Source organism: Hylobates moloch, unplaced genomic scaffold (genome assembly GCF_009828535.3).
Source record: "Hylobates moloch isolate HMO894 unplaced genomic scaffold, HMol_V3 SCAFFOLD_14, whole genome shotgun sequence".
NCBI lineage: Eukaryota > Metazoa > Chordata > Mammalia > Primates > Hylobatidae > Hylobates > Hylobates moloch.
This window is the reverse complement of record NW_026652289.1, coordinates 36,545,735-36,689,913: the sequence shown is the minus strand read 5'-3', so window position 1 is coordinate 36,689,913 and position 144,179 is coordinate 36,545,735. Positions and strand designations below refer to the sequence as shown.

Here is a 144,179-nt window from a genome sequence, read left to right as displayed (position 1 = left end):
GTATCACCAGTTGCTGGCTATGAGTTGACCATCTTTATCTGTATGTCCCAAATGAAGTTGTTTTTCATCTTCTACCCAACACTTCTCTGTCCAAGCTGCCCAACTAGAAACTTAGGATTCACCTTCAAGTATTTTTATTCTCTCATTCACCATCCTTGTGGTTATAGAGTATCCATTCTACCTCCTAAGTATCTCTCAATTCTATCTCTTCCCTCCCATTTTCACTGCCTTAATTCTGACCCTCATTTTCTTGTGCCTAGAAAATTTTAACAGCCTCATTATAGGTTGCCTTGGGTCTAGTTTTTCACCATTGGAGTTTTTCTTCCCAGATGCCCAGTGTTAACCTTTCTGAAATAGAAATCACTCACTTTCTAAAGACTGCTGGCAGCTGCCTCTACCCTAAAGCAGCATTTTCTATGCTGAGATCCATGAAACCCTGTGTGCACTATGCAAAGGGAAAGACAAATAGGTACAGGGCAAGCTCTTGAAAATTTATGATGCAGAGTAGCATATTAAAGACTCTGAGAAGTCTTGCCGGAAAGTTAACCCCAGGTAACTGGCCTACCCCAGTGTTTGCCACATTACTTGGCCTCAGAAGCTCCCTGTATTTCCAGACACCACCAATCAACACCTCGAGGAACCAGCATTCTTCTAAGCATAGTTTGAGAAAACACTACGCTACAAGATAAATTAAATGTAGTACCAGCTCTTCTCCATGGAGCACAGGCTTCCTAAACCAATTACACCATGTTTACTGCTATTTTCAAGGCAAAAGCATACTCTCATTTTGCCAAGTTAAGTAGGAAGTTCCTTCAAAATAGGATATATTTCCCCCAACTTTTTCATCCAAGGAACTCTTACTAATAACTTCGAGTCCCAGCCCCAGTGTTATTACCTGTCCAACACCTTCCTCAAGTCATTCTTTGTGCTTGCTGCCAGTCATCTCTTTAATTTTGCAGGCATTTGTTCATAAGTCCACCTTCCCTACAAGATTATTAGGCCCTTTTGTCTTTGGAACTGTAACACCTAGCACAATTCCCAGCATTTAGTAGACACTCAACAAAACTGGTAGAAGGTATACTTTATTGTACTCTAACATAATAGCTTACAAGTAGTTGGTGTTGATGCATATTCATATAAAATTTCTCCAGAGAGGTAGAAGTGACTTAAAAGAACATATAACCCCTTTTCTCACTGCAGCTGAGATAAATGGGGTTTTCCAGAGGGAGATGTGCATGTGGCCCTGCTCTGTCTCAGGAGGCAGATGCCTTTGGCTAACCCATCTGGTTGTTAGGTCATTGCTTTCCAACACCAGCTTTGTGCCTACCTTCCTGCATCTGTACTTCCCTAGAAGACAATTGTCTCCAAAAGAGGAAGAGATAATTTTCAGCCACAGATATGATGGGCCAGTGAAAGGCACTGGTGTGCCTCAAAGTATGGTCCTGGACACCCACTGCGTGACAATCCATGCCCAGATGTTTATGGTGCCCCCTGGCCCCAAGGCTTATAGGCACTTCCTTTCTACTCACTGATAGGACAAGGTCTGCTGAGAAGCAGTTATTAGCTGTACATAGCACTGAAGAAATTAATTTTCAAAGGGATGCATCCAAAATTTGTCAATGATGAGGTAGATCTGTAAATGACTCTGCCCCTCTCCAGCTAGCAGGCTATTTCACCTCTTGACACCACATTTTCCTCATCTGTAAGATGAGGATAAATGAGCAGCATTCGAAAACATTCAACACCTTGCTTGACACGTAGCAGGCAATCAATAAAAGTGTATTGCATTTGATTCTGATTTCTACTGAATTTTACAGTGTATAAAAATAAAAAGAGAAACCACTTATATAAAATTAATAAGCAACTCAAAAATCTGTTACTAAGTATATTTTGGACAGATCTATTTGTCTTTGCCATTGTCGGTGTTAAATTAAAATTAAAACACACTCTAAAAAGCCCTCCTAATTCAGCAGAACAGCATTCAGAATTATGCATCTGAACCATATATTTTAATGTTGACTGACTCAATTTATCACCCAAGGTCTAGCAATTTGAGACCCTGCTGTCATTAAGGTAAAGTCTGGAAAAGCTATGTGCATCAGTGGTATGGTTCTGTTATAGGAGAGTTGGAGATTCTGCTTAGAACTGAGTAGAATGCAAACATTTCTTTTGTAAGGTTGGAACATTTCCCCTATTATTTTTAAGGGAGTAAAATGCATGAGGCAATTTAAACGTTCCACAGCTCCCACTGGGTATGGGCCAAGTCATACACAATGAAGTCCTGAGCCACCATGGGTAAAGGAACCAGCTCTCAGGAACGTGGGTCCCCCTAGCACTGGAGTTAATGAGGCCACTGGTTCACTTATTTTCCCTTCCAGAGATTATCATGATCAATTTGCACGATGATTACGGAAAAATTAAAACACTATTCTCAAAGATCAAGTTAATAAAGGCCTTTGAGACTTTAAGCTTCTTCGAGGAGAAAAGCATATTGTTCTCCAAAAGGGGGGAAATAATTTGAGATCAACTATAGTTTAGTTCAATGCACCAAGGCTGACTTCTTCCCCCCGCCAACTTTTTTACTGGTAGCATCTTCCCCACTCTTGAGAACCTCTCTCCCTTAACAGCATGTAACAAATTTAATACAAATTCAAGGGGAAATAAAATGAGCAGAGGGGACCAAAAAAGAGTCGAAATGAAGAGAAAAGAATATGAATTTGTGAAATAGTCCTGTGCTTGAAAAGCCGTGTGCCCCTTGTTCTGCCCAGTGACAGATTCTACACTTTCTAGATTCAAATTGAAAATCATTTCTCCTTCCGTACATCAAGCCAGGCTAAGAGATGAAGGACTTCAGCAACCCCTCCTTAGGAGGGACAAATCTAATCCCTAGCATCTGACTCAAGGCAGTTGCTTCATTTCCAGCGAAATTCTTCTTTTCAGTTTGCATTTTAGCCACTTCACCCTCCTTTTTTGAGATGGGGTCTCGCTCTGTTGCCCAGGCTGGAGTGCAGTGGTGTGATCTCAGCTCACTGCAACCTCTCTGCCTCCCGAGCTCAAGAGATCCTCCCATCTCAGCCTCCCGAGTAGCTGGCCACAGGTGCATGCCACCATGCCCCGTAAATTTTTGGATTTTTGGTAGAGACAAGGTTTTGCCATGTTGCCCACGTTGGTCTTGAATTCCTGAGCTCAAAAGATCTGCCCTCCTCGGCCTCCCAAAGTGCTGGGATTACAGGCATAAGCTACCACATCCAGCCCCACTTTTTAAACATAAAAGCGGATCTTGCTGTTTTTTTCTGCATGGACATTTCTACTCTCTGCTTCTTAGAAAAAGCACTTAACCACTTTGGAAGTTGGTTTGGAGGGTAAAATCTAGGAAAACAGCTTACATCCCACCTCCTTCTGAGAGTTTCCTCTTTGTAGGTGAAGTGGTCAAAAGCCCAGTAGATAAAGGGGGAGAAGTGGAAAGTAAACAAGATCTGCATTCTAAAGATTTCCCTATGATACTACCACAAAAAGGGACAAAACAAAAATCCAAAACAGAAGACTGTACAGCTCCTCCATTTATTAAGGATTTTACTTTTACCATCAAGACCACCTTTAAAGAATAAGCAGAAGGCAAAACAGTTCAAACCAATATTCTATATCACAACTAACATTTTCTGTGAGCTTTTCTTGGTTTCTGTATTTCAGCTACCTTACCTAATCCTGGGGAATCCCATACATGTAAAAATGTAAATATTCTTTTTAATTTTTTTTTATTTTTTGTAGACATGGGGTCTCACTATGTTGCCCAAGCTGGTCTTGAACTCCCGGCCTCAAGTGATCCTCCCACCTCAGGCTCCAAAGTGCTGAGACTACAGATGTGAACCACTGAGTCCAGTCTAAATATCCTTCTTTAATGATTTGTCCTGCCTCAGTTTCTCCAAGCTTTTCTCATAACTGTAGTTCATGGGCTCTCCAATCAATTAAAAAACACAGGAAACCCTTAATGGTTTATAGCCAGCAAAGCCAGAAGGAATGAAATACTGTATCGTTCTCATGATGGACTCAAACGAGAAACATTTTAAGAATACAAAAGAATACTGTTGCAGTGGCTTTTTACATTTTACCCATAATTTCTCTATGATGTTTTTCCAGTGACTAAAGTAATCTCTTTGAAAACATAATGCCATCATTTTATGCACGACAGTGACTGTAATAAATTGAGTTGGAAAACATTTACTGACTATGCACTTTGGGCTTAGCTGTGCTAAGGGCTCACAGGGCCACCACAAACAGTGGTATAGATTGTGCCCAGACATGGAAGCCTGGTTGAAGGGGCAGCTGAAAACCACCATGTTGTCCTCCCACCGAAGCCAACACTCCGGTGCTGACTACAGCAGCCTAGAGAAAGGGTGGCTTTTTTGTTATCCCTCTGTCCCAAGGGACACAGTTTTGTGACAAAGGAAGCTCAGGGAATAAGAATACAGGGAGCTTATAATCTAATGGAAGATAATTTCAGTGAAGGGCCACATAAATTACCTGAAGTTCAGTCTTTTTGAGATGAAAGGCAAACAGTTGAGTGGTCCTGACTACTCCCTTTATAGTTTCTATATCTGACCAACTTTTTGGTGGCCACTTTCTAAACAGAGAGTGATTGGTTGTCTTTACCATCCCTTCTGCCTCCTCATTTTTAGCCAAAATCATGATATGTACTTCCCATATTGTAGAGAGTAAACGAGAACTGGAAGACCCTATGAAGCACTGTGTGTTGGACACACTCAAAGCAGATGGGCTCCTAAACCTTCTTCCCCACACCTACTATGGGTCAAGTACAAGGGCACTGTCCTTCTCAATCCTCAACTCTATGGGGCAGGGCCTGAGCTCCTTTGTCCAGTTCAGGGAAGTGAGGCTCACGGACATAACACACTTGCCTCAGGCTACCCAGCAGCTAATAAGTGACCCCAGGACACCATGTCCTCCCTGGACACTAAAGTGGTTTCTTTCCAGAGGAAGGAAGATGGGGACTGGAGTAGGGTGCCTGTGTATTCAGCCTTCTTCTGTAATGCCCAGCTCAGCTCTTGGCACATGGCACTGATACTTATCGAACTGAACTCAAGAAGGAAAGTTGGGGAAAAACCCATGCTTGAGCAGGCACCTCAGAGAAGACAAGTGAGGGGGTGCTCTCTCTCGGGTGGCCTCACGTGCTTTACCCTTGTCCCCTAACTGCTCTTGTGTGAGCTGCCCTGCTCTCCCTCTCTTCCATCCCATTTTCCATCAACCCTCTGGGGCTTGGGGTCTTTTGTTTCCAAGTCTCACGGATAGGCAGAAGTTCAAACTGCTCCCCACAGTCTCCACTCTCACCTGCCCACTGGCCTTTCTCCAGGTTCACTGCCGCACCTGCACCAAGAGACACGAAACCCCTCAAGGAAAGTTTCCCATCCATCTTCCTGGTGGTCTTACATTTCTTTGCCAATAAGGCAATCTGCTTCACAATACACTTCGATATATTTGACATCTGTCATAAAACCCAGGTCAGGCAGATCTGTCTTCTGTTAAAATAAACCATTCTACAAAGACACTTCCTCTGCTGTTAGAGCCCCGCCAGAAATAATTATTGACATATTGTCCACACGTCCAGCCAACCCTCTTAATAGAAGCCATAAATTTCTGGTGCTGGTTTCCCCTACTCGTATCAGAGAAGCAAGGTAACACTTAGAGAACGAGAAGGAAACCTGAAGGGGAAGCTCTGTCTGAAGTGACTGGCTTCAAACAAATACCTCCCTTTAACATCTTTCAAAAGTTAATGACTGTGGCAACACACAGCTGTGTCTTAGTGATGGAGCATGAATTTTCTCACAACATTACACTGAGATGAGTCTTATGTTCACACAGCACAGAAAGGAGTTGATAGAAGTTTTCTGTGCAGTGGTGATTCCTCTAGATTTAGGGTGGGCTCAACCTTTAGCAAGGTTCTATTCTACATGGGGCAGAATTGTGGGCACTCAGAGTCCCAGACGTGCTATGAGTATGAGAGAGCATTGATCACTTCCTGTTCTCATTGATCCCCTGACAGGCACCCATACAAGGGACTGGTCTCAGTTTTCCAAAAACCTGCCAGTTGGAAACCCTGTGAAATGGTTTGTCTGTGTCCTCACCCAAATCTAGTCTTGAATGGTAGCCCCCATAATTCCCACATGTTGTGGGAGGGACCTGGTGGGAGATAATTGATCATTGGGGCAGTTTCCCCCATCCTGTTGTTGTGGGAGTGAATAAGTCTCAAGAAATCTGGTGGTTTCATAAGGGGAAACCCCTTTCACTTGGTTCTCATCCCCTCTCTTGCCTGCCGCCATATAAGATGTCCCTTTCACCTTCCACCATGATTGTGAGGCCTCTCCAGCCACATAGAACTGTGAGTCCTTTAAACCTCTTTTTCTTTATAAATTACCCGGTCTCAGGTATATCTTTATCAGCAGTGTGAAAACAGACTAATACACCCCATTACAAGATTACTAAGATCAATGCTATGCTCAAAGGTGTTTTAGCCCCTTTGAACCTCTGTGGGTCAAGTACATGGAGGACATGAACATATATATATATTTCTTCCTGCTGATCAGTAACAAGGAAAAAGCCTGACTTTTACAAAGGAAGGAGGATTTTAGAAACACGTGCTGACTTGGCTATATTTTTGTTGGTGTAAGGGATGAGTACTTCTTTTTGAAGGTATTTACAAATGTTTCCTTGAGGAAATATTTGCCACAGAAGTGACATTTTAGCAGCTAAGATGTACCACACTGAACAAAACATGTTAGCTGAAACAAATGTTTTACTTGGGGAAAGGAAAACTTGCCGGCATAGATGAAGCTGCAAATACTTTCTAGATTCAAGGCCAGCTTGACCATGTGAGCAGCGCAGCAGCTATTTGGTGGAGGAGGGGATGGTGTGGGGAGCCCGGAGCTTCCCCAAAAGGACTCTTAGGAACAGAGATTTGTGCAGAGAAGAGAGAAGCCCCTAAATATCAAATGGCAGTTACAATAAAGTAATAATTTCTAGCTGTAACATGTTTCCACATTCTTCTTTTCATCCAAACCTTGAACGGGTGCCAGATATTTTTGTTTGCACACACATAACCTGCTTGCTCCATGTTTAAATGAGAAATTGACTGTCTTGTTCAAACTGGAATAAATTGCTGAAAGAAATATAAGTGAGGCTGGATGTGGTGGCTCACGCCTGTAGTCCCAGAACTTTGGGAGGCGGAGGCTGGTGGATCACTTGCGGTCAGGAGTTCGAGACCAGCCTGGCCAACATGGTGAAACCTTGTCTCTACTAAAAATACAAAAAATTAGCTGGGCTTCATGGTGGGTGCCTGTAATCTCAGTTACTCAGGAGGCTGAGGCAGGGGAATCGCTTGAACCCGGGAGGCAGAGGTTGCAGCGAGCCGAAATCACGCCACTAAACTCCAGCCTGGGCAACAGGATGAGACTCCATCTCAACAACAACAACAAAAAAAAAAAAACAAAAGAAAAGAAATACAAGTGCTTAAATGACTTCTTCAGGACTGGGAAATCATCTGTCATTTGGACTTTGAGTTGGAGTATTCTAAAGAAACTTGTTGTTTACAGTGATGCTGCTAAACTAAGAATAAAGACCGCTGTTGAAAGAGATGCTTTGGCAGTATCTGGATGAGAGATTAACTCCACAAGAAGCAGCGGAAATCACCTATTTCCCCTTGTCCAACCCACTCAACTCAAACCACCCAAAACTGTCAGTGGATTGGAAATGACAGGAAGTGCCTAATTTTATGACCAATAACAACATTGATGGTTAAGGATGTTAAGATAAGGGTAATTTAACTCATGTTTCTAACTATGAACAAATCAGCGGCAGGCATCAGAAAAGCACCAGCAATGGCAATTGACTCAAAATGATCAATCTTGGATGTTCCAGACCACAGATTTTCAAAGCAAAGAGTAGTTCATTTTATCTCAAGTGGGCATCCACCTCGCCATGCAGTCAGAGTTGTACTTCTTCACCAAAGTTTAAGCTAGACAAACATGTCAGTGCCAAGCAAGACTTCCCAGCCTCCCAAGATATGAGAGGGCATCTATTTCTGAACTCAGCAATAGGACTGTCATCCATTAGTTGGTTCCATGTAAATGGTTGCTAAACAGCAGGCCACTAGCAGGCATTCTGAGAGCTGTCGGATCCCCTCACGTGGGCTCACTTTCCCTTTCATACATAAAGTACCTCAACAGGATGACTGCAGTGAGTTCCGTGCCAGTGGCAATGGAAGTCATGCCAGAAGGTTGTTCATTTTGCACAGCAGACACTGGGTGATTGACATACTGTAGAAAATTAAGTACATTTCACATCAAGGTTTTGGCACGTTGCTTACTTTGGGAGTTGGGGAGGGGACACCTTTTTCACTCAATGTCATCTACACAAACAGATGTGCTATGGAAGAATTCTCCCACCTTCTTGCCAGATTTTGACATGTGGCCTGATGCCCACGTTTGGAGGGAATCAGTGGCTCTTCCCCTATGACTGAATATAAGGCAACATATGTTGGTCCTTGAGAAATGGCTCACCTCCCTTACAGAGGCAAAGAGCTGGGTTCTGATCCCAGAGACTGCTCTGGTATTTGCTGCCCATGTGCAAAGAATGAAACAGCCTTCCTATCTACAAATGATGATTTCTCTTGTTTCAGTGGTATGGCTTCTCAGTGAACCTTGGCATGCCTCTTGGGTATTTTCAGTTCTGCAATTATGATTTTGCTTTCATCCTATCCAGCACAAAAAGCAAATGACACTTGTCCAGGTTTTAAAGTCCTTCCCCTTGACGTGCCGATATTTAAACACTCTAAGACTGCACACTTTCTGTGTTGTCTTCAGCTGCTTAAGCCTAAATCTTGTGCCTGTAGGTGGGGAACGACTGGATACTATTACCCTGATAGCTGATGATAATATTTCTACATCCATTGCTAAGCTTCTTAAGTTTCTTCTTCACTTTAGCAGTGTTTCACATATCATTTTCTAGAAACCGTATTCAATGTGCCTTAGGTAAAAAGTAAGATTCGATACTGCGTTCATGGGAGATTATCTAGGACTAAGCTGCGGAGCGAATGTCTCAGCCTCGCTCATCCAGTCTCTCCATAAATGCACCTTTATATATCTCTCAGGGGTAAACTGGGTCACTTGATGTTGTTTCAGAACATCTGGAAAATAGTCACTGGGGTGGAAGGGCTGTTAAAGCTCTTTGTGCTAAGGCTCAGGGGATATAATGAAAACATGGATGTGACACATACCAAATGATTCTAAAACATCCACTTGTTTGTAAGTACCCAAACTACTCATTATCTGCTTTTACATCAAATAAGAGGGGTTTGGCAAGGATGCTGAGTTCAGATATGTATTATTACTCCTCACAAGCTTAAAATCCCTTTTCTGGCATTTTGGGGCAATCAAGAAGCTAAGAGCGACTGAATTGAATATCCATTTTGCAGTCCTAACCAAGGCAAGTTCCAGAGGGGCAAAAGCATGCAGATGAAGAGGGTACAATGATGGTTGTCAGGGGCTGTGTATGAGGAGGGGCACGGGAGAGTTACTGAAAGGGTGCAATATTTCAGTTATGCAGAGTGAATAAATTTTGGAGATCTAATGTACAGAAAGTAACTTAGTTAATAATAGTGTATTGTATACTTGAAGTTTGCAATGAGAGTATTTTTTTGTTTTCTGGTTTTTGTTTTTGTCTTTTTTTGTTTTTTGTTTTTTTTTTATACAATCTTGCTCTATCACCCAGGCTGGAATGCAGAGGTTCCACTCACTGCAACTTCTGCCTCCCAGGTTCAAGCGATTCTCCTGCCTCAGCCTCCCGAGTGGCTGGGACGACAAGAGGACACCACCACACCAGACTAATTTTTGTATTTTTAGTAGAGATGGGATTTCACCATGTTGGCCAGGCTGGTCTCTAACTCCTGACCTCAAGTAATCCACTTGACTTGGCCTCCCAAAGTGTTGGGATTACAGGCGTGAGGCACTGTGCCTGGCCTGCTAAGAGAGTAGATCTTAAATGTTCTGACCACAAGGGAAAGAGAGGTAATGATGTGACATGATGGGCATATTAACTAGCATGATTGTGGTCATCATTTCATAAGGTATATCAAAACCCCACATTGCATGCCTTAAAGTTATAAGCTTTTTTTTTTCTTTTTTTTTTTTTTCTTTTGAGACAGGGTCTGGCTCGGTGGCCTAGGCTGGAGTGCATTGGCTCAATCTCAGTTCACTGCAACCTTAGCCTCCCGGGCTCAAGTGATCCCCCACCTAAACCTCCCCAGTAGCTTCCACCAAACCTGGCTAATTTTTGTGTTTTTGTAGAGACAGGGTTTCGCCATGTTGCACAGACTGGTCTCGAACTCCTGGGCTCAAGCAATCCACCCGCCTCAGCTCCCAGAGTGCTGGGATTACAGGCACGAGCTGCCATGTCCAGCCTAAATATACAATCCTTATTTGTCAATTACACCTCAATAAAGCTGAGGGTAGTGAAGAACAAGCACAGGACTGAGCCATGAAAAACAAGAGCCTACAAGAGACCAGCAAGTTTCCACACAATAGATCTGATATCGTCTCTATTTGTAGCTATTTCCGGATCAACTGCCAAACATGACCAATATTAAAAGCAGCCAGCAAATTAATAGCCCTTACCTTCCCAAGCTACTTTATTCACCGGCTCTAAGACTTTTTTCTAGGTAGAGATTCAAAGTTTTCAGGTATAAAAAGTCTTTCCTGGAGCATCTTTAATTCTAAGCCAAGGAACTTCTTAAGTGATTGAGTAATGTGTTTTGTGATTCTCACTTCCCTTAAAATATTAATTAAGAAAACAAATGAGAGCTTCTCCTTAAGGGGTACACTGAGAGTTAAACTGACTGGCCTTCAATGCTAGCCATATTGCACTTTCTTTCCTGATTAGCACGGGTGCCAGGCTGTTCCTTCAAATTAAGACAATATGCTTATAGTGATGAGCCGTATTGGCCATCTATCTTCCTTTTGTGATCTGGCTCTCGTCGAGCTGAAATGAAGCCATTTCTTCTGCCTGGGGCTGATTAAACACAGAGAAAACCCAGTTCTCTAAGGAGGCTCTAATGATTCTCTGCAGAGCGTGTGTCAGCCCGGCACCTGCAGGCTTCAGCTTCTCTGTTTCTATCATAAAATGAAGCATCTGTTTCGGGGAGGTGATATCTTTTTATCATCCAGTGTATCGCTCTGGTCGGAGTGGATGCAGCTCATTTGGTACACAAGGCTGCTGCACCACAGGTAACAAATGGTCCCCCAGGAAGTTCTGCTCTCATCAGGGGTAAAAAGGGCACAGCTTTGGGCAAAAACTTTTGGTAAAAGTCTTCCTGGCTCACAACAAGTGGTCTTCTTTTAGTAAAAACAGGTTAGGAAGTGTAAAGGGGAATCCTTGAAATAAGGCAATCCTTTATTCATCAACTCATTTATTCATTCATTCAATGAATATTCATCAAGCACCAACTAGGAGCGATGCCTCATGCCAGGATCTGGGGAGAGAGAATAAATATGGCAGATGCAGCCTCTGCCCTGTTGGAGGTCAATGCTGGTGATGGAGACAGACATTAAACAATTAATGGTGAATTAAGTACTTAATTACCACTGGGAAGGGTATCCCAAATCGGAAGGTACACTGGGAATCTATAAGGGGGGCGTGATGCTTTGGGGCTTCAGAAAAGACTCCCCTGGGGAAGGGACATTTAAGCTGAGATCTCAAAGACAAGACAGAACAGTGAGTTAATACAAGGGTGAAAGATTATTTTTCAGCCAAGGAAATGGCATATTCAAAGGCCCTGGGGTGGAAGGATGACACTGTCCCACATGAGAAATGAGGAAAAAAAAAAATCAATGAGAAGGAAAATGGCTAAAGATGGGGCTGGTGACATGGACAGGAATGAAATCAGGCGGGCCTTTAACGTAGAGCTTTATCCCAGGAGCAAGATAGGCATGGGCGGTATATGCCAAGAGTTTCTCTACCATTTATCTAGTAGGACCCACATAGCACTTTCGTTGCCAGACACTGCACAGACACATTTAATTTAGGATTTGCAATCAATCTAACATTCTTTCAACAAAGACATTTTAGCCACACCTTGTAGGTGAGGAAATTAGGACTCAGAGGGGTTAGGGATGGGCCAGGTCCATGTAGCCAGCAGTATGGGCCCAGGTCTCCAACCCAGCCCAGCCCAGCCTTGCCCAAGTCCTGGCTCTTTCCTCTGTGCTGCCCTCCCACCCGTGGACCAAATAATGCACTGCTAAAAGTTTGTGATGTTTGTGCAACATTGTACTTTTTCCAATTGTTTGACTCTTCGGGAGAATTTACTTCGGGAGAAGTTACTGGATTGATAATATTAAAATAATAATAGCTCTATTCATATCATTATAGAATTAAAGATAGTACAGCAGATTTACCTTATCTCTTAGAAAGAATTCTTGGCAAGAAGGGATTAAACTAGTGTCATGTAGAAACTCAAGGCCTGAGATCTGGAATTAGATTGACCTGGGTTCAAATCCCAGCTTGTCCAGTTACTGACTGAGTAACCTAGAGCAAGGTGGTTACAAATATTGAGACTCAGTTTCATCCCAGTAAAATGGACATATTCACATCTACTTCAGTTTGTTGTTACGAGGATTGAATGAAATAGCTATGCAAATAATGTTCCAAGTTCCTGAGTGGCTCAGCCCACATTCGCACCTATCGTCACCACCACCACTGCCACCATCTTCTTCATCATCACTGTTAGTTAACAGAGTTGCCAGGTCGGTGGGACATGAGACATCAAAGAGCTCATCTCTTTCCCTTGGCAGGTGTTTTTGAACCTATTGCAAGTGTGTTTTCCATTTTCCTGCTCTCTCATTATTGAAAGGAACGTGAACTCATCCCCGGCAGGTAGCTGAGGACTATGTCTGCCTAAGAATGTCATGCAGCCATTAAATTCAAGAACATTTGAAAATGACACAAGGCAATTCCAAAAAGACTTAAATAACTCTACAAAAGGAGATATAGATGAACACAGCTGGATACGGGGCATTTAAAATGTACCCGTCTTTTAAAATAAATGACTATACCAGATGGGAGGACTTCATTTTGCTTTGAAAACTGCTTTTTTGTCATTAGAGTTTTTATGCTTTTAAAAATTTTTTTGAGGCATCAAACTGATCATTTTTAAATAGAACAAAGAGTTCACATGCAAATATTATATAAATATAACATAGGTGTGTATAGATGTGATGCAAGTTCCCCTGAAAAGTATATAAAACATCTAAATTGGGAAAGATATATAAACAAAGCCATCTGCTCCTTTGATGGTTATCTGGATTTCACCAGAGTACCTGCCATGCCCCTCCTTAGGCTGCTTGTAGCCAGGTTTATACAAAAAGATCCACAAAAATCACTTAATAAATTAAACAATGCTTATAAGAGCTCCCTGTCCAGTGCCTGGCATCTAGTCAGACTTTGATCAATGTTAGCTATTGCAATAATACAACAATGATACTTTAGGATTGCAAAAGCTTTTCAAGTCCTCCACTTTAATGTCTACGTTTCACAGATGATAAAACTATGGTCCCAAGAGGTCACGAAGCTTTCACAATATTTCAGAGCTACTAAGACCAGAGCCTACCTGTAAGGGCATGAAGAAGCTCAAGCAATCTGAGATCTGAGATAACCAGAAAGTTTCAGAATGCCTAGCGCTCTAAAAGAGCTATTCCTATCTCATGGGATTGTTCTTTCATCACACTAATTCCACTGGCATTCCTTTCTTCTCATCTGTCCCCACTAGGTTCTGTGAGGGCAGGGATTGTGTATGCCTCATTTCCCACCTTCTCCCCAGCAGCAGCACAATCACCTGGCATATGGTATGCATTCAATGAAACGTTTGTAAATTGGATGGAAATGTATCGGCACATACACAATGCCAAAGGACATGCCAAACTCTCATGATGTCCATCCCAGAATGACATGCAGGACTTAGTTACATGTTAACCTTTTATGACTTTGAGAGATTAGACAGTTTTGTTATATAAAGAGGTGTTGAACAAAAACACAAGGTAACATGTGCCCAGTGAGTCAAGCTTTTTGTGGCTGATCCCTTCTCAGTACAACTTCCTGGCTATCAGAGAGAGAACTCTATCTACAGTGAAAAAAACCAGGTTTAAAAAAAGTTAGATAAAGCAGAAGCTGTGGATTTAGTGGAGAACTCTATACACTATAGACATGCTGATGACCACCTTCAGGCAGAAGATCTGTCCATCTGGAAATCTCATTGCCAATCCCACTGAAATCTGTTCACGGTTGTCTTAAATGTGGTTTGATACTCACTATGGTCCTAGGGGCAAGGTGCCAGTGATGATGGAGAATCCTGTGTCTCTATAGCGAGGCTCTGTCAACTGTCACTAGCCCAATCCATAAATTCAAACACACGATTTGTCAGCAGCCCTTCTTCCTGCCAGGCTTGCAGGGTAATGCTCCTTTCCCTCAACATAAAGTGTCCAGAGATGGGCCACAAGAAATGGATGGGGTGAAAGACATGCCCGGAATCGTCAATCACTCACTCTCTCTGAAATTCAAATTCATCATCTATAAAATAAGGACTGTAAGGCTTGCCCAATCCACCCCACCAGATGGGTGCGAGGTACCTAAAAGGCCACTGACAGGCATCTTCCAGAATGTAAAGTTGATACAATTATAAACTGGTTTTCATGTCTTGAGAGCGTCCCACTAGGTGTTATAAGGTTAACAAAATGAATACCACATGGCCCTGCCCTTCAAGGAGATTATAGTGTACAAGCATGGTGAGTTGAAAAACATAGAAAGATAGATATAGAAACACACACACACACACACACACACACACCTGTTCTCTTCTCAAATATTCTCGTAAAGAAATCCAATATTAGAATATGCTGAAGCGCATATTAAATAATCTTTGTTTGATTGATATTGACTACTCTCAATTTCACTCGAATCAGCATATAAAGTTTTACATCTTTAGAGGAGAAGAATAAAAAACTTATAAATGGAGTCCTTTATATGAAATCCTATAAATTCAAAATCAGACACTATTAAAATGGACGAGAAAGATGTTCTGGAGTACATATCTGCCTCTTATTTCCTGTACAGGACCTGTGCTTTCTGTATGAGCCCACGAGATCAAAGACTTTATGGACAGAAGTCATGTATCTTCAACACAGGTAACGGACTTGCGTTCATGAAAGGTTGGGGGTTTTCCTCCCTTATCAGACAAACAAGCACACTTGATATTTTGCCAAAACTGATTAGATTACATCTGCACTTAACTTTGCATTAAATGCAACAACAAAATCTCTAACATTTATAAACAAAAGTTTCTTTCTTACTTCAGAGTTCAAGACAGGGAACAGCTTTCACTGACTCTTAGACATACTACAGCTTGAATGTTACGGGGACATAAAATGTATTTATTGTTGCGGTAGCTCAAAATTTCCATCCCACTACATTTGAATGCTGATTTGGGGTTTACAAAAATAGCATCAGCAACATTGCCAAGGAGATCCTATAACCTTAACCCAAAGTAAATATGAAAGTAGAAAAGAAATGCAACCTTTTTAAAGTTCTCTCTATGCAAATATCATGCAGAAGTCACTGACTACTGAACACTCCCACGCCTCTCCAATATCTGAACCACCCCGGAAAAATATCATGACAATCTCCTTGTTATTTTGATCTTTCACAGATTTCCTTTAATTATTCACTCTTTGTGTTGGTGTCTGCACCTACAGCCATCATCTATAGGTGGTAAATTTATTAAAAGTCCAATAGAGTCATCACCACAAAATCAAAAAAGAAGCTATTTATTAAACCTCTGGGTCTATTTACATTTTGAGATCAAATTGTCACTCTATGCCTGAGCCATCCGTTAACAGGAAATATATTAATAGTAGTGTGGCATGTGCTAAGACTCATGGGGCTACAAACTTCCTACCCTGCTATCCCCAAAACATGTATCTGCGTGAATTTATGTCCAACACTGCCGGGGGTCTGGACTAAAAAAGAACTTTGGAACACAAGGTTCTGGGAAGACATGGGAAGCCAAGATGGAAGAGAATGCTGTGTGTTTCCCAGACAGTGCCAGAAACTCAGTCTGATGTGCTCTTTCATAAAAGCCATTATGAGACTCCGGTCCAAATTGTACTGCCTACAGGCTGAAGTGATGAAGTGAGACACACAGACAGATGGACCTGCCCCACACACTTCACCACAGACTTCACAGCCACTCTGACTCCCCCAGGAACAACAGTGGAGAACTGCTGAGCCCAGTGAAGCCCAGATGAAGCAATAGAAGGGACCAGCCATGAAAGGTGGTCTTGTTGGGGCCATGGAAGGGTCTCAAGAGCTATGAATGTTCATTTGACTTCATGTATTCCCATAACTGAAACCTAGGAATATCCAGGTGCCCTTTGTGCATGGAGTGTTGGATTGAACATGCATTACCCACCTAAAATATGTACACAAAATTTGCTAAGTTTAAATTTAAAATTTGAGCATCACTTCAAGAATACTTGGCTCTAAGGTCCCTAAAATGCTCATTGATGATTTGAAGCTGAATAAGAAAGCCTGTCCCCAGGGTTCCTTTCTCTAGGACAGACACACCACCAACACTGACATATCTCTTCTGTGTATTAGCAAACAATTTTGTTAGCATATCTTCATACAGCTTCTAAGAGACCTAAGTTATTAACACTCATTTAGTCCAATTGTGTAGACACTGGGAGAATCCGGCTGTCTTTTAAAATGCATTCGATATTCATAAAACCTAAAAAGTATCGCTCACCTTCACAAAATGATTGGTGTCCATAATTGTGAGTGTCAATATATGTCTAGAATTTGGCATTTACTTTGTGATACACAATGAAGAAAATAGAACTAACTACTCTTGAGAAAATAACTCAAAGTATTTAGGTGAGGAATAGATCAGTCCATCAAGGATACAAGTGAGGAACACTTACTAACTGTAAAAAAAAAAATAAAGTTGCAATATCAGAAGCCTTTTAGTAACACAGTAGCCTAAACAGAAGAGAACAATTCAGAACTAAATTGTTTCTTCTAGCTTCTGGCCAAAGCTCTGACAAAAAAGAAACCACCTAAATACCAAAGAAAGTTTTATTATATATGCTTTTTGGTTTTTGTTTTGCTATACAAGAGATTATTAAAATTTATACTTGTAAAATTAATTATATAAATCTTTCCTCCCACATCATTCTTGTCCCCTTAGCAGTTATTAAAGCAGGTGTGTTTTCCCTGAATTGGATAAAATATCATCAAGGTCCAAAATTAAAAGATAGAATTACTAGCAAACTTTGATAAATTCTAGAAATTGATATAAGAATAAAATTATATCATCTCTTTAAACAAGACCATTGAGGACTGGACGCAGTGGTTCACGCCTGTAATCCCAGCACTTTGGGAGGCCGAGGCAGGCGGATCACGAGGTCAAGAGATCGAGACCATTCTGGCCAACATGGTGAAACCCTGTCTCTACTAAAAGTACAAAAATTAGCTGGGCATAGGAGCACTCGCCTGTAGTCCCAGCCTCTCGGGAGGCTGAGGCAGGAGAATCGCTTGAACTCAGAAGGCGGAGGTTGCGGTGAGCCAAGATCACGCCACTGTGCTCCAGCCTGGAGATAGAGTGAGACTCCGTCTCAAAAAAAATAAAAAAGACTATTGAAAAATTTTACCCAGTTAATTCAAAGCTTTTTCGTGTGGGGGAAAACAACAACAACAGCAAAAAAAAAAAAAAAAACCCTCTTACAATGAATGAATATTTTAGCATTTTGAAAGCAAGCCTTTGTGAGAAAATTCCATAAACAAAGAAAACTTTTAGATGTGTCAAATTCAACAATCTGCTTATGTTGGTGACAAGAAACACATTAAGTCTTGCAGGAGGTCCAACTTTAAAAATATTTTAAATGACCAATGACATGCAAGAATGAATTTGCTTCACCCTTTTCTTTTTGATATCAGTGATATATTAAGGAAAAGATAAAGTAACTCTTAACAAAGTAACATTTTATTTCCCGTGATTAGGTCTGTTCACAAATGTAACAGGTATAACCAAAGTTTTATTAAGCAGTTAAATTTCCAATCTTGGTAAAAGACATCCAGAACCAGTCCACATTTGTATTTTAAATGTTTTTGTTTAACTCTTCTGCAGAAAAAAAAAAAGTGTTCCTCAGTCATTCATATGTGATACTAGATTCAGTGGATCTTGCAAAATATTATGTAAATATTTGAAAAAATCTGCTCTTTTCAATTGCAATAAGCCAAACTGTAAAATGCATATTGTGTGGCCGTGTAGATTTCCTGTTTCAGATTGGATGATGCAGGCAAAAGTACTTTGTAAGTGGTAAATAAAGTTCTGCATATTTGCAAGTTATTCAAACTACTTGTGAAGCTTCCTACATGAAGTTGATGGTGGTGATGATAATTAATAACAACAGCTATTATTTACTGAGTGAGTGTTCCAGCCACCATTCTAAGCATTTAACATATATTTGCTTATTTATTACTCAGAAGAATTGGTGGAAGTTTGGTTGAAGTAGATACTCATTATTTCCACTTGACAGATAAACACTGACAGTACAAAGAAGTTAAGTAAATTGCCTTAGGTCATACAGCTCATCACCTTATGACTATTAAAGTAGTTCTTCATGCCTTCACGCAACTGTAGTCACAAATGAAAGTGCTGGCACAGAATTTATGAATTACTGTCTAGTTAGAATATATGATCCAGGTAACCCAACCTATGGCCACATTTCTTTTTGGTTATTAAAGTAAAAGCACACACGCAAACTTATTTAGATACCCAAAGATATGGCAGGCATCTTTGAACTAACGCACAGACTTGTTCGCTTTGTTTGAAATTGATTCAAATGAGTCATATGATCTGTACAAATGCTCTTCCTGCTCTAGAGTGAGACATGCTAAATGTTTAATAAATGAGTGTGTGCTTCCCAGTGTGGCAGTGTTTGCCTTTCTTAATTGGTGTGTTACTCAGAAATCTTTGGTTTCCTGGCTGGGTGCAGCGGCTCACACCTGTAATCCCAGCACTTTGGGAGGCCGAGGCAGGTGGATCACCTGAGGTCAGGAGTTCGAGACCAGCCTGGCCAACACTGTGAAACCCCATCTCTACTAAAAATACAAACAATAATAATAATAATAATGATAACCGGGCGTGGTAGTGCATGCCTGTAATTCCAGCTGCCTGGGAGGTGGAGACAGGAGAATTGCTTGAGCCCGGGAGGTGGAGGTTGCAGTGAGCCAAGATTGTGCCACTGCACTCCAGCTTGGGTGACAGAATGAGACTGTGTCTCAAAAAAAAAACAAAAAACAAAAAAAACTTTGGTTTGCCATGAGTAAAAAGTCAACTCAAACCAACTAAAACCAAAAAGGAGAAACATATTAGTTCCAATAAGTGAGGAGTTTAGAGAGTTCAGTTTTCAGGTGTGGCTGGATCCAGGTACTCAAGTAATGTCATCATGCCCATCTCAGTATTGCTCCTGCTCTGTGCTGCTCTGCTTCTTTCTCCATTGGCAGCCTTAATCAGGCTCTCTTCACTGCAATTAATGGTTTATATGTGGCTATTCTAGAAGTGAGCATACTTCTTTCTTTACATCTCCAACAAATGTCTCAGGCAAGCCTTGTATTGGCAGAGCCTGGTATCATGTACCCATCTCTGAACAAATCACTTCCTTCAGAAGAATAAGACATCTGACTGGCTAATCAAGAAGTAGGAGGAGGAGAAAGAGGGGGGGAAGAGAAGAGAACATAGAGAAGATGATGGTGATAAATGGACATGTGACATAAGAGTAGCCTCTCGTAGCTCAGAGGTGTCTTGCTGATTTTTATCTTTAATGTTATCTCAAAAATTTAGCTTCCAAAAAACAAAAAGAAATAGACCATTCCATCTCCTCTTTAGGTTATGTTCTTTACTTGTGCCTTATTTATGTTATTTAAAAGAAAATAATAATACAGAGTAGCTTTGAACAAGGCAAGTCTTATATGGATGATGCCATTTAGGAGTGAGATAGTTTCTTTCTCTGCTTCACTGTACTTGGTGATAATTATAATCAGTGCCCATGGTGACTCTTCATTGTATTATTCCAATAAATTCACATTCATATTTAAAATCATAAATTAACAAGGGTTACTGCAAAGTGTGCCTTATTATGCATTTATAATTTCTCAGACACAAGGAAAATAATGGGAGTTTCCCTGTGGTCATTTCTCACACAATAATATCCTTCCGCCCTGCTGCATACAAAGGTCCCATTGATTGGAAGAGCAGCTACACTTGTGTGCAGGGCCAAAGGATTGGGGAAATTCTCAACTGGTTTAACAAGAATGAGCACCACACCTTCTGAAAGGTCTGCAGTGACCAAGTCACAAAAACAGGGTCTGCACTGAGAATTGGGAAAAATTAGAGAAGTGCCTTTAGGCAACTAGAAACTGAGAGACTGAGAGTTCAGATAAGAGCAAATGAGTATCTTGGGCCACGCCTTACATTTCTCCGGAAATTTCTTCCCACTCTCAACAGAGAGAGAGAGAGAGCGAAGGGAGAGCTATTCCACAGCCACATGGGTGCCGGTCCTCACACCCAGCCCCTGAAGCCCCCACAGCATTACTGTGAATTACATTCTCCCCCTTCCCTTGACTTTTTTGTTGAACTTTTCTTTTTCTTTTAGACCCAGAACAGAACATTGAGTAAGTCAGACTCCTCAACTCATAGCACGCTATCATTACAAGTGTGTGCCAAGCCCTTCACTCATTTGTTCATGAACTTTTTCTCCTTTTCCCCTTCCATTTTCCTCCTACAACCCATAAGCAATAGCATTACTGTGTTTGATGACATCCTTGAGTTTGTATGCATTCTCATAAGACACCCCAAATTTCCTTGTTCTATGTACCTTATATACACATGTTTATGTATAAGCATATATATACATATATACACATATATATGTTTATACATAAATGGTGCCCATAGACGTTTTTGTGGTTTTCCTCCCTCTTAGTCAGTTTTCAAGATTTAATCTGCACTGCTTCAAACTGCTGCATAGCATTGTATGATGAGCCTCCCTGACATCTCATTACCCATCTCCCCAGCAACGAACACCTCAGTCACCACCATCCTCACCACCACACTCAATGCTGGGATGGGGTCCACTCCCAGGAGCAGGACAGCTGGGTCATGGGGCTCATGGATCAGTCTCCATCTGACTTCCCTGCCTTGACTATGAAGCACCCACCATGATGACAGTATCAGGTTCATAGCATGTGAATGGAAGAATCTGGGGCTCAAAGAGGTTAAGTGATATGCCTAACTTCACGTCGCTAGTTAAATGCTGGAGTCTGGATTTAAAGCCAAGTTTCTCTGATTCCCAGGTTCACATCCTTCCACCATACCACACTGCCTTCTGAGACAGCCGCGTATAAAGGGGTCCTGGAGAACCTCTGACTGGCCTGCACACTGGGAGGAGTGTGGAGCCTCAGGAAGCTCGTGCCATTTGTAGGAGGGAGGAGCCCGGCTCCTCCTCTTCCTGGGTAGTGCCTGGGATTCAATCTGTGAGGTGGGAAGCCTATACTAGCAGGACTCTCACTATGCTGAGAATCTGTTTCCTCTTTTATTTCCTTTTGCCCAATAAATTCCATTTTTCTAACCCTTCAAAGTGTCTGCAAGCCTAATATTTCATGGTTGTGTGACAAGACCCCTATTTTAGCTGGACTAAGGAGAAAGGCCTACAACACTTGCATACAGATCTTATGTTTCAATATCCTAGGCTATAGGTAGCAAAGATTTGGTTAGCAACCTTTCCTGTAAGAAGGCCAGAAAAAGTATTCCTTCCCTTCATCAGGCATCCGTTCCCCTCAGTGCTTTCAGGCCTGCTGGGAGTGGAGAATAGGGCCGGCCGCAAGGTCATTGTATAATCAGAGGTGAGGGAGAGCCCCACTGGCTAGGGGCCAGGCAGACTTAGGCCTCCTCGCACCCCTGATGCAAGCAGATTAACAGCTGCCATCTGGCAAGCACAGTTTCTCCATGCAAACTGCAAACCTCACCCCCTGGGTGAATCACTGGTGTGTCCAATACCAGTCAACCCCGATGAAACTCTGATGGCTCTATTAATGAAGATGAAAACTTGAGATACGCCAAATACAGATTAAATGGCGTCTTGGTAACATGATTATCTCTGAATTACTAGTGGCAGAGTGAGACGGCCAAGTGACTAATCTTGGGGAAGACCGAGTGCTTTGGACAGAGGATTCGCTACTCCAGCCCCAGGGCATCATTTGCTGTATCAGAGTTGTATTTTACTACAGGGAACACCCAAGAGTGGTGGCTTCCTCTGCAGTAGAAAGTCACTCTGTTTCCAGGAAGATTTAATTTCTTCAAGTTCTGAGATACCAAATGCAGAATGGTCTGAAACAAGATGACGAGGGTGTATGTCAGGAAAAAATGAGGAGGAATCACAGGAATCTGGCAGATGTTCCTGTCAATTGCATTGTTGAAATTAACAGAAATGAAAGGATAGAAATGATTGAGAGGAAAGCCTAAAAGCCACAAGCAAAGTCATTTTCTCCTGCTTTCTTTCCACTTCTGTCTTTAGCTCTCTAGTGTTTAGTAAGCTTTTCATTCTTTTTTTCTTTTTTTGACAGTCTTGCTCTGTCGTCCAAACTGGAGTGCAGTGGCACAGTCTTGGCTCACTGCAACCTCCGCCTCCTGGGTTCAAGCAATTCTCCTGACTCAGCCTCTTGAGTAGCTGGGACTACAAACACCTACCACCACACCCAGCTACTTTTTGTATTTTTCTTTTTTCCTGAGACAGAGTCTTGCTCTGTCACCCAGGCTGGAGTGCAGTGGTGTGATCTCGGCTCACTGCAACCTCTGCCTCCCGGGTTCAAGCGGTTCTCCTGCCTCAGCCTCCCCAGTAGCTGGGCTTGTGCCACTGTGCCCAGCTAATTTTTGTATTTTTAGTAGACACGGGATTTCACCATATTGGCCAGGCTGGTCTTGAGCTCCCAACCACAAATGATCCTCCTGCCTCAGCCTCCCAAAGTGCTGGGATTATAGGCATGAACCACCATGCCCAGCCTGTTTAGTAAGTTTTTCTATGCTAGTGCTTTCAATCCATTAGCACATGTCACCTCTGTGAGATGGGCGTTGTCATTTCCATTTTCCATGTGGGAAAGCTAAGGCTTACAGTGTTCATGACCAGACACAGTGGCTCACTCCTATAATCCCAGCACTTTGGGAGGTTGAGGTGGGAGGATCACTTGAGCCTAGGAGACTAGTCTGGGCAACAGTTGTGAGACCCTGTCTCTACAAAAAAAATAAAAATTAGCCAGGACACCTGTGCTCCCAGCTACCTGGGAGGCTGAGGTGGGAGGATCATTTGTGCCCAGGTGGGTAGGGCTGCAGGGTGCTATGATCTCACTGCTGCACTCCAGGCTGAGAGACAGAGTGAGACCCTGTGTAAAAAAAAAAAAAAAAAAAATATATATATATATATAAATGACTTGTCTGACATCACACATCAGCTGGAAAAGGGAGGTTAAGACATTTTCATGTTCTGTTTGTTTGTTTGTTTGTTTTTGAGATGGAATCTAGCTCTGTGGCCCAGGCTGGAGTGTAGTGGCGTGATCTCGGCTCACTGCAACCTTGCCTTCCCGGGTTCAAGCAATTCTCTGCCTCAGCCTCCTGAGTAGCTGGGATTACAGGTGCCCACCTCCATGCCCAGCTAATTTTTATATTTTTAGTAGGGACGGGGTTTTACCATCTTGGCCAGGCTGGTCTTGAACTCCTGACCTCGTGATCGATCCACCTCAGCCTCTCAAAGTGCTGGGATTACAGGTGTGAGCACCGTGCCCAGCCCATCTTCTTTAAAACAGATGATCGGGCCTTGTCAAGTGATGATGATATTAGAGGAGTGGGATTGTTAGTAAATATCTGTAAATAATTTGAGATGGGTACAGTGGCTCATACCTGTAATCCCAGCACTTTGGGAGGCCAAGGCAGAAGGATGCTTGAGTCCAGAAGTTCAAGACAAGCCTGGGCAACATAGTGACATTCCGTCTCTACAAAAGATAATTTTTTTAATTAGCCAAGTGTGGTGGCATGCACCTGTAGTCCCAGCTACTCAGGAGGTTGAGGTGTGAGGAGCTCTTGAGCCTGGGAGTATAAGACTGCAGTGAGCTACTATCACATAGTTGCATGCCAGCCTGGGTGACAGGGTGAAACCCTATCCAAATAATAATAAATAATAATTTTACAAATAAAGTCTCTTTTTCTTTTCTTTTTTTTTTTTTTTTTTGAGATGGAGTGTCGCTCTGTCGCCCAGGCTGGAGTGCAGTGGCGCGATCTCCGCTCACTGCAAGCTCTACCTCCCGGGTTCATGCCATTCTCCTGCCTCAGCCTCCCGAGTAGCTGGGACTACAGGCGCATGCCACTATACCCGGATAATTTTTTGTATTTTTAGTAGAGACAGGGTTTCACCGCATTAGCCAGGATGGTCTCAATCTCCTGACCTCCTGATCCACCCGCCTCGGCCTCCCAAAGTGCTGGGATTACAGGCGTGAGCCACCGTGCCCGGCCTCTAAAGTCTCTTTTAATGTAGCTGGAATTGTGTAAGAAAGTCTTTTCCCAGCAAATAAGAAATGGACTATGAAATCTCCCAGAATCTTATTTAGCCCTTAAATAGCTATAAATCTCCTTACAGTTTAGCCATGGGAGGCCCAAGACATGAATTGGTGGCATGGCACATGGTCTAATGTGCATATTGTATGAAGTTATCTAAATACATCTTGAGAGAGCCCACGCTTTCTCCATTCTTTTGAAGTACATTTCCATGCACAGCAGACAGATGAACAAAATGCTGGTTCTAGGACCTCAGATATACTCTACCTGTTGCAATCAGATGCATAACTGTGGTAGGCCTGATATTGTTTACTTTCCACACTATCACCAGCAACTTTAATTTTTGGTTAAGTTCTCAACATCTCTTTCTGGAAAAGCAAATGAGATCACATTCTCCATTCTCCCGGTTAACAGTGTCATTATCACGCTGCAGATTCTCAAACAAACAGCTAAATTCCACTCACTCCGAATCCTTTCTCTTTCTTTTGTAATGCATTCACAAACATATTCAGTCTTCTGCCTTCTCAATGGAGAAAATGTTATAGAAACTACCATAAGCGGTGCATAATTGTAAACGGCTTTAAAAAGCCATATGGAAGGATGAATAATCTTCCTCTTTGTTTCCATCTTTCCTAAATATTCTTTCGCTTTGTGTTTTGCAATACCTTTTGCACCCAGCTTCGGTCAAAATTGTTGTTGGCCATTTGCCAGTTTGAAATGTCCTACAAAACAAATTGCTTCTTTTGTAAATAAGAAAAATCTTGGTAACTTTGGAAAATATTGCTTGGAAATACCACACTGGAGTTATAGCTAGCTGTGAGCACTTTCTGTGGGGGCAAAGGAGTGCGTGAGTTTATTGTCTGTTCAGCATGTATAAATCATGATCCAGGTAATATTTTGTGCTTGCCTTCATATCTTCTAGCGGCTATAGTTTGGGGCATCGCAAATATTCTTTCAAGAAAACACCACATATTTCCTTTCTCAGGATGGCCTTTCATTTTGGGTTAAATTTTCAAATAACGCCAGTACCAGATGGAATTTGGGACAAATTTTTAACCACTGATTTATTGGCTGAGGCTTAATGAGGACACCGTGATATTCAAATGAATAAGTTCACCCACTTTCATTGGCTTCCTTTTCTTAATTTTTACATGAAGAAGTTAATTTAGTCCTCTAACAATTTAAATGCCAACCTCTTCTAAAATTATTCTAACAAGGTAACTTCTGATTTGGCCACTTTTTATCTTTTCTCTTTCTCCTATCACCCTGTGCTTTTCAGGGTGAAATATCTGTAAATGGCACACCAAGGACAGATAACAGAGTTGCCAGTTCATTCTCAAACCAAAGCAGTCATCAAAATTAACCCAATAATGCATTGCAGGGCACTTTGGGGTATATTATCATATAGAAAATAATGTCTGTAATTTTTAGGGACTTAGAAAAGACAATGGAAGCACACCAAAGGGGAATTTATTGAAGCTCACATTTTTTTTTTTTTTTTGAAATGGAGTTTCACTGTTGTTGCCCAGGCTAGAGTGCAATGGCACTATCTCAGCTCACTGCAACCTCTACCTCCCAGGTTCAAGTGATTCTCCTGCCTCAGCCTCCCGAGTAGCTGGGATTACAGGCATGCACTACCACGCCCGGCTAATTTTGTATTTTTAGTAGAGATGGGGTTTCTCCATGTTGGTCAGGCTGATCTCAGACTCCCAACTTCAGGTGATCTGCCCACCTTGGCCTCCCAAAGTGCTGGGATTACAGGTGTGAGCCACTGTGTCCAGCCTAAAGTTCCCATTTTAAAAGAGAAATAGGTCTCTATTTTTGCCCATTGAAAGAAATTCTATACATATATACACTATGAATCACTATGTAGGATTATTAAAGCAACTTTCAATAGTTTTCTTCCCACTATATGATTCTTCTTGAATCATATATCTTAATACAATATTCAAAATTATGAGAATAAAATTTTGAAACTTTACTGAAATGATGGACTACTTAAGGCAGGATTAGATTAATGGTCACTTAAAACTGTATCTCTACACTTTCATTCATGATGTAGATTGTTTTTTATTTTGTCCTCTGAGAATTAGCTGAAATAAGATGTATTAGGCCAAGATACCTGGATAGGAAATTGCCACTAGGTATGAACAAAAGACATCCAAGCTCTCCATTCTAATGAAAACGCAATCAGCTATATCTGCACTTAGAAGAAAAGACAAAATATGCAAACAACTCAGATATTTTGAAAATTGTCATTAAAACTCAGCTTATGCATAACTCGTAGTGAGGGGCATCTAACTAATCAATGAATGAGAGGTACAAAGCATCAAACCTTGATAATTTTCAGTTCCTCTCTCACAGACTTTTAATACCATCTTAAGAAAATATCCATTTAAATGTTTACCTAAATTCAGAAAAAAAAAAATCTTACGTAGATATAACATCTTGAATCTCCTTAGACACATTGAAGAGACTACTAATAAAAGCTACACAGAATCACTATATGAAATAATGCAGGTGCTCTATGACACACTGGGTCATGTCATAGCCACATACTGAACAAAAATACAGTTAGTAGAGTCTGTTGGGTACAAGACATGGTAATTCTTCATTTTTCCACATGATATCTCAAATAGTGTTTTCGTTGAAAGCCAAGTTCTATCTTGGGAAAGACTTCATTTTAAAGACCAAAGTCCAACATTACAGAATCTTAGAATTCAACAAAAATACAGAGAATACAGTTTTAGTGCAAATTTTAATTGAGACCAATCTTTGCTGATGTCACTACAAGCAAATATACTATCTTAAAAAATATTAAAATACACAACTCTCAGACTTTATTTCTGTGTGTGTATGTGTGTGCACGTGTGTGTGTATACTAATGCAAGTCTTTTCTACAAAGAAACTTGGCCACAGAACTCCTTCTTCTCTGGGAGTGTTGTATTTTTGTTTTCATATGTGGCACTGTACGTATTTCTATAGTTGTGAACAACTACATTTGATTAAAATCTGTCAGACTTATCTTTTTAGCAGGAGAAAAGAAATATGTGTTTCTCCAGAAAGGAAATCAATGTGTCTTTATGATAGATGCGGAGTGGAAAGCTGGAGACTGTTGCTTTAAGTGATGAAGCAGAAAGACAGGGTAGCTATCACAATTGGCTGCCGACATAATGGTCGTGAGGCAAAGCCCTGTTTAAATATCATATTCCTTGTTTATAGGGTAGACTTAGATTCATTGACTTAGTAGTTATTACTCCGACTTGTTAAGTAACAAAATCTTGCATCTGAGGTATCTATAGTTTGCATTGTTTAAATTTCTTTAGCAACATACTTTAGCCAGAGTTGTGCTCTGTTGCTTTTCTGTAGTACAAGAAAGATTACTTCCCTCCTTCTAGGAAGGCACCAGGCTTTCAAGGCCCTGTAAATGTACCAAAGAATCTCCCTTCTCAAGGCAAACAGGAGAAACCCAGGCTATGCCAGAGACAGAGGCAGCAGGAAGCATACTCAAGGAAGGATGGGAGGCTGCTTCATGACAAAAATATGTCCAAAGGTCTTCTCCCTTCTGTTGGAAATCACTTTCCTCCCTGAGATCCCCAAGGTCTTCAGACAGAGCTATGCCAGATGGAAAAGAAAGCCTCCGCCCTTGCATTGTGAGATTAAGAGATTCCCCATTCAGAGATGGTACAGCCAAGCAGACACCCTATTAAGATAGCCTAGGAAAATTAGGTGAGCTCTGATGTCTTTGCAGCAGAAGTATGTATGCCTCTATGGTTACAGCCAGCAAAACCATTCTAATGAACTTATAAAGCAATGTCAAGATCTATGAACTCGCACATCAGTTGAAATTCCTATATCTTTTGTCTTATGAATGAAATCTGTCAGCAAAGTATTTAATGTGTTTATCTGCAATCATTTCAATAATCACATTCAATGCATAAGCCCCTTTTTTACCTAACTTCTTCTAAAACGATATGTTGATTTCTGCTCCTCAATGAATGTTTCTAGAAGGCATTCTATTAATATGAGTGTGTGCTCAGCATATTAACCGAGACCTGATTAAATCGTTAAATGAAAAGACATTGTATGCAAAGCACCCTAGTCAAGGGTTTGGAACATGATAGGCACTCATCACAGGCCCATGGCCTAGTCATCACTCCTCTCTTCAACTTGCATCCTAAAAATTAAATCAATAAGCACAAATAAATAACTAATAAGCACAAATAACTAATGCATTTGCCTAAAGCTAAATGACTCTTTTCCACCAATGTCCACTCTCTACCCTTACCCCACTCCTGCAATCACCAAGTTATTCAGAAATCAGGATTTAAGGATTCATTGACCACCATCACATCCATTACAACTAATTGGAAGCCTTTCTATATACTAAAGAATTGTAATAACTAAGACACATTCTTGAATTCTGGTAATAGACTCTATCTAGTAGTCGTGTCATAAGTTTTTGATACACTGATGGAAATTAATTTGCTAAAATCTGTTTATAATTCTTTATTGAAATTGGTCTTCAAATTCTGTACTGTCTTTCCAAGTTATCTTCAGAAAACAATTTGAATGTCATTCCTTGTTGTGGTCAAATAAAGTTTATATAATACTGCAAATGATTTTTTTAAAAGACTATAATGTCATCTGTAAAACCATCTGGGTCTGGTGCCTTTTTTAATGCAAGGTATTTCACTTTCCAGCCTCTTCTACTAATAATTGATTTATTCATATTTCCTATCTCTTCATGCTATAACTGATTTCCAGAGTCTATATTTTTACTTAAAAAAAATCCATTTACTCTAGGCTTCCAAATTTATTTCTGTGGAGTTGTACATAATATCCACCAGTAAATTTTCTTATCTTCTTCATATCTGTGGTTGTAGTTCTTTTATAATAGTACATTCATTTCATTTTCTCCCTCTTTCTCCCTCTCTCACTTCAGTCATAATAGACAGAATTGTATCCAGTTCATCAATATTTTTTAAGAGCCTAATTTTGATTTTACTTACCCATTTTTATGTTTGTCTTCTATTTTGTTAGTTTTAGCTTTTATCTTTATTAATTCCCTCCTTCCGCATTCCTATTTTATTGTTACTTTAGAATTTAAGTTCAGTATTTTAAAATTTATTTTCAATCTTTTTTTAACAAAAAACACAATTTAAGGGTATAATTTTTGCCTCAGTACAAAGTTGTTTGAATGTCTTATATAGTAGGAAATATTCTTATTTTTATTCCTCTAATTCATAACTTTAATTTGGTTATCTTCTTTGATCAAAGGATTATTTAAGAATGTTTTTAATTTTAAGACCTTTTGTCAACTTTTTATGCTCATGTCTAGTTTTACTGCATTATGATCAGAAATGTAGCCTATAAAACCTCTACTTTTTAAATTTTATTCAGATTTTTTTATGTGGTCAGTTACCTATTAACTTTTACAAATGCTTTATGGAGAAGATTAAGATAAAAATTCCTGTAGAGTACCTTGATAGGCACACACACACACACATTTGCATAGATCTGTGTGTGTGTGTTTGTGTGTTCCATGCTATTGACTATCTTATTAGAATCCACTATATCTTTGTTCACTGTTTGGTTTTGGGGTTTGTTTTTTTTTGAGATGGAGTCTCGCTCCGTCACCCAGGCTGGAATGCAGTGGCATGATCTCGGCTCACTGCAACCTCCATGCCTCCTGAGTTCAAGCAATTCTCCTGCCTCAGCCTCCTGAGTAGCTGGGACTACAGGTGCCTGCAACCATGCCCGGCTAATTTTTGTATTTTTAGTAGAGAAGGAGTTTCACCATATTGGCCAGGCTGGTCTCAAACTCCTGACTTTTTGATCCACCTGACTTGGGCTGCCAAAGTGCTGGGATTACAGGTATGAGCCACTGCACCTGGCCTGTTGTTTTCTTACTCTACCAGATACTGAAAGTGCTTTATTAAATATGCCCCCTACAATTGTATTCTTTTTTCTTTTTTTTTTTTGAGACAGAGTCTCACTCTGTTGTCCAGGCTGGAGTGCAGTTTTACTTTATGTGTTTGTCTCCTGTGTTATTTGATATTTTGTGTTCATCATATTTCCTTAATAGGCTATGCCTTTTATCATTACGTAGTATATTTCTTTGAAGTGTTTCTCGAATTCAAACTTTCATCCCGGTTGACTGAATACCTTCGGGTTTGTTGTTTTGTTATTCTTTGAAGTTGTCTAGGATGTCTTTGCCCAACCCTTCATTTATAGTATTTCACTTTGTCATGGGAATAACTCTTGTATGGGGTATTAAGCTGGGTTTTGTTTTTTAACCTAGTCTGACATTTGAAAAGGAGTTATATCCACTTATGTTTCTTGTAATAACTGATCTACTTAATTCCTCCATCTTATATTTAATTTCAATTTTTTTACATTTTGCTATTGCTTCTTTTTTACCTGTTTTTATATTTTTTTGCTGACCTTGTTAAGTTTCTCTTCGTTTCTTTATTCCTCCTGATAATTTGGGAGGTATTTTTGTTTGTCAAATGTGCTAAACATTACCTTCCATCCATAACTACTGAAGTTAATGTTGACTCCCCTATTAGCATATCATTATGAAATAATTATTTCCTCCCACTGTGATATTAATTTCCCTACCCCCTACCATCACACACAGCCACACCTCTTAACTCCAGAGTTTTTCCCAACATCTCATTCTTTCTGTCCCAATAATCCATACTGACCAATATTTTACAACATCTCAATTACATCATTATCATGATCCATTGTTTCCGATCCTTTTGGTCTTGAGATCTCCATTGTTTTCAGTTGTCATCTGGACTTCAATGACAGTTGTCATTTGGGTAAATAATTTTCTGCAGTGTTTTCATCAGAAAGCCTATAGAGGTAATAAACAGAGTCCTTACCTCTTTCCAAAATAATTTTCTTTGGAACCAAATAAACAATATTTTCTTAATTATATGCTTCTTTGATTTCAGACCTTTTCTCACAATAGATTGTATTTCACCATTTCTAGCTTTCAGTTGGCTTTTCTCTATACACTTAATTTTATCATCTTTCAGCTTTCCATATGGCAGACGAGCATAACACTAGTCCAATTCTCCTTTAATTTTTTGGCTTTTTTTTTCCTTTTGTGGAGAACGGGGACTCATTATATTGCCCAGGCAGGTCTCGAACTCCTGGGCTCAAGCTATCTTCCACCTCTTCCTCCCTAAGTGCTGGGATTACAGGCATGAGCTGCCACATCTAGCTCTCCTTTATTTTCAACTAGTCAGAATGCTCTATTAGAAAATGTCATTAGTTTAGGGGGTTTTTTAAGGGAGAATTTTGTTTTGTTTCTGTTTTTGGATTTTTGTTTCGTTTTGGTTTGCTTTGTTTAGTATAAAGTGTCATAGGTCAGGTTCCCTGGGAAACATTCTGAGATGGGGATTTGTGGGCAGGAGGAATTTTACAGAGGAGTGCTCTTGAGAACAATGACTATAAGGGATAATGAGGCAGGATTGGGCAAAGGGAATAACTGAGTAGCTGTGTGCAGCCTTAACAGAGGCCTCAGCTGATCTTATGGGAGCTGAGTTTGAGTTTTCATATTGGGGCAAGAGAACCATTTCTTTGTACGTTGCATCAACCAGTATTGGATATGGACAGCAGTGGGTGGGGAGTTAGCGTGCCCCAGTCCTGAAGGGGGTATCTGGGTGAAACTCCACAGTGTCTAGTACGCTTAATAGTCATGAATTTAATGAGGATAGGTCGAGTTACATGTTTCTGTTTAGATTTGTTTTGTTTTGTCTTAATTCTTACTTAGACTCAGCTCTTGTAATCAGGAAACTAATGTCTTCCTTCAGCTCAGTGAAATGTTCCTTCATTTTGGATATAGTAACCACTTTTCCACCCTTTCCTTTTTTTCTTCTGGATGACTTATTATTTGTATGTTCCATTTCCTGGATCTGTGCTTTAAGTCATCTACGTTTTCACTCATGTGTTTCCATCTTTGTGGCATGTTGTGTTTCCTTTTACTTAATCCTCCAGCTCTCTAATTCAGTTGCTATCAAGAATTACGCCATTTTTCCCTCATTCATCTAATAGCTATTTCAATGCAGACATCACGAACGTAGGTCCAGAAGATCTTTGTGGTGTTTCAATGACATGTCTTTGAGAATGCTCATTATTTTCATCTTCATCTCTCCGTCTCTTCTATCAGCAGTGAGTCGTTTGTCCTAACTATTTGGGTTTCTCTCCTCTAGTTCCTGAATCCCACTGGAGAAGCTACGGTTTTTCTTGAAGGTCATGTTCTATTAGTTTGTATAGGTCAGATGTTTGGTTCTGGGCAAGGAGAAAGTCCAAAATGGTAGGGAAGTTTCTCTTCCTGTTACCATCTGCTGAGGCACTGAAAAGACTGACAGGACACCCAACTTACCAGATGCAGAAGCTCATCTGCTTGTTTCTGCCTCACTCCTCCAGGGCTACCATAATTAGCAGAAGTAGAAGGTCCTTCCGTGGACCACATCCTGATGAAGATATGTGAAGGGTCTCCTTCAGGAGGCACACAATCTGCTCTGTTTGCCCAGACCTTGAAAAGAGGCTGGCCTTCTCTTTCTTTGCTCCTTCACCTCTAACTCAACCCTCAGATGTCTCAGCATCCCCATTAGCATCAGGTTCACTATCCCACTGGTGGTCTTGGTACCTCATGGCTTGAAAGGGCTGAAAAGGGAAGAAGTGTTAGGGGTAGACACTCAGGCAGTACCCCCAAAGAATGCCCCCCACCATATTTTTCTTAGGTTCTTCTTCTGATGTGAGCTGGTCTCATCTTCCCTTTCAAATGCTAAGTTTCTTGATAGCAAGATCACATCCCCTATGCCACTGCATTTCTCTCTGCGGCTACCACAAATGTCAGGCCATTGTAGACACTCAATAAACAGGGGCTGGCCTTGACAACAAATCCTGTGATCCTATTTGGTGCATTTTATAACCTTTCTGGCTAAAAGTCACAGTCTAACTGGCTGGAATACCATGTGTGAAACGTGCCTGAGTATCCAACTCAGGGAGGCCCATGCATATCTACCCACTTATCTTCCAAGAATCAGGTGATGCTGGAAAACTGAACGCTTAGTGGAGTTGGTGCCAGTACCTTGGGGGATAAGGAGAGAAAGTGTGGCATTGGATTTAGCAAGAGATTGGAGCTCCAATTCCAGTCTTTCCACTTAACAGTCAAATGATTTATCTTCTTTGAACTTCAATTTATTCATATATAAAGTAGGTTAAGAAAATAGTCACTTCTTCACAAGGCTGTTACAGGGATTAAATGAGATCATGAATTAACATGCCTGCTACATAACAAGAGCTCAGTGACTGTGAGCTTCTAGCATTCTTGTTATGACCATTATTGTTACAGTGGGGAGAGGGAGATGGACTGGTCAATAGTTGAGGGGCAGAAACCAGGGAAGAGGAAGAGGAACGAAGAAAAGAATGAGAAAGGGAGGACCTTAACTCTGAGTCTTCACCCAGAGATCTTGAAAACATTGGTTATTTAAGGAGATTTTAATTCCTTTTCCAGTAATAGTGACATTTCTACAGACTAGGTCTGTATTTTGTTTCCATTTTCCTAAATAATGTCACATCAAACCTCCTAAGAGAGTGCCTTTCCCGCCCAGACACCTCAAATAAGGACAGAGGGATGGAGTGGATGGGAGGAGGTGAGATGGGGCAGAAGTAATGCAGCCCCCAGCTCGCCAGCAGGTGCCCATTGTTGGAATTCTTCGGCTGTAATGGTCATTCCCATTTCTCCCATGGAGAAAGACAGCATCTCCTTTGACATTCTTTGTGGGTAAGGTGAAACCAGGGCAGGAGGAGCCACAGCCCATCTACTTTCTGAGTTGACCAGAGATCTCTTAGGGGCAGCCTGGGCTCCTCTACCAGATGGCCCGGGTTCTAATTCTAATTCTTCCATTGAGTAGTTGTGTGACCTCAGACAAGGTACTTATCCTCTGTGTGTCTCAGTAAAAGGATGCTTTATAAACAAATTTTTATATTGCACTATTTAAAGGACTTTACAAATACAAATTCATTTAGTCCTTATAGCCATAGAAGGTAGGTCAGGGCCAGGTGCTGTGGCTTGTAATCCCAGCACTTTGGGAGGCCAAGACGGGTGGATCACTTGGGGTCAGGAGTTCAACACCAGCCTAGCCAATATGATTGAAACCCTGTCTCTACCAAAAGATAAAAAATTAGCCAGGCATGGTAGTGTGAGCCTGTAATTTCAGCTACTCCGGAGGCTGAGGCACAAGAATCACTTGAACCTGGGAGGCAGAGGTTGCAGTGAGCCAAGATCATGCCACTGCACTCCCACCTGGGCAACAGAGTGAGACCCTACCTCAAAAAAAAAAGAAGGTAGGCCAGACAAAATGTGGGAAAGATGAAATTGTTCATATACGCAACATGCTTAGAGGCCCCTGTTTGGTACATGGTAAATGTAAGCGCGATCCGGTGTTGTCATTATCATTGTAAATGCTGTCCATTAGCTGCCATCATCTTCTTCTCCATCTTCCAGGGGTTCTGTTGTGGTATAGCACTTGAGGGCATTTTTCCCTCCTCATTCCGCCACCAAACTCTCCTCATTTTTTGGAGGGGGGCATATCTAAGTTTATTTATTTATGTTATTTTTTTTTTTAGCAATTTCAACTTTTAGATTTAGGGGCTACATATGCAGGTTAGTTAAATGGGTATACTGTGTGATGCTGATGTTTGGGATACAGATGATCCCATCACCCAGGTAGCAAGCATAGGACTCAATAGGTAGTTTTTTTAGCCCATGCTCCCTTTCCTCACCCTCTGCTCTAGCAGTCTACAGTGTTCACTGTTTATGTCCATGCATACTCAGTATTTGGCTCCCACTTACATGTGAGAATGTGCGCTATTTGGTTTTCTGTTTCTGTGTGTGTTTGTTTAGGATAATGGCCTCCAGCTGCAAACAGGTTGCTGCAAAGGACATGCTTTTGTTCTTTTTGTGGCTGCACAGTATTCCATGATGTATATGTAACCACATTACCCAATCCACAGTTGATGGGCATCTAGGTTGATTCCATGTCTTTGCTATTGTGAATAGCTCTGCAATGAACATAGAAGTGTATGTATCTCTTGGATAGAACAATTTATTTTCCTTTGAGTAGATACCCAGTAATGGGATTGCTGAGTGGAATGCCAGTTCCATTTCTAAGTTCTTTGAGAAATCTCCTAACTGCTTTCCACAGTGGCTGAAATTGTACATTCCCACCAGCATTGTAGAAGCATTCCCTCTTCTCCACAGCCTCACCAGCATGTTGTTTTTTGACTTTTAATAATAGCCATTCTGACAGGTATGAGATGGTATCTCATTGCGGTTTTTAATTTACATTTTTGTGATGCTTAGTGATGTTGAGCGTTTTTTCATGTTTTTTGTTTGCTTGTATGTCTTCTTTTGAGAAGAGTCTGTTCCTGTCCTTTGTCCATTTTTTAATGGGTTGTTTGTTCTTTGCATGTTGAATTGTTTAAGTTCCTTATAGATTCTGGATGTTAGACTTTTATTGGATGCATAGTTTGTGAATATTTCCTCCCATTCTGCAGGCTGTCTGTTGACTCTGTTGATGGAGTCTTTTGTTGTGCAGAAGCTCTTTAGTTTAGTTAGATCCTGCTTATACATTTTTGCTTTTGTTGCAATTGCTTTTGTGGACTTAGCGAAGAATTCTTTACAAGGATGATGTCTAGTAAATATTTCCTAGGTTTTCTTCTAGAATTTTTACAGTTTGAGGTCTTACATTTAAATCTTTAATCCATTTCAAGTTAATTTTTGTATGTGGTGAAAGGCAGGGGTCCAGTTTCATTCTTCTGCATATGCCTAGCCAGCGATCCCAGCACCATTTATTGACCATTTATTGAATGCTCTCCCTGCTTTTGAGACACAGTCATTTTAGTATTTCCATCACATTCTTGCCTCCCCTTGACACTGCTTACCTTTACCATCCTTGTGTTCTGAATCCCTGCTTCTTCCAGCTAATTTAAATGGGTTCCAACTCTCCCCAGGCCCACAGTGTGCCAGGCACAGTGCTAGATATTCTCACCTATACATAGCCTAGGGCTTGGGGAAGCTGGGTGTAAACATCCATTCATCTCCAAAACCCAGTCCCATCCTATTTTACCAAATAATTTAAAAATAGTCCCCTCACCTTCCCAACTTTTGTATTCATCACCCTTAAACACTGAACTGATTTGTTTACAAGGCACATCATCTAAATGTTTAAAGATTCATGCTAACTTAATGTATTTATATATGATTCTCAGCTGTCTGTATCTTTTAATTTTTTAAAAAAGCTAGTATGTAAGCTGCTATTTATCATGTAACGTGCCTTCTTGACTGGCGGTAGGTTCTTATTCAAGCACATAACCTTAAATAGGGCTAGTGACATGGATGTATTTGCTATGTTAAGAGGAAAAGCTGGTTACAAAACATATGTAGAATAGCAAGCTATTTTATACATCTGCAAAGATATATACCAATGCAATCAATCACAATGGCTAACTTGTAGAAAAGGAAAAAATTCTTTTTCAGGGTATTCTTCTTAGTTTTGCTTTTTATATATTCTAATTTTCCTTTGTTTTGAGTATGTACTGCTTTTATAATGCCACAAAGAAGGACAAGAAACCATATTTTGATGGGAAACATGGTTGGAACTTAGCCAGCTGAAACCATCCTCAATAAAGCCTTTTATTTTTTGTTTGGTTTTATTTTGTTTTTTTAAGATAAAGTCTCATTTTGTTGCCCAGGCTGGAGTGCAGTGGCATGATCACTGCAGCCTCGAACTCCTGGGCTCAAGCAATCCTCTTGCTTCAGCCTCCCGAGTAGCTGGGACTACAGGTGTGTGCGACTATGCCAGGCTAATTTTTTGGGGGGTGAGTAGAGATGGAGTCTTGCTATGTTGTCCAGATTGGTCTTGAACTCCTCAAGCAATCCTCCCATCTTGGCCTCCCAAGGGGCTTGGATTACGGGCATGTGCCCCCACACCTGGCCCCATTAAGCCTTTAATCTGCTGTCTCATCAGGCTGTGCACTTGTCTGAAAGATGGCTCTGTTTATTGTGTCCTATCATGTTGTTAATTACTTCGAACTCAAAACATCTGGGTGGCAGTGTCTATAGCTATTTAAGATTCTTTTTTTCATGTTTTGAATCCATAGAAAGGTATATAAAATTTTTTCTGATCATAATGATGAAATCAAGAACAATCAGTCCTATGTGTTGAAGGCAACATTGACTTCCCTAGCTTGGTGACTGAAGAAAAACAAAGGTTGAGCTAAGTCCTCCCACTCTGCCCCACCAGCAGCATCTTAGGATGCAGGGCACACTGAAGGCCCTTGGCCATGTCACAAGCAATCTCAGATGGAGGGTACTTACTCTCTCACCCCATTTTCTTCCTTGTATAACTGCGCAGTTTCTTAAACTACCCTTTGCCTCACTACATATTTTAATCACATTCATTAATTTTCAAAGTGCCTATTTTTCTTATCATTCTAGAAGTACACTCCATATAGTGAAAGCTAATGAGCATGTGTTCAGGAAACAGTGAAGAGCTGAATTTATATTTTTATTAAATTTGTATTTTATTTTTTTCTATTTACATTTTTCTGATTAAAAATGTGGCTTGTATTTTGCTTACTTCTACAGGAAACAAAGAGGGTGGTTATGTCTGCTCAAAACCAAGCATGTATCTGAAAAAGCAAAATTTCAACTAAATATCCAGACATTACATCTTTTTGCTTTTTATTTTGTTTTGTTTTTTGAGACAGAGTGTCGCTCTGTCACCTAGGCTGGAGTGCAGTGGCGCCATCTCAGCTCACTGCAACCTCGGCCTACCGTGTTTAAGTGATTCTCCTGCCTCAGCCTCTCAAGTAGCTGGGATTACAAGTCGGATAATTTTTGTATTTTTAATAGAGACAAGGTTTCACCATGTGGGCCAGGTTGGTCTCGAACTTGTGGCCTCAAGTGATCCACCTGCATCGGCCTCCCAAAGTGTTGGGATTATGGGTCTGAGCTACCGTGTCCAGCCCCAGCTATTATATCTATTTAATATCAATACATGAAGAGCTGGGTTGGTGTGTGTTTCCTTTGCTTTTTGTTAGGTTGATTGGCATTATGTAGAATGCCACAGTGGAACCAAAAACTCCTCTCTACATCAAAAATTAGAATAAAATGAATTTAAATTTTTTCTTATACTTTTCTCAGGTGCCTTTGAAAAATATTAAGGGCACTAGTTTAAAGCTATAAGAGGCATATGTTTGTAAGTAAGAATTGTAAGAACTGACATAACTGAATATTAAGAATTACCTTAAAAGCTAAAAACTTTAAAGAAATATTAGCCTGGAAAAGTGGAGAATAAGGGTGATTTAACAATTAGTTCCAAATAAGTAACAGATTGGTAGACGGTAGGCATCTTGTTGCCATCCCACTTAAAGACAAGGACTCTTGAGAATTGCCTTTAGATTCTATCGTGTCTTTGATCAGACATAACACAGTGCTGGACACGTAGTGAATGTCCTTCAACACCTCCTATTCAGCATACCTCCCATATGTATGCAGCCACTGTGTGACCACCTGGGGCAGGTAAACAGAGCTGCACCATGCTGCCACAGAGCTGGACCCAAAGTGTCCTGAGAAGTGTCCACTAATAACCCAGACAAGCATCAAGGAAGAGAAGCTGTCAGAAAGAGCAACATCTCTAGGAGTAGCTTTTACAGGTGAAGAGAGACTGTGCAAGTGAAAAAAAGAAAGTCAGGGACTCCAGGCAAGGGGAATTGCATGGTCAAAGGCACTAAGGTATAATGTGCCTGGCAAATAGACTTCTGCAGGACTAGAGAGCTGGATTTGTGGAGAGATGGCATATTAGAAGCAGGCCCAGGCCATGTTAGCAAAAGTTTTTCTTGTACACCATGTTAAAAGTCTGGGTTTTGTCTCCAAGACAATTGTAGAACTCTTACAGTAAGGACTCTCTACAGAAAAATGACATAATCTTATTAACATAATAATGTTTAAAATATCACTATAGCAGCAGTATGGAGAATAGAACGGTAAGGAATGAATACTGGACATTGTTGCAAGGTTCTAGGCAAAAAAATTTTCAGGAACTGAATTAAGACAGTGGCTGTACAGGTAGGGATGAAGAGAAGGAAGTAGAGTCAGGAGATGATAAACAGTGCTGGCAGAACTTGTGACTCGCCTTGAGGAAGAGAATCGTCCAAGACGACCCTAGGTTCTTGCACTGAGTGACTGAGTAGATAGATGGTGGCTCATTTTCCCCAAACAGGCAATACAGGAGGAGATACGGATTTGGGGGGGCTACCAAGGGAGATAATCCATTTAGTTTCCTAGTTGTAGAACTTAAGAGTACCTCTAAGGAGGAAGTCACATTTACTAGCATATAAGAACCATGAGAATGGGGACCTTGTTCGTTTCATTCACTATGTCCTTAGTGCCTAGCACAGCACCCAGCAGATGATAAATCCTGGTAAATTCTAGTTGAATGTGTGTTCCTGGACACATTTTTGGGTCCAGGTCTCAGCAATTATTCAATGCTCTTTGGTTTTCTTCCATAGAAAATCCTAGAACCTCCTTTGATGTTGACCGAGGTTGTCTTGCATCCAGAAATAAGAGATTCTGCTCCATGCTCACGGGGGTGAGTTATAAAACCATGACTAAGATTCTTAATGGTCTTATCACTCTTTGTTAACACATATAAGCAGGGCTGGTTAATTGTTAACTGACGAAAAAGCAAAAACTGCAATAATAAAGTTTGAAGTGGTCAGACAGAGAAGAAATAGTCACTGGAGTGAGCCTCTAATATTGTAATAAGACATGTGGCTTTCAAGTTGCCATTGAAATGATTAGGAGGCGGGGAGTGGTGGTTTATGCCTATAATTCCAGCACCTTGGGAGGCTGAGGTGGGAGGATTCCTTGAGCACAAGAGTTTGTGACCAGCCTGGGCAACATGGCAAGACTCTGTCTCTACAAAAAACTAAAAAATTAGCTATGCATGTTGGCTCACGCCTGTAGTCCCAGCTACTTGGGAGGCTGAGGTGGGAGGTTCACTTGAGCCTGGGAGGTTGAGGCTGCACTTAGCTGTGATTGTGCCACTGCACTCTATTGTGGGTTTCAGAGTGAGACCCTGGTCTAAAAAAAAAAAAAAAAAAGTAGAGGAACCAAGTATAATTGTTAAGAATGAATATGAGCCAATTTAATTTGGTTTTAGAGTACCAACAACTCTAAAAGGGATTGTTGCATTAAAACAAGAAACAGTGAGAAGTACATAGATCAAATAAAAACCTGGAAAAAAACTTTAAGAAAAAAGAAAGAAAATCTAATAAATGGCACTGCTACTCAGAGAAGTTGGAGCAAATCTTCCTTGCCAGGGAAGCTTGAATTACCTCCCTATCTCTTTAAGCATTTTCGTGTACAAATCAAACACAGATGGCCCATTACGTTTATGACCTCACTGTCGATTACTCTAAATGGAGCATGCATTAATTATTGAAATATTTTCATAGTATACAAGTTTTTAGTGGTCTACATTGCCACAGATAATTTCAACTTTCTGATTAGAAGCTGGCATAAACAATTTTATTTATGAGAATTAATCTCTTGAATGTAGTAAACGCTACGAATACAGTAGTGATTTTTTTTCCCCCATTTAACAAAGCCAAACTAGGAATCCTGGCCTCTATCCTTGAAACTCAGCGTTATGTTAGCATTGCATACAATACATAAACTCTGCCAAAATCTATTACAATTGTAGTAAATTTTGATTACCGGAGTTGTTTGCTATTTATGTCTACAAGATAAAGATAATATTGAGATAGCCCTCTTCCATTCAATGTATAAATTACTTCCATAAAATATCTTGTTTTGTAAACAGTAAAAAAAGAAGAAGAGACTAAACTTGGTTGAAGCTTCAAATTGTTGCATCTACTTTAGTTCAAGTCAATAAACACTTCAGATGATGTGGAAGTCCACGGAAGGGTTTAGACTTTTAATGGTGCCCTGGTTTATCTCTGGCATGATAAACAAAATGCTGGGGCCATTCACTGATAAAGAACAATAAAAACATTCCAGTGAAGGAGTGCTCGGAGAGAAGGCATGTGGAGAAACATTTTGCAGGACTTTAAGGAAGACACATATTTTCTATCATTCTGGAAGAAAGCTATTCATTCAACAAACATCAACTGAGCACCTATTGTGTGCTCGGGACTTTTCTAAGCATTCGTAGTGCTTTGGGAGGAAAAACTAAACTCTCTTTCTGCCAGGTGTAGATTCTAGCAGAATTGATTACCTCCTTAAATCCTCTTTGCACAGAGAAGGAAGCTGAAGCTTAGCAAAGTGAGCTAACTACCCGGAGATTACTCACACAGAAGGCAGTGAAGCTGAATAAGAGCCCGGGCCGTGTGGCTCCACAGCCCCTGTTCTTCACCTACCGTATCTCAGTTGCCTTCACCATTTTCAACCTTTCTCTGGCTCAAAGGTCTATTAATCTGGGTCACTGTGAATTTATATTTAAAAGTAGGCAGCTGGACTTCCTTCAGTCCAGGTCTTCATTTAGGTCAGTTAACTTTTAAAAAATAGTTATCTGTATTTCTTCTTTCTGAAATTCACCATAGGAAAGAATGTTCAGGCAAAGAATGGCACAAATAAGATAGGCATCGCAGAAATGCTGATTTCACAGCCCAGTGGGATATAGTGGCCCTAGAAGCAGCAAGCAAGGTCAACATGCAATTATTGGTTTCTTTCTCTGGCCAAAGACAAACAGGTATAGAAAATTATACTTCTAGCAACACACAGATAGCAGCACTGACGGCACTGTGCTTTCACAATGGGTTGCACAACACAAAAGAGAGAAATTCCTGCATACCTCGGGGACAACTAAGGCTGGAATAATATGATCCTCAACCAGAATAGTGCAAGAAGATGGAAATTTAGCATATGTATTAGGTGAGACTCTTCCACCAGTGAGTAATGCTTACATATAAAACCCCTCTAGCAAACATTTATAAGACACACTGCTAATGGAGAGAATTCATGTAAAAATTAACAATATATTAATTAATTCAATGCTGTTCAATTAATTTTGGATATTCATTTCATTAAATTAAAAAGTAATGCATTTTCCTACTGCTCATAAAAACTCTCTCAAGATTTGTTTAGCACTTTATACATTTAAAAACTCTTTTGCTATTGGTGGAAGAGGGAGGATCAGAGACATCTGACAACTTGTCTGAGGTCATGTCAAATTTGGCAGGGAACAGCCTAGAATCCAGAGTTACTGATTTACATGGTCAGTCCTCGGACATTCTTTCACATTATTCTTATTTGATCCCCAATAAAGTAGGTATTATCATGTTCACTGATCATAGGAGAGGCTGAGGCTTAGGGATGTAGAACAAGTCAATGCTCAATTCCTTTCCAAAAAATGTAACTGTGCATACAAATTCTATTAAGGGTGTGTTGGTAAGAGGGCATGGTTATTGGGAGCCAAGGTGTGCAAGAATAGAACATAAAATATGCAATAATGTACACGGTAAAGAAGTTGTACCATGGTAGAAGAAATTAATTTTATCTAGAATAAAAAAGAAAGGTCCAACCAATTATAAATACAACTGAGTGTAAAAGCTATAATGATATTGGTTGGGCGCGGTGGCTCATACCTGTAATCCCAGCACTTGGGAAGCAAAGGCAAGCAGATCACTTGAGGTCAGGAGTTCGAGACCAGCCTGGTCATGGTGAAACCCTGACTCGACTTAAAAAATGCAAAAATTAAGCAGGTGTGGTGGTGGGTGCCTGTAGTTCCAGCTACTCAGGAGGCTGAGGCAGGAGAATTGCTTGAACGTGGGAGTCAGAGGTTATAGTGAGTGAGCTGACATCACACCACTGCACTCCAGCATGGGCGACAGAGCAAGAGTCTGTCTTAAAAAATAAAAATGAAAAAGAATTATAATGATATTGTGTATTGTGACTGGTTATGTAGTGTCTGATGTTATGGTTCCTTATGAGATCACGCAATACAATTACCTTGGACACTTGAGAAAAAGTAGAATCTTGTACCTATGGAATCAGACACTTTGGATATAGACGGCATAAATCTGGTTTTTAACAAGCTGTATTAGGGGCCCATGGTCTAAAACCTTGCTATTCAAAGTACGGCCCATGAGCCTGCAGCATCAGTGTCACCTGGGAGTCTCTTAAGAACGCAGAAACTGAAACCCAACCCCAGATCTACTGACTGAGAATCTGCATTTGGTTAAATAACGAGATCCCCTGGTGATTTCCTCTAGTCTTTACAGTTTGAAGAGACTACAGTTTGCTGGCTTATGGCATCCCTTCCTACCACACATTCACCTTATCAGAAAAAAAAAATAAGTCAGCATGACTTGAGCTGTTTTTAGTGAATCCATGAGGGATCTAAGCGAACTGTTTCTATTTCCAACTTCCTTCTCAGTCTAATGTTCTAGATTTCCATCATCCTCTGATAAAGGTTTACCAAATATCCAATTAAAAATGTATCCTAAATTCTGTTGAAGCTCAACATCTAATTCATGGGCCATCAAGTGTTTCACTTCCAAAATTCACCTTCAGAATATTTTTTTTTTTTTACGTAAAAACATTATTTGCATATCTCTAAATTTCCACTAATTCTTCCATTTTTTACAATTCCTCAAAGACTAGTAAGGTGCATTGGCAATCCTACTGGCTACTTTTCTTCGTTCCCTCATAAGATAATCAATCTATAAAAAATCAGGATATCTGGGTGTGTTTTTAGTAGCTGGAATAGCTATGATGTGTTCCACCCTTATACTGAGGCTTCAGGTTTCTCTTATAAGTGTTTGTTCAAGGCTGGGCACGGTGGTTCACACCTGTAATCCCAGCACTTTGAGAGGCCAAGGTGGGCGGATCAACTGAGGTCAGGGGTTCAAGACCAGCCTGACCAACATGGAGGAACCCCGTCTTTCCTAAAAATACAAAATTAGCCAGGCACGGTGGCGCATGCCTGTAATCCCAGCTGCTTGGGAAGGCTGAGGCAGGAGAATCGCTTGAACCTGGGAGGCGGAGGTTGTGGTGAGCTGAGATCGCGCCATTGTACTTCAGCCTGGGCAACAAGAGCAAAACTTCGTCTCAAAAAAAAAAAAACTGTTTGTTTAAACCAGTCTCTTCAAGTGAAATCAGGGTGGTTTTTCGGTTTGCCCATCTCAAGTTCCTTGTTTGCAAGAGCAATGTGTGCTCTTCCCTAGTTTTGGGGGAACCCCTCCAGCTGCCTTTCTGAGGCTAGGAAAAGACAGAATCCTCTTTCTCTGATGCAGCTCTCACCACTCAGCTAGGAGTAATACAGCTACTGTAATGCTTGGATTTCAATGTCCACTCAATATAACATTAACTTTTGTTTGTTTGTTTGTTTTTTGAAATGGAGTCTCACTTTGTCATCCAAACTGGATTGCAGTGGCACAATCTCGGCTCACTGCAACCTCTGCTTCCTGGGTTCAAGCGATTCTCCTGCCTCAGCCTCCGCAGTAGCTGGGACTACAGGCACGTGCCACCACACCCAGCTAATTTTTGTATTTTTAGTAGAGATGAGGTTTTGCCATGTTAGCCAGGCTGGTCTTGAACCCCTGACCTCAAGTGATCCACCTGCCTCAGCCTCCCAAAGTTCTGGGATTACAGGCGTGAGCCAATGCTCCTTGCCCACATTTTAAAATTTTTTAAAGAAATGAAATAACTTCTCAATCTATCATCCTGACAAGTTCACAGTCCATAGAAAGTTAAGTTTAAATATGGGTTTGCCTTTTAACTGTCCGTAAGATTACCCTAAAACCTTTTTCAATATTAATATAGACTTTTATAACATTTTAAAGCCCATATAATATTTCAGTATTGATATATGTATGGACTCAATCTACTATTCTTGGACATACAGTTGGCTTCCAATTTTTCATTATTATACATAAATTCTAAAAGTTAATTTTAGAGATTCAATCCCAGTATTTGACAGTTATCCTTAAAGAAAAAAAGAAAAAGCTAGTGCAAGACCAGGATTCCATGGCTGACTTTCACCAGGCTTCTCACAAACGTATACCATTAGTTACAGGGGGAACAGGCAGAAAAGGGTAGAGAAAACTGTATAAAACAGATCCTTTTTATCTTAAAAATCAGCTGAAAATACATGTTCTACTAATAGACTCAAAGTATCATTTTCATCTCTGAATTGGTATACATAACATAGTCTAAATATGTTATTAATATATATGAGGTTAGCTTCTTTGCACTTAAGGGTCCTGAGTTACAAACAATCCAGGGGTTACACAGGAGGCCATTTCCTCCTTAGATGCCTGCACTAGAGTATGAGCTGAACAGAGACTTAACTGTAGCATAACATTTTAATACAGCTACAATGAGATTACATTCTCACATTCTGTTTTAGACTGTGGAGTGGAAAATACATCCACCACTTAGAATGTGTGTAACCCTTATTTAGGTTATACTGGGTTGAGCCATTTCACTTAGAACTCAGAGGTTAGCCCAACCTCTGACTGCTGGTTTCCCTCTCCGATTTTTTTTGTTTTTTAGACAGAGTTTCACTCTTGTTGCCCAGGTTGGAGTGCAATGGCGCGATCTTGGCTCACCACAACCTCCGCCTCCCGGGTTCAAACGATTCTCTTGCCCCAGCCTCCCCAGTAGCCGGGATTACAGGCATATGCCACCATACCCAGCTAATTTTATATTTTTAGTGGAGATGGGGTTTCTCCATGTTGGTCAGGCTGGTCTCAAACTCCCGACCTCAGGTGATCCGCCTGCCTTGGCCTCCCAAAGTGCTGGGATTACAGGTGTGAACCACTGCACCCGGCCTCCCTCTCCCATTTTAATCCCTGTCATTGTCTTCTATTAACAGTCACACTCATTTGGTAGAAAATGAGGAAGATAGGAAAAGCCTCACGGAGTGGCCTGACTTTGAAGACACGGATTTCTCTGCAGTTGAGGAAACAGCATTCTGGCCAAGGGAAAAGTAAAGAGGCAGGAAAGTTGAGGGAAGGGTAACCATTTCATTTTGCTAAGTAAAATATACATGAAGGAGAAGAAGAAAGGAAGTTTTAAAAGACAAGTTTGGGAAAAAATCATGGAGGACTTTGAATGGCAGGATAAAGGGTACAAGTAGTAAGAAGAAGCTATGTGAAACGATAGCCAATCAAAACCAGATTGGGGCCAGGAAGGATGGTTCATGCTTGCAATCTCAGCATTTTGGGAGGCCAAGGTGGAAGGATGGATTGATCCCAGGAATTGGAGACCAGCCTGGGCGACATGGTGAGACCCCATATCCACAGAAAACAAAAAATAGTTAGCTGGGCATGGTGGTGCATGCCTGTGGTACTAGCTACTCCGGAGGCTGAGGTGGGAGATCCCTTGAGTCCAGGAGTTCAAGGCTGCAGTGAGCTACGATTGTGCCACTGCCCTCCAGCCTGGGCAACTGAGGGAGACACTGTCTCTTGAAAATAAACAAACAAAAAAACTAAAAACCAGATTTGTACTTCATGAAGATTTAGCAGGGTAAAATGGATGGAAGACAGAGGAGACTAGCAGAGACAAATTAACATGAAGCCACCAGAACGATTTAAAGGTGAGTCTGAAAGAAGAGGCAGCAATAAGTCTGGGAAGGAGGTCATGGGTGTAAGATACTGTGCAGAGGACCAGAAAAACACTGGGTGAAGGGGATAAGGAAAGTTGTTCCCAGGAGCATCCCCTTCCTGGGCCCTAAATCCTAAACAAACACCCCAAGTCTGATTATAAGTCTTTCTACCTCGCCCCCAAGGCTGTCTTTGAAAATAGGAAAAATGTGTAGGCCTCAGCTATAAAACTGGCAGAGACAATTGTTTGAATTTGGACATCAATGTTATGATCAAAATGAAAATGCGTCACTGACTTTATTGATGCATTTTTAAAAAATGAAAAGGCTTCGTTTGTTGACCTGATGCTCCCCAGTTTCTGAATGTCTGGTCACCTCAATGGCCCTGAGCAGCCCCGTTTCTGAACATCTGGCTATGCCCCCGTGATTAGCCTGCCTGGCCCCAGCTTGCCCTAGAAAAGGGAAAGCTCAGTAGAAAAGGCATTCTGGATGGTTTCCATCTTCTTGGAGAAGCAGAAGCAAAATTATTAACAGAGAATGAGACTGGCTGTAGCAATGTGTAGGTTTCAGTAGAGTTGAGAAAAACTGTATCAGAGATTAGGGTAGGACTTTCATTTAAAATTAAAATTGCTGGATAATATGGCAGTAACTGGTAAAACATAAAATATGTATACTTATGACCCAGCGGTTTCACTTTAAGTGCCCATGCTAGAGAAGTACTCATGGCATATGAGTGTTGTATTATGCATATGAGCATATGACAAATACTAGAGTACATAGGAAGTATGTGCCGGGATATTTACTAAAGTGCTATTTATAATAGCGAAAAGGTAGAAGGAATCTACGTGCGCATCACAGGAGAAAAACTCAGAGAGCATGGTCTACCCGCATCATGGGAAATTCTCTAAGCAATGAGAAAGAATGGGGTATACCTGTTTCTCCTAACCAGGTAAGATCTCCAAGACATGGAGAAGTGAAAATAACAAATGTGCAATGATACATACGATATGGCACATTGTGGTGACTCATTTGGACAGAAAAGGGACTGGCAAGATGCACATCCTCGGTAACATAGATCACATCAAGGGAGGCAGAGAAGTCATTGCAGAGAGCACTTTAGCCTTATCCTCTAATACCTTAATATTTACAAGTAGAATGAGTATATGGTAATTGTTTGGTGTTTCAAAATTTATTTGAAAATTTTAAATTTCTTAGTTCTAAGGAGTCCCTTTTCACATTAAATACCAGATCTTATGCCAAAGACATCTTTCTTTCAAAATGATCGTTTAAAAAAATCAATGAGGCACTGGTGTAATGCAGGACTTAATGGTTGAATAACAATAGAAAGATAGAAAGATAGATACATAGAGAGATAGAGAGACAGAGAGACAGAGAGATAGACAAATCAGCCAAGCTACTTGCATAGCCAGTTTCCCTAAGAGCTGCCAATTTTATGCAAGATTATCAAGGCAACGATGTTCAATATAATGATGGGGCCCCCACAAGTTAGGTAGCGTAGCAAAATAAATATCAATGGCATGCCACTGAACTGCCAACACAGGCAAATTCTTGCGTATGTCATATTTAAAAGGCAGAGTGAAACATCAGGAGGCTGAGGTGAGGTCCAGGAATGGAGCTGATTCAAAATCAGAACTGAAGAATCTAGGCCAGGTGCGGTGGCTCACGCCTGTAATCCCAGCATTTTGGGAGGCCAAGGCAGGTAGATCACGGGGTGAGGAGTTCAAAACCAGCCTGGCTAAGATGGTGAAACCCCATTTCTACTAAAAATACAAAAATTAGCCGAGTGTGGTGGTGGGCGCCTGTAGTTTCAGTACAAGGGAGGCTGAGGCAGGAGAATTGCTTGAACCCGGGAGGCGGAGGTTGCAGTGAGCCAAGATCACTGCACTCCAGCCTGGGCGACAGAGCAAGACTCCGTCTCAAAAAAAAAAAAAAAAAAAGGAATTTAGACTGGAATTTATTCACTGGAATATTTTTCTAGGTTCAAAAATCAGTGGTAGCAAATTATTTTCTAAATTAGAAACTATATCTGCAATACTTTTATATCGGTTCCCATTTAGAGGACAAGGTAGAGCTAATACAATTTTAATACAGTTTAGCAGATAATGGTTATTGGCAAAATCATCTTTTGCTCCCTTAGGACTTTTTCACTTAAAAAACTTGATGGTGTTTGGGGTAAAATGTCATAAGAGACATTTTAGCACATGACAGAAAAGAAAATATTAACTCACTGTGTAGCCAAGAGATGGATTAATCTTTCAAGCAATTCAAAAAGAGAATTGGAACATGAACTCTAAGAAACAGTTCAAGTATCCTGAAAACTGCTAAAATAGCTCTGTTTGGTGAATCTCAGGTATTTTGGTCGCATCGCTTCAACTCCTTAATTCAGAAGTTAAGTTTTAATGTGAGTCGTTTCAGTTTTCATGTATTTAAAAGTAATAACCACTGAAACAGTTTTTACAAAAATACTTCTTTGAGCCTAATGTTGAACACAGTCTGCATTGCTGAGCTTGTGAGAGTCACTCTGGGAAAAGGGTGTTTAATGAATAACTTTACAGTAAAACGCCTTGAAAACTTCCTCTAAACATTAGACCCGTGCTTGCTTTCTGAAATACATTAACAGCCTCCAGAAGCCTCATAGATGCTGGCAGGCCCTTCAGGCAGACTTTTGAAGTCCCTGACATTTGTGTGCAGGGAAAGGTGCCTGCCCGCTCTCCACCCCGCCCCCAGCCCCTCCCCCCACCCAGGCAGTGTTTGGAGATCCTGTTGACTTAGGAGTTTTGCTGGAGAGAAAGATTGATAAAGCAAAGCAATCGGAGTTATTTCCTATGCATGAAATTGATTAAATGCTTCACTAAATGGCTTATAAATTTGCTTCTCATATTTCTGTCACCCACTGAAAAGATTACAGAAACTCTGCATATAACTATGTTGTATACAATACCAAATTACAAAAGGTTGTAAAAACTAATGTTTTGTTTAAAGTTTTGAGCAGGACCATATGCCTTCAGTGACCTTGAGTAAGCTATTTTAATTCAAAACATTTCAAAGAATATAAAGGGGAGAAATATCCAACTACATAACAAACCAGACCAGTGGTGGGTAGATCTCCGTTAACTATGTTGAACTTCTGCTCTTTTCTGCAAGGGTGTAGAGTGAATCCCATCATACAAACGCCTTATGTCTGGAAAGCTTGGAAGCACGTGTGGTGTCAATGGGGATATATTTACAAAGGAGATGAAAAAAAGGGCTTTAGGACCTCCCAAGGTTGAATCTGCTCTAGTATTTTTAGTTGAGAGACACATCCTAATGAGTTCTGAGTGTAGCAGAGACTTGTAAAACTATGTAGAAAAGGTGACAAATATTAACAAGGGTGGTGGGGTTGTTTTATTTTGGAGGAATTTTTGTTTGTTTGTTTTTAATCTTTACACATCTTTCAAATGTCAGCTAAGTTCTATTCTTTCTACCATGTGACAATTTCTTCTAACTAACAGTTGGAAGGGATGTTAGCATAGAGGCGATTTATAAGCAAGCAGGTGACCTGCAGATGTTATGGGGAAACTGGCCCTTTTCTTAACATGGCCTTAATAGTACCTGCACTGCTACAGGAAAAATGATATTCTTTCATAACATTTATAAGACATCATGTCCCCAGCAAGAATTAACATTTGGCATTAACGCACAATTCTGGCCATAACTTCAAGAAAAGAAATTTTACAACCAGTAATGTGCTTAAATCCCTCCTGACCTGCCCTCTGTAATACATATCCCCAAACTTTCACCTTCAGAAATAGCCAGTGGGGGGACAAAGATGGTTACCACAGCTATGGCCATCTGGAGCCCCGTGAGCTAGAAAAGACCAGGGAAGCACTGTCAATGGAGGGGCCAGAAGTACTTTCTAACATCAGGCCCAGCCCAATGTCCGTCTGCTTATGCAACCAGTTTCTGGGTACAGGCAAGTATTGCACTGGAATTATCCCTCACATATGAAAACACAATGTAATCTCACTTAGCAAAACCCAGGTTTCTTTCTTTCTTTTTTTTATGATACCTGTTCTGGGAGATATGCCAAAAATTCAGGGATAATTTAACCAAACCATCAACAACTGGACAACTTATTTAACTCTTTGGTGAGTGTTACATGAACCTTTTTGCTGGCATCAAGCCACCACATAATGAATCCTGATGCCAGACACAGAGGGTTTGATAAATTAGAATAAAGGAAGAGGTTCCTTACTGTACAACATATAAAAGAATTAGCTTCTACCAACAGGTATTTGCCATCTTAGAAGAGAGGAATCTGTGTCTCCTGAAAGTCTATTCCTTGAACACCAATGCTACAAGCTTATCCTTTATAAAACAGTTTGGGTAATCAAATCTATTGAAGATCAAATATCCTGGGGATTCACAGTGCATAGTAATGTGCTGGAGGCTTTGGGGGCCCTGCTGCAAACAATCCTATTTAACTCAGGTTAATCTACTGTTTCTCACTTGACCCCGGACATTTTTTTAAATCAATGTTTTGAGACATGAAATTACTCTTTCAAACGTATTCTGGAGAACACTGATGTAAATCTACTGCATGGCTGACAAACGAGTCCACCTCTTTTGAAAGTTTAGCAAGCCCCTTTAGGAGGACCCTTGGCTGAATAAAGGAAGTCTCAACCCAACTGCAAGAAGGTCTTTGCCATTCCTCTTCTGAGGATGTGCTGACCTTGGGCCGTGCATATTCTCTTCTAATTAAGACATGTTGCATGTTCTGTGGCTACCAAAGACTAAAACAGTAGACCTCACTAATTTGCCCATGGGTTTCACAAATGGCACTGGTTACCTAGATAAATATTTGTCATACATCAAATAAATGCTTCACGTACATTGATTTTTCTTATGGACTCCTTTTCTTTTAAGATTATGTACAAATCCACTCTTTCTTTCTACTTCAAATAATAGACAAAAGCTATGTTTATTCTTCCTATTCTATAATCAAAGTCACTCATACATCAAGATCATTCAAGAAAGCCTAGCAGTATGCAAGTGAATGAGAGTGGCATGATTGTGAAGATAATCTTGGATCTACTCTAATTTAATTTTTTGAAGTAAATCATTTGCAAACTCCAGCATTCTAACTAGTCCAAGTAACAAATTACCCATGAGGAGCCTCAGAGGCTACAGATGACAGAGCTGTGTTGCAACACCTTGGCAAGGATCTTTGTACTACAGCCTTGGTTCTCAAACTGCAGAGTGCATCAGAATCACCTGGGGGGCTGTGTTAAAACACAGATCTCTAGGCCCCACCCCTAGTGAGTTTCAGTTTCAGTGGGTTTAGGGAGGGGCCCAAGAATGTGCATTTGCAACACACTCCCAGGTGATAGGGATGCAGCTGCTCTGGCTGGGGGACAGCACTTTGGGAATTACAACTGTACAGCAGTTCCCTAATGCTCCCCATCAGGATTACCTGGAAACTTTGTTAAAACCACTAAGTCCCACCCTTAGCCCCAGACTCCTGAGATGGACTCTCTAGGAAGGAAAGTCAGGAATCTGTATTTTTGATAAACTCCCCAGGGGATTCAAATCATCCAGCTCTAGACTACTTCAGCCTGAGAAGAGGGGCTTGCCTTTTAGATCTGGGCCTGAGGTCTTGAACCTTTGCCTGCCTCTGGGCACACGGACTCTCCCTGCTAGAGGCCCCTTCAAAGTGCAAGCAGGCTGAAGACACGTGAATGCCTCCTCCAATAACTTGTCCAGTAATTGGTATATTGATTGCTAATGTCATCATGTTTTAGTATATATAAACCCCTCACTCTATTACACAGCCCCCAACAATCCAAAAAGTCATTGTTTATTCATTGTGACTCCCAAACTGGCCCTTGTCAGCTCCTGCTGGAGGGCTTGCTGATAAAAATCAGCAGATGATTGGACGCACACATTCTTAACATGACTGACCCATGACATCTCAGAGGGCAGCTCGAGAGCCTGTCATTACAGTACAATACATTTCTTTCTTCCTTCTTATCTAGCCCAGATGACTTCGAGATTTTTATTAACTCATTAATGACTGAAGATGTCATTAGAATCAGTGGGAAGGGTTATTTTTTCTCTCTCTCTTTTTTTTTTTTGTTAAGTGGGAATAAGTGTGCAATTTGCTGGGAAGGGGGGAGGGGCTCATTGATGAAACAGCTAAGACAAACCTAAGTGGAGAGACCCTTAGACTTTATTAGAATCTGAAATCTGATTGACAGGTCCTGGACCTGAAAATCTGCAGACAGAAACACCAAGTTGATTCAGAAACATGTTGGGAAGAATGGGACAATTTGATCAAGGAAATAGCGACCCATAAAATTCAGTAATTTTTATTGTGTTGTGGACCCAATCTTTCCAACATAACAGCTAAACAAACAAACAAAAACGTCAGAGTAAAGCTACTGAAACCTCTAAATGTTTCTTAACCTACACATTCATTAAATCATATCTTGTTTCTGCGTGCCTTTAACTTTCACATCTGCAAAATTGCTTTTAGAAATCAAATTAGATCTTTTGAAGGCACTTAAATTGCAACAACCTTATGTTTTCTTATATACTCTTGGGTTTCAGCCTTTTCATCTGGGTTGTGTGTCCAATTAATGGGATATCTCAAGGAAGCACTAATCATTTTGAAAACTTAAGAATATGAAAAGCAAGCAGACTATTTTCATTATAACTGATTGGATTGAGAATAAGCTGCAGAGGAAATGTTCAATAATTATGATAACTTTTTTAGAGGAGATCACAAAAAAATGTCAGTCACAGAAGGTGCTTTTCATTGCGACAAAGGCTTTGAAGTCCGGTTTCAGTAGATTCCTCTTCAGGGTTCAGCCTCAGGCATGTCAGAAGGCTGCTCTGAGAGTGGGTTTTACACTGATTTTTATCAGCCCCAGATAATTCACTTGGCAAAGAAAACATCTATTACTAGATGTATCTCATATGTTACTGAATGTTTACTAAATTTTACTACTGTCAAAACATATTGTAAATGAACAGACCCTCATAAGAATGAGGGAAATCTATTCCTCAGAAGAGAAAATGGTTGTCTGAGGACCTAAAAAGATTTTTGCCCAAGGAAATTAATGCCAGTAAACTATGACCAAGATTTAAATATGCTTTAAGCCAAGCTTTACGCTTAAATCACCTAATTACGTCTTTCTTTCTTTATTTACCTGGTAGAGAATTAGATTCATTACATGTTATGGTAAACATAATAATTAGTTAATATTTACAGATTAATTAAATACAATCATTTTATCTAATTCAGTAATAACAGTGCTGAATTTTATTTTTCGCATTTCTGAACATGATGCCAAACACCCAGATGAAACCTAGGAGGAGAAAAGAGTCAAAAATCCAGATGTTATTAAAGATCCAGATGTATGGTATCAAGTAAACAGAACATCAAGGATTTTTACTTTTTTTTTCCATTTTCATCCAGATGTTTGGTGTCGTATAGACAAAGTCTTCATCTGTTCAGTCACAATCACAGCGTTCTTTAATATCATTTGCCAATATTTCACTCCCTTCTTCACAAAATGATCTCTGAAAATCCTATGTAATTCATTCACGAGGAGAACAGGGATATTTTCTTCAGAAACGAAAATATAATGCCTAGTGGATTCATAAGACAAGATCACTATCCAGGATGGTGCCCAAGTCTTTATATGAAAAAGATTTCATATCTGCGTTTTTAAATGATGAAAGTTAATTCAACTTAAATGGTTGGAATGGCAACTTAATTTTAGTTGACATGCACATGCAAATTTCAGTCCTAGTAAGTAGCTTTGGAGAATAACAGGCTCTCAAGTGTAAATGATGGTCATCTTTTCAATGGGATCCTTTCCCGATTCATTCACTTATCATTAAATCCTAAAAGAGATTACCTGCCATTTTAAGAATAATTTCTGCTCTGCAACTTTGGGTACCTTAAAGCACTGACCCAGGGACTTAAGAACTTGATGCTGAGCCCCAGCATCTCATTTTTCTGTGTGACCTTGAGCCAGTCACTTAACCTCTGAGCCTCAATTTTCTCTTCCTTAAAAAAAAAAAAAATTAAATAATAGACCTGATTCTAGTGAACCCAAGGATCTAAAAACAAGAACTTGGGGAGGGCAAAATCCTTTATGAATATAAAATTATCAGTAATACACAGAATATTTTATTATGAGTTTTACATATCATTAATACATGAATAGTATTACTATGTAAAAGTGTCATTACTATTAAAATGAAATCCAAGAGGGCGCAGTAGATACAGTCATGCTAACAAGACCTGGTCAGCTATTTACTGTTTACAAATTAAATACAGGAATGACTATAATCCCTGGATGTGCAAAGCAATATCAGATTCTACTTCCTTGTGCTGCCGTGTTTCACCACGCTAAATCTGAGAAATAGTTTGAGTGCTACCCTTTTCATGGTACTAAATGGACTAATCGTAAGGCACACTGTATCTCTGATTACAATAGGACACTTCTGCCAATCTAGGACCCTATGCTTGGCTGACTGGTGGACTTAATTTTGACAGACACATGTACCCTCCTCCCTCCTGGCCAATGGCAAAGACTCAAGCCTTTGCATAGAGCAAATTGTTGCTGCTGAATATTCAAACAGATCTCATGGTTTCCATCATGGGAGATTGCTTCCACTTTTTCTTTTCTGTTAGTAAAATGTACATCCTAGAAAGTTATCATCAAAGAACAAGCTTTTTGCTAACATTCCTCTTCACAGTATAAGAGGGTTTCTACGTGAGAAATCAACTCATGCACTTGTAAAATGCTAAGCACTAAAAATCTCTGAAACACTTTAGTCTTACACTTTTCTGTAATGGTGCCGAGATTTTCGGAAGAGACATAGAAACTTTTGAGTTGTGCATTTAAGATACTAAAAGACTCTGGAAGTACAACAAAGGGAATAAAATAAACCAAAGGAAGATAACTTCGTTAATTTTAAATTTAAAAAAAAATCTGCAGTGTCAAGATGCTACAGTCAAAAAAAAAAACAAAAAAACAAAAACAAAAACTCACACATCAAGAAATTTCTTTCAAAGTTTAGCCCAACTCTTTGCTCAATTATATGACTACAGAGAAGACGGGATGAAGAATCAAGTTTTAGTTCTTCAACGTTGAAGGCACAAATCACTCATTAGCATGCTGCTCTGTTTGATGCAACTTATTTTGAAGAGCCAGAAATCAATACAAAAGGAAACAATAATAATAAAAGGAAAGATTTCTACTGTCATAATAGGGAAAGGTGTGTGAGCTGGAAGAAAGTACAGTACAGAAGCCCATGACAAGTCATGATAAATGGGTCTTTATAAAATTCATGTTTAGGCAGCACCAGGCCGCGGATAATGCCATTCGTCATGGCAACACGAGGCCGCTAATGAGCCCTCATTGCATATTCATGTTGGTGGCGTTTTTTCCCTCCCACCCTGAACTAGTGCCTGGAAATATCTCCACCTCCAGCTGATGCTCAGCTTAGGTCTTCTTCTTCTTCTTCTCTCTCTCTCTTTTTTTTTTTATTTGTTATGTTGCAGCAATTACACTGTAAAAGTGCTGCCCAAGATTGATTGCTCTGATCTGTAGTTCAATTGTAAATTAGAATACACATCCCCCCAGGGACACACGGCCGCTATTTGTGATTAAGAAAAAAGCCCCATAATAGACTAATAGCTAAAGTTCTCTCTCTTTTACTTTCAGGCAATTAGCTTGATGAAATGGCCTCTTTTTGTGTACCCTGGAAGTGTAAACCGATATCATAATGAAGTATATGATGTTTATTCTATTATTTTCACCTTGCTGGGTATGCAGGAATGCATAAGTAATGGCTGCTTTGTCTAGTACGTTTACTGATTCACAAGTAAACTATTTCTTAAAGATGCAGTGTATGCTTTCTGAGGCTTGAGTTAAGCAACTCCTAACTGTGGATTAACCTTCACGCAAATGTCTACTGCAGAGGAGGAAAGTGAATCCCCCAGGTTGGGGGAGAGCATGATGCTGATATTCAAGAGGCCTCCAGCCACTGGGGCAGCTCTGGGATGGACGTGGTGACAAAGTGCAAATGCCAGCACTCAGGATCAGTGAAGACACCAGGGTACTTTAGAAAAGTGTCCTATACTGATTTCAGGCCCAAAGAGACTCCACCTGACTACAGTATACTCTTCATCTCCCCCAGTTACTTGTGGAAGACCAACTCACTCCCAGCTGTAGGGTGGCTGAAGCTCTTCCTACACAATGGTTATACAGTCTTTTTTTATTATTATTATTATTGGATTGCACCCTTGAGCCCACCACCCAGCAAATGTAAGTCTTGCCAAAACGTTGGCAAGAAAATATTCTTCAACTTCCTACATGCACCAGCTGACACAGAGCCAATGAATCCACCTGCAGTTGGTGCATTATCAAAGCTATTTGTGTTCTTCCTATGCAATATTTTAATATTTGTTTTGTTTTCATCCATGAGGATCTCAAAATTAGAGAATAAAAAAGGGTGTCCTACATGACAAGATACAAAAAAAATAGAAAAGAAGACATAGAAGAAAAAAAGAAAAACAAAAATCTATCTTTCTCTAAAGCATTTTATGGTGGGTAACTTACCAAGATGTTAATTACCGTTTCAATTCTACATTCCAGTTGCCCACTGTTCATCCATAACCCAGTTTGTTTCACCCTTCAAACCCTTCCTGGGTTTGTGTTGTCTAAACAAATCCATCCTTCTCTTCTTTAATATGAATCCAACTTGAGTTTCTAGAAAATATAAGGAAATCATTTTTATGGCAAAGGATCTCAATAATTTTTAATGCTGAGTTTGATGTGCACCTTTAGATGTCTTATATTTTGAAACTAATATGTGAGATGTTGTTTGTCACATATAAAATGTGCTTGCCTTTCCTCCAGTTACTTAGCTCCTTCTTGATTAAATAAAACATTTTGGGGAAAGTTTGCTACTATATTCTGGAAAGCAATTCTATTGTTACATAATTTCAAAAAATACTGCAAAGTGAGTTACCAAGAAATATTTCATGAAAATTTGCTTTATGCCTTCTTTTCTAAAAATCGAAAGTTTTTATCAATCTTTATTTGGGGGGCTGACTTTCTCTTTAATTTGTACAACATTGAACTGCCTTCTAAACTATAAACCTGCAACACAATAAGTGTAAATTTTCACTGCTCTCAGAAACTTTTGTATGTCTAGCCATATTGCCATATTTGAAATATGCTATTTTCAATTTTCAAATGATATTGAGCTTGGGTAGGGCCTCTCCATTCACTTACATAACCTGGCACATTTTTAAGTACGCTTTTTCTGGAATAACAATGCCTCCTATTTACAAGGTGCTTTATAATGTTTAAAGTTTTTTCAAATAGATTGCCTTATATAAATAATTCTATGAGATAAATGAGCCAAATAACCTTATTATTACCACAAAGTTAGTGGGGGAAAAGTTATGACTCAGAGAGGTTATGCGACTTGCCCAGGGTCACAGGTTAGTAAGTGCCAAGTTGATTCTTGTCCCCAGGTCTTTAACTCCAAAACGTGAGCTCTTTCTGGTACGCAATGCTGCCTCTTCACTAGGTATACATTCCAGAAGCAGCAGCTCACCAAAATCTCACAGCTCTTAACATAAACAAGATCTGTGATCTTTATTTATACATGGGCAAGATTAACAAATGAGTTTAAAGACACATGTGCGCACACACACACAAGCCCTTCTTGATAAAAACACCCAGGAAAAAAAGTAATGAAATTCACACTGCTGCTGGGCACGGTGGTTCACCCCTGTAATCCCAGCACTTTGGGAGGCCAAGGCGGGTGGATCATGAGGTCAGGAGTTCGAGACCAGCCTGGCCAAGGTGGTAAAACCCTGTCTCTGCCAAAAAATACAAAAATTAGCTGGGCATGGTGGCACATGCCTGTAATCTCAGCTACTCGGGAGGCTGAGGCAGGAGAATCGCTTGAACCTGGGAGGTGGAGGTTACGGTGAGCCGAGATCGTGCCATTGCACTCCAGCCTGAGCGACAGAGCGAGACTCCGTCTCAAACAAACAAACAAACAAACAAAAAACAGAAATTCACACTGCATTGTTACAGTGTGAATCAAACAAAATTTATGTAATCTACATTAGATTACAAACATATGCTTAGACTGGGTACATACCAGGCACAAAATTGAAGCAATTATCTACATAATTCAAATTCAAGGGATGGGAGATTGCCACTCTTCTCACAGTCCATTAATTGGTTTTGTATGTCCAGAGATTTGGTTGAGCCTTTTCACCAAACATCTCTTCAGGCCTTTGCACTGCTATTCCCTCAGCCCACAATTACACCATGTCACATATGTCCATCTGAGTAACTCAATCCTGACCACCAATCTAGATTCAGCTCAAAGATCACTTCTGCCTGGAGACATTCCCTGACTTCTATCAATCCCTTCATCCCTGTTCCAAATACCTCTTTGGTTTGCTCTCCGCTAGGGAGCCTCCTTCATCCCCAGTTTTGAAGCCAGTGAAGACAGGATTCTTGAAGCCAGTGAAGGCAGGATTTAGATCTAGAATTCAGCAGATATAAAGATTTTAAAGGGTGTGCTGGACCTGTCTGCCAAGGTACCTCCCATGCTCAAGACCCTCTGTGTACCAAAGAGCCATGTTCAGAGCCCCGGGATTAGCAAAGCAGCTCTAGGCTATTCTTTGCAAAGTAATGGCCACCATTTCAGTCAGCAGTGGGCATCTAACCCACGGTTTGCCCATTGTTGGAGCAGCCTTGAGATGACAACTTCACCAAATAAAACACCTAGAGCAGAAACCACTGAAGCAGACAAAATCATGTCGGCCATGATTTTTTTTTTTTTTTTTTTTTTGAGACGGAGTTTTGTTCTTGTCCCCCAGGCTGGAGTGCAATGGTGCTATCTTGGCTCACTGTAACCTCCACCTCCTGGGTTCAAGCAATTCTCCTGCCTCACCTGCCTCAGCCTCCCAAGTAGCTGGGATTATAGGCATGTGCCACCACACCCGGCTAATTTCTAATTTTGTATTTTCAGTAGAGACTGATTTTCTCCATGTTAGTCAGGCTGGTCTCACAATCCCGACCTCAGGTGATCCGCCCACCTCGGCCTCCCAAATTGCTGGGATTACAGGCATGAGCCACCACACCCAGCCCAGCCATGATTTTTATGAGAAATGATTGCTGCCTGAACTTGAGAAAGAAATGACTCCAGAAATGATCCCAAAACACTGTATAGATACTTCCAAATCTCAGGTGTAGCATTACCTAAACATAGGAGAAATAAGGGTATATGTCACTATTCCTTTCACTTATTCATGTTTTCATTTATTCAATAATTCATTCAATAAATGCTTATTGAGCCTTCAGCCTTCATAAAAATGACATCATTCTGGCCCTCATGGAACTTACAATTTAATGGGAGAGATAAATATTATATAATCACACCAATGAATAGAAAATTGCATACAATAATAAATACACAAAGTAAAAGTAAGAGTAAAGTGGACCTTACAGTGAAGCCTTCGTATAAACAAGTGCTTCAGAATAGAAGGTCTTGCAATAGAAGCCTGAAGAATGAGGTTATAGATAAAAGTATCAGGAAAAATGAAAACATTTCCAAAAACATGTGAAAAGGTCCAGGAGTAGGAAACAGCTTGGAAGTTAAAGAAATAATAAACAGGCCAGCATGCTTGGACCACGAGGACCTGGAGATAAAGCTGAATGTGATGAGACATAGGTGAGCAGAGCCACATCACATAGGGCCTTGTAGACCACATGCTTAGGTAGGAATTTTGGATGCCACCTTAAGTCTAGTGTAAAGCAACTGAGGGGTTCTAAGCAGGAAAGCCCAATGGTAAGACCCACAGCAGCTTGGAGGGTGATAGTGTTATCTCATTTTGAATAAGAAACTTCAATTTGTTAGGAAAAAAAAATACAACTGTTATATTTTTCCAACACCAACTAACCAACCGTGCTCTAGGAAAACACTTCACCTTCACTGGGGGAAAGCAAACCCCTCTTCGCCCCAAGTCTTATGTGAGCCCAGCACCAGGCCTGCCAGCATCGAATGGAGAAGATCTGACACCAGGTATGATATCAAAGAGCTTTTTTTTTTTGAGACAGAGGTTCACTCTGTCACCCAGGCTGGAGTGCAGTGGTCACCGAAGCCTTTACCCCCGGGCTCAACTGATCCTCCCACCTCAGCTTCCCAAGTAGGTGGGACCACAGGTCCACGCCACCATGCCCAGCTAATTTTTGTATTTTTTGTAGAGGGGGGTTTCGCCGTGTCACCCAGGCTGGTCTCAAACTCCTGAGCTCAAGCCATCCTCCCACCTAGGCCTCCCAAAGTGCTGAGATTACAGGCATTAGCCACTATGACCGGCCTTCAAAGAGCTTTTGAATCAGTTCGGAGAAACACTGACTGCTCTTGTGATAGCAAGCCATCTGCTAAAATGCGATAGCACAACTGGAAGATGCTTTATGGGGTCTGCATGAAAAATAGTCAGAGATTGGTTCAAAGAACCCATAAAGTAGTCATGCTCAGCGTCTTGAGATGCTGGCCTTGACCTCATGACACACTCCTGAGTCACTTTCCTATACCCACTGATCTGGTTAGGACCCACCCACGCCGAACCACAGCTCCCTGTTAGAGCACGTTGCTGTCATCACTCATTAATGGTCTTATCTCCTGCACTCAGCAGTGAGCTCCACAGAACAGGAAGAGCATGCATCTTATTCACCTAATGCCTAATGCCTGGACAGTGCAGGGCACTTTTAGGTGCTTAGTCATGTTGGTGTGTTTCATTTGTGTTATGGTATGTAGCTACGTGTTGTAATTGTTGATTGGTTTTTCTGTCTCCTCCTGTGAGTTATTCACAAGTATAATCCATGCCTCCATCTTTGCATCTCCAGGTTATCAAAGAGGCTGGCTCATAGTTGGCACTTGATTAGGATTGATTAATTGATTAGCTAATTAACATATGGATAAAGCAATTAGGTATAAAGGACCTTCCTAAATGCAACCAGCTCTACTTCTCTTTCAGTCAATCACAAGATGCATAAAACCACATTGTCTGAGAATCTTGCATATCATCAATATTCACTGGTGAGAGATGCTTTCTTAACGCTGGTGTTTTATGCATTTCTACATGTTATTATACATCCCAGAAAAGAGTGCATGTAAAACTGCTGAAGCCTGAATAAAGCCTCTGACTGAGTTAACAATATTGAATCAATTTCCTCATGTTTAGAACGTGCTGTGGTTATGTGATGTGCTGTCTTTGGGGAAAGCTGGGTGAAGGGTACAGGGGATCTCTCCGAATTATTTTTACAACTTCAGTGAGTCCTATATTATTTCAAAAAAAAAGTGATAATTTTTAAATACTTTCTGATTTTTACGTTTATACTTTTACATATATTTGTATATATTTCTATAATATCTAAAATGTAGTTGAAATGTCATAAATAATAATTAAATGATGTTTTCATATATTACACTAGCATACAGGAAAGAAAATGCCCTAATTTGGGGCACTATTCTTTTTGTCTGGCTAGGTTGGCATTTAAAATATGCTAGGAGAGGAAGGAGATGCATTACTTTTGCCTGATTCAAGCATATTTTCGAAATGATGTTTTCATAAACAAAGTGCCAACAGCTATGATCTTATCTTCTCCTTTTTATCCTAATTCAGGTCAATAACAAGTATTTCTGCTCTCTTCTGCAGATTCTAGGTTTTGGAAGACAGGATGCAATTATGAGCAACGGGGAACTGTTAGTGAAAAATTCACCAAGAAGTCAGAGAGTGCCTTTAAACTTCTTTCTATCCAGTGTTGTCCTATTAAGAAAATGTCAGTTTCAGAGAGTGATGTTTTAAATAAATAAGGCTAGCGTTTACAGTATCGCTGGACTTTTAAATTACATGTTCAAGATCCCACTGTTGGTTACATGGATAACAATGTAGGTCATCACATCTAAACTCTGAAACATGGTAGGCAATTCTTCTACTACCTGAGAGATCTGAAAGCCACCAACAAAAAAATCCATACGGCAGATTAAGGTAAAATTTCAATATGTCTTAAACTGCTTAAACATGTAAGTTCAACTCCCCCCCCCAAAAAAAAACTCTTTTAGCATAAAGAGCTGCAGTTTCCAATACTATTCAATTAATTAGTTTCCTGTAGTCAATCAAATGAAAATTCTGAAATAGCCTGTAGATGTCATAAACCTAAAGTCAAATTCAGAGACGAATGACATTCTCCCATACGCTTCCTTCTTTTTCTGGAAACTGCAAACTCATTAGTAGGTACATCTAAGAAGTATACCTGCCCAGAAGTCCCTGTAGTTTTGTGATAACCTATGTAAAATAAGTTCAGCCCGAGGTGTGGCATGGTAGTTTCATTCTACAGACCCACCGGTTTCTCCCGGAGAGGTTCTGAAGGACACAGTAAAATAACCAGGTGCAGGGAAAGAGTGCCTCTCTGCTTGCTAAAGCTCATTAGAGAAGGGCATCCATCTTTACTCCTTCAGGATAATATCTATGAGCTGTAAAAATAGAGTTTTACTTAGTAAAGGAAGGGGAGAATAAATGCAAGAATGTTCTTAGGATCTGGCATATTGAATAATGAATCAAAGAAGAAGAAACTATAATTACCTCTCGTTCTATCGAACAGAGAAATTTCTTCCACACGATCTTTTGTGTGGCAAGAATAAAGCTTCATTCCAAAGAAAATCCAGTTAAAATATCCCAAAAGAAATAAAATACGAGATCCTGCAGCTCTTTAATGCTTGCTGCTGACCAAATCTTGCAATTAGAATCAGTCACTTTAAGTGCTGAAGTCGTACAATGCTAATAGATCACTTTATAAAGTGAGCAGTTTTTAGGGCCGGGCGCGGTGGCTCACGCCTGTAATCCCAGCACTCTGGGAGGCCGAGGCGGGTGGCTCACTAGGTCAGGAGATTGAGACCATCCTGGCTAACACGGTGAAACCCCGTCTCTACTAAAAATACAAAAAAATTAGCTGGGCGTAATGGCGGGCGCCTGTAGTCCCAGCTACTCGGAGAGGCTGAGGCAGGAGAATGGCGGGAACCCGGGAGGCGGAGCCTGCAGTGAGCCGAGATTGCGCCACCGCACTCCAGCCTGGGTGAAAGCGCGAGACTCCGTCTCAAAAAATAAATAAATAAATAAATAAATAATAAAGTGAGCAGTTATTTAAAGTTGTATTTAATTTTCCATCATTACAGTACTGAATGCCAGTTGTGTCTGTCCATTCTGATACAGGTTCTTAAGTCTCCAAAGGATACAGACTACTGCTTGCCTAGGCGTTGCTTAATTCTGGCTTTAATTCTCAGAGGCCTGAATTAGAGCTGTAAAATGGACTGTATTTCAACTTTTTCCCTAACTGTGTTTATTTTTATTTTCAAACCAAATGATGACGGCTCCTTTTTATTTCATAATTATTTTATTTCAAAAAATAGAAATTGAGGTGAGGAGTGTATGTCTGAATGTGTGTGTGCACATGCACACGTGTGTGTGGTTTTCTTTAAGAAAATGAAATGAACCAGAAAATAAGCCCTTAGCAGTAACCTAAGAAATAAAACAAAATCATTTACAACACATGGGATTGTTGCAGGATATGTCAAGATTAGATGGTTTTAAGGGAGCTATCCTGAATGTGGAAGCAATTATAATGAAATTCATGACTCATTAGCAAACATTCCATATTGTGTTTCTCATTTCTGGGTCAATGTTACTAGGAAATATAGACTTAAGATTTAGATGTTTCATTGACTTCAATGCCAGATTATAGATAGTTGGATTGTACAATGACATAAAGCAAAGACTCCAGGGTTTTGAAGTTCTTCACTTCTCAGATGTAGGCAATTTGGTCTTAAGATACCTATGAGCAAAGTAACTTCAAAAATGTATTGGTAAGAATTAAGTTGGTGATAGAAGGGTTGTCTGTAAATGTAAAGAATTACCTGGTGCAAATGCATGCTGGTGGATGTCGGTGGGGATTTTGCCTACACACTGCTTGGTATGCAAAATGGCTGGTGAACTCAAGCACCCAATACTGTACGTAATGGGAACCAGATGTCTAACAGAGAGAGAAAAATATTTTATAGCAATAAATGTGACATTGACTCTTAAAGGGTTTGCTGTTTTTAAACAACTTCCCAGTCTTACTTTCCCTCATATTTTAATGTAGTTTAAAGTAGATTGCGTAAGGAAATTATTTTCATATTTTAAAAGAAAAAGTATTTAACTTGCCACTAACTTATAAAATGCAGACATAAGGAGGAATGATCTGAATAAGATAATTTTGGAATTCATTCATTTACCAAAGCACTATGCTCAGCAATGTAAAAAATAAAAAAATATATTAAGGCAAATAAAGCATAATTCCTCCTGCCCTTAAGGAACTCAAAACATACTAGATGTGATAAGATGCACACAGCTGGATGGGGACATGGCACAAGCAAGCCCTAGGAAAGACGCCCAGAGTGCTCCGAGAATTCCAAGAAGGAAAAGAAAAGGCGATGCGATAGCCAGCAGGTTCCATGAAGGAGGGTCCCACTGGTCCGTCCTGTATCCTGGTCAACATCTCCCCTATCCACCCCTTCCTCTTCACGGCACTAGGCCACCTTGGTGAAGGCCCTCCTGCTCTCTGGCCAATGCAGCGGTCTCCAGTAGCTCAGCAGCTTTGCTCTCTCCGTGTCCCCACACTCACACTCCATGCAACCCTGACTTTGCTGCCAGGGTAGTTGTTCAGAAGCACTAATCCAGCTGGGAAGTGGGGTGCCCCAATGATTAGATTGCAAGCTCTGTAATGAAGCTTGGGGTTCACTTCCTGCTTTGACGTTCATTGGTTGTGACCTTGGAGAACTCACTTAACCGATCTCCCTAGATCTGCTTTTTCGCCTCTGTAATAGCACATGTATTATATGCTTGGAGTCAGGATTTCATGAGCTGCTGCACACCATGTGCTTTCCACAGCATCAGCATGGAGTTGGGGCACTGTTGGAAACTCTTTTAGCTGTTATCCGATCAGTCATCCAATCTAGTTTGTTTGTTTGAGACAGAGTCTCACTCTGTTGCCCAGGCTGGAGTGCAGTGGCACGATCTTAGCTCACTGCAACCTCCGCCTCCCAGATTCAAGCAATTCTCCTGCCTCAGCCTCCCTTGCAGCTGGAACTACAGGTGCCCGCCACCATGCTCGGATAACGTTTGTATTTTTAGTAGAGAAGGGGTTTCGCCATGTTGGCCAGGCTGGTCTCGAACTCCTGACCTCAAGTGATCCACCAACCTTAGCCTCCCAAAGTGCTAGGATTACAGGCATGAGCCACCACACCGGGCCCAATCTAGTTTTTACAGAGCAAAATCCAAAGCCTCTATTTTGGTATGCCAGACTGCTCATGAGTTGGCACTTGCATACTTCTCCAATTTTTTCTCTTGATCCCTTCCATTAAATACTCAACTTTCTTGCTATCCTTGTCAGCTTGTCTTTGTCCAAGCAGGCCTTCTGTGCTCAAGCCCCATGCCTCTGCACATGCTGTTGCCCCTGCCTTAGGGGCTCCACCTCCCTTCTACCTCTTTACATTGCAAATTTCTGCTTACCCTGCAGGTCTCCCCTCTAGCAGATCTTTCTGATCTTCCCTGATATCCTGTGAAAGAACAAGAGCCTCCTTCCACTAGGCCATGCTCTTAAACTCACAGGGCCCACACAAATAGCATAAATAAATGAAGCAGTACAGGATAAAACTGTAAGGAGTAGTGAGGACGATAGTTAAAAAGGAAAACTCATTTCTTTCTTTTTTTCTTTTTTTTTTTGAGATGGAGTCTCATTCTGTCACCCAGGCTGGAGTGCAGTGGCACAATCTTGGCTCACTGCAACCACTTCCTCTTCTGCTTCCCGGGTTCAAGGGATTCTCCTGCCTCAGCCTCCTGAGTAGCTGGGATTGTAGGCGCCTGCAACCATGCCTGACTAATTTTTGTATTTTAAGTAGAGACAGGGTTTCACTATGTTGGCCAGGCTGGTTTCGAACTCCTAACCTCAAGTGATCCACCCACCTTGGCCTCCCAAAGTGTTGGGATTACAGGTATGAACTACTATGCCCAGCAGGAGAACTCATTTCATTCCCTGGCTAAAAGATCAGCCATGCCTCACTGTTACCATGGTGGAATAGGGGCTAATTATTGTCAATTCTTTCATTTTTTCAAGGTAAGACAGAAATCTGTATTTTTACCTAAAATCTATGGTGTTCATTTTTGGTAACTAAAAAGAAATCAAATACTATAACTTTAGAACAACTAAAACCCCCTGGGGACCAAGTGGCTAACTGCATGCAGACCTTGGCTCATGGAATGCCTCATTCTGGGATTTCCTTGCAGGTGCACACCACCAATCTGGCACATTTAACTTTGCCCTCTAATTGTTTGCACATCTACTTCCCCAACAAACTATGCCCTTGAGGATAAGGATCATTTAGGGTTACCTTCGTCTTCCCAAGGTGCCTAGCACAGTGGGTGGCTCAAAGAAGCCTCTCACTAAATTTCACATTGATATTTTCCAGAGCCTTGAAGCCAGGGAAGGGTCTGTCGATGGCAGGTCATTCCAGGCACATCAAAAGATAAAGATATTCCAAATGTTCTTGTTTCTAGAAAGGAAAGATTTTACAGATACTGTAAGCCTTAGTCTACATTTGACTTCCTTAGGACCATCTGGAACTCTTCCTATGATGGCTGCAAAGTCCACTCCATCATTAGCAACACTCCAGCCAGCTCTCAAAATATAAACCTAATCCATAAATCTGGGCTATATATAAACTTAATCTATACCTGACATGTAGATGAATAGCTAAATGAATTAATTAACTTTACCCCAAAGAGTCCCAACTCAAATGTCAGATGTGACGTTTTAATTTTGTTGGATAGTGAACACAGACCACATCCTGGACCCAGAAAGAAACATGTTTTCTCTAAATGTGAGGCCAAGAAGAAAATTGTTAAGGCTAGGGTGGTGGATAACACTGAAGATTCAGAGACAGCCATCCTAGTGTATGTTTTTTGTTTTTTTGTTTGTTTTGTTTTGTTTTGTTTTGTATTGTTTTTGAGATGGAGTCTTGCTCTGTCGCCCAGTCTGGAGTGCAGTAGTATGATCTTGGCTCACTGCAACCTCCACCTCCCGAGTTCCAGTGATTCTCCTGCCTCGGCCTCCCGAGTAGCTGGAATTACAGGCACCCGCCACCACACCTGGCTAATTTTTGTATTTTTAGTAGAGATGGGGTTTCACTATCTTGGCTAGGCTGGTCTCAAACTCCTGACCTTGTGATCCGCCTGCCTCGGCCTCCCAAATTGCTGGGATTACAGGCATGAGCCACCACGCCTGGCCCCTAGTGCACGTTTTAAAAAAAATTTTATGCCCATAATCTTTGATCCAATAATGCAACTTCTTGGCATTTTTCTCAAAGAATAATCATGTGCAAATATTTGACTGTAAGGATGTTCACTGCCGTTCTGTTTATAATGTTGAAAATAGAGGCCGGGTATGGTGTCTCATGCTCGTAATCCCAGCACTTTGGAAGGCTGAGGCGGTCGGGTCACCCGAGGGTAGGAGTTTGAGACCAGCCTGACCAATGTGGTGAAACCTCATCTCTACTAAAAATACAAAAGAGGCAGGAGAATTGCTTGAACCCAGGAGGCAGAGGTTGCAGTGAGCTGAGATTGCACCACTGCACTCCATCCTAGGCAACAAGAGCAAAACTCCAGGAAGAAGAAGAAGGAGGAGGAGGAGGAGGAGGAGGAGGAAAGGAGGAGGAAGAAGGCGGAGGAGGATGAGGAAAATAGGAGGGTTGTTACAGGAGCAGTCACAGAGTACTGGTTTCATGATTATAAATAATGGGAGGTGAAGTCTACTGAACTCTCACTTATATGACAGAAAATGTGCTATGAGCTTTAAGAATCATTACATCATTTAACCTTATTGTTGTGCCTATCTTACAGAGGAGGGAACTGAGGCATAGGGTGTTTAAATAATTTGCCCAAATCACATAGCCAACAAGTGTTCAGGGCAGGGCATTTGAACTCAGTACTCTTTAACACCAGAGCTCAAGCTTCTCCCACAAATTGCACTTCTCCCATAAATATTGAGACATCCACAATAGTCACTGTGCAGCCATGAAAATTATAATCTAGGAGGACATATGATGACTCAGAAAAAAAAGATGATGTATTTTTCAGTGAACAAAGCCTGTGCCTGTCATTCTGCACAAGCATTGTTAGATGAAAATATCAGAATCCCACAGACATTGCTCCATTAAAGATGAATATTAGGTAAGGATGCAAGGCAATTCCACAAAATTCGCTGCAGGGATCAGTGCCAGGATACAAGGAGTCTCTGCCCCTAGAACTCCGCCATCTCTTCCTCTGCTTCTCACTGTCTCCTCTACTCATCTCTTGCCAACCACCTTCTCCACTAAAGCTTTAGCTTTCGAGGTACAAATTCTAATCCCGTGTTGATATGGCTTGGCTGTGTCCCAACCCAAATCTCACCTTGAATTGTAATAATCCCCATGTGTCAAGGGAGGGGCCAGGTGGAGATAATTGAATCATAGGGGCGGTCTCCCCCATACTGTTCTCCTGGTAGTGAATAAGTCTCATGAGTTCTGAAGGTTTTATAAAGGGGACTTCCCCTGCACAAACTCTCTTGCCTGCTGCCATGTAAGACATGCCTTTGCTTCCCCTTTACCTTCTGCCGTAATTGTGAGGCCTCCCCAGCCATCCGGAACTGTGAGTCCATTAAACCTCTTTCCTTGACAGATTACCCAGTCTCGGGTATGTCTTTATTAGCAGCATGAGAATAGACTATGCATATGCCGATGTGCTATTATAGTGCCAGTCCTGCATACAATCTAATTTAATCCCAGGGAAAGTGCAGGGACTAGCCCAGCTGGGCCAGATGTCCACGCCTGTTCCAATCACCTGGGGCCAGGGAATAGAGTTCTGTAGAACTGGTTCAGTAAAATAGGAAGTAGCTCAGATGAAAGCATTGACCATCTAAGTGGTAAGGCTACTTTTTTGGATATAAAAACCATAGTTAGAAAGAAAAGGCCGGGCACGGTGGCTCACGCTTGTAATCCCAGCACTTTGGGAGGCCGAGGCGGGCGGATCACGAGGTCAGGAGATCGAGACCACAGTGAAACCCCGTCTCTACTAAAAATACAAAAAATTAGCCGGGCGTGGTGGCGGGCGCCTGTAGTCCCAGCTACGCGGAGAGGCTGAGGCAGGAGAATGGCGTGAACCCGGGAGGCGGAGCTTGCAGTGAGCCAAGATTCCACACTTCCCCCCACCCGGGGGAAAAAGGGGGACCCCCCTTCAAAAAAAAAAAAAAAAAAAGAAAGAAAAAAGATGAGAAAGGCCCACATCAAGTTGTTAACAATGTTTCTGTCTACAGTGTTTGTTTTCTTATTTTTGCTTGTCTGGGTATTCTAAATTTTCTAAAGTGGACATACATCACTTTATACTAAGAGGATAAAAGAGACCCAACCTACATGGAGATTAAAAATGAATGTCCCCTGGCCAGGCACAGTGGCTCATGCCTGTAATCCCAGCATGTTGCGAGGCCAAGGCAGGCATCCACTTGAGGCCAGGAGTTTGAGACCAGTTTGGCCAACATGACTAAAAATGTTTATATTTTTAGTAGAAAAAAATACAAAATTTTTAGAATTTAGTAGAATAATACAAGAATTTTTTTGTAGAAAAATTTAGTAGAAAAATACAAAATTTTTCTACTAAAAATATAAAAATTAGCTGGGTATCATGGCACAAGCCTGTAATCCCATCTACTCAGGAGGCTGAGGCACAAGAATCACTGGAACCTGGGAGACAGAGGTTGCAATAAGCCAAGATTGCACCACGGCACTCCATTTGGGGCAACAGAGCAAGACTCCGTCTCAAAACAAAATAAAACAGAAACGAAGAATGTCCCAAGTGGGTGCTATTAGGAGACTGAAGGTCCAAATCAAGATTAAAAGTAATTTCAGTGACGATGGAATATAGTAAATGCTTACCAAAGAAAGGTTAGCAGCTGAACAGCAAACCCTACCTGACAGCCCTTGGATTGGAGCAAGCTTCATCATGAAGATCTCAAAGCTGTATCTGGTGGAGATGCCAGGCATTGTGGCACCAGGGCCCACTGTCCCATGACACTGTGCTGGACAACTGGCTCCTGGGATAAGACAAGTCAGAGCAGAGAAGGGCGTGAGTCACGTGGAATATAAGATAGGATTTGAGGAGGCAAGAGACAGTGGCCATAAAGAAAGAAAACAAGATGAATAGGTATATTTCAAGCAGTTGACTGAGGAATGAGACAAGGGCAGAGAGAAGTTCACTGGTCTGAAAAATGGCTATGGGGTAGCAAGTATGTAGGGAAGGAGAAGGGGAGGTGAATCTTTTTCTTTTCTTTTTTTTTTTTTTTAATTTATTGCTCTGTCACCAGGCTGGAGTGCAGTGGCGCGGTCTCAGCTCACTGCAACCTCTGCCTCCTGGGTTCAAGTGATTCTCCTGCCTCAGCCTCCCGACGAGCTGGGATTACAGGTGCCCATGACCACACCCAGCTAATTTTTTGTATTTTTAGTAGCAACGGGATTTCACCGTGTTAGCCAGGATGGTCTCGAATCTCCTGACCTTGTGATTCGCCGGACTCAGCCTCCCAAAATACTGGGATTACAGGCGTGAGCCACCGTGCCTGGCCCGAATCTTTTTCATGCACAGAAAGGATAAAGTCACAGCAGAAGAACAAAAAAGCCAAGATTTTTGGACCATTGCAGAATGATGTAATTGAAATAAAGTACAGTTGGTCATACCAAGGCGGGGCAGAGGAGGATAAATAAATCATCGAGCACAGACATAGGAGTTTGAATAAGGCGAGGAAGCACCCCCACTCCAGAGTGAGGGAACCTCAGCCACTGCTGTCCTATTTGCCTTCAACGCTCTCCAAATGATCAGTGGCCACAGGCCTTCCGAAGTACACTCCGCCTGTGACCTATACGAATGCGAGTGTTCATCTTGTATCCCACTTTGTACACGTTCTTCTATCACCTCGCTCACCTGGTGAATGGGTATTTATTTTGTTACTTTTCACAGAATACTTAATTGACTTCGATAGCTCCAACGAGATTGGAGATTGGAAGCTCCTGGAGATCGAGGGGCTGGGAGTAGCTGACACCATGATTGGACACTTTAGCAGTTTTAAAACATGTCCACGAGTTCTTTAACACTCCCCACATCCAGAGGAGGTATCTAAATGCCCTGCCCTTGAATCTGAGCTGACCTTAGCGATTGGTGGACAATAGAAAAGGTGACTTGGTAGGTCAAAAAGGATAATTTGGGCCGGGTGCAGTGTCTCACACCTGTAATGACAGCACTTTGGGAGGCCAAGGAGGGCAGATCACTTGAGGTCAGGAGTTCGAGACCAGCCTGGGCAACATGTTGAAACCCCATCCCTACTAAAAATACAAAAGTTAGCCAGGCATGGTGGCAGGCGCCTGTAATCCCAGCTAGTCTGGAGGCTGAGGCAAGAGAATCGCTTGAACCTGGGAGGTGGAGGTTGCAGTAAGCTGAGATCACGCCACTGCACTCCAGCCTGGGTGACAGAGTGGGACTCCATCTCAAGGAAAAAAAAAAAAGGATCATTCAGCCTCAACCTTACTCTCTTGGGACACTCATCTTTGGAGTCCTGAGTGGCCATGTAAGAAGTGCAAGGATGAGATGCTGTGAGGAAGTTCGGATTACATGGAGTGACCCCATGCAAGGGTTCCAGTTGACAGCCCCAGCTGAGGTCGCAGCCATGGCCCGCATCAACCAGCAGACATGAGAGTGAGGCAGCCTCAGTGATGACTCCAGCCTTGGCCACCGCCAGACCTCATCCTTACCCTCAAGAAAGACTGTGTGTGACCCACCCAGCTGATCCCAGTCAACGCTCAAAACAATGATAGATCATCATAACTTGACTGTTGTGGTTTTAAGTTAATAAATTTCAGGGTGATCTGTCATGCAGAAATAGATAACTGGATTAGATATCGTTGGTTCTCAGTAAGTTTCTATTAAATGTCATCCAATAGCAGATAAGAGAAGGTAACATTGTCTCTTGATCTTTTTCTCCCCTTTTGTCTAACTCCTTGCTATTTTGTTCCTTGGTCAGTCTCTCCTTATATCCTCTGTCTCTCTCTCACTATTTTTTTCTCTCTCTCTCTGCAAATTCAGAATTCTCCCCCTTTTTTGTGGCCATGGAAGCTGGAGAAAACAGAACTTCCATCCAGATAGCCAGGGCTCTCTCTATATCTATAAAAGGCCTCTATTTTCTCTCTTTTGGCATAAAGAAACTCAATTCCTTTGTTTGTAACTGCTCCCATTTCTCTGTTCTGTACTGACTTTATTCCTCCTTCCTGAATGATCTTTGAGCCTTCTGTGTACTTTTTAGGTTGTAAAACAAAGAACAAGACACCCTACCCCAGTGATGATCTTGGCTATAACATTACCCTCATCTGGAAAGCGCTGTTATTTTTGGCCACCTTCGGCTCTTCGTGTAGCTGTTCCACCCCTCTGCTGCAGGAGCTCCGACTCACTTCCCCAGGCAGTCCAGGGGGTCTGCAGACAGCAGCTGCATCGGGAGCTTGAGTGGGAAGATAGCAAGCCCGGTGGTCAGAAGAATCTTTGTGAGGATGCGGCTTCAAATGAAGCAGTGTGGGCGGGAATGCATGAACCCTGTGGCCTGGAGGCTGCCTGGCTCGCCTCACCGGGAGGGGGAGTGACTCATAGAATGGTCCCTGAGCAGCTGATAAAGTATGGAGGCTGAGGGAGACCCAGAAACTGGACTGGAAGTCTTCTCCCACCCCCAATGTGAAAGGACGTCTGTTCCATCTGCGTTGCCCCTCAGAGGTGCCCTGACCACTGCCTGACTGTGTCACCCTGGGGCAAGCCTAGGTGGGCACGCGTGAACCTGTTCACACCCTTGCTCAAACACACAGCATCGTGCCTGAGCACAGAGCTGCTTGGCAGAAAGAGGAAGAAGCCAGCCCCCAGGAATGGCAAACACGTTGCAAAAAGGACCGCGTGCAGGGTTGGCTGGGTGCACTAGCAGCAGGCCAGGGAATATCATCTCAGGTCAAGGAGAAAGCCCCATGGCCAAAAATAGCTGCCCTTCCCAGTTGCCACAGTGTCTAAAATTATACCATTGGAGATTTATTCCTTTGCGCACCTCACCTTTGCTGGGGGTGGGTCTGGGGAAGACCCACGAAATGTCTTCACATTAAGGTGCAAAAGGTCTGGCAGCTCCACAGAGTTATTTGGGGGCAGGAAAGGAGGGAGGTGTTGAAAGGGCAGGAATAAGGAGAGGAAGTGCTGGGAAGGGACAGCGCTGGGCAGCTTCTCCTATTTCAGAGTTTTACCCTGAAGGAGCCTGGCTGGCAGCTACATCATAAAACTGAGGCCTAAGCAATTTGCCAGTAAATTTGAACCATACATATAAACAATTCTAATAATTTATTCCTTGAAATGTTTCCTATAATACATTATTATGCAGAGCTGCACATGCTGTATTTCAAATTGCCTAAACTGAAAAAAAAAAAAAAAAAAAAACCGTACATTAAGGACAATTAAAAAGAATAACAAGAGGCAACATGAGGAAACAGTGTATGCATATGCCAGTCAGGCTGGAACACAGAGGGAAGCTGAAGGCAGCCAGGCAGCCCGGTGCAACCAAAGGCTTGGTTTCTGGGGCAAGATTCCCTCGGAAATTCAGGCAAGGACTGTCTTTATACATAGAAGTTTGGATAACTTGACCCCAGAAGATTAAGCAGTAAACAAAATAAAAGCAAACAATCACTATTCGAAAGCCACATCCAGTCCACTGCATCAATACACAACAGCTCCATTGTAAAAGTTCCTAAGACGTAGATAAGAATTTCAGAAAGGTAAGTCCACCCTGCTTAAGCCACCTCTGGGACAGAAAGCTAAGTCCCATGGATGCCCTGGCGGGCTTTAGGAAGAGGCAGGGATAAAGTAGGGAATGGAAGGAAGCAGAACATGAGGAAGGGAGAGAGGAAAGAATGAAAGAGCAGAGCCTGACACTGGGAACAGCTGGTTCCCTCAAGAATAACCACACCTCTACACCATTTGGCAGTTTAAAAAGAACTTCCACGTTAACTTTGCGTTCAAACCTCCAACTCCCATGAAGGAAGGAAGTTTACTCTCATTTTTATAAAGGAGGGTTGTTTGGATGAGAGCAATTAGGTAACTTGCCCAAGGCCACACAGCTGGTAAGCTGGGGACCATGGTCAGGTCTTGAAACCCAGTCCAACTAACTACAGCCCCTGCTTTGTTTATTCCCACAGTGTTGGGAGTTACAGAACATGGGGATTCAAGAAGTGATCCTCCCAAATCTGCTGAGTAAATTCCTGGGGATTTTAGTAACTAAGGCTTTCCTTCTCCACCTTAATTCATTCATGCACTCAACAAATAATGACTGAGCCTCAACAACTACTGGGCATTGTTGTGGAGCTGGAGTTCACCTTCCTGGAGATTTCACATAGGGGGCTCCTTGACAGCTGATGGCAACTGTCCCCTTTTCAGAGAGCCACTCCCTGACTGTGCAATGCAAATCGGCTCCAGCCACTCTTTCAATCTTCCCATAATACTTAATACCATCTGAAACCATGAGGTTCATAGATTTATTCACTGTATTACTGCTTATCTCCTTCTCTAGAAAAGTAAGTCCTTCAGAAAAATGACCCAGTCTTATTTGAAGCTGACTCTCCAAAATTAGAACAGTTCCTGCACATAATAGATGCTCAGTAAATATTTGTCCAATAAATGACATTGAATACCAAGGAAAGCTTTTTACCAGTGCCTACTATGTTCACAAAATAGTGTGAGACTACTTACATAAATCATTTCATTAAATCAAGATTATATATGCCAAAATAGAAAATATATGAAGAAAACAGGGTTTTAATATTAGTGAAGAAACTGCTTGGAAGAAATAAGGGTCAATTTGAAATGCTTCTATCCTGTGCCACTTAATGCAAGAACAAGGGCTATTCTGTGACATTAAAAAGCAACAAATTTAAAACCAAGAAAAGGAAATACTTTTTAAAGCAGCGTATAATCTACCTGTGGAATTCAGTGCCGCAGGATATTATTGAGGCAAATAGTCTAGCAAGATTCAAGAAAGGATTAGACATTTATATGAATAGGAATAATATTGGCAGTTACACTAACTAAGTTAAAAAGTTACAAGGCATGTCCGTCCTGGACTCCAGGGCATAGCTGTTCACCAGCTGGAGTGAGGAAGGAATTTCCCCCTGGGATGGAGCATTGCAGAACTGGCCAGATGCACGATGGCTCGTATTTTTGCCTTCTTCTGTAACATAGGCAGGGACCACTGCCGAGGGGAAGTTTCTAGAGTAGATGGACCAATGACCTCTAAACATGGTGTTTCTGTCTTCTCCTTGAACGGTCCTGAATAGGAGATGGAGGTTGCATGTAAAGTCTTTTGGGATTCATACCTGGGAATTTTTCAATTTCGGAAAACAGAAATTGACAGGTAAAAATAACTTCCCTCTTCCTAATGACGAAAATATTACATGGAATGAAATCATGCCCTGCCTGTAATCTTATTAGCAGCACAGCCAATAGCGCCAGGAGGCTGCCTGAGCACTTCCAAACCTCAGCACATCGGAGTCTTTGTAGAATCTCATACAAGGACATCATCTACCCGTGTTTTACATCCATCTATCACTGTGCCTTATGTGCATGTGCTTAACACAGGTGTTTAACGAAAATGCATTTCTGCAGATGTGAACAAAGCCTCTCATAATGCTGTCCACTCACCTAGCGAAGCTTCTCTCTTTATTACAGAGTCAATTACACTGCCAGGCACAACCTTTGATTCTTGGTGATGTATGCCATGCATTTTTTTCATTCTAACATGAAAAATCCAAAAGGTGGTTGTTAGCTATGCAACCAAATACAAGTGTTCACAATGGTATGGTATCATATTAATGAAAACATTGAAACTAAATTATGCATTATACTTGCTTACTTTACCAACCTCAGTTTTCCAGGTGTAGACAACACTCAGAAAAAACTGTATCAGTATTTAAATTATTAGAGATACAGGCCAGGTGCGGTGGCTCATGCCTGGAATCCCAGCACTTTGGGAGGCCCAGGCAGGTGGACCACTTGAGGTCAGGAATTCACGATGACCAGCCTGTCCAGCATAGTGAAATCTCCATCTCTACTAAAAATACAAAAATTAGCTGGGCATGATGGTGTGCGCCTGTAGTCCCAGATACTCGGGAGGCTGAGGAAGGAGAATGGCTTGATCCTGGGAGGCAGAGGTTGCAGTGAGCCAAGATTGTGCCACTACACTCCAGCCTGGGTGACAGAGCGAGACTCTGTCTCCAAAAAAAAAAAAAAATTATTAGAGAAAGGAAAGTCCTTTCTCTGAGGTATAAAGAACATTCTGGAAGCCAAAACAGAAAGGGAAATGTTAGTTTAAATCTTAAACCAGCAATAAACCTAAAATTTTCAAAGTTTCCTGAAAAAAAAAGATAAAATATATACAGCAAAATGTAGAATAATGTTAATATATGTGTTTTTCTGGAGAGAGAAAGAGAAACCATAGATTCCATTAATATCTTCAGCTATGTTCTCACACGGTATAAGTTAAGAAAGTTAAGAAACACTAATCTAGGTCCCAGTCCAAAAGAAAATTCTCACCGAAGTCTGGACAAAGTCCTTTCAAAGTCCTTTGCAACTTCGTGTAAGACTTGTTCCCTTGAACTTTCCTTAAATTAGCAGAATAGTATCAATTAGATTATTTTGGTCAAAAATCATTCATATAGGGTCTAATTCCCATCCAGAGAAAAAAAACCTTAAAACATGTAAGTGTTGAAGGCTACCTGTCATTTTATTAACTGGTTGCAGATAAGCTTTTTTAGCGTTGGCCGTTTTCTCAGTCTAAGCTTTCCTAGTATTTTTTCATGTGGTTATTATAAGAGAAGAGCTTATCTGATTTTTGTTTGTTGGTGTTGGTTTTTTTTTTTTTTGGTTGTTAATTTTTTTTTTCTTATAACCACATATTATGAGGAATGATAAGGTATTATAAATTAATAGTGTAAGCTCTGTAATCAATTAGGATGGGTTGAAATCTCACACTAGACTCCAAATAAACCAATTAGTCTCCCCAGGCCTCTCTTTTTTAATCTGTAAAATGGAGATATAATAATATCTACCACACAATGTCTGTGTACAAAATAAATGAGACAATGCCTATAAAACATGTGGCATTGTGCTTGTCATATATTAAGCGGACAATAAATATTACCCATTAGTATGACTATGTATATTTTGCCTATGTATTTATAAGCATTAAGAGTGCATATCCTGTTTCCTTATTATCACATAGTTCTCATACATTTTTATGGGCCCTTGATGCACACTGTGAATGAATTTCCAAAAGGGTTTTGCTAATATATCCTATCATAGCAATATGACAGTGTCAGTTTTACCATTCCTTGGTTAAAAATGGGAATTACTATTAACCAGGAATAAAAGAAAAAGACCAAAAAAAAGAAAGAAAAAGGCAGGGAAAAAAAGGAAGGCAAGAAAGAAAAGATAATTAAAAAATTTTTTTAAATGTGTACATGTAAGCTTTTGTGTTTCTATATCTAGGAAAAGAAATCTGTGAATGTTCAAACTTCCATTCGACATCAGCCAGTTTCTGTCCAAACACTTTCTCAAAGTGTCGTACTTCATCTTTCAAAAACCCTCATCCTATAGTCACACACCTTGTAGTTTTCCGGCTGAGTGGACTCACAGAAGGGAACTGTGGTTTCCTGGTTCTCTGCCAGATGTCCAGTGGTCCCACGAAGGCCAGAGATTCAACTGCCTGCCACCCTTGTGAAGATGTTGCATACAGGACGATTCCCAGAGGAACTGGGACCTGGTGAGGCCAATATACAAATATTTTCTCATAAGGTAGGATAATGCAGAATGACACAGCCCGCATCTGACCACAAGTCATGGGAGGTGTAACCCAAGGTGGCTTATCACCTGAGCTCTGAAAGGGATAATCTGGGAGGAACAGTTGGTTTGTGCAGCTTTTCAAGAGACTTAAATAATACCTGGTTTTGTGGGAAGAGAAGGAACAAAAGAAAAGAAAGCAAGAGCCCGGGCATGATGGCTCATGCCTGTAATCCCAGCACTTTGGGAGGCCAGGGCAGGCAGATCATGAGGTCAGGAGTTCAAGATCAGCCCGGCCAACATGGTGAAACCCCGTCTCTACTAAAAATACAAAAAATTAGCCGGGCGTGGTGGCGGGTGCCTGTAATCCCAGCTACTTGGGAGGATGAGGCAGGAGAATTGCTTTAACTGGGGAGGTGGAGGTTGCAATGAGCTGAGATCACACCACTGCACTCCAGCCTGGATGACAGAGCAAGACTCCACCTAAAAAAAAAAAAAAAAAAAGAAGAAGAAGAGGAAGAAGAAGAAGAAGAAAAGAAAAAGAAAACGAAAGCAAGATAACACTTTAGTTGTGGATACTGGATTTACTGCATGTCAGAGTGGGGAGATTGACAGTGTTGACTTGGAAATATTCTAATGCTAGACAACCAAATGGAGCCTTTTCCTCACCTTCTCCACACCGATGTCTGGCTGGCCCCCTCTTTCTTTTAAAACAGTTCCTGAGGAGGCCTCAAAATTCATTTGATGTCTGTATGAGCACTGTTCTAATAAGAAAACTGTGAACTCCCTGGGTTTTTTTTGTTTTTTTGTTTTGTTTTGTTTTGTTTTTTTTGAGATGGAGTCTCCCTCTGTTGCCCAGGCTGGAGTTCAGTGGCATGATCTCAGCTCACTGCAACCTCCACCTCTTGGGTGCAGGCAATTCTGCCTCAGCTTCCCGAGTAGCTGGGACTACAGGCACGTACCACCACCATGCCCGGCTAATTTTTTGTATTTTTAGTAGAGACGGGGTTTCACCATGTTGGCCAGGATGGTCGCGATTTCTTGGCCTCGTGATCCACCCGCCTCAGCCTCCCAAAGCCTCCCTGCTCATTCACACAAATCCCCGGATGAGAACTCTCTCCCAGGTGGACATGATTTATAGGGCTGATTCAACAGCTTCTCCTACTTTAGTTACCATGAAGGACTCACATTAAAATGCTTAGAAAAGATGAGAGTTGGGCTCTTTTGACTTTTGCTGGTGTTGTGGATTATCTGCTATATTCCTGAATCTGATGCTGGTTAAAGAGGTTGAGAGGATTTGCCCTCCAAGACGGGGACCACTGGCAGGACCTTTTTCCTTGGCTCTGTAGTCAAGCCACCCACTGCTCCACTTACTACCTGAGTGACGCCAGGCAATCATTTCACCTCTCTAGACCTCTGCCACCTAATTCAGTACATGGAGATAGTCACACCTTTCTTGCAGAGTTATTGTGAGGGAAGCATCAGCTTCTGGTACATGGGAGATTTTATTTATACATGAACACATGTATGCATGCATACACACGGATGTGTACTTCAGTTTTTGAAAATCATCTCCATCTTTATAGCTCACAAGGTGATTTTTGAAAAGTCAATCAAGAAAAGAAGAAAAAAACCATTTTCCTCTGCAACAAGAAAAAGCAATTAAACGTCAAATATTAACTGTTCCTGGGAGTAAATTTTTTTAATGGGTTAAAGGCTTGGCCATTATAGACCTCCAATATGTAATTTCTAAGAAAGGACCAGGTAATATATTTTTTTAAATTAAGTGGAAGACAAAATGCTGGAACCAGTGAATCCATTCAGAAAGCACTTTTTTATCCATTTTCAGTAGCTTCCCAATTGCATCATGCCTTTTAAGAGGCCCAATTTGTTTAACGGCGTTTTATTTTAAACCTTCACTTGTGAAAAGCATTGATTTATGATAGGGCTGATTAAAGCAACGGTGTCTTAAGCAATAATGATTTCAATTATAGGACTTTCACCAACGTGCATTATTCTGATTTGCTCTCCATTCTTGCCACATTTTTATTCACAAAGGAAGGGGTAGGGATAGGTGATGTGATTTTGAAAAGTCCCTGGACAAATTTACTATCAGAAAGGAATGTATAGACAGATGGACTGATGGACCTTTTTTGATTCTGTGAATGTCTTGGATTTTAATATGTTCTGACAAAATCTTCAGCAGCTCCCTGATGAGCCCCTACTTGGTATCATCAGGGTTATTTAGTGCTTAGATTCAGCTCAATTCCCATGGGAGCCACACTGAGGTTGTAGAAATGTGCACACTACAGATTCACTCGAAGCCTAGCACTTAGAGTCTTCTCTTTTTGTGAAGCTGGAGAAAACAATTAAGCTCACACTTAGATCTTTAACTTGTTCAACGCCAACAGCCACAGAAAGGCATACTAGGCTGGGCATGGTGGCTCACCCCGTAATCCCAGCACTTTGGGAGGCCAAGACAGGTAGATCACTTGAGGTCAAGAGTTGGAGACAAGCTTGGCCAACGTGGTGAAACCCTGTATCTACTAAAAATACAAAAGTTAGGTGGATGTGATGGTGGGCACCTGTAATCCCAGCTACTCGGGAGGTTGAGGAATGAGAATCGCTTGAACCCGGAAGGTGGAGGTTGCAGTGAGTTCACGCCCCTGCATGTAGAGACATGGCAAAACCCTGTCTCTACAACAGATACAAATATTAGATGGGGATGGTGTTGCTAGTCCCAGTTACACGGGAGACTGAGGTGGAAGGATTGCTTGAGCCTCAGGAGATAGAATCTGCAGGGGGCTATGATCTCACCGCTGCACTTTACCCTGAGTGACAGAGTGAGACACTGTCTCAAAAAAAAAAAAGAAAAAAAGAAAAAACGTGAAGTCAGCCTGGAGTCACATGCAATGGAATTCAGTGCGTCCATGTAAATCTAATTCAGAATGCATGCAACCTAACATGGTGGTAGGGGGGCGGGGGTTGTTGGGAGGCGCAGGGGGCAATCTATCACATTTATTAATAATGGCAACCTGTGAAGGAGCCCTGCCTAACGGGGGCTGCTATTCCTGATAGTCACTATGCACAGCTGTTGACCAAACAGTGCCACAACTTCAGAATTCAGAAATTCATATTGTTACGCAAAGTTGAAGGTTCTTGATTTTAAAGAGTGGATAAACACTGGCCCAATTCAGCCTGCAGGCTGCCTGTGCAATGCTCCCTAGTTGGCGCACAACTGGCCAATCAATCAAGTTATTGAAAGGAAGATAGGCCCAAAACGGCACCATGCTCTGCAAGAACCTTTTTAAAAATGATCAAAGTGGCCGGGCGCGGTGGCTCACGCTTGTAATCCCAGCACTTTGGGAGGCCGAGGCGGGTGGATCACGAGGTCAGGAGATCGAGACCACGGTGAAACCCCGTCTCTACTAAAAATACAAAAAATTAGCCGGGCGTGGTGGCGGGCGTCTGTAGTCCCAGCTACTCGGGAGACTGAGGCAGGAGAATGGCGAGAACCGGGGAGGCGGAGCTTGCAGTGAGCCGAGATTGCGCCACTGCACTCCAGCCTGGGCGACAGAGCTTGACTCCGTCTCAAAAAAATAAAATAAATAAAATACAATAAATAAAAATGATCAAAGTATTTCAATTCTTCTACTATGCAAACATTTAGTGGGAATCTATTATGTGCTAAGAACCATGAGTGGAGTACTGGGAACACACAAAAAGAATAATATCCATTAGCGCTCAAGGGGATGACAGTCTATTATTTACATATATGAACTATGAAAGATTTTGGGTTAAAAAACTAAGGAGAAATGCAGTCTAATATTGAGTGCCAATCCATCACGTTTATTTTTAGTTAAGAACCTCCTTTATTACCCTTTAGGTAAATTAGTTTGTCCCTATTCTCTGCTTTAAAGTATCATTTTAATTTGAGAGCTAGTCCTATGAATACCAAAGTCCATGTAGGATATATTCCTCTTAAAATCCCCAACAGCAATTGGAAGGGAAAATTCCAATCACACCTTGATAGAATTTTTCTCCATCAAATCAACTTTATAGATTTCTTAATTAGGCGCTGATATTAACTGAGCCCTCGCATGATTTAAATCTAGCTTTTAATCTCAGCTATTCTATGCTGCTGTAGTTTTTATGAGAGTTGACCGGCAAATGCTTTATGCTTTAATGTCTCTGGAAAATCACCTTAATAATTTTTTAAACTTTTTTGGGGGGAATAGAAGTCCCAAGATGCAAATGAAGGCATTGAGGTCCGGCTATTAGAATTTGTGGTTTAGCACTTGAAAAATTATGTGCCAAATTGCTTTACAGAAGAAAATCAGATCAAAGTTAAGATTCTGTTTAAACTTTGTCATTATTTCTCAGACCCCTTTTTAAATGCCTTAAACGTGCCTCCATTGAAATGTATACGAACTTTTTCTCTCTTCTTTTCAGTATGTTGTTGCCATTCATTTCCTTCTCTGATGGCATTGCCTGAAGGAAAAGCTCTCACATATCACCACTGTGGGCAGGATATGGAAACAGCCAAAACAGGTGGTGCACTGTGCTAAGAACTCGGCATTGAATTGATTTAAACACAGCATTTGATACATTCTCTACCTTAATAAGAGGCAATTACAGGAAACCTCATTTCTTCATTGCATGAAAGTCCCAGTCAAACTTGAGCGTACAGTTCCCCTTTCCTTCCTCTTCTTATCAGCCCATCCCCGCGAAGTTCTTCCCAGCGAGCATTAAATCATAGGTAATGTGCTCTACCTGCTCTGGACACTGGATATTGTAAAGCATTGGAACCTTTTTATTTGCTTTACAGGGATGACCATTCTCATAAGGTCATTGACTTTCTTAATTAGAAGCTACTTTGGGGCTGAGCGCAGTGGCTCACGCTTGTAATCTCAGCACTTTAGGAGGCCAAGGTGGGTGGATCATGAGGTCAGGAGTTCAAGACCAGCCTGGCCAAGATGGTGAAACCCCATCTCTACTAAAAATACAAAAATTAGTCGGGTGTGGTGGCAGGCCCCTGTAATCCCAGCTGCTCGGGAGGCTGAGGCTTGAACCCGGGAGGCGGGGGTTGCAGTGAGCTGAGATGGCACCATTGCCTTCCAGCCTGAGTGACAGAGTGAGACTCCATCTCAAAAAAAAAAAAAGAAGCTACTTTGCCAATTTTCCTCCAAATCCTTTATGTGATAAGTAAAGGAGAAAAGACTGGGAGAAATGAGGTGACTTGCCCAGAGTCACGCAGCCAGCTCCTGTGACTTCATGGTCTAGTCCTCTCTCTACCTCCTCACTCAGGCATCACAGGAATAACAGTTCTCAAATTGGAGTTTTAGGTAGGCTTCACAATCAACACTAACTTATTATAAAGGGACAAATGGGCCCTTGTTTTATGCCAAGTGCCATGCCCATCTTCAGAGATTCAACAATGAACCAGAAGCATTCTAATTCTGATCCAATCCTGACCTGCTAATGACTCTTCCTCGCTGAAGTGCTTAACAGAATCACTCCTGGCCGAACATCACACAGAGTGTGAATGTGGAGAGGAAACAGAACTTTCATCTCAACTCCTCCTCATTTTACAAAAGAGAACACTGAGGCCCCCAGAGGTCTTAAGAGTGAGTTCATGTTAGAGGTAGGCCTAGAACTCACAGTGCTGACCCCCCAGTGAAGCTCTTTTCACTTGAATACATTCATCTAGTTCAGAATGCATCTATCATGGGGCCCATTCTATCACATTTATTATACATATGTCCTTTGTCATCTTTCAGGTAAGTTTGTTTCTCCCTTTGGTCTGCTTTGAAGCTCCATTTTAACTTGAGAAGTAGTTCTTTAAATGCCAACGTCTACATAAGACACATTCACATTAAAATCTCCAGGAGCAATAGGACGATGGTCCGTGAGACCCAGAGTTTAGGCACCTATGCAATGGAACTACAATGATTGGCAGTGTGCCTGGCAATAGCACGCACTCATACCTCAGACAGATTCAGGGCAGATCCGAGGAAGTAGTATCATAAGCTGTGGTCAACAGAGATACTATGATGAGTGTTTGGACTGTCTTCATACTAATGTAATGTTGGCACTCGCCACAGATACACTTAAAATACTAGCTACAGTTTATATATTTTTTCAATGATCTTGTAATTCAATCGTGTTCGATAATTTCAGCTGAAACTATAGATGGAAACTGGACCCATTAAAGAAGGAGTTAGATCTGCCATTTTTTTTTAAATGTGATCTTCCAGTAAGCGGCCTCTGGATATAACTACAGAAAATTAACACAATAAGTAAAGCATTATAGAACAGCTATTAACTGATAACAATAATAAAAACCAAATGGGGGCCTTAATTCTGCCTCTCTGGGAAAGCAGGACAGATAAAATAAACAATAGAAAAAAAAAGCATGGAATAAAGGATAATTGATTTTAAACAATAACACAGATACCTCCCATTATGTTTAAAAAGATACAGATCTCTATCTTCATTTTGGGAATGATAGGGGTAAATTCTTATTTCACCTCATTAAGACTTAAGTTTGATACTAATAGGGGTGCTTTCCAGGCTAACAAATTGGAAAAATTAAGGGGTGCTGACAAGGAGGTTCTTAAATGATACCAGGCACATGGCTGTAATGACTAAATTTACTGTTTTACCAAAATTAGGAGCCCTTCTGGTCTCCCTCAGAGGAAGACAGAATCTAAACATTCACAGTTCATGCTCCATCAGGGTGGGACAGGAAGTAGGATCCAATAAACTCAGCAGTCAAGGCAAAGGCCAACCCTAATAGAGGAGAGAAGACAGGGTTTCCACTACCTTGGGCAGAGGCTGGGGAGCCCTTTAATGGCACCCCCAGTACAGTAATGCCTGTTGACTAAATCCTAAACTTCTTGAGCATGTTTGGGGTTAGTTCTATGTAGAAATTCATAGTAAAGTCTTTCCATTTGTTATCTAAACATGGCCCATGTTCCTGCCTTCAAATCTGGCCAGAACCTAACAGCTTCTCTTTTAAGTGCCTGCTTAGGTGCCAAGTGTCCAACTAGATGCTTTCCAGAAGTTGTCTCTGATTCTTACATTATCCTAGCAGGGGAAAGATGCTCAATTTAGAGTTGAAAAAATGGAAACTCAGGGTGATACAGAGATGTGTTTGAGATCTCACGGTTTTTAAGCTGTGGCTCATCCCAAAGGCCACCTCTGCTTGGAGAGGTTCACCATTCCACCTCTCCACGTGTAACCAAACACTCTTGCTAAACATTGCTATTTTTCCCCTCGGTCTATTTTCACATATTGTTCTAACCAGTCTAACCCACGGAACCAATTCTTTTTGCATGGCACATGCAAAATCCCAGGTTAGTTTTACTTTTCCCTGGCAGAAATCCAGCATAATTAAAATGAAATGACCACTTCTATGTGAGAAAAAAGTTTAGCATTTCCTAAAATGGAAAAATAAAAACTCTTGTGCAAGACACTAACTTTTAAGGTGGCAGAAAATAGCGAGGTAGTTTTTTATGATTTACTAAATAAATCAAGGGTGATTCCAATTTTTATGGTTTTGGTCCAAGAATTGAAGGAGAGTTCTCTTGCTGTGAACCATGGGTGTTATGACTCAAAAAGAAGCATCAGTAGATAAGTAATGAGGCTGTGTGTACAGAGATAGAACATTCTTGTATACAAAAAGGGTAAGACGTATTCAGCACTGAGCAGGGAGGACGGGGAGCCATACATTGGGACTACGGTACAGAAGGTTCAGGAATGGAGATTGAAAGTTGAATCCAAAAACACATCTAAGAGCCAGAGCTTATCAAAAATACAGTGTATTCCTAGCAGTGAAATATTGAAAGCCTTCCTAATGAAGAATCTTTTTAAATAATTTGGAAGTTCTAATCCTTTGCAATAAGACAGGAAAAATAAAGAAATTACATAATTTTGGGAAAGGAACAGAATGATCATTATTTGCAGATAATAATGTTATCTACCTCGATGATTCAAGAGAATCAAATTGACAAATTATTTGAATAAGAAGCCAGTAAAGTGGCAAATATGAAATAAAAATGCTTAAAATGCTGAAAAAATAACGTTGCTCAGCGAAGTCATGAAATTGAATAGCGAAACTGCGTGCACAATAGCACTGAATAAATGTGAGATTTTATTGAGAAACTACCTGATGGAACTACAACTTTATAGAAGTTCATATGAAAAGATCGATGAGAAGGCATGGTTTATTTCTACATGAGAAAACCTGGTTTTAAAAAGACCTCTAGGCCGGGCGCGGTGGCTCACGCTTGTAATCCCAGCACTTTGGGAGGCCGAGGCGGGCGGATCACGAGGTCAGGAGATCAAGACCACGGTGAAACCCCGTCTCTACTAAAAATACAAAAAATTAGCCGGGCATGGTGGCGGGCGCCTGTAGTCCCAGCTACTCGGAGAGGCTGAGGCAGGAGAATGGCGTGAACCTGGGAGGTGGAGCTTGCAGTGAGCCAAGATCGCGCCACTGCACTCCAGCCTGGGTGACAGAGCAAGACTCTGTCTCAAAAAAAAAAAAAAAAAAGACCTCTAATCCACACACATTAATCTATAAATTGTACTCTCTCTCTCTCTTTTTTTGAATCAGAATTTCTCTCTGTTGCCCAGGCTGAAGTGCAGCGGCTGTATCATGGCTCCTGCAGCCTTAAACTCCTAGTCTCAATTGATCCTCCCACCTCAGTCTTCCAAAGAGCTGGGATTATAGGTGTAAGCCACCGTGCTTGGCTTAAATTGTATTTTCTAACATTTAAACTTGAAACTGGATGCATTCTTATGGAATAACAAATAAGAAAGCATCATCCAGAATACCAGTCTTAAAGAGGGAGAGCTTACTTTACTAGACATAAAACCATATTCTTGAATTACAATAATAAAAACAGAGAATTTTGGCAAAAATGATGGAGACAAAAAGATAATAAAATAAACATGAAAACACAGAAACAGGCCCAATAGCATACATTTAGATCAATAAGGAAAAGAAATTTTAATGACCAAAAAAAATTCCAGATAAATAACATATTTAAAAATGTTTTTATAAATAAAAGGAGCCACAAAAGCACTAGTAGAAAATATAGGTTAATACTGATTTTACTCTGGGATAGGCAAAGCCTTTTAAAACATAAAGCAGAAGGAAGAATAAAGGAAAATATTTATGTACTTAAATTCATCAACATATCCATTAACAATTAAAAACCAAATGACAAAATGGAGAAAATGTTTGCAATATATGATAGTGAGAGAGTTGATAAACTTAATATATAAAGAACTTTTATAATGTAATAGAAAATTAATGAAAATTTCCTTGGAACTACAGGGCAAATGTTAAATAAACAAATATTTTAAAAAGCATGCAAAATGACCTGCACACAAAACAAGACAGAGTCAAGAAATGTAAAGAAAGTTAGCATCACAAATAATCAACATAATACGAAGCACAATGGGATGCTATGTTTCTTATCTTTTGGGGGGAAAGAGTTAGTTATGGTTCCTGAAATCTTTGTTCGCATGCACCCTGAGTGAGAATATAAATCGGCAACTTTGGAGGGCAACTCTACAAAATGTAGCCAAAAGTAAAACAACAAAACAGAAAGAAGGCTTTGATCCATGATTTTCACATATAACAATTTATCCAGAGGAAATGAAGATACACAGGAAGATTTTATAAGGGCAAAAAGTTACAAATGGTATCAATATCTAGCTAGAGGTTAGAGGAATGAGTGAGTTACAGCCTCCACAGATAAGGAAATGCAATGCTGGCAGAGAAATCATGTTTTGGAGGCTGGGCACAGTGGCTCACACCTGTAAACCTAGCACTTTGGGATGCTGCAGTGGGTGGATCTCTAGAGCTCGGGAGTTCGAGACCAGCCCAGGCAACATGGCAAAACTCCATCTCTACAAAACAGACAAACAAACAAAATTAGCTAGGTGTGGTGGTGCAGGCCTGCAGTCCCGGCTACTTAGGGGAGCTGAAGTGGGAAGATCGCTTGAGCCTGGGAAGTCGACACTGTAGTGAACCCAGATTGCACCACTGCACTCCAGCCTGGGTGACAGAGTGAGACCCTGTCTCAAGAAAAAAAAAAAAAAAGAAGAAGAAGAAAGAAAGAAAGAAATTATGTTTTGGAATAGTTTTAACAAAATGAACAAATATTTACTATGACTTATCAAATGGGAAAAGCAGTTTGCAAAATAGTACACTACAGCAGGGCCTGCACTATAGTTCCAAACACACAAATATATGTGTGCAAAAAAAGTAGAGGAAAAGAATTAGAAAATGTCTATCAAAGTGTTCACAATGATTATATTTAAGTGGTGAGATCAGAGGCAATTTTTATTTACTTCTTCATGCTTTCCTCTAATTTCCAAATGTCTTACAATGGCCATGAATGGTCACTCTTAACCACTGTACCTCTTTGCAACTAAACACCAATATTTTCTTGTGTTTGTTTCAGTCCTACTTTGCCAGAAATGTGCAGGCGTCAGGTGGATTACCTGGAGAAGATGCTACAGGAGAAAGTGAACCCGGACCGCGAGGCCTCTTGAGCTTGTGAGTCTACGCCTTCACCATGTTCTGGCTTTTTTTTTCTTTTCTTTTTTATCTGTTCTCAGAAAGCTTGCAGCTTCCAACACCATTTTATTTGCTCCTCCTGTGAGTGACAGACCAGTGTGTCCCAAGAATACTTAATGTATTTTGTGTCAGGGGCCTGTGGGTCAGTAAGGTTATTAATAAACATCGCCTCTTGTTCTAATTTAGGTCCCTCCTCTCCTTCATGCCTCTCCTCCTGCCCTGCTTTTCCTTTCGCTTCTCTTTCTGTCTGACCCTTTTCCCCTTCTCCCTGATATAAAGCATTCAGCCTTCATTTCAGCTCAACTTCTGGCACTTTTCCCATGACGCTTTTTTGATGTTGGGTGGTGCTGTTACGTTTTCATGGAGAATTTAATTTCGGAGGAAATGCTTACCGTCCTAAATCAATTTTATGCAGGCTGATATGATGCTATGATCTGACAGGCATGGGAGGGTGAAGGGATCACTAAAACTGAGGCAAAGTGTAGATGAGGAGGGAGAACACCTTTTTTTTAAAACGAATTTCTGTTTGACAAGATTCACTGACTACAAAATTAGCCCAGAACCTGAGAGGTCAGTATCATCAACCCTACGTAAAAACAAGTGACGTTTGAAGGCAGAAGGCATATTTGAATTTTGGTATTTTTTTTATCTTTAATAAGACAAAAAGAATTTAACAAGTTTATTGTGTATATTTGAATACACGTATATCAATTTTATGTTCCATTAAGAGTTTGACTGACCACCTCAACTTACGTTTAGACAAGCCTTGTTTTATTTGTGCTGATTTTATTATACAAATGGAAGTGGCTACATTGCCATCATCACTACCAAATTCTCACGCACACACTCTTCAAAGTCCCCGAATATTGTCCAAATCCTGTTTAATTTTTTTTTTAACTTCTAACATTTTCTAAGTGCAACTTCAAACTGGAGGTTGTTTTGTAAACTGAAAAAAGTCAACTCTCCAGCAATACACACACATATATACACACACACACACAAATGCATGTGCTCTTTTCAATTTACTAAACTTCAGTTACTTTCTTCTAAAAAACACAATATTGCATCTCCTATCTGAGCTCTATGGGAGTTACACGTGCCAATGGGAGTTTACTTAACAAGGAGGAGGCAATATTTTTATATAGGAAAATATGTAAAGAGAAATGCATAATTTTGTGTTGAATTATTTATACTTTTCAAATTATTGCATTTTTTCATATTCAAGAACACATTATTTTTTAAATATAACCTAGACCACCGTTTTCAGAATGAGTGGTATGAGTGATGTCATGTTTTAACACATGATTAATTTGACTTCAAACTAGGGTCCTCATATTGTGAACTACTTTTTTTAAATGAAGAAATGACAAGAAAGCTAAATTTATTAAGGAAAAAGATAGTTTCCTTTTTCTAATTTCATTATCATTAAACATACTAGTTTTATAGCATTAACAGAATTGCACCTGATTTTTGGTCTTTCCCACTGAGAAAGAAAATCTGTGGGAACTCTGAATGAATTACGCATTCAACTTCTTAACGGTCACTCTTAACCACTGTACCTTAACAGCCAGAGAGGCAGGATCCTAAACTCAGCTAAAATCTCCACTGGAAATAGTCATACTTGACTGAATGTCTAATTTGATTCTTTGTTTACTCTTTATTTTTCCATTTTTCTTTCGATTAGATCATTCTTACCTGTTCTATACCAATAATCAAAGGGTGGGTATAGCTTTAAATGTGTTCTGTTAAATGCATAGTCATTTGTTATTCATGGAATAATAGTTAAGTTTTTTTAAAGATAGTATTTTTCTTAATATTCATAGGCTCGCATAAGCATTATTAGGATATGGTGGGGAAGAAAAGATGAAAAAGAGGAAAGAAGCTTTTACTGAGTGCCTACTAAGTAGCACACACCGCAACGGTTTTAGGCATTCACTCACTGGTGCATGTATGGTGTGCTAAGTGCTTTCTGATGTTGTCCTCACAGCATTACTGTGAAGTTACTGTCTTAACCTTAGGATATATAGATGAGAAAAATGGGGCTTAACGGCAACATGCCCAAGATACACACTTAGTGTGGCACAAAGCAGGGATTCAAACCAAGGCTTTGCTTGTCAAATGACGGCACTTCTGATGATTAGGAACAGGCTTCATTGTTTACAGCTGTGAGGGCCGTGACTCCAAGGAGGAAGGATTAAATCCTGGTGTTTGCTGCAACCAGAGCTTCTAAGCTGATTACTTAGAAGATATGATTTGGGGATATCTGAGGGGCCAAAAAGACCTTGCAAATAATCACATGAGATAACATGCTGGAAATCACTGGGAAAGGTTTAATATAGCAATCATCATATTAGCATGACAATATATGTGGGATACATGATAACACCCATAACAAATGTGATTCAACTCAGATGTACCAGCAACTTTCAAAAGATGAGCATCTTTGTGCCTTTGTTTTACCTATCTTAAATTTTCTATATTTAAAGGTCATTGGTTCCAAGATGCTCCTTTAAATTTTGATAAATAAATGTTCTGAAGATCATCTATGGGGAATTCTTCCCCCTCACATAATAAGGTTGGATGCAAAGCACGGTTTTATGCCCTGTAGCAGACTTTTTTTTTTTTTTTAATGCCCACTCTGTTTTAGCTGCTTCCAAGTCCCAGCCTGGGATCCGCAGGTTGTGGGACAAGGATAAAGAGTGTGGTGAGTATCAGGCTACAGTTCTCAATGCTCGAGGGATAAGATTTCTTATGAAAACTGGCAGCTTTTTTGTTCTTCCTCAGCCTTTTTAACACACAGCCAGGTCTCTCTGTTCAGCTGCGCCCACTGTGCTTGTGACTGTACCGGGCTAAATTTATGCCACTGACAACCCCCATTGAAGTGTCTCGGTGGCACAGAGTCAGTGGGAGTTATGTGTATATAAGCACCAGCAGACCTTGGCCCGCTGAGTGTAATAGCATATCTGCCTTGGGAGATTATGGGTATGATATGGGCCATGTGTAATGGATAGGGCAGTCTGTGTACAAATTTCAAATGACTTGCTACACCCCTTTAGGACGGTTGCTGTCAAAAGTATTAGCACGTTACACACACAACAACCACATATCATATTACCCATGGCCCCTGCTCCTACAGAATGGCTCCTCCCACCTCTTGCAGTAGGTAATTGCTTCAGGGGTACCTATTGAACACATTCAAAGGAGAAAACACTGGTGAATTTTATTCTTTGAGCTCGACTGTTTTAATACAGAAGGAGGAAAATACCGACTGTGTTTAAATTAGCATGGACAGAAGTTCAAAGGGAGTTACGTGTAAAAGATATCTCTGGAAGATTTAAATTTTCAACCTGATGAGAACTGGCTTTAACATACTGAAGCTGAACCCAGGGGAGGGTTACATGGATATGCACCTAAAAATCAAGACATTCCCTGATGGCAAAACTTTACTTGTGATGTAAACAGAAAGGTAGAAGGATGCAGAAATTTTCACATCATGAACGATGTCTAAAACATTTATTTTTTAATCATATATTTTTTGAATGAATCTGCCTCAGGCCTAGGAATCTACAAAAGTTGAAACAAAATGAAGATCTGATTAGGAAACACTAGCATTCCTTGGTTAAGCTCCTTTTCTTGCTAAAAGTAGACAGTATCCCCTCTCAGACTGGTGTAGGCACAAATTAAGCAGAATGCATTCTTCTTTTCTGAGTTGAGAGTAGACTTAAGTGTGTGTCTTTTCTGGTCTTCCATGATAAAAGAGGCATGATAGATTAGGTCAATAAAGACACTGATGCTATTGTCGTTCACAGAAAGATTAGTGGCAAAATGACCACCACGGAGATGGTCTGAGGTTGAATGTACACAACTTCTCTTTCCATGGTCAGGACCTCTTTTTTATAATCATGTTGAAAATCTGTTAACATTAGGAGCCATGGCATTGATTGTAGTATCTGCTTACATGCATGTCTACAACACTATGGAAACCCATTCATCATATTCTCAATATATCAGCACCAAATGTATTCCAGGCACAGCATCAGTCTCTGGTGCTACAGATATAAACAAGACACTACCCTCTCCTTAGGCATCTTGTTTCGATTTATTTTATCTTCATTAATAAATAGTGCATGCTATGTGCCAGGCACTAGTCTAAGTGCTTTATATATCTTAACTCATTTAATCATCAAAACAACCATATGTGATAGTTACATTATTATCCCCATTTTAGAGATGAGGTAATTGAGGCATGGATAAGTTAATACACCTAAGGCCACACACCGGTATATTGGCAGATCCAGTACTTAAACCCTCGCAAATCTTATTCCAGAGACCCTGCCATTAACCACTACTTATGAGTTAACTAAAGAAATAAACATGCAACTATTTTCAACATAATCACTAGTGACACCAAAGACCCCAGAAACTCCAGAAGCCCTGGCATCTGCAATATTTAGTTCAATGACTGGGCAAAACTGTAAAAAAGAAAAAAAATGCTAGTAAATTTGTAAAGGAACAAAATATAAAAGAGACAGATTCTAAAAGCTACCACGAAGCCAAAACAAAATGAAATTTAATGGGGATAAGTGTGAGATGTTCTTAAATGCAATAAATCCCTCGTACAAGCCCCAGATGATTAAAATTTGACTCCAGGATATGGAGGCTCTTCCTTGATGAAAGGCTCCATTTAAAGCCAATCACATGGTGCAGTGGACAGACACTGTCCCTGATGGTCATGTAACTTCTGAGTAATTTACTTGTTTTGGGGCACTTCTTAAGAGACTGGCAAACCAAGGCCAACTCAGGGAAGCAAATCTCTTGAGTCTATGTCATATGCAGAACTGGGAACTTTAGCCACTAAAACAAAAGCAGTAGATTGAGGGGCATGAAAGTTTTCAAAGATTTAAAGGTCTATCATACGGTAAAGGGATGAGATTTCATTATATTCCTTCTGAAGATAGAATCAGACAAAAGAGAAAGATATTTCCAATACATCAATTTTTGCTTTCATACAAAGAACAAAGCTTTCTAAAAACAAAGTTCCCCAATAGTAGCAGCCTTGGAGGGCGTGAGCCCTTCCCCTCCATCTCTCTAGTTGGCCCTGGCCAAACTGGCAGCCTTCACCCAGACCTTCTCACGTTTATGTTACCTTCCTTGAATCTGCAACTCCTGAAATTCGCTCCATCTGCATCTGTTTGATCATCTGTCCATCTCCAGAACTCTGGGTTCAGTGGAAAGTTGGACCAATGCCCTCCAAACTTCCTTCCAAGCATAGAATTCCATGACTTCTTGATTCCATTATGGAGCCTTGAATTCCAAAAAATTTTAAAAGCAGATTATCTGTTTTATAGATGGAGGAGTGTCAGAGTGCTGAGTAACCAGCCAGAATGAGAGGCAGACAATGACTCCCTCTCACACCTAGATTCCTGCTCACACTTGAATAACTGCTTCTACACAACCAACCTTAACATCATTACAGAGCACCGTAGTCCTAACCTTATTCCAGAAAATTGGTCTGCTCCCCAGTGGCCACTAGATCATTTAGCTGAGAGCTTACTATCATTTCTAAGTTAATTTGTGAGTTAATTGTAAATGTCAGGAAGCTCTGACATTGCAAAAAATGGTAAATTGTTGAGATAAACCAGGATCCGAAAAATCCTAAATTGAATAAAGTTTGTTTTTTGACCAGTTTTTATCAGAAATATATGTTGACTTGTGAAGGGCCTGGAATGGCATCATATTTGAGTTGCCTCAGAAGATAGCCCTGCATTAAGTGCAGACAGGATGATGGGATAAAAAGTGCTTTCCAACTCCAAGACTTGCACAATACTCCACAATCACAACCTCTGTCGTCTTTTTATGTAAATGGCTATCCAACCAACAGAGCTTGAAAAAGAACGACTGAGTCTCTGCCTGTGCTTACAATTTGATGGTCTAAGATGGTATTCAGTGTGGTTACGCTTCTTTTGAGACAGGGTCTCTATCTGTCACCCAGGCGGGAATGCAGTGGTGCGATCACAGCTCATTACAGTCTTGACCTCCCCAGCTTAAGCCATCCTCCCACCTCAGCCTCCCAAGTAGCTGGGACTATAGGTGTGAGCCACCACATCTGGCTAATTTTTTTTTTTTTAATTTTATGTAGAGACAGGGTCTCACTATGTTGCCCAGGGTGATCTCCAACTCCTGGGCTCAAGTGATCCTCTCGCCTCTCCCTCTCAAAGTATTAGGATTAGAGGTGTGAACCACCACTCCCAGCCCTGGTTACGTTTTTTTTTTTTAACTCTAAACACATATGCATAGCTATAGCTACAGGTAAAATCATGACTTGTCTTTTCAATACTGCTGCATTGGGCAGTCCTGCTCTTCAGGAATAGATACCTCCTATTTCTTTTCCTTGTCACTTGGTTATTTTCCTCCTGTCAAGGTCAAGCCCTTAACATCAAGATTATGTTAAAAGAGAGACCAATGTTTTCAAAAACTTCTGGAATTATCAGGGTTATGCAAAATGGAGACTGGTCTTCCTTTGTAGAGGGAGAAACCTGCACCTCCATCCCAAATGGTTCAAATCTCAACTTCAACTTGGGAGTTTTGGCCAAATGTTTCAAATGTCTCCGTTTTGCCCATAACATCGTATTTGCCACAATCTTATGTCTGATCATTCTCAGCAGCACAATTCTCCTGGTAATAACTTCACTTTCTACCATTTGTGACTGATTAATCCACAATGTATTGAAAATTAGAGTTAAATTGGAATGCTATGGTAATTAAGCACAAGATGGCAGGGAGCCTTTATTTTCCAACTTCTTTTATAAATAACATTTTTGAGGAGTGGCAAGTTGAAAAGCTATATCCTGACACAGTCAATTAGACTCTTCCTGAATGACAAAACCCATGCCTTCATGGCAGGGGATCTATGTGCTAACTGTGTTACCTAGAAGATGATATTCAGTTCCCCATGCATTGACATTTTAGGGAAGGTAACACAGGGCTTTTGCTACATGCCTTCCTCTATTCTCAGACACACAGGTCAGAAAAGAAGTCAATGTTAGGCTGAAATTCCTGTAAATTACAATCTCCAGTTTGTGGACCAGAGCCAAAGGGCTCTTGGCTACAAAGTGTAAACAGATCATTGTTGCTTCTTAATCTGGATAATTGGTCCCAAATGCTGTTGCCACTTTTCGGATCAATGGTTTTCATACTTTTTAAAGAATCTGGAACTATTCTCCATTGGCAGGGAAAAGTTTGAAGTATAATTCAGCCTTTTCATCGGCACTAAGACTCCTATAAACAGCTAAGTGATTTCATTTGGGGGCCTGCAGACACAGGAGGCTTGGGGCCTACTTCGAGAGTCCCACTCCATTTTCCCATGTCCATCCAGCTCTCCTTAGCTCCCACATTCCAGCTAACCACTGGGTGTTTACTTAACATGCACAACTTCTGAAAGAGCTGAGCAGACTCGGCCACCTCTTGAAGATGTCGGCCAGATTTCAGAAGCAGGGCTCTGTCTGATTCCAGCATAATGTGCTCTTATCAAAACATTCCTTGAGGGTGATGTGCTGTAATGAATTTGGCCTAAAATCAGTTGTTTTGTGACATCATCTCCTGAGCAAAATCCTGGGGACGTCATGGGAGAGAAGACAGCATGGTGTTCTGGGAAGAGACCAGGCTTAGGAAGGATTCCTAGGGATACCGACTGTCTGACCCTGGGCCCCTCAAACCTTTGTTTCTCTATCTGTAAAACAGACATTATAGTATATACCTTGTAAATTTATTATGAGGATTAAATGAGATAGTAAATATAAAGGTTATTACTTTTAGGGGGACATTCCACACATTATTATTATGTAAAGCATTTTTAACTATATTTTTAAGCCTATCTTTCTGCTTCAACCTACACAAAGAAAGGAATAAAATTTTCTTTTCCTGTGAAATCCCTGGCTTGGACTTCAGCATTCCAAGAAAATATAACTTACACTGTGGGTCTTTCAAGACAATGACAAAATCTAACACTGTTCTCTTAATTTGTTTTTCTCTTAGACCTTCCTCTTTGCCTCTTTCCAACCGCCCTAGTGACGTTTTATGCCATTGTTTTTCTTCTAAATACTTCTAGAACACTATTGAGTTCTCTATTAACTATTACTTGGCCAACATTCTACTTGTCTAGTTCTTTTTATCTTCCCCTCTCACCCTGTCATTTTTGTATTTTTTTCTTTGAATTCCACTCAGTTTATCTCTATCTCTTCAGCACTGAGGCATCCTACGTAATGTAGTTTTCCAAGTGGAAGCTCAGCAACGACTTACGGGAGATTTGGGAAACCAACTCCCTTCCTACTTCTGGGATAAGAAGATTAGACAAGAATGAGCTTGTCTACTTTGGCTTTCTCCATTAAATTTACTACTGCCCTCAGTCATTAAAAAATGGGAAAGCATGCCTCCCATTCACAGTCTGCAGCAGTTTGTTTTCAAACAACATTGCATACGCATTTTCTCTAGAGAGGAGGTATGGCATTGTACTTAAGTACAGAGATTCCAGAACCAGACATCTGGGGCTCAAATCACTTTTACAAGCAGTATAACCTTGGACCAGTTACGTAACTTCCCTATGCTTAGTAGTCTTCCTCATTTTTGCAAAACGGGAGTGATGGTATTTGCCTAGTACTTTCTATGGTAAACCAAACTGAGTTAGTATGTGTAAAATGCTTAAAACAGTGCCTGATTATCGTAAGCACTCAAGAAATGTGAGTTAATAATATTTCATCCTCATTCTGCTTTTTAGAAAATCCTATGTATACTTAACATCCAAATGCTGCTAATTTTCCCTTTTGGACAGTCTTATGTGGTCATCTTTCCCTGTACATCATTGAAAATGTGCTTTATATACTGTTCTTCCCTAATTCAGAACATTATGAAACAAAATAAGATAAAATAGCAATTCCAAACACATCTTCTAGTTTACTCCATGGAACCCATCATCTATTTATCATCAGCTAAAGTGGGATGAAAGTTTTATTATGAACCCAAAATGCAACCGTAGTTTACCCCAAAGTTAGTAAGTCTGGGTTAGGTTTAAGAAAACCTGGTTTGAATTTTAGGTGAACCTCCTTTCTACTCTCAAATGCCAAGAGAAGATTTACAGTCTCAGGTGGACACCAAATGAAATTTGGTAAGTTCATCTGTGCTTTACTTTGAGTTTGTCATTTGAATGAACTCAAATTTCACACAGCTTAATCCTCATATTTACAGTTTTTCTGCCATTTTCACCTCACTTGATAAAAAAATTAAATAAAAACTGAGACATGCTGTTCAGTATGTGAGCAAATTACAATATTGCAGAATGCATACATTCCTTTGTCTCAGTGATAAATAATTATGGAGAAAATATCACATTATTGGTAAAATGTGCTTCAGTGAGTCAAACCATTTTTGGAGAATATTCTTCTTTATCTACTATGACATTTATTTGCCATGAAATTCCAAACTGATCAGAAAATAATTAGCAAAATTGTCTGTTTCCATCAACATTTAAATATCTGCATTTTGCAGATCAGTTTTATCCTTGACTCAGTTAAACTGTGATTTTAAAATCAAATTTGTATAATCTAAGCTTTCTTCATTTTTGCATTTCATCCCCCAGAAGTCAGAAGCCCAGACTTTAAGCTAGCTAATTTCCTAAAATTATATGCTAAAGGTTTGGGAAGATTTAAGGATAGATATTTTATGTCAAAATGATAGGTTCACAGTTCGTGATTGATGATCTTGTACATATAAATGATATATGCCCATTAGACACAGGGTTCTTCTAAGATAAGGAGCTTAAGCAAAAGTGAGCTTAGAGAAATTTCTACATCCTAAATTTGCAGAGACATGGGCAATATGCTTCCAGTTTCTGTTTTATTATAATGTAAAATAATCTTAAATAACTTACATATGGAGATGAGTAGATCAATGAGCTCTGAAAAGATTATTTTGCCTAAAACTGCCTGTTTCACTACAACAGTTAAGTAGAAGCTTTGTAGTTACATTACACTAAATGCCTACTTTTTAATTTAACTAAACAAAGTTATACTTGGATAAAGTTTTTTCCTTTAGAAATGTATACTATATAAAATTCCCTTCAAACACCACTACTATCTTTTCATAAGTTAAGTACATTTTGTACTATTTTAAAAATTAAAACCTGGAAACATAAAAGTCTTTTTTTTCTTCGAATTTGTAGTCCCCAAACTACTGCTCATAAAAATAAACTTTACGACATCTCTGAGAATCCAAAAGAACCCCGGTCAAGATTTTTTTGGCTAGAAAAGAAAGCAGTTTTGATATTCAAAAATGTGGCTGCTCTTAGTCAATCCCCAAAAGAGAAAAATCAGCTAATCTTAGCAAGATGGTAAATTTAAGTGATTCTGTAATCTAACGTAGTCCTAAATCATGTTTTAAAATATGATCAAACAGTAGAGACTGGGAAAAGACAGAAACTTTAAAAATAACTCAAAATAGAAAAGTTGAACATTTTTTTAAGAGGCTTTTCTGTTTCTAAATTAAAGCATGAATAGTATCTGAAGAATGGCAGCAAAGTTTGTGCTGGCATATTCCACTTAACAGCAACAACAAATTTCACTTAATGTATTCTACTACTGGACCATATAAAACAGTATGAAACATCAGATTTTTGTTGGTCAGATCTTCTGGGTGTCATCCTAGAGAACAAGCCAGCTATGGACTCAGCCATACACAGGCACTAACATTCATGGAACATATGACTCTGTACACACACACACACACACACACACACAAACATATATACACGAAACCTGACCAGGCTCTGCTCTGGATCCTTGATAACTCTGGCATATTGTAAGCCCTGGAAAGAATTTTAATCTACATGGTTTGAAAATAGGGGACTTTTAAATATGCTGCATACAATTTGTGATGGTCATCTCTAAAATGCGGTTCCATTATCCTTTTCCATTTTGAATGAATGAGGCTAATTAATTTCAGGCCATACTTGATGAGGTCAGCACCATACGAGGGGTGCGTGCTAGACATTGCTAATCTCTTTCAGCTGAGAGTGATGAATTAAAGATGAAGCATGCCTTTGCAGGCCTAATTTAGAATGTATATCAAAAAACCTACAGCAAATAATACTATACCCTACAACAAAGGAAAACTTGTTCTCTCAGGCTCCCTGAGTTGGGTTGATTTTAAAGACATTTTCGGACGTCTTTGGAATTCCAGCTGTGGATGGGTGAACCATATCAAGAAAATCAAGCCATCTCTCACACATGGCCATGTGGACAAGAAGTGGGATTAAAGGAAAGAAAGAAAACAAAAACAAAATACAACAATCTGGGTTTGATCACTTGTGTATTAAAATTCCACCTACACATTAGGCATTTTTTTCAGAGCTACCAGACTAACAAAGATCCCAAATTAGCAATACCTGTATTCAAGCAATGACCACCCAGCTCTGCTGGGACATTTCACAGCAATGTGCTAAATGAGGCAGCCTTGTTTTTAAAGCAGATATCCTAATGAGGCTTATTAGGTTTTTCCATGTCTCTATTTTGAAAGCCAATAGAGATTGACCAGGTAGATAATGTGATACCTTTTATTATGCCAAGAAAGAAATTGTAATACAGATGCCTCGAGGCCAAAATGTTCTTATGAAAGTTAATGCTAAGCCAGCTTCTGAATTGGGAAAAGGAGGTACTTGCCGATCTGAACTCTAAAGAGAAGAACGAATTAGTCATAATTTCTTAAAGATGACTATTACCTATTACAAGTCCCTAAGGGTGGCAAGGAAGGTGGTTTTGCCCAGAGACTGGGGAACATAGCTTGCAAAAAGTGTTTTCAGCCTATCTAGCAAGAGAAATCCTGACAGGTTATTCTAATGCATTGGAATTTCCAACTAACTGGTGGCACAATGGCTCCTGACTTTGTATCCCAGTAGCCCTCATTAGAACAAAGCTGCTTCGAATTAGGTCCAATCTGCATGCTGAATCAATCTTTCATCCCTTTGATTGCTTCTGAAAATATTTATATTTCTTAATAATGCACATTTTGTCTTGCAACTTCTGATTAAATCCAGACAGAGGTTCCAAAACAGGCAATGGATATGAAAGGGTGATTTGGGACAGGAAAAGAAAAATTAAAAATACAGGTTTTTCCCATTGGGGAAGCATCAGAGAATATAAATCTAGCAATTTGGGTGATGGAGGCATCAGAGGAGCATTGTAATAAATACAGATCGGGGTATTATTGTGACTTAATGGAGATGACAGAATATTCTTATTACTGTGTGATTCTTCATCGCAGCCTCCACTATGTAACTGGTGAGTTTAACAGGTTTTATGAAAAACTATTGTGAGAGAGACCTAGAAAAATTTCATATTACAGCCAATAATAACCCAATAAAAGTATCACATCATAAAATAGGGAAATGGTTATGATAGGGACATGATCAGATAATCTAAAGTGTTTTTTGTTGAGCAAGGAACATAGCGTAAGGAAGACGCTTTCAGGAGGTGAGGATTCCTGGTTTGGGGGGCCAAGAGAAAGGGGTCCAGTTTCAACTGCATCACCAACCAGCTCAATGACCCTAAGTAAGTCCCCTAACCTTTACAGACCTGTTTTTTTTTTTTTTTTCTTTTACTTGGAAAATAATGGAGGTAAGGATTTTCTTGCAAGTTTTAAATTCTATGGTTTTCTAAAGAACCACCGTTGTTTTAAGTATTCAGTGCTCTCTGGAGGCAAGAAAAAGAAAAAGGAGACTTCCTCTAATGCTGAGTGTCCTCAAGACAGTCTTCAAGAAGGGGGAGCCATGCCCTCTCACAGTGCACTGTGTCACACGCTTCTACTCACCTCTGCATAGATGACTGTTGCTTCTCTTTTCCTCTTTTTTCCTCTTGGGCACCATAAGTGAGAGAAGCACACAAGTGCAATGTCCGTAGATCCATTTGACCCAACCAACTCATTTTAGAAATGAGGAAAGTAAAGGGCATAAAGGTTGAGGTCACCTACTTAGTAACTGGTAAAGCTAGAATGTAAGCCAAGGTCTCCTTATTTCCAGACCAGTGCCTCTTCTGCCATGACACACTGCTGCGGAGTCTAAGGAATTTTATATTCTGAAAAGAAGTGGGGTTTCTTGTGACCATTCAATACAATTTAAGACTTCTTGTAATTGGAAACAGGAACATAGGATAGGGCAGCAGCTTTGAATTCTGACTTCCTGGATTTGAATAATATGCCTCCACCTTACTAACAATGTGAATTTCAGGCAGGTCCTTAAACTCTGTAAGTCTCATTCTGTTTGGTTTTCATTTTTTTCTCTTGGATAATAGAAATAATACCAGTATTTACCGCAGAGAGTTGTATAGAGATTAAATAAAGTAATATAAATAAATGCTTACCATAGTTCTGGTATACAGTAAATGTTAGCTGTTATTAGTATCATCATCCTCCTCTTTATTTACATAATGATGAGTGAAAAAAATCCTGAAAGAAACCCAGAAGGAATAGGTTCAAATTCTGACTGTGCTCCTATTGGCTCCATGACCTCAGTTTACTCATCAGCAAAATGGGAATTCAAAATCTCTTCTTGTACAGGACTTCAGTAAAATCAAATGAATCATGCATATGACCACATTTTTTAAACAGGTAGAGCCCTATAACAATACAATTGTTGATGGTTTTATCAAAACATAATTATCCCTGGGTTGGAAAGCCTCTGGATGCTCAGAGTTGGTTAATAAATAATAAAATGAGATCATGCCCCTGCTTTGCTTCTCAAATAAATCAACTTAAAAAAGAAATATCTAAAATACCATTAAATCATAAAAGAATAAATGCATGTCCCCAAGTATCACTGCCATCTATTGAATTCAATTTTACTGTTCTCGTCTTAAACTTGCAGTTCTCTCAGAATTTGATCTTACCAGAGCATTAGAGGACTATTGGGTCACAGGGTTTAGAACAGTAAACTCACTCTCTTCTTTGCCTTCCAAGTAAGGGAGAGAAAGATCTAAAAGTTAAAACACACACACACAAACATTTTATGAAATGTTAAATGATGACCTCCAAGAACCCTTCGTACCCTCTCTAAAACACTGCCAATCTTTGCTATTGCCCAGCTGCTTATTGTGCATAAACTTAAAAATATATTCATTATTGAGATATAATTTTGTTTAAGCTAAAGAAGCATCAGGGGATGGGGAATTGTTTTGTACATGGGATTATTAAAGAGTTGGGGCCTAAAAGTGTATGTCTATTTTAAAAAGAAATTTTCTGATTGCAGATAACTTCTCAATTTGATTTAGTGTCGAACGATAGTGATGGGGTTGATAAGTGAGCATTCATTGGTAATTCATCTTGTGCTGGTAGAAATTTACAGCAAAGCAGTGCTTTCCCAACAGTGACAAGCCCTATTAATCTTCTTCAGACACATTTCAATAGGTGTTCCCATCTGTGGCCAACATCTAAACACTCTGGCAACACTGGCGACTTGAAGACACCTTCATTTCAAGTTACACTAGTGAAAACGTGATACTAGATTGTACTCTATTTTTTAACCTAATTCTCTCTCTTCATTCAATTAGCCTTTCTTGCCTGGATTTTTCTGCTCATGTGTAACATCATTTCCCAGGGAGAGTACTCAAAGATTTGGTTTCTTAGAGATGCACAATCTCCCCCAAGGTTAGCAACCAATAACTTTTTTTACAAATTAAAATTGCATAGATGCCAGTTCTGACAGTCATTGGCCTCTGATCATGCATGTCCTTAGAAAGTAGAACCTGTTCAAATAAAGCCCGCCTGTGCATTGAGAAGGCTGAGGAAAAGGGGAAGGCTATAGAATCCATTTGTGTTCATATTCAAAATGCACTTTATTATTCTGAGCTATAATGTAAATTTCAGTGTGAGGGAATGCTGGGAAAAGGAGAGACAATTAGAAGAAGGTGGTGAAAAAGAAGCCCATAATTCAAAATATGTTTGCCCAATATATTCGGTCCATAGGATGAAATCTCTCTCCTGTCCTTTTGCATCCATGGGAGGACCTCCTGTTAGAGCGGGAAATTAAATAATCACTTTAGTAATAGATTATTTCACTTAAATTGCCTTTATTCTACCAGCAACATGCTCTGGCTGGCTGCAAGCTCAGAATAGGTGAAAAATGTGGAGGGGTTGTTTGATTTTGGATTGCACCTAAGTGCTTTTTTTGTGACATTTTCAAACTCATAATGGGTTTGGTCTGGCAAAAAAAAAAAAATTGGATTTGAACAGCATTTTTCATGTGCACTTTAGAAATCTTTCAAAAGAGAAAATTCTCTGACACATTCTTATTTAGGAAAGGTTAGATACATCTGTATAATGGATGGACTTTTTTTAACTTCACTGAACTTTTTTGTCATATGTGATCTGAATATATATATATATATATACACACACACACATATATGTTGGGGAGAGTGTGTACACATGCATGTGTACTCCTATGTGTTACTGGTTTGTATGTGAATATACTTACATATAATAATATAAGCATGCTCAAAAAATGTCTCCCTCCTTCACACAAACTGTTTTTCACAATGATCATTTGAGTTTGTTGTAGAGCTCAGTAACCTTATTGTAGGTGGCAAGTTTAAATGTGCCATATTAATAACTTGTTATCCAAGACAAATTAAGTTCTTATGTGTCAAAAGCACTCGGCACTGGATTATCTACAAGACAAGTATTTATTGAATAAATGTTGAGTCCAATTTCATTTTAATGTGACTGACTGTACGTTTCAGCCTCTTAGGCAGAGATAAAAACACTCAGACCTATAACTGTGTTGCAACATTACACCCAACTTGTCTATTTCTATTACTGTCTCTTAACTTAGAATATGGAAAGAAGGCTTTTTTTTTTTTTTTTTTTTTTTGTTGTTGTTCTGAAGAGCAAAGAGAAAGATAGAAAAACGGCTGGCATTCAGCCTAAAGAGAAATCATTGAAACAAATTAATCCTATGCTGTTTAAATTGACATGGTAATCCATCATCAGAGAAGGCAAACTCTGAAAGCAATCTAGAATCTGCCCTGCTCTTTCACTGGCCCTGGAGGCACAAAGACAGATAGTAAAGAAAGGAGGGGGGAAATCATAAAAGTTAGGAATGCCTGAGAAAAGAATAAAATTGGTGGTATCAGCTCTCACTGTCCTGCCTCTGCAAACCTCCTTTGGAAAGGAGAGGTTAACTCTCAACAGTTGCTTTCCCAACTTTCCCTCTAAGTGGCAGGTCTCTGGAGCTGAGCTCTAAAAGTCTGCCTCCTTCTCTAGGCTGCCAGGCTGCTCACCTCAGTCTAATCATTGCCTGCCGTGTTTAAAAAGTTGACCAGCCAGGAGCTTAGCAGGACCCACAGAAACAGTTCAGTTTGCACAGAAACTTTCCCAACATGGTAAGGGGCTTCATTTATGGGGTTTAGGATTTGGGTTTCTTTTTATTTTGTTTTGTTGTTGTTTGGGGTCTTTTGGTGGGAGAGAGTGAGAGGGAGACTTTTTCTTCATTTTTTTTCCTCATGTCTTATTTTGTACTTGATGAAAAAGCATGTTATTGTAATTTTTAAAAGAAAACCTCTGTAACGTCCGTAAAAACTTAGGCAAGACATCATGCCCTGTCACTTGTCTTTTATTTTGGAGGCTTATTTTTCAAATCTCTCTGCACTTCAAAAATCCTGCAATGTTCAAATTTGCTTTTAAATTCAAAAAGTATACAAAACTGTAAAACTGAAGTGTCCCATCTTAGTAGACAGTTAAGGTTTTAAAAGTAAAAAAATTTTAAAAACTTATTAAGAGCTCCATTGTTCAAACACACTGAATCCTAAGAATTGTTTTTTCTCTTGAGCTTAATTTGTGTAATGTTTATGTGTTTTGTTTTTTAGAGGAGGAGACATTTTACAGAACATACCTTTCTCATTATTGCCTGAACATACCAATTTGAACACAAAAGTGCATATTATTTTTTCAATTTAATAATGCATTCAACTATAAAGGCGAGACAATTTGAAAATATTTTTAACTTCAAAAATTCACTCTGTTAACAACAGACAGTATGTGAAGACAAAAACCCAAATATCTTTGTACCAAAAGCAAAAAGGCAGAAGGATATGAATGTAAACCCTACCCAACAACTGCCCTATTTTAATTTATCTAGGATAGTGTTTCTTCTAGTTTATTTTAAAAAACTTAGCATGCTACTGAAACTTCAGAATAAACATCACACCTCTTTTCTATGATTAGAATTTTTATTCACTTATTTTAAAAAGGGAGTGAATAATTCTTGTATACTGACTAATGCTTTTTAAAATACGTAAGCATAAAAGACAAATTAAAGGCATTTCGAGGGTAAATAGGAAAGGAGGGTTAAAGACTCATATTAAATATTCATTCATCCACAGCCATGCCAGTTGCAATTTTAAGAGTTGTTAGGAAAGAAGAACAGGTTTAGTTGTTTGTTTTTAATAGAACCTGGGGGGTTGAAATAGTAGCTCTTCAATAACTGAACATTCAAATTGCAATTCCTGAAAAAGATTTGATACTTTTTAATTTGTTTTCAATTTACATACAGTGTAGATTTTAGCAAAATAGTATCTAATTTTAAAAGTCATTAAATTAACCAAAATCACATGTAAGAAAATCAATGAGTAAATAGGCATAAGTCTTTATCACTCAGAGGAGGCTAAGAAGAAAAGTATCTTTAAAATGCTCACTACTTAAATATCACAATACTACCATCTTTTTAATTACTTGGTAATGTGGCAACAAAGTATATGCAAAGAAACTGGAACATATCTTTAGAAGTAAATACGTTATTAACATACATTCTACAAAGAAACAGGCTTCCCCAATTTTGCTAACTTCTTCTCCCTGAGGTGAGGTGATGTGGTCCTGCGAAGAAATAACCAATGTGACATTTTTCACTGAATTCAATATTCCCTTCCTTTAATGTTCGCAGTTTTGCTTTAAACTATTTAAAGTGACTTCCTCTCAATCAATTTACCTCAGTCAAGTACATAGAAATCTCCTAGATAAGGTTGATTAATTTATTATGAATTATAATAGATGGATAGGAAAAGTATCTTTCTCTACCTTGTATTCAAACTGAAAAGAAAAGTATAAATTTTATTTAAACAATACACTTTGTAAACTCTCAAGCTAATACATCCTATGATCAAGAAGCTGAATATGAAGTTAAACAGCCTTCTCTTAATATTACACAGAAGTTCTTTATTTATTTTTAAGACACACCTTCAACTTTTCAAGAAATCAGCCTTTTAAGAGGAGAAATGAGGTTGTAATTAATTTGTGCATGTTTCCCTATTATGACAGTATGTCTGTCTCTGTCCACCTACTTACTCCTTTATATTGAAACTGTCCCCCCCCAAAAAAACCTTATAAAAACCAATAGAATGGAAATCACTCCTTAAACTATTTTTCTCCAACTGCAGTTCACCTTGAGTTTGTGTTTTAAGAAAATTAAATTAGATCCCTTTTGTTGTTCTGCTTGTATTTTCTTTAAGTACTACTGATGCAGCTAATTAACCATATTAATTTATCTGGGTATTTGCCTTACTAACACCTTCACATTTAAATGACTGGCACTTGATACCATTTGATTAATGCTTTTTTTGACATACCAAAAATTAACTGTCATTTAAAAGATTTCATTACCAGGCTCTTGAGAAAGAGAAAAATATAGAACCAGACAATAATTCCTCACTCTGTCCACTACTAAGTATGAACTGATGTCCACATGGCTTTAGATGTCTTTGGAACTTTCTCAGCAGGATTTGCCTTACAATATAATATTAGTATTAAAAGCATGTATAGCCCACATCACACTTTGTTAAATGGGCAGAGAGCCCCCTTATGCCATCATCTCTAGCTATAGCCTGTTCTCCTTTAATTCTTCAATCCATTGAAAAGTAAAATAGAAGGAGTAGCATATCCCTGAATTTTTAAATATTTAGGCAAAAGATGCTCACCTTTTATTTAAATGCCCTGCCAGAGCTACGAAACTGCAAAATTGATGGTTTTACTTTGAGGTGTCTTTCTGTAATTTTGCAAGCCACAACAGCTCTACCATAACTAAGTTGCTTCAGCTTGTATTTCAACAATGGTGACTCTAAGGAGCTCATTCAAAACTCTTTTTTGCACTGCCTTCTGCCTTTTTGCCAGTACACATGAGTGACAGCCTCTATCTAGTGCCTGAGTATATGAACCTTTAATCCATCAAGGAACTTCTAACACCATAAGAATATACACGCCCACGTGCATACACCTTCATGCATATAACTATCAGACAACTACCCATTAGAATGCCACCAGGTTTGAAACCAGCGGAATATATTTTTCTAATCTCACCCAGATTTTATGGCTATAATTTGGCTACTGACAAGATTCTAAAATTAGCTTTTATTTAAATAAACCATGTAATTTTTTTGTTGTTGTTGTTTTTGTTTTTGTTTTTGTTTTTAAAACTCTCTGCCACAGCAATCTACTGTTGCAGTCATGGTTAGAAATATTTTTTAAATGGACTGGGCGGTCAGTTAAATACAAGAAAATATTTCGCTATATTATATCTTCTTATTCTCTAAAGTCCATCTCCATGGAGTGTGCTGCGGTTGATGGATGAGACTGTTGTCTCTCTGAATGGAAACCTGCTTTCATAGGAAGGGTGGAGGTGGGAGAAGACCAGTGAAGGGCAGAGCTCTAAAATTCTGGCAACTAGAGTGAATATACCCTTTCCTCCTTTCTTCCTTCTTCCTTTACTCCCTCCCTCCCTCGGTTCCTTTTTGCTACGTCTCCTTTTGGTAGATTAGTGTAGTTAACCTTCGTTCCGGCCAAGACCAAGAAGGGTTAATGGACACCCGGCTCCTGACACCTTCCAGGTCAGCTTGGCTTGCGAACTTCCAATGCAGGAATTAGAGGATTACCGAGGAAGGAATGCGAGGTCCCCGATAGCCTCACACCTGAACACGGTGGCTTCAATCCACTGGGATTCATTAAAAAAAAAAAAAAAATTCTCTTCTGGAAAATGGTTAATTGGATCTGCAGCTATATTTCCTGTTGCACCGAAGAGCCAAGCAGGGCAGCCTGGATTGGATCCCTCAAGCTGCCAAGAAAATCGAGCAATTGGAGGGTGGTGTGGGGGTGAACCTTTCTAAATAAATAAACAAACGTAGGTAGCTATCAGTTGCTTTAGGGAGCGCAGATATTTACGAAAAGGCCAGGAGCGGGAAAAGGAAGAAGGAACGAAAAAGATTCTCCCCTTTTCTTACCTTTCGCCCCTCCTTTCCCCTCCCGAAATTTGCGCCTACTTGATTATTTGCAGCTGTTTCGAACCTCAAGGTTTGTTCACAGTAGCGAGGGAGACTTGCGCTTGGAGAAGTGAAAAGTCATTTTCGCACCAGGACTTCGCTGCTTGAGTTTGGGGGTTTTGCTCTCCCTCCCAGCAAACTCCCTTCAAAGCCTTGCTAACTTCGTCAAGCCCTGCCAGCCTTTACTCCTTGGCCACTTGGGTTCGCAGTACCCAGCCAAGGGCCCCGGGCGGGTTTCCATCGCTGGGGGTGGCCTGATACCCCCAAAGCTGAGTTCCCGCCTAGGAGAGGACGCAGACGTCCTGGGGCTTCCTCGGTGTCTGTCACCCAGCCCCCTGCCTTCCTCCTCGGCCTCAGATGTCGTCCCACCTGCCCACGAGCAGGGAACCTGGAATCCACTCTCCCGGCAGTCCCCAGCGGGTTCTGCCACCCGGCGGCCACCCCTGACACCGAGTAGGTGGGAGGAAGAGGCAGCTGGCGGGGATGGGCCATTGAGACCTCTTGAAAAATATTAAAAGACAGGATGGGTAGAGATTTCTCCGGGAGAAAGTTCGAGGGTGCATCGGGTCGCGGCTGGGAGGAGTACCCGAAATGCCAGCAGGAGAAATGCAACTCGTTTAGGCCACACCTTTAATCCCCGAGGCTGTCTGGAGAGACTGCGTGTGGGGGACTTGCCGGCGTTCCCACACCGCGCCTGCAATCCACTCCCGCGGCTACCTGGCCACTGCCACTCGCGGCGTGAAGCCAGTGGCTCTCAAGCCCTCGGCCCCGCGGCGGCCCGCGCAGCCTTCACCCGGCGCCGGCACCACGAAGCCTGGCCGCAGTGGACTCCCTGCAGCTCGCTGCGCCCTCGCGTCTCCCGTCGAGGAGGGAGGGAGGGACGGAGGCCCGAGCCGAGGAGCTCCCTAGCGGTGGTCGGGCCGCCCCCCTCGAGGCCTGCTCCCCGCTCTCGGCCTCGCCAAATCCTTGAAAGCCCAGTCCCCCTTCGTCACCCCGGGGGCTTCTAATCACTCGGTATCGATTTCCCTAACTCTTTTCATCCTGTTGAAGACACATCTTAAAACACTCCAGCCCGGAGTGTGCTCTGGGCTTTATCCACACTAATAAAATGATTTACCCTTCTCTCCGCGCTCTCCTCACAGAGGAAAATCGTTCGAGCCCCGGCTATTTGTGTGTGATCAGTAAATATTTAGTGCGGTGACATCCTTAGCTAGGCTTCGGATCGATTCGGGGCCCACCGGGAGGTGCGCACGGTCCGGGCGGGGCCGCGCCGAGCTCGCCGAGGGGGCTCCTCCCGCCCTCGCCGCCGGCCGCTGATTTACGGCCCCTGCAACCAGCTAAGGGGGGCGAAAGCGCGCCTGGAAAATTGGCTTTTCAACCTTTTACTTTTGACATTCAGCGACTTCCCCAGGCTCTAATCCTCGCCCCCACTCCTCCCTCCCGCCCTACTAAGGGTTGCCCCGTGCGCCCTGCGAGCCCTTCCAGCTGCAACGCGCGGCGCTCGCGCCCCCTCGGCCCGGGACCACCTATCACAGCCCTGAGCGGCGACGCGGGGAGGCCCCGGCCCCTGCTATGGGGGTCGCCTCCTTGGAGGAGAGATGCTCTCCGCCCGCCCACACCTCTGAGGGAGGAGAGGGGGTGGAGAAGCCCAGAGCTGCATCAGCTGGACGACGGCCGCTCTCCCTGCTACCCTTTCTCCGACCCCTCGGCCTTTCTCCTGCTCTAGAGACTGATCCTCGACGTCCATCGGGCCGGATGGCGTCGGGTGGGAGCGATACTTCCCTCGCAGAAAAACTCCCCTTTCCTAAGATGAGAAAAAGCGCTTAGCTTGGAGGTATTAGGTGGACGCCTCCTGCCCTGATAGTGGCTGTGAGAGGGCTGCGGCCGTGACACTGTCTGTGTCCCCTGGCCCTCCTGGCCTTCCCCGGGAGCAGACGATTTCATTATTGCAGGGCCGCACTGTGGACCTGGCACATCGGGTAGTGGGCTCGACCTGGAGTAGGGCACTGCGGGGTCCCGCTGCGTGCTACGAAACCCGCTACCTCGGTCTGCTACGTTGCCCAAGTAAGATGTGAGGAATCCCGACCCTCGGACTCCACTACTCTTGGGCCGGGGCTTCGGGCCTGAAAGTCTCCGGCATTGTCGCCCACCTGTTAACGAGCTTGTTCCCCTCTCACCTGGGGCCCGGGCCTTTGCAATTCCCCTGGGGCCCAAGGAGGAAGGGGCATGACCTTGCTGGGTCTAGGCACCTCTCCAAAATGCTAGCGCCCTCTCCTTTGTCCTACACATGATTTTCTAAACAACCTTATCTGCAGACCATATCTTTATACTAATGCATACTTAATTGGTCCGTCTTGACTGTCCATATAAAACAATTTAATTAGGGTGCTTTCTTGCTTTGGAGAGCAAAGAAAAAAAAAAAAACCCTGCCCAGTGCTTATTGTATTTAGCACCAATACAGGCAGAAAATGTAGCACAAGTTTTTGGTTGAAAGAGCACCTCTGTGCCCATTGAAGGGCGTTGATCCGAAAAGACAGAAAGGACAAGTAAAATCGATTTGAAGCGACCCTCTCTGTCCCTTTCACACCATTCAGAAACTCCATTCCTTCTAAGACAAAGACCAGCGCCTTGGGAATTCTCAGGGAAAAAGAGGACTCTAGTCCCACAAGCCTAGGGCACTTTTTAAAAAAAAATCCTCAATATTTCACTTAAAACCCACACTTGATGCTGTGCCCCCCAAGTATGGGTTCCACAGATGCCCCCTCCAAAGTTCCAAGCTGCAAGGCTGACAAACCCCCTCTCCCCTGCCTGTTTGGCCTTGTGGCCAGGCCAGGACAGCCGTTTAGGGTTAGTGCAGCCCTCACCTTTGACCTCCTAGATTCGAGTGGCTGCCAGCACTACAACTCTGGCCAAAGTTAAAAGGAAACCACAACAAAAAATTTTTTCTGCTCCCAAACCCAGGGAAACCAGTTCTGGTTCAGCCGCCTGAGCCACCTTACCCAATAGCAACCTCCATCTCTAACTTTTTTTTCTCCTTCTTTTGCAATGAACTGCCTGAGCCATCTCTGAAGGAGGGAATTTAAGTTGTCAGGGCTCCATGGCTGGGTTGTGGGTGGGGTGAGTTTCTTGGTCTAACTGGTCCTCCATTAGGAATCCCCGAATGCCAGGTTATCCCACTGGTGCCCGAGCTGGGGAAGGCAGTCATCGATCAGAACTGGCAGGAAAGGGAGAAGTGAGAGGAGTGAGATGGGCAGGGAGGGGAGGGAAAAGGCCAGGCTGTGATCACCTTCACCTGCCCTGAGTCCAGCCTTCCTGTTCAACTATTCCTCGACCTTCTGCTGGGGATGAAGGGGGCGGGGGCGAAAGGGAGGGGGCACCCCCGAGTTACACAAGTGGCCTCCTTCTACTAAGAGAATGAGTTCACCTCCTCCCCAGAGGAGCCTCACCATCCATCCACTCAGTATAACTGATGAGACAAACCGCAAGGAAAAACTTCTGTAGCCCATATTTATGGTATTAATGAATAGTTAAAAAAGATTTACACTTCTTATGATCAATATTCTGAGTTATTTTGCTCAAAGTATATAATTACAGTGTCTTCAGAGTTTTCATCATTGTTTGAGGTGGCAAAACCATTTGTAATTTTCATTAGCCAGTAAACATGTAATTAACATTCAGCACTGTGTTTAACTTAATTCCTGTTTAAGACAAGGACAAGAAGCAGCCGAAGAGCGTTAGTTCCATTTGTCAAGTCTGACATAGATCTTACCATAACAGTTTCCTAAAATAAAAGATCCGTGTTTCCCCATTATTCTTCTCTTAAAACAAAACAAAACAAAAATCCATTAGTTAAAACTGTATTAAACTGTGAGAGGCAGCATAGTTTATATTCAATTTTCACTAGTTACCGTATTCCTGCTTCCTTTATTCGTTTTGGGGAGTAGAGAAAGGGAGGGGGTGAATCAAGCATTCATTATCTGAAGGCATGGAATGGGGAACCCCTCCCCCCAAAAGAAATAGATTTCCTCCTCAGGAAAGTTCTAGAATAAGGACCGGAAAGGGGGGAGGCAGAAATCCACAGGGGAGAGGGGGAAAAAATCACTTGGGGAGACTTGAGTTAAAAGTAGAAAATGAGGATTCCAACGGATTCCTAGGAAAAATGTTGCCCTCTTGTCTCAAGTTCTATCTTTGATCCAGGACGAGGGGAGCCTGTCTGCCAGTCTGCGAGGCTGATGCTTTTTCCCCCTCCTCTTCCACCTCTGTTTTTTCCCAACTTGCTTTAGGATTAGCCTCCATCTCTCTCGACCCCAAACAGTGGAATTTGGCTGTGCCTTGGGTCGTCTTGCTTTGCAATATCGCCTATAGTTGTTGGCGGTTTTCTGCTGAGGCTGAGCCGTTTGCTCCAGCCTCCGACTAAACTCATTAAGTTGGGAGATTTTTTTCAATTGGACGGGTGTTTTTAAAGTCTCGTCTTTCCAGCCCCAAACAAGGTGTAACAACGCTCTCTTCCTTCTAAGGAATGAGATGAGAGACAAGGATCACTCCAGACATCTCCTACCTACGGTTTGGGGTTTTTTTTCTTAAAGGCGAGGCTTGCATTCCTCAGCAGCTATGTACAAAGCTCCCTGAAACCTTGTCTCTCTAAAGTTAGTGTGCAGGGTTTTCCAAGGCTGAGAGAGCCTAATACATGGGGAAGCACTTCCTTGAGGTGGAAGATCTCTCCCTTCACCTTTCCTCTTTTTCCCTGCAGGCTAGTGCCTACTTTTTATCAGTTTGCACAATCGCTTAGATAAACACCGAGGAGGAGATTCTCTTTAATTATCAAAGACACATCTTTTCAGGGGGCCAACAAAGCATTTATTTCACCCGCCAAACTAAAGGAGAGTTATTCCAGTTTAGGAGGAAGATGCAAGCGGTTTGGGACCTTGAACAAGGCAAATATGGTTTTGGTATGTTTACTTACAGTATTTTTTTTCTCTCTCTCTTTCCTTTCTCACTTTTCTCCTTGTGCTGTGTGGGGTTGGGGATGACTTGGGGCTTTTCAAAATATGGGTTTGCTAACGTGTATGAAATGCCGAGGGCTGTGGTTTAAGGGGTTCGGGGAAGGGGGGAACAGAGTCAATTCAATGCATTGCCATATTTTATTACATGTGTGTGGTAGGAGAGATGGTGGAGGGGGAGAGGGGGAAAATACAATTGCAAAGCTGCCAAAATATGATTAAACCGAAGCGTTAAGACTGCGAAGCCTCCTATCTCCTCGTCCTGTCTCCTCAAACTCATTTCCTTCCATAGAACAAACTAAAAACCAGTCCTATAAGCGTGGTTTTCCAAGCAGCAGATGACTCGGTTTTCTAGCAAAGGAGCTGCTAGGCTCGCACTAAGTATCAGAATTTACTGTTCGCTTTGCCTCTGCGCTTCATTTTGCAACCTTGTGCAACTGACAGCCAGGCAGGCGGGGAGGGAGAAAAGCCTAGCCCGGCGCCCTCGGCCACGGTTCGGGTAGGCGAGCGCTCGGTTAAGCTAGAAGGAGAATCGCGACGAGAAGGGTACTCACCATCGGGCGGGGTGGTGGAGCTGGCGTGCGGATTTCAGGCAAACGTTTACCTTTTTGCTGTCTATTACAACCGCGCCGGGCTGACTTAAGAAGCAATTCTGTGCTCTGTCCAGAACATTCAAGGAGCGGTTCCTCATTTTAAAAAAGCCAGTGAGAGAGACGACAGAGACAGAGAGAAAGAAAAAGAGAGGAGGGGGTGAGGGGGACGCACATAAACCCAGTTCAAAAAAAAAAAAAAAAAAATCACCTCTTCGCCAGTGACTCGGGAAACGCAGAGGTGGCGAGATCCGACTACGGTCCAACCAAGCCAGAGCCAATTAATTTTAAATCCTGAAGAATTATTCGGATTAAAATGTACAGAAGTTTCGTTCTCCTATGCCTACGTGAGTCCAAAGTCGTTTCCCTTTAAGAGCTCCTTTTCTTTTAAAGTTGAATTTTAGGCAGCGAGGACTCTTACACTAGGGGGCAGACAGATACTGTACTTGCTCCAATCTTAAGCAATTTTTTTCCCTCCCAGCATATGCTCTGATTTAGCACTGTAAATTTTTCAGAGGACCTAACTCTGACAGCCCCTGGTGATTTTCAAAGTACCACAAGCCAGTGGTTAAAAATTGCATTGACTTGGAAGTTCAGAGGGACACAATGGAAGCCCCTTTCCCTATTCATGGAGCTCCAGTGTGGTGGAAGAGAAAAACACACACGGACTAGATTGAGGGAAAGGAGGAATTCAATGAATCCTGGAGGACGGAACTGGTTTCTACTGAGTTCAGAGTTAAACTCGGCATTTGCTGGGGTCTGTATTCATATTGTGATTTAATCTGTAAAGAAATACAGCCCATCAGGCCACTTTCTGCAAGAAAATTATATTCCTGGGTGTTGAGTTTCTTTCTTTTCTTTTTTAGATTAGGGCAAATGTTGTCCCAACTTTCTCTAGGCAAATTAAAGCTTGCCATTCTTCTCATTAAAATAAATTTACATCTGCAAAAAAAAGACTGAGTTGGATTTTTAAAAAACAACAATAATATATTGATTTTATCTTCTCAGAGCTTTTTAACCTTAGACGCACAGCAAGTGAGCATCTCTGGAGAAGACATTTTAAAATATTTTTGCCCTTTTTTCTTCTCAGTCTGTAGTCTTGTCTCTTCTTCTATGCATTAAAATTAAGTATAATTCATACGGTGATTTTTTCCCCCTTGTAACAGCATTTCATAAGTGAATGAGTCCTAAAATACAGAGTGAAACACCCCTGACTTTATGGCAACCCTGTGATCATTTGCCTAGCAGGCTCCAATTTTTTAAGATATGGTTAGGAAATTCTTCCATTTCAATCTAAGGCCATCAGAACATACTTCAAATTCCAAAAATCTCTAAGTGGACTGGGGAAGCTCTTCCTCCTCGCTTGTCCCTTCCCATGTTTGTAAAAGGTAATCTGCTATGGAAGTCTCCTCATTCAGGAGGTGAGATTAAGATTTCCCTATAATCAATTATTTTCATCCTCTATTGAGATGGGAATGCCCATTAGATTTCCTATCTCAACCCCAGTTTCGCCACATCTCAGCTGAGCTTGTCCCGAATCTACTGACATTAGCAATTCCTGAATCATAGAGGTTGGAAGGGAAGACAACAACAACTACCCAAAACCTTCTCCTCTGTAATGATTTCTTTCCCATCCTTCTTATCCTCTTTAGGAGAAAGTTATATTGTGTCTCTAATTAACCTGAAATTCTCAGCTTGGCTTCACTCTGTGGCAATCTTATTACACACCAGGTTTATGATAGTTGAGTGTCCACTACAGATTTGTTGGGCTTTTTTTTTTTTTTTTTTTTTTAACAACTTTCAAATAAACCGAGAACCTGCAGCTTTAGTGAAATACGTGATTTCATCGGAGAAAGAGTAAGGGCTGAGGTTTCAGGAATGAAGCTTAAAGAAGATTTTTCCTTTCCTAAAAACCAGCCCCTATCTGCCCAGATCTTTAGTCCTTACCTCATATTCTGCCTATGTGTGTAAAGAGAATTGAATATAAAATGTAATCTATACATGTCAATTATATGTATGGTTTATTTTTAAAATATCTTTATCCTGTCAGTTTTTTTTCAGCTACCAAGGATGTTTTCTGTGGTCGTCATTTACTCTTCATATGTGTTCATTTCTTTCCTGGAGCTCAGCGTCTTTTGTGTAAAATATTTTAATTGTTCACAAACCTGGTTGGTTTACCGGCATAAGGTTTTTTTTCTTGGTGCAAAGTGTGTACAAAGGGGACACAATTTTCTTGTCTAAATGTGGAATAATGATAATTCACTAACTGGTCATAAACAACAAGTTTACTGCGTTGGAATATAGTGTGTTCTGAGAGCAATTCTACATGTTTGACGTTTAAAACCAGACACCCTGGAATTCAAAGACACAACTGTCTCAATTATTTTAGCACATGGAGCAGAATGGCAATAGACTATGAAGTTGTTCTTTTTGCAGTGACTTCTTGAGGTAGAATATGGCTTGGGTTTGGTTCTTGTGACCTGTACTAGTATTATTTCCCATTTGGGGCAGAATCTCTGGGTGCGTTTTAATGACTATATGAATGCTTAAAAAGAACTTGAGGAACAATGAAGTCCGTACTCAACTGTTCTATGACCTAGAAGCATAGTCAGTGAAGTCTTTGTCTGTGTACATTGACAAATGTGCATCTGATACATGTGCGCTTACATGTGTGTACAGAGGGTGTGCACAGGGGAGGCTGGGCGGCTGCCTCCTCCTGTCCATCAGTGGGCAGAGGTCTTTCCCCTCTCACCATGACTGGATGTGTGGCAGGATGTTGGCTGGAGAGTTAGCTAAAACCAGCGAGAGAGGGTAAAGTTGAGGAAAATTGATTTTAATTGCATCATGACAATCAGATGAAGTCTACTTCTGCTTCTCAGCATCCGAGATGCTTTATTTGGGCAATTAAAATGTCAGGCCACATACCTGTGAAATGTTAACCCTACAAGGAATATACAGAAACAGAACGGCCTTTATCCTCTGAAAAGAATATATATATATATATACACACACACACACACACACACACACACACACATATATGCCACCAAACCGAACAAGCGATCAGAGTTAATTAAGAGAAGGGTTTGCCATGACCCGGATTTGGCCAAATCTTTCGTTTGGAAAATGCCTACAAGCTCAGTTCGTGGCACCTTCCCACCCTCACTCCCTACCCCTCTGCAAAGAAACCAGGGAACTTTTCTTTGGCATTGTGGGCACTAAGATGCGCCAGGAGTCCCGGGTGGTGCGCGAGCGGCGGTTTTCGTGACACCGCCAAGTTGCGAGAGGCAAAGTCCCCGATTCCATCCAAAGCCTCTCGCGGAGCCTTTAAGAGACGTGTGTGCGCGCTGCGCTAGTCTCCCCGCCGGGGCGGAAACCCCGGGTGCGGGAAGTGGGGAGAGTAGAGCCAGCGCTCGCAGGACCAGCACGGGCCCATCCCCCCGCTCGGCGGCAGCGGCGGCGCGGCCACCCCGTCCCCGCCCCCCCCAACCCCCGGTCCCCCGCGTGCCCCGCGCCGCGCCGGCGACGCCGCTCGCGCTAGGACCGGGCTGCGCCCGCGGCCGCCATGGCGGGGCCGCCGCAGTCCGGCCAATGACGGCGAGGGGGCGGCGCGCGCGCGCCTGGCCAGGCCAACCCCGGCTGCTGCCTTATAAGGCGCGCCGTCGCCATGGCAACGTGCGCTAAGTTGCAGCAGTCGTGTCAAAGTTCACTATATAGAGAGCTCAGTGAGCTGATCGCGGAGAAGCCACTTCTGCCAGCCCCGGCGCCTATAAATCGCATTCCCTCCCGCGCCCCCCTTTTTAGCATATTTGATCACTTTGATTCTCTGTTCTTTTCTCTCCGCGGTGTGTGTGTGCGTGCGCGCGTGTGTGTTTTCTTCTCCTCCTCCTCCTCTCCCCGAGTTGCCTCCTTTCTCCGGGTGCCGTGCTGCCTTTTTTCCCCTCTTTCATTCTTTCTCTCCGTCTTTTTCTCCCCCCTCTGCGCACGAAGGATGTGCTTCTAGGTGGTGATCTGCCCTCCTCTCTCTCTTTTATCATTTCTCCCCCGCCGCCGGCGAGTTGACTCTTTCCCTATGTGTGTGAGGCGGCGGCGGCAGCAGCAGCAGCAACGGCTCCGGCGGCGGCAGCGGCGGCAGCAGCGACTTCAGCGGCGGCGGCGGCGCTAGACGCGGCGGCTCCGGGCCCGACCCGGCGGCTTCGGCGGCGGCTCCGGCGGCAGCGGCGGCCCGGGCGGCCCGCAGGGAACGGCGAGCGGCCTCCACCCAGCGACTGAGGGCGGCGGCGGCCGGAGAGAGCGAGGCGCGCGCCGGACGCCCGGGGCAGGCGGCGGCGGCGGCGGCCCAGCGCCAGGACGACGCCGCGCAGCGCCCGACGCGGACCACTTTCATGCTGATTCCCCCGGACCCGGGCAGCGCTCCGGCCACTCTGCGGGCCGCCGGCCTCCGCCCCGGCCTGCCTGGCTCCCTGGGCGCGCCCGCACCCGGCGCCTCCGATCTCCTAGTCCTCTTGATTTCGATGGCTTTCCTGAATGGCTGACTGTGGGCTGCCCTGGACTTGGCCCCCGGACAGTCGCCTCTCCTCCTCCTCTACCTCCTCCTTCACCACCACCTCCTCTTCCTCCTCCTCCTCTTCCTCCTCCTCCTCCGCCAACTCCTCGGCTGCACACCAGCTCTAAGAGCGAGAGAGTGAACGAGAGAGGGAGGGAGAGAGTGAGAGCGAGCAAGATCTTTGGAGAGATTTTTTTTTTTTTTTGCCTCCTACTTCTGTCTTGAAGCCAGACAATCGACTTCAGCTCTCCCTCCCCTCCCTCTTTCTCCACGTTCTGCTCTCACTCGCTCTCCTGTCCCCTTCCCCTCCCCTCCCGGCGGAAAGCCCCCCGAAACCAACAAAGCTGAGCCGAGAGAAACAAACAAAACAAACACACCGGGCCAGACAAGCAATCGACAAAACTTTGCAAAAGCAAAAACAAAAAAGGAAAAACTAACCAACCTCAACCAACCAGCCCCCGAGCCACCCGGGGCGCCCTCCTGCGCCCTCTTGCACCCTCGCACACACAAAAGGCGGCGCGCCGGAGCCCGAGACCCGGGGAGCCGCCGCCGCCCCGCCGCCGCCCGCAGCCAGGGGAGCAGGAAGTCCGGACGCGGCCCCCATAGATATGGCAATGGTAGTCAGCACGTGGCGCGACCCCCAGGACGAGGTGCCCGGCTCACAGGGCAGCCAGGCCTCGCAGGCGCCGCCCGTGCCCGGCCCGCCGCCCGGCGCCCCGCACACGCCACAGACGCCCGGCCAAGGGGGCCCAGCCAGCACGCCAGCCCAGACGGCGGCCGGTGGCCAGGGCGGCCCTGGCGGCCCGGGTAGCGACAAGCAGCAGCAGCAGCAACACATCGAGTGCGTGGTGTGCGGGGACAAGTCGAGCGGCAAGCACTACGGCCAGTTCACGTGCGAGGGCTGCAAGAGCTTCTTCAAGCGCAGCGTGCGGAGGAACCTGAGCTACACGTGCCGCGCCAACCGGAACTGTCCCATCGACCAGCACCATCGCAACCAGTGCCAGTACTGCCGCCTCAAAAAGTGCCTCAAAGTGGGCATGAGACGGGAAGGTATCGGCCTCTCATTTCTCCTTCCCTCGTCCTGGGTCCCGGGGTCCTGGGTACGTTTGGCTAGCCTGCTCTGGGTAAGGACAAGAAGCCCCAAGCTCTGCTCTTCGTATTGCAGCGGAAAGGGGTTTTATACTAGAAGCGAGTTCTGCATTGGAACCCAGACCCCAAATCCGCATGCTTTGGCCGACTGATTTCCTTCTTTACTCTTTCTTTGGGCTGTTTCCATTTCCTTTGCATTGATTGTGAGTTCACTGAAGTCTGCCTTTCTGCAAGGGATGGGGTGTTTGTTGTTGTTGTTTTAAAGCCTAGTTTACTTCTCTCTCTCTCTGCCCTTGTTTTTCCTGCATGTTCAACATGTCCCTCCCCCTCACCCCTTTCCCCAGCCCCCCCCCTCTCAAAAAAAAAAAACCCTGAGATTGTACTTTTGTACAGGAGGTTCAAATTACAAATGGCAATTTTATGCACTTCGCCGTATTAACGCTGCCGCCCGGGCAGCGCTCATGTGACCCTCCGTGGATTAACATTCTGCTAAAAAAAAAAAAAAAATACCTCTGCTTTCTTTTTTCCTTTCACTTTTGAAACGAAGACAGCGCGATAGGAAGTAGGAAAGGGTGGGCGAGGGGCCCTGGGCGGCTGCTTTCGCTCTGTGCGAGTTGGGTCTTTGTGATATAAAATTCGCCGAGCGCCGCGAGCCGTGCTTTGCCAATGGCGCGCTCGGCGCGGGGCGCGGGCTCCGGGTTGGGGCGAGCCAACGCCGGGGTTTCTTTGTGTTTCTGCGAGAGCGACTCTCCCGGTCCGGAGTCAGATAACAGCCTGAGCCCGAGCCTCGCCGGCTTTCCCCGGCCCTTACAGGCCCTGCCCAGGCTCCGCTAATGCCGGCCGCCTGCTCCCTGCCTCTCCCGGCTTCCTCTCTCCTTAGCCGGCCTCTCTCTCTCCGCCTTCTCCCTCCGTCTCTTTCGCCGAGCACACTGATTAGACAGACGCCAGACCTCCGCTCTCTGCTTGTCTCTCACTGGGGGTTCCCCGCCAGGCTGGGGCTGGGGCCTCGGGGTTTGTGAGAGAGTCGTTCCGGAGTGGCCACAGGCCGTCTGGGGTGAACCCTCGTGCCTTTTGCAAAAGCGTCTCACCCTCCCCCCAGACTCGCCCCTCCCGCTCCCTCTCCTCCAATCAATAAGAAATATCAGCTGTTTAGCAGTAAAGAAGAAAGATGCCCTCAGAATGCTACATCCCGCCCACAGCGCCGGGGACCCCGAGGCAAGGTGGCCAATTCTGGGTCCTCGGCGGACCAGCCCCGAGCGGGCCTCGGAGGCAAGTGTGCCCCTCTGGCCCTCAGAGCTCGCCTGGGTGGTGGTTTGAAAGGAATGGTGCCAAGAGCCTGGCGACTCCAGCTCTGTGGCAGGCCTGCCTGGTTCTTGCGCTGCTCAGGGCCTGGGTCAGGTGGGGGTCGGGCTGGGGCAGACCCCGCCGGGGAACCTGGGGACTGAGGCTGGTCATTAACTGTGGAGTGTCTCTTTTCCTCCCCGCAGCGGTGCAGAGGGGCAGGATGCCGCCGACCCAGCCGACCCACGGGCAGTTCGCGCTGACCAACGGGGACCCCCTCAACTGCCACTCGTACCTGTCCGGATATATTTCCCTGCTGTTGCGCGCCGAGCCCTATCCCACGTCGCGCTTCGGCAGCCAATGCATGCAGCCCAACAACATCATGGGTATCGAGAACATTTGCGAACTGGCCGCGAGGATGCTCTTCAGCGCCGTCGAGTGGGCCCGGAACATCCCCTTCTTCCCCGACCTGCAGATCACGGACCAGGTGGCCCTGCTTCGCCTCACCTGGAGCGAGCTGTTTGTGTTGAATGCGGCGCAGTGCTCCATGCCCCTCCACGTCGCCCCGCTCCTGGCCGCCGCCGGCCTGCATGCTTCGCCCATGTCCGCCGACCGGGTGGTCGCCTTTATGGACCACATACGGATCTTCCAAGAGCAGGTGGAGAAGCTCAAGGCGCTGCACGTTGACTCAGCCGAGTACAGCTGCCTCAAGGCCATAGTCCTGTTCACCTCAGGTAGGAAGGAGCCCTGTCTTCTCGTGCCCATGGGCTCCTAGCCCAGAGTTGGGGCCCAGAGAACTTGGGAGTCCCCAGTGCAAACCCAAACTGCTCCTTGAAAGGCCAAACTGTTGAGTGCACCTTGAAGTGGGGACTTTGTATAGCTGCTGGGCACTACCAGGCCTGTCCTGGGGAGAGGAGTGGAAGGCTGGACTCAGGAAGGATGCTTCAGATAGATAACCCAAATGGGCCATAGGGCAGCCTCTGCTGCCTGTTTCACCCACCTGCAGTATCCAGATTGGGATGCCCTCTGCTGCTCCCTTTCCTGAGCCCAGGCCCTCTGGGCCTGCTGGGCCCCAGGGAATGTCCTCAAGCCCTCGGTTTTCTCTAGCGCCCTGGCTGGGCCTCCAGGAGATGCCCCTGGGCAGTGGAGCAGCCCTGACGTTGTTTCTGCAGGGGAAGGTTTGCCTGCTAACTCCGTAGGAGTTGGAGCTGCAGGCAAATCCAACCTGAGGGCAGCAGTTTTCAAAATCATATTCTTATTGGAATAACGCAGACTGCCAGGAGAGGGGAAAAGATCTGTCAGGATGGGGCAAGAGGAGCAAAGGGACCGTCATAACTCTTCAGAATGTCTGCAGGAGGTTGAAGACTCTGGCCTCTTACTTCCCCTGCCCAAGCAAACACTTAAGGCAGTTTTCAAACAACCCAAAGTATATGCCAACTTGGGCTGGATATGGATATTGCTAGAGATATAAAACCATCATTGACTGCATTATGCAATCTAATTAGTTTGCATGCAGTTTAACCTGTGTGAGTAATAGATCTGATCTTAATTAACTCTTGAGGCAAAATGATTTTTGAAAGTGTCTAGCTTTCCATTTTGGGCCACACCTGAGCTTTTTGGCTGCCTCCAGGCTGAGTTCAGCATAGCCCAGGTGGATGGAAATCACCAACCCCCTTTCACATTCTCGTACTAAGTTGTCAGCTGGTCCTTTTGTCAGTCATGGCTGAGAGGGGAAAGGGGTTCCCGATTAAGAATAACAAACATTTGGACATTAGCAGGGCTTGGAACCTAGTCACCCACTACAATTTTTTAAGCTTGTAACAGGAAACAAGGAGAGATGTGTAGTTTATGTGGCAAACATAAAGGAGGTCCACAATCTCTTCCTTATTGTTTGAAAGAAGTCTGGGGAACTAAGTCATTAGCTGAACAGCTTGCAGGTTCTTAGTCCTCAAACTGCTGTCTTGTACATTGCTGCTTTCCACATAAAATCTCCCCACACAGCCACCCCAAATTCTGCCTTTGGAAGTCCTTAGGTAATCAATTAAAGGCCAGTGTCTGGGCAGGGAAGCTGTTTGCAAAGGTTTGGATAGGGATTATTTTTCTCGAGTGCCCCTCATATCTAGAACATTTGCCTGCTGCAGATACACAGACAAGATATTTCCCTACCTCATAGCCACTTTCACCCCTGTCCCACAACCCGACACCTAGCCCACCTTCTTGTATGGTGGAGGTAGTTGTTAATTTCTTGATATCATTGCTAGCTCTTAGCCTTACCCTTGGTCTTTCAAGGAAAAAAAAATGCCTGATACTGTCGTTAACAGTTTAATTTATGACTATTTGCAAAATGCGGAGGCCTGTGTGGAGAATGCAAATCGCCTCACAAAGAGATAAAGGTTCCTGTTATCTGATTCAGAGGGAGACACACAGTTCTGAGGATGCCGAGGGAAGGAGTCCTATGCAAACAAATCTTTTAGTTCCTGTCCACAGACACCTCTACATTCTGTAGACATGCAGAGTCCTAGATATACATATGAGGAGGTGGCATGTGTGTTCTGGTTCTTGGGGTGGAGGTGGTGGTGGTTATTTTTGAATATCTGTTTTAATGATTCACAATATGCATGTGTTAACCCCAGTCTTGTCTGGGGAGCCCTGAAAGGTCAGGTCACAACCTGAACCGCCTTTACCAAGAAGCTTCTCATTTCAAAGGCACTTATTGTATTTTCACGTATCAAAAAAGAAAAGTGTTTTCCTGAAGATAACAGGGAGGGGGGATGCTTCTCGGAGGGACCTGGGTTTTAAAAAATAAAGGGGGGTGGGAGAAAAAGGGAGAGAGAAGAAAAGGGGGGAAAAGAAACAGCTCAAATGAACAGAGAGATCACAGTTCGCATGGCTGCCCTTCAATAGGCTAAACTGACAAGATCAGTTTTAAAGGGCCACTTAAATCAGTTTCAAAGACTGGAGAAAAATGAGTCGCCCTCTTTGGGGGGAATCTGAGGCTGGATCGTGGACGCCATTACTCGGGACTGGGCCAGGTTGTCCACCCCCAACCCCTATATAATTATAAGCCAAACTATTATTTACAGAGGAGGAGGGGAAAGAGTGCTAGTAGTTTTGGTTTCTTCTGTTTACTGACTTGGGCCAGATAGACCCAATGCACTTTTGCTTGGGCCTCTCAATGACCCAGGCTAAGGACTCGGGCAGTGAAAGCCTGTAGCACACTGAGCTATGTTTTATTTTAAAGCAAACACTTCTTCAGGACCGTCTCTTGCTCTTTCTTCCCCCACCCCACCTCCCCCCCCCCTTAAGTTTTCAGTACATAGACATTTGCTCCAACTCCGGTTGGGGCAGTTTGACAGAGCTCTGTGCACACACCTCATGTGACCCAATTCAAACCTCTTAATCTGATGACTGAATTCTTCTTCTTCTTCTTCTGTTTTTAAACTTTCTTCCAGATGCCTGTGGTCTCTCTGATGTAGCCCATGTGGAAAGCTTGCAGGAAAAGTCTCAGTGTGCTTTGGAAGAATACGTTAGGAGCCAGTACCCCAACCAGCCGACGAGATTCGGAAAGCTTTTGCTTCGCCTCCCTTCCCTCCGCACCGTCTCCTCCTCAGTCATAGAGCAATTGTTTTTCGTCCGTTTGGTAGGTAAAACCCCCATCGAAACCCTCATCCGGGATATGTTACTGTCCGGCAGCAGTTTTAACTGGCCGTATATGGCAATTCAATAAATAAATAAAATAAGAAGGGGGAGTGAAACAGAGAAAGAAAAGGCAAAAGACTGGTTTGTTTGCTTAATTTCCTTCTGTTAAGAAAGGATATAAAAGGATGTTACAAGTTTGCTAAAAGAAGAGAGGGGAAGAATTTAATGGACTGTGAATTTCAAAAAAAAAAAAAAAAAAAGACTGTCAAATGAACTTTTACAGAATGCATTAAAAAAAAACTCCTGTGTCGGTCAGAACAACTTGCTACTTATCATTTTTGTATAAAAAGGAAATTAGTCTTTTTCTTTTTTTGGTAAATTTTTGAAAAACATTGCTAAAAGTGCATTTAAGGAGATTGGGAGACAATTAGCAGAATGGAGAAAGTAAGTCTTTTTTTTTCCAAATTATTAATTGTCCTGTGTCTATGTACCTCTAGCTGTTCTTTTTTGTACTTTTCTGGTTCCAAACCAGTTTATTCTGTGGTTCTATAATAAGTTTTGATATAATCTTGGCTTCTTAAAAACTGTGTATCATTAAAATATATGTTCTGCAAGAATTAAAACTGAGTCCATGAAAATATCATAGGAAGACATAAAACTTTAAAAGGCAACTCAAAGATGATGGAAACGCACTTACAAGTGGTGACCAAAATTTTTAGGTGAAGTTGAGCACTCTAATTAGAGAACTGGAGGAACCACATATAACACTTAACTTCCCCTACCCTGCCCCTCCCCAAAAGATACCATGACAAACCTAGCTTTTAAAAAATATTTTAAGAAAGAGAATGAACTGTGGAATTTATTGGCAGCCAAGGAATGTGTCCAAGACACATGCTGAGGTTTTGAATAAAAAGTGAACTTTTGTAATCTGAATTGGGTCCCGCTTAGTTCTTGAATTGTTATGAAAATCCTATATCTGTTTGTATATTTGCAAACCCTTTGTATTATAATTGTTGATATTTTCCCTTTTTAAAAAATACCATTGAAATCAGCATGACAAAAATAACACTGTTGGCACTTATAGGTAACGTGATTGATTCAGTATCTTAGAGTTTACAGTTTGTGTTTTAAAAAAACTGAAGGTTTTTTTTTTAAGTGCAACATTTCTGTATACTGTAAAAGTTATAATAACTGAACTGTTTGGTCGAGTCTTTGTGTGTTATATTCCAAGGAAAATTGAAAGTATTCAGAAATTAAAATATTATTTGATATCTGAAACCTGGCTGTCCCCACTCACTGTCTTTACATCTAGAAGAGCCCCTGTGAGCTCTCGCTTAGCTGGCCGGGCAGGGGGCGGTGGGGGGTGGGGGGCATTTGTTTACTCCCCTCAGTCAGTTTGTTCAAAGGTGGACTACTGTATTTGCCTGTTCAATTTGGGTGTGTGTGTGTTGAGCGGGGGAGCTGAAGTTAATGGTTTATCTCTGGTTTAGGAAGTGCCATACTGATATAGTAAACCACCCCCATTCACCTAATCCTCCTTTTAATTAAAAATGGATTTTCCAGGAAAATAAAAAAGGCCCTTAATATTTGTCACACTTAAGTGCCTGCTTAGGGAAGGTATTGTGAAAAAGTATTAGAAATCTTGAGATCAGTATCTATTTTATGATCAGAAAAAAATACTCTTTTGTACATTTCTGACAGTTACTCAGAAGATCGTTCAAGCAAGCTAATCACAGCATTGTAACTAGAGGACAGTTATTTGCAATGAGTTTTTCCTTAAGTAGGTGCGATTTTTAAAAATATTCTGATTCTACTCTAGCATGGTTGTTGAGAGAGTTTCAAATTCAGTGATATAGGTTATAAGACTGAAAGGTCTATTTTTAATGTATATATGATAACTTGCAGTTGGTTTCCCTCTCCCCTCCCCCCTTTACCTTCAGTCTGTGAGAGCATGACCACAGGGTCAAGGGAATCTTTTCCATTGGAGTTATGTACATAAAAACACATCGACATTTTGACATTTCAGATTGTGTGGCTACAATCTGTGCTGCTCCTAGCATCCTTTGTCCTTAGAAGCCAAATTAAGGAAGAGAAAGCAGGACAGAGAAAAAGAAAGAAGGAAGGAGGGAAACTTTACAGGGTGTGCTGATTTGGAAGTAGTAACTATTTCTTTTGGAGTCTTTTTTCATTTTTCCTTTCTCTTTTCCTGGTTTGGAGGAAGCTCAGTGCTGGGAGCTTGCAATTTTGTTCTTATTCAAGGTTTCCAACCCCCCACCCCCCCCACCCCCGCCCCCCGCACCGCCAGTACTTCAGCATGTTGTGGTTTAATTTTAAGTGGTGGGGGGGAGGACTAGTGAGGGAGGTGAAAGAAAAGGGATCATTTTGTAAAGTGTATTAAACGTTAATATTCAGATCCAGTCAATAGACGCAGACTAGTAAAATCTGATTTGCGCAGAGTTCTCCATCTGACTCTCACTTATTTCTGTAGATATATACACATATAAATACAAGTATGTTCTTATGGCACAGTATTGCTGACCTTTAGTTCGAGGTTTTGTCGGTTGTTGTTTATTTTCTTCCTCTTCCAAGTGCTATCCATGTGAGTGTGTGAAGTTCCTCTAATAAGTAAAACACAGGCCCTTTTCCTTGTTTGTTTTGTGTTAGTTTATTGTAAACAGCCATTTGTTGTAAATTATTATTGGCATTAAATTATAATTTATGATTTTCAAAGCAAAAGACAATCCCTGTTTTATTATGCTTTAAGCATGTGTTCTAGACGTTGGAAATCTCTCTCGCACTCTTAAGTTTCAGTAATGAGCCTGGGGTCTGCGAGGCAGAAAAACAGGACCCAAAATTTTTCAACCGGTTAAAACAAACCCCCTTGTATATGTTTAGAGTGGCCGGAGGAGGATCTGTTTAGAGTCTTGAGTTCGGTTTAAGTTTATTGCATTTAAAGAAAGTTTTTCTTTTCACGCTGAGTTAGAACAAAAGATCTTTGCTGCGACTGAATTGGACAAAAGACGAGGGCTGGGACCCAGCGAGCGCGTTCTGTGTGAAATTGACGAGATCTTTAAAAAAGCTGCTAAACATGGCGACTCTTTCCCTTTAAGTGTCTCTTTTTCCTTGCTGGGTTTTTTTTTTTTTTTTTTTCATCTGATCTGAGCTCGCTTTATTTCTTTTCCCAACCCCGCTCCCCCTCCTCCTCGTGGCCCTCGGGGGTGTGAGAGAACCCAGTTAGACGCGAAATGCAACAATAGTGCAAGGAGAGAGAGGGGCGCTCGCTGCTTCTCGCCACTTTCAAACAAACCTGGGGGAAGATTGAGGCCGGGGGGGATTCCAGCCTGCTCGCTCGGCTCGCGGTCGCCCTGCCTCGGCCTTTCACCATTAGCTCTCCCTGGGCCGCGAGGAGCTGGGGCTCAAAGTTAGCGGGCGACGTCCGAGGCTGGTTCCGCGGAGACGGCTGGGTTAGCATCCAGCCGGCTGTAAGGACGGGGGCCTGGAGTTGGCAGCTGCTGCGGGAAAGTGCCTGCCCCCCAGCCCCCGCCCCCACTTACGTGCGGCAGAATTCCGCCAGCGCCCCGGGAAAGTCCGGGGTGCCGGGCGCGCGGAGCTGCACTCCTGGGATGTGCATTAAGCGGCGACAGGCGCGGGGGCGGGGGCGGGGGGCGGTCGGGGGAGCTCGAGCGTGTGAAACTCTGCCTCGAAGCTCGCTTTTGACTTGGTCCTATGAGCTGAGCCAACATGGCGTCTCCCATTGCACAGCGAGCGCCGGGCTGCCAGGCACGGCAGGGCCGGGTAATAGAAAACACATTGGTTACCAAAAAGAAAAAAAGGAGGGCGGGGGGCGCTAAAGGCCATTCCGTCTGCAGGCAGAAAACCCTCTTTTAAACTCTTGCTGGCAAGTGAGTCCGGTCCTCGATTCTTTAATTAAAGCAACAGAATTCGTAAGGAAAATATTGGTAACGCTGTACCCTCTCCCCTCCCCCTCCCATATTCAGGAGAGTTGATTTCCTGTCTCCTCTCCTTCCAAGAACCAAATTAGAAAAATAAAAAGTCTGTATCCGCAAATGATCTTAAATGTTTGAATGGTATAGGGGGATGGGGAGAGGACGGTCTTTACAGACCTCGGTCAGTTCTCGCGCTCATTAATGCAGGGGCTGCGCCGGGGTTTGCGCGGGCCGGAGCGGAGCTGGGGCGCGGTGGGGAGGACGGAATGCGAACCCCGCTGGACTTGGGCAGAACTTGCTGCTTGCACGTCCAAGTTGTGGGAAAGGTGGCTTTGCGGGCGGAGGGTTGATTGGGGGGTGGAAGGGTCTAGCAAGGGCTGAGGGCCGGTTCCAGGCGGGTGGTCGCAGACTCTAGAAATGTGTGAGCCCGCGTGGACTGTGCCCCTGGCAGGAGAGCGACTGCAGCGGAGGACCCTCTTTCTCTAATAGGTTTGAGAGTGGGCAAGGGAGGCCGTGGGACAGACCTGGCCTCCTAGAGAGGGTCTTCTGAGAGCCTATGCAGAGATGGTGGATCCGGGCCCAGGCCCCGTTCTCGGGCCGATGGGATATCGCCCCGCTACGTCCGCTCCATCCCCAGCCCCGGCCTGGACAACCCTCTCCCTCAGCCGCCTGGGATACTCTCTGAATTCCAGGCCTCGTCAAGATTTATTGAAGTTGGGCTTAAAAAACGTGCTTCAGATGATTTTTCCCATTTTCTCAGATTTCAAAGGCTCCCTGCAGTGCGGCTGCCTAATTAATGGTGAAATTCCACTAAATCTAATTATGCAGTAATTTTAAAGCAGTTAGTGCTAGGCGTTGGTTTGTAATAGGACCCCAGTTTTTTAAAGTTTGCTTACTGTGTTGGTTTAGGGGAAAGCTATCTTTTGTATGGTAAAGAAAGACCGGGAAATAGTTCTACTGGAGGAACCAGAGGGCTAAGAACCGCTCCCCACCCCACCTCTATCTCCATCCCCAATTCTATCTCATTTTCCTTCTGTTTTTTTTTTTTATCCCAAGCACATGCTAAAAAGCTAAGCAAGGTGCTAACCCAACAAGGAGACCCTATTTCATAGTCAAAGGGGAAAGGGAGAATCTTTCATATGGGGACACAAAGGGCTTGGTGTCTGTCCTGGATGCCTCTGTAAATGCCCCCAAACCCGGGAAGGGATTCTCATCTCCTCTAATAGAGAACAGATTTCCTCCTCTTAACACCCATTGTCATTAAGGCGCAAAGCTGACTCTTGGAGTTATAAATCTTATCGTCCTTCTGATAACACACTTGTAATAAGTTAGCGTCCTATTCAAAGTGAATTGTAAAACTGCCTCATTTAATATGGCATCTGTGTCATTAAAACTTTTATTTTTCTCCCCTTCGTGTCTTGCAGGTTTGGCCTTGGGGCTAGCGCTGAAGTCTCTGCCTATGGGGCCTCTGGGGTAGGGCTGAGGGGAAGAAAGGTGTGAAAGACGGGCTGCCTGGATTCAGCCTCTGGATCTTAGACCGGGGTGAGAGACCCGAGGCAGAATGGGCCTGGGGGGTGGTGTCCCTCTCTCCCATCTCCCCCGGAGCGGCCCCCTCGAAATGACGTTCCTTGAAAGAAACATGCTTGTGATTAGCTAAGCAAACACATCTGCTTTCGGAGTTGGGCCTTCGTTAATTAGCTGAACAAAGGGCCGTTTTGCTTTTTACCTTTTGCTGGGGAGAGTGTGTTATTTCAGGAGTGTTGCGAGCCCTCCTCTTTTCAATTGCAGCCACGACGTTAATTTTATTGGGATTACTGATGGGAAATGAGGTGGCGCAGGCTTCCGAGAGGAAAAGCTTGATCATTACCCCCTTTGGAACTATATTTTTCCACCCAACCTCCTGCTTGAGAGGAGGGGGTGGGGGGCGAACTGCGCAGCAAGTTCGGAGCAATTGGAATCAGGCTCGCGGTGCGCTGATCTCGGGTGACAGAGCGTGTGTTGAAGCTGAACTCTATAATTTGCGCTTCTGTTCCTTTATTAGGCCTGGACAACGAACTAATGAGCTTTGGCCCAGTACAATGTCACTTGTATTTATTTTCTTATGGTAACTTTGAGATAGCGGAAGTGTTCTTTACCAAGAGCCAGGGAGGGCCCGGAGTCCTGCCGGCTGCTGTCCCGGCCCGGGTCGGTGGCTGCGTCCCGGGGGAGCGAGGGCGCGGTGAGAGCGCGAGCAGAGCCGGCAGAGCTCGGGGACTGGGCTTTTAGGCGAAGCTAATGGGGCCCTCAGGAAGGCGTTAGGCCCTTTGGAGGCCCAGGCATCCCTACAGGACCAGCTCCCTGAGGATGAGGTTGGGGGCGCGGGGCAAGTCCAGGGCAAGTTCCCAGGCACGAGATGATGGAAGGCGCGAAAGTGGCATGGCTTCCTCCTGGCGCAGAGCAGGGGGTCCTTCCGCAAAGACTTCCAGGCCAAGGAGCCGTCTGAGCAAGCAGATCTACTCTGCCCGGTGGCCTGGGCGTCTGCTTTGTGCTGCAGGAGCCTGGCCCAGCTCTGTTGCTATCTGGGTTGGGGGTGAGGTGGGGTGAAGAGGATGCTTTAAAGGAGTTCTTGGGGTCCTCGGCATGCGGGGACTCACTTCCTTCTATTTCTGATTTGGCCACTCCAAAGGGTCGAAGTTGGAGAGGCCTGGAATAAAGTGAAGAAACAGTAGGGGCTGGAGGGACAGAAAGGGTCGGCAGAGGCAGTGCGGCGTCCCTTGTTCCCTGGCAGAGAGAATACGAGCCCACCACGCGGGGCTTGTGGGTGGGGGGCAAGGGAGGGGAAGCCCCAGGAACTGCGAGGGGAGCGAGTACTTCTCTCCGCAGCCTGCCACTTCCCGAGGGTCTAGCCTTGCTCCTGCCAGGCAGCCCTCTAATAACGCCTAGACACCATGCCCCTGCCTGCCCCTTCTCTCCTTGCCTCTCCTCACTTCATCTCTCTGCCTTACCACCCCCTCCCCACCTTTTCCTTCCTTCCTGCAAATGGGTGTTAACGTGGGTCTTTATGTTCTGTCTATAACTAGGATGTAATCACGCGCCCCATGCCTCTCTCTAAAAGCATTTAATAAATGTCTATTAAAGCGCTACAAATGTAAGATGAATTTAGTGGCGCGGCTGCCTCCCTGAATCCGAACGGTAATGATGGATTTATCAACGGGGATTCGCCTTCAGCCCAGCAAGGGAGGTTTACTCAGCAAATATGTCGGCGAGCACCCACCCAAATGCAATCGTTTGACCCACTGCGAACGATAGCTGCCGTGCCCCTTCCCACCGCTGGTCCTGGTTGGCCAGGGTCGCTCGGGGCCAGAGGCCGGCCCGGATGACCAAAGAGGTGGCCTCACGGATCCCTTGGCCTCTCGCCCCCTCCTCTGTTTCCCCCACTCAGCCTGAGGCTCTCCTGGCAAGGGGGATCAATCTGGCGTGTAGGTTTGGTGGGGAGGAAGAGGGTGGTGGCGGTGCCAGAGCACAAGATGAAGTGTGGGCTGTCTTGGCGTTGCCAGGAGACATCAGTGGGTGCCGTCGTGCCCTTCTTAGTATGGAAGGGGCACAACTGTACCGAAGTCTCTGAGTGTGAGCTTAAGTGCCCTGCTTTTGACCAAATCTTAGTGTCTGGGATCGTGGCTGACTCGGCCCAGCCCTGGGCCCCATTGTAGGAAAGGTGGCTGTAGGACAGAAGCCTCTGGTGCCCAGCCCCTTGGAAGGGCTCAGGTGTGCCCAGAGCGAGTGCCTTGCATGCCCATCCTCCTGGGGCTCCCCAGACCCCAAGCCAAAGCAGATATGGCTGTTATCAAAGGTTGGGGAAGAGCCTCCAAGGCAGGGGCAAAACTTCCATATCTCTTTCCCCAGAACTGATCTGGCTTCTCCTTCACCTTCCGCCACCGAGGCCACCCGGCCATTTTAAAGTTTAGTGGCTGTGGACTTTTAGAATTTGGTTTGGGCTGTGATCCTTACCGCACAGACCCAATGACCACCAGCTCTTTCTTTTTGTCTTTTATCTGCTCTCCTTTTGAGGGGGAGGAAAGTGCTGGCCTGTTCCATCAAGCCCAGTTCGCATTTGCTTTAGCCTCTGATTTCTCTTTCTTCTTTGGAAATTTCATTGAGATGTCTCTGTACTTCGCTTGTCAGTTATCTTTGTTCCTTTTAAATAAAGGGCTTTTAAATGGACTTATTGCTCCCAGCGTGGGTTCCTCTCTCTAAATGTTAGAAAATTGTGCCATCTACCCGCTATGCTGAGTACTGTCACACTCGGAGACCTCGGGGACCTCCGGGCAGGCTTCAATGCTGCAGTGTCAGGGGCCGCGGGCAGCAGGAGGAGGGGGCGGCTCACGTGGATTTTTACAGATCTCCGCCTGCAGCCGGCCCGCGTGGCCACGCCAGGGCACGGCCCGAGACGCGCGCAGCCGCCAGCTTGATGGCGGCCGCGAACTTGGCTGCAGCGGCAGATCTCCGACCAAATCGCAGGCGTGGCTGGGACTCTTCGCTTCTCCAGGATACAGCTGGCCGAGGGGGAGCCGCGGGTGGTTTTGGACCCCAACAGCAACTGGGGGTCAGGGATAACGGAGGACAATGGGAAAGGGAGAGCTGCCTAGGAGGGGGAGAGGGGTGGATTTTGCCGCGCCGCTTTGGAGCGCTCCCGCGGCGTCTCCAGGCAGGTCTCTTTCCTTGGGGGATGCCAGGCTAGGGCAGCGGAGAGCGAAAGCCGCGGAGTGGCTTCCCTGTCTCTTGGCCAGAGAGAGTTCTGGCCAGGCAGTTCGGCTGCAACTTTCAGATCCATTTTCTCTGGTAGAGATATTTCTGGTGTCTTTTTGTAGGCCAGACTTCTGTCCTTTAGGGGAGAGTGGTTTAGATGGACCGAATTTGAGCAAATCAGGTGTCTGATGTGGGGTCCCTTCACCCCAACCCCACCTCTGCAAAACACCCATCCGCAACCGCAGGTTCTTTTGAATGAGTTAAAATGGATTAACAATTTGGATTTTATTATGTGGCTACCCCTCACAGATGCCTTTTTTGTTGTTGTTTTGTTTTAACCCATTAGGAGTATTAGCTAAGATTTCCAAGTGTCAGTTGGGTATTTATGCTTGTGGGGGAAAAAAAATCTCCGATACGGTTTATGACTTTTATTACATGCTTCACACTGTTCGAGAAATGGAGTTTTAAGCAACATACAATTAAATCTATATTGCTCTTTGGAAAAGGGCCAAGGAACTCAGCAATCAATTAGTTTAGATCTTTTGATACTTGTTGCTAAAATCAAAGTATAAAACTACAACCCTGGCTATACCTAAGAATAGCTTCTTTTCCTATTTTTTTTTTTCAAGTCGTGTAGCTATCACGTAGGAAATGGCAGCTGCCTTATTTTCCCAAGTTTCTTTTTTCTGATTCTTCTGCATAGATTAGCCTTTAAATAATCAAACTATTTTCTTCTCCCCCCCCCTTTTCTCTCATTGCAGTTTCTCATCTGCCTTTATCTGCCTGGTTTAGTTTTTAAAAATGCATTTATTTGTAATATGTATTATTTTTAAAATACATGTTCCTTATCCTGTCTCTTTCTTCCCCCTCCCCTTGCCTGGCAGTAAGAAAGGAAACTATGTTGTTTAATAATCACAGTAATACAGTGGTTTCTAGACAAAGGCAAAATTAAATTTTTTATAACCACAACAAGAAGGGAATCAACCTCTCTTTCTCTCTCTCTCATCTCTGTCTCTTTAAATAAGCAGCTTAGGAAATAATCTCCCGCACTGAACAGAAACTGCTTCCTCCTTGAAAATGCCACCGTTCCCACCTCCCTGGCCCTCTCTGGGCCAATCCCTTGGGCTGTCGGCTGTCTGCCTGTCCAAGGCCCAGGTTGGGGGTGGGGGTGCGCCTATGGAGATCCAGGGGCGTAGTGAGAAGGCAATGGGGTCTCGCTCGCCTACGTGCGGCTGCCGAGGCGGGGCTGACAGCAAGTTCTAAAGAGGGGCAGCTAATTTATTAAGTAATTCTTACTTCGCTTCAGCATCTTCTCCCTACAGCTCCCGAGGCTCCGGCGAGGAGGGGGAGGGGTCTGGGGCTGTGCATCTCCCCCTCCGCATTTCCTTCTCCGCCTTCCAGGCTCCGCCAGCCCCTTCACCAGCCTCATCACTAATTAAAACGCCCTGTGGCTTTGGGACTGAGTAGGCCAGTCGTTGAACTGTCATCTCCGCCAGGATAGGAAATCTAGAACATCCCCTCTTCTGCAAAAAAGGTTCCGAACCCAGTGAAGTGATTGGGCGGAGTGTCATTAATCTCTCTCCAGAAGCTTTCCTTTTCCTGCTGGAGAGTGAGGACTCCGGCCTTTGCCTCCACCCGACACAGTCGCCCTGCTAGGCCCCACCCTCCCCACTGTCGACCCCGCCGTTGTGCCCATCCATATGCCCTAATTGTGAGGAAGTTCTGGGAAACATTTTCTTTGCGCTAATTTTGTATTTCCCCTTTCCCCCTTGCAACATTAAACATAATTTTGCGCTGTCACTGTCACTAAGATTGTGGTTTGCTGATGTCTCTACTTGGAAACATGACCCCTTCGTCTCCGACAGGGAGTCCTCCCCTTGCTTGCAGCCTCTAGGGCGGCCCCTTCTCCAGCGGGGACTTGAGAGCGTTTATGAAAATGCTGGGGCGGGGTGTGAGGGGTGGGGAGGTACTGAAAGTAGTAAAGGCCAGAAGGGTTCCTACCAGAACCCTACAATCATTCCAAACCCTCTTTTCCTATGACAGCAGGAGCAAATGTGGTTTTGATGTGCGTTTGGTTGTTGGCTTGTTTGTTTAATAAAATCCGTGTGTGTGTGTGTGTGTGTGTGTGTTTTAATGTCTCAGTGTATGTGACAGGAAACCACTTTCAGAATTTCCCTTTGAATTTCTTTTTTGTTTGTTTGTTTTTGTGTCTGTCCTCCTCAACTTCTCTCTTTTCTTTATTCCCCTCCCCACTACATTTTCTCTGGCTAAGCAATAATCCCGTGGCCCAGTGGCCACGCTCTGGAGATAAAATCCATTTATCCCTTGTGTTGCCTCACCGAGGCCCGGTTATCCAGGGCCTTTGGCGACAGACTGGAATAAACAGAGATGAAGATATTTTTTCGTTTTCCATACCTGCTCCTCCCTTCCTTCAGTGTGCCAGCCTAGAGGGGCTCTGGAGTTGAACAAATGTCCCCACAACTACAGGTTTGCCCTGGTGCCTGGTTGTGGTCCTAGTTGCTATTTGTTTGTCTCTTTGGAAGGAGCTGTTAGTTACATTCTGCTCTCCACAACAGTCTCAGAGCTTGCTTGCACCACGGTTGGGAGGCTTCAGAGCGATTATCTCATTTCGCTGGTGCGGAGGGAAGCTACTGGCAGCCCCTGGATCAGACATTCAGTGGAAGGCCCATGTCACAGACCCAACCCGAAGGTTAATTTCCCCTCATTAGCATCTCCGTAGTCTGCTCCTTGCAAGGGATCTCAGGTCCTTGCTGCTATTTTCTCCCTTCTCACTCTTTCTGAGGAATTCACCCTCACTCATGGTCTCCTCATCACAACCTTACATTCTGCCAGGTTCCTATTGAATCCATAGACTGATTGCTGAAAACCCATTTCATCAGTTTCCAACCAGTATGCCTATTTTTAATCCTAGAGCCCCTCTCCTCCATCTGTATCTCTCTATCCTCAATGCACCTCATTTACAAAGTGTTCTGCTTTATCCAAATTAGTTCACTTCCCCCCTTTTACTTTCTCATACCCCCTCATTCTTTCATTGAGTTCTAGCAAAAACAAAAGATACAAAATGGCAAAGTTTGATGGGTTGGGGGAGACCATCCCAGCCATTTAGGAAGAAGCTGGAGGTTTGTAATGACAGAAAAAAAATGACAAAGAAAAGAGAATTGCATTTGTGGCTTAAGTGGGAGAATGTGTTTGTGTGTCTATATCTCAGTGTGTTTTTAAGATTTCTTTGAACTGCTTTTGTGCTGACCCAACAAAGGCATTTGCCGAAGCTAGTCACGGTGTAGGAACTTTGAGTTAACCTCTTATATCAAATGAATCTTTTCATTTAGAGACCAATAAATCTCAATCTCTAGCTACTTTTTGTAGACCCAGCTTGGGTTCAATGAGGCAAAACTGGGGCTTATAATACAGACCAGATAAAGTTTGCCAAAGTTGTTTTTTCCCCTCCATCCTTTTTTACCAACCTGAAAAATCTCCCCATCCAACAAATTAAAGCTCAACAAATAAAAGTAGCAGCTCTTCCTCAGTGAGCAGAAGGTTGGGAATTTCTTCAGCATTTCACAGCAAAGCCTTTTCACTGAAATGGTTTTCCATACTCAGGCTGAAATGATTTATAGTTCTTCAACAAGTCATTATTTGGGTGTGTTTTTTAGGTGGGGCTGAGACAATCTAATAATCAATGTAAGACGGGTGGGTGGGGGGATTGGCTATGACCAAAAGAAGAGTTAACACCAGAAACATGAAAGCCAGTCTGGTCTCCAGGGATTGAATTTGGGAAAGAGCCTGCACACGGCTGCTCCTGGGCCATAAAGAAATACATTGTTAACAACAACAAAACAGACAATGCCCTGAGCTCTGCCTGGATTCAGAGCTGAGCTACTTTCAAGATATTTTAGCAGCACTGTTCATTTTGAAGGGGTTTCTGGGCCATTTGAAATTCAACCTTTAGCCAGCCTGCTCATGGGGTATGGTTACAGAATTCATTTTCTGATTTACTACCCCTCCTCCTGTATTTTCTTTATTTCCTGATGACCTCCCATGGGGTTAATCTTTTTTCCCTTTCTTTTATATTTTCCAGTTTTGTTCTCCCCACAAACGACTCAGTGTTTTTCCTGTTTCTGCTGATCACTCATTTGCTTCCTTTCTCTCTTTCCTTCTTTAAGAGCCAGAGAAAAATAAAAAGAATGAGAAGAGGATTTCCAAATCGTTCTTTTCTAAGCATTATTAATTACCGTTACAAGGCAAGAGATTTTTAACCAATAAGAAAGTTGTACATTACCACTGACTTTCAAATATTTCTCATTTGTCAGCTCTGATTGATTTGATTAATAATTTCAACCGCACTTATAATCAGTTCTACTCATGAAGCAAAGAGCAGACTATCACTGCTGTATGGGATCCGACCACTCTGCTTTTACTCTTAATGTGAAGTTTGGGGTTTTGTCCTGAGGCCCGAGGTTCCGGGAAGGTGTACAGGCCGTTGAGTTTCAGCGATGAAGTGGACTGGCATATCTCCATATATCCAGTTATTTATATGTAATTTTGAAAACTTTGTTCAGGAACCTATTTGTATTGAAATAACAAAACGGCATCATTTCCTTGCTCTCCTGAACATTTTTTTTTTTAACTGAATATTCAAGGCTGAAGGAATGAGTTTTTAAACAGTTCCTAAATCCAAGAAACTCATTCGAACCCTATTAATTCTTATCCTACTGGATAGCATTTCTGAGAAAGAGTGGGCCTACTCTCTGCTCAGACCTATGGGAGATTCGGGTTACTGGTGGGGAAAAAGAGTGTGTGCAGGGACAGGAGGGCGGGAGGGGCTCAGCACAAGACAGGGGCAACCAGAAGACTCCACTTTTGGGGAATGGGGTTATAGTTTCCCAAGGTCCTTTTCTGTGCCACCGTCATATCCAGAATGTAATTTTTGAAGCTATCAATACCCGCTGCCTCCAATACCTCTCGAGTTTTAATCTTAATTATATTATTAAGTGAAGTACCCTGCTGTCAGGGCATTGAACATGATTTATGACGTCTGCCTATTAGGGGATCGATTGTGAATATCGCTACTATCATCTATCAATATTCTCAAGCCGAGGGTATTTCTCGCTCCACGGTAGTTATTTGTAATACCGAAATGATAGACTGCAGGAAAAGACTACTTCAGAGGACTAGCTTTTCAGGAGCAGCAGAGAGTTAGTGTGGTGAACCAGGAGACTCCGAGAGTTCCAACCACATCTCACACCCAGAGAGAGTTTAAAGGTTTTTTGTTTTTGTTTTTTAATGTAAAAACCAGTGAATTCTCTCGTGGGTCTAGTAGAAGAAAGCAAGCCAGAGTCGTTTTTAGGGAAAGGAGTAACCTCTGCAGGTCGATATCAGGGGGCGAGCGTTTCTAGCTGCCAGGTGATTTGCAATCAGACTAGAAGGAAACAACCGGCAACCAGGGGCCCCTTTACAGGAAGATGGCTGGATGAGGGCTGCTGAGGGGTGCTGGGGGTAGACTGTGTATTTCTGCAGCAGATGCCCGGTCGTACCTATTGCCTGTGGATTCGGAGGTGTTCAGTTTCTGGGATCAATTAAGACTCGCTGGCTGAGCCCTCGCTGCATCGCCGCTTTCACCTGCTCCTGCCTCCTCTGCATAGGTGGAAGCGGGTGCGAAAGACGTAGTGGCCAGGCCCGAGGGAGCCTGAACGCAGAGGCCTTTTGTCTCCAGACAGAGAGCAGCGCCTGCTTTTTTCCACTCTCACGGGGCACGGCACTGGGTCACCAGCGAGTCTCAGCCTCCAGCGTTAGGGGGATGGGAGGAAGAGTCAGAGAATGGAGCAAAACTCCAGTTCTGGCGGCCTGGAGCTGGAGGCTAGAACACCCCGGCGGGGTGGGGCGTGGAGAGCGGCCTGAGTGCCGAGCCTGGCCCCTGCCCTGGGTGCGCACCAGGCCGCCAAAGCCGGGGGCCGCCTTCTCGGCTGCTGAAGCCCGGGAGTCAGTCAAGCGCCCTCTGGCACCGCGAGGGAGGCGCACCTCGCCTGGTGCAGCGTTGCCGCGACCTGCGCGGGAGGAGGCACAGGACGCAGGGCTCCTGGCCTGGCTGTGGGCTTGGCCTGGGCGCACGGAGCGCTCCCCATCTGCCCGAGCCTGGCCTCCGAGGCCCTCTCGGCCCAGTCTACGTTCCTTTAAGGACTTCAGCGCGAAGGAGAGCGAACGTGGCTAGAACCTGTTGACCTCCCCTCTGGCCTGGAAGTCCGCACAGCTCGTGGCAACACTGGACGGACTGGTTGTCACGGGACGACCGCGGGCAGGTGGGGAGGAGGCCTTGGTCTGGCTCCTGGATTCCACCCTGGGACGGATGGGGAAGCGGAAACCTTGACCTCAGCCACACAAGGACACCTATCTGGCTGTCTGCCTGCCCTGGCCCAGCCACCCGGCTCAGAGGCCTACCCTGGGCCACAGTGGTTTGTCCTCAGGCTTGGAGGCCCTAGAGATGTGGACTGGCACATAGTAAGCGCTTAATAAATGTTAGGTTGGCGGTGTCAATCATTTATAGGCACATCCGGTTTCCTCCATGGGCATCTCCCCTCTCACACACATTTATTCTAGGCCAACAACATGCCTAGCTAGGTCCTTAAGCACCGCCACTCATACCCAGAGGCCCATCAGCTGCCTCTGCTCCCTCTGAGCCCTGGAGCTGCAGCCCTCCACCCTTGACATGCGGGAGAAAGCCAGAGGCCCCTAGAGTTCCCCCTCGGGGTGTTTTCCAGGCCTGGGACACCTGAGCAGAAGACAGAGGCCTGAAGAAGGGTTAGCAGGTCCCTAATATGCCCCATCCATGTTAGCACAAGAGGAGGGGAATTCTGGTTAAATAAGAATATTCTGGACAGGGAGATGGTGGTTAGTCAGTTAAAAAAGAGAGAGAGAATCCTTCAGTAAGGGATGCATGTGTGGGAAGAGTGGGGGCACCTAGGGGCAGGCTGACGCAGAAGAAGCAATAGAGGCTGAGTCAGAGCACAGCAATGACACCTTTTTCTTCCAGAAATAATTCTTTAGTTAAGCCTTTAATCGGCCTTCGGTGAGCAGTGAGTTGTGGGACGTAGTGACATTAACTATACATACAATGTTCATGTAACCAGATTTTAATCATTTATGATCTTAATAAATAAATGCTGCCTGCTGATTCTTTTTATTATCAACGATATTAATACTGTTGTTGTTGTTATTTAAACGAGATTTTAGTCCCGGTTCGTCCCCAGAGCAGCTGCAGGAGCCGTGCCCAGGACTATTGTCACCTGCTGTGCCGTAGCTCAGACTTCAGCCTGCTCATCTCCTCTTCTCTCTTCCCCGGATCCCCCAGGCTGATGGATATTCTTCGGTCGGGGCCCTTTTTAAAATGACCAATGTGTTATCAATATAGGCTACCCATCGTCTCTTCGTTTCTAACCATTTTGCAGTGCGAAGAGAGAGACCCAGGCGCAGGCCAGGCGGCGCGTATCACTCGGTCTGAATTGCACCGTAATCGCCAAAACCTTGGCCTAATTTGCAGCTAATAGATCTCGAGCGAGGGAGTCGGAAAGAAACCAGTGGCTTTGGAGGGATCGGAAATTAAGGGACTGGAAGAAGGATGTGATTCATATTATTCTCCCCCTCCCCCTCCTGCACACGACCATGTGTCTCCTGGCTGGGCCTTTAGGGACGCGGCCCCTCGCTCTCCGTGGCCTGTGTCCCTGTTGTTCGCTTCTCTCCCAGCGGACCACTGTGTCTGGGGCGCCGCGCCCTTCGGTGCGCTCAGACCTCGCGCCCTCCCACCGGCTTCTCCCAGTCCCCGGGAGGAGGCGCTGGTGCCCGGGCTGGCCTCTGGTCCCTCCCAGCCGATGTCCTGGAGCCTCCATTCACAAAACCCCTCCTGGAAGAGGACACACACACACACACACACACACACACACACACACACACACCCCACACACACGCACTACGAGAAGGGGAGTTTGATCTTGTCTCATTGGCGTCTCGGGTCTGAAAGGAAAATCGTTTGGGTAAACAGCCAAGCTTCCAGGCTTAACGCCCGGCTCCCGCCCCCGCCCCTCCATCCCCTCCTGCCTCCCCCACTCGCCTTCAACCCCACCCGCCACCCACACTCGGCTCCGCAGCCGGGCCCCGAGCGAGCTCCGCGAGTCCTGGCGAGAGCCGAGGGCTCCCCGGGTTCAAAGGGCCGCAGCCCCGAGGGAACGCCCTCCTTGCTGTGCCCCGGGGGGCAGAAGCGGACTGCTGGGCGGTGGGACCGGCCTGGGCCACGGTAGGAACCGCGAAACCTCCTGCTTCCCTAAATAGAGCTGGTCTCGGGGGAGGGCGCCGGGGAGTTCGGAGCCCGGAGGGACATTTTTGCCAAGACCGAGCGGAAGCCGAGCCCGGGAGGCTGGCTGCGCCTAGGAGTTCTGCCACAGGTCCGACGGGGCACCCTGGGCCCCAACGGCCCGTCACAGGCGTTTGCACATTTGTGTGCACGACCACTGGCGGGGGCGTTGAGCCTCTGCTAGCCGCCTCGGGCTCCGCACACCCTTGGGTGATTACCCGGCCCCCACCTCCCTCCAAGCGACCTCGGCTCCAGGAGAAGGCTTTAATCTGCTATTAAGCGTTTTCCAAAGTTTCTTTCCAAAGGAGAATTCTTCACTTAACTGGCTGTAAACATAATTAATAGTTATTAACATTCAAAAAAACCTTTGTGGTGTTTAAAAGGATAATGGTCTCTCTCTAGCTCACACTCTTAAGCGTGGAGAGAACCTTGAAATCTGAAAATATCCTGATTAGATTATTAGAGCTGATTATACAGTGATTTTCCCCGTTCTCTAATGAAATTCTTCTCTCTCCTCCCTTCCTCTGTCTCTTGTTCTCTCTTTTTCTTTTTCTCCCAGTCTCAATCTCACTCTAATCCAGGAGTCATTAGCAACACCCTCTGGCTACATGTTTTGC

At 42.7% G+C, this 144,179-nt stretch overlaps 1 protein-coding gene and 1 long non-coding RNA gene across 3 annotated transcripts; one reads left to right on the top strand and one right to left on the bottom strand.

Moving 5' to 3' along the window:
* Positions 1-54,545: 54,545 nt before the first annotated feature.
* LOC116481835 (uncharacterized) lies at positions 54,546-116,347 on the bottom strand. The gene is made up of 8 exons (XR_004251643.2): positions 116,185-116,347; positions 79,270-79,424; positions 77,309-77,400; positions 73,957-74,090; positions 71,488-71,645; positions 59,871-59,967; positions 58,014-58,163; positions 54,546-54,743 (listed from the first exon to the last, which is right to left on the bottom strand). It is a non-coding gene; the product is annotated as an uncharacterized LOC116481835 (long non-coding RNA).
* Positions 115,026-129,269, top strand: NR2F2 (nuclear receptor subfamily 2 group F member 2). 2 transcript variants are annotated; one of them, XM_032174800.2, is made up of 3 exons: positions 115,026-115,332; positions 123,096-123,623; positions 126,342-129,269. In XM_032174800.2, the coding sequence occupies exons 1-3, from the start codon at positions 115,290-115,292 to the stop codon at positions 126,614-126,616; spliced, it is 846 nt and encodes a 281-aa protein (XP_032030691.1). In that variant the 5' UTR covers positions 115,026-115,289; the 3' UTR covers positions 126,617-129,269. The 2 variants fall into 2 exon arrangements, with proteins under 2 accessions (XP_032030691.1, XP_032030690.1); XM_032174799.2 differs by lacking the exon at positions 115,026-115,332 and adding an exon at positions 120,006-121,569.
* Positions 129,270-144,179: the final 14,910 nt, after the last annotated feature.

Bases quoted from the DNA above. Each gene is read 5' to 3' on its own strand.
- NR2F2 (XM_032174799.2), top strand. From the start codon at position 121,128: ATGGCAATGGTAGTCAGCACGTGGCGCGACCCCCAGGACGAGGTGCCC. The intron at 121,570-123,095 runs GTATCGGCCTCT...TCCTCCCCGCAG, and splicing joins AGTGGGCATGAGACGGGAAG to CGGTGCAGAGGGGCAGGATG. The intron at 123,624-126,341 runs GTAGGAAGGAGC...ACTTTCTTCCAG, and splicing joins CATAGTCCTGTTCACCTCAG to ATGCCTGTGGTCTCTCTGAT.